Source organism: Semicossyphus pulcher, unplaced genomic scaffold, assembly GCF_022749685.1.
Source record: "Semicossyphus pulcher isolate SPU_LCO1_2020_fin unplaced genomic scaffold, fSemPul1.0.p SCAF_7, whole genome shotgun sequence".
In the NCBI taxonomy this organism is placed as follows: Eukaryota; Metazoa; Chordata; class Actinopteri; order Labriformes; family Labridae; genus Semicossyphus; species Semicossyphus pulcher.
Genome location: NW_027211748.1, coordinates 22,894,773 through 23,038,951, shown reverse-complemented (window position 1 = coordinate 23,038,951; position 144,179 = coordinate 22,894,773). Strand labels below are relative to the sequence as shown.

The 144,179-nt window shown below is 42.7% G+C and overlaps 2 protein-coding genes across 2 annotated transcripts; both read right to left on the bottom strand.

Moving 5' to 3' along the window:
* Positions 1 to 4,978: 4,978 nt before the first annotated feature.
* On the bottom strand, positions 4,979 to 8,725 carry LOC138611592 (galanin receptor type 1). Its single transcript, XM_069684771.1, has 2 exons — positions 8,319 to 8,725; positions 4,979 to 5,690 (listed from the first exon to the last, which is right to left on the bottom strand). Exons 1-2 carry the CDS (start codon positions 8,723 to 8,725, stop codon positions 4,979 to 4,981), a joined length of 1,119 nt encoding a protein of 372 aa, XP_069540872.1.
* Positions 8,726 to 24,328: 15,603 nt separating this feature from the next.
* On the bottom strand, positions 24,329 to 143,793 carry carmil3 (capping protein regulator and myosin 1 linker 3). The gene is made up of 40 exons (XM_069685403.1): positions 143,592 to 143,793; positions 139,761 to 139,855; positions 126,651 to 126,701; positions 124,901 to 124,960; positions 124,691 to 124,812; positions 120,146 to 120,240; positions 119,641 to 119,711; positions 119,415 to 119,488; positions 107,838 to 107,913; positions 104,928 to 105,016; positions 101,987 to 102,081; positions 98,998 to 99,084; positions 94,927 to 95,036; positions 92,034 to 92,111; positions 85,748 to 85,824; positions 79,064 to 79,168; positions 73,985 to 74,054; positions 73,802 to 73,883; positions 65,866 to 65,962; positions 65,720 to 65,774; positions 63,626 to 63,798; positions 61,547 to 61,615; positions 61,056 to 61,149; positions 54,628 to 54,726; positions 54,396 to 54,515; positions 49,552 to 49,665; positions 48,641 to 48,816; positions 48,446 to 48,533; positions 45,751 to 45,876; positions 43,853 to 43,919; positions 43,114 to 43,301; positions 42,317 to 42,396; positions 35,634 to 35,753; positions 34,287 to 34,446; positions 31,809 to 32,175; positions 29,238 to 29,344; positions 28,939 to 29,152; positions 28,631 to 28,702; positions 28,216 to 28,335; positions 24,329 to 25,003 (listed from the first exon to the last, which is right to left on the bottom strand). Exons 1-40 carry the CDS (start codon positions 143,647 to 143,649, stop codon positions 24,963 to 24,965), a joined length of 4,242 nt encoding a protein of 1,413 aa, XP_069541504.1. The 5' UTR covers positions 143,650 to 143,793; the 3' UTR covers positions 24,329 to 24,962.
* Positions 143,794 to 144,179: the final 386 nt, after the last annotated feature.

Below are 144,179 nucleotides of genomic sequence, written 5' to 3'. Positions count from 1 at the left end.
AATCTCCTCTTATCCTCGCTTAGCAGCCCGTTCTGCTCACTGCTGGTTTTGGCTGCCTGATCTCTCAGTGTTTTCTACAGCGGGCCTCCAGACACGTCAGACCTCAGTAAACACACTGAAAGGAAAGGGGAAGGATCCTCTCAATGGGCCTGCTGAGCATGACTTATATTTTAAGCTTTCACTAATCTGCAGACTTAATTAAGTCTCATCAGGACATCAGAGCTGGCTTGTGCCGTGAACTGTGTGAGCGGATCACAGCGCAGACAGATGACAGAGATAAGTGCTCTCATTAGCCACCAAGACGCTATCGACGAAATCCTGCCAGCTCCCCGCTAATGGAAACACCCCGCTCTGTCATCACAATGTGCAGCAGTGCATTCTGGGAGATGTCAGGAGGTCAAGAGGTAACAAAAGTAGGATTTATGGCTCCCTATAAGATGACAGCGAAAAGGTCAGAGATTAATGTATTATCTCGGTCATGTGTCTGCCATGCACAGATCATGATGATGAGACAGCTGTAAGTGAATCGCTTTTTATGCCTCCAATAAAACTAAGCAGTTTTAATGAAAATCAATTACTATGAGCATGTGCACTGATCACATGAGAAGTTGTTGTGTACAACTACAGTATTAATGGCTTGTTTCCCTACAGTGGTAGCTTTGTCTGCCCAGTATGACGTTACGGCAAATAATAAGCTAGCTTAGCTTAGTTTTTGTTTAGCTCATCTGAGTTTAGCTTACCTTAGACTAGTTTGACTTTGTTTAGCTTAGCTTACCTTAGACTAGTTTGACTATGTTTAGCTTAGCTTACCTTAGACTAGTTTGACTTAGTTTAGCTTACCTTAGACTAGTTTGACTTTGTTTAGCTTAGCTTACCTTAGACTAGTTTGACTATGTTTAGCTTAGCTTACCCTAGACTAGTTTGACTTTGTTTAGCTTAGCTTACCTTAGACTAGTTTGACTATGTTTAGCTTAGCTTACCTTAGACTAGTTTGACTTTGTTTAGCTTAGCTTACCTTAGACTAGTTTGACTTTGTTTAGCTTAGCTTACCTTAGACTAGTTTGACTTTGTTTAGCTTAGCTTACCTTAGACTAGTTTGACTATGTTTAGCTTAGCTTACCTTAGACTAGTTTGACTTTGTTTAGCTTAGCTTACCTTAGACTAGTTTGACTTTGTTTAGCTTAGCTTACCTTAGACTAGTTTGACTTTGTTTAACTTAGCTTACCTTAGACTAGTTTGACTTTGTTTAGCTTAGCTTACCTTAGACTAGTTTGACTATGTTTAGCTTAGCTTACCTTAGACTAGTTTGACTTTGTTTAGCTTATCTTACCTTAGACTAGTTTGACTATGTTTAGCTTAGCTTACCTTAGACTAGTTTGACTTTGTTTAGCTTAGCTTACCTTAGAATAGTTTGACTATGTTTAGCTTAACTTACCTTAGACTAGTTTGACTTAGTTTAGCTTACCTTAGACTAGTTTGACTATGTTTAGCTTAGCTTACCTTAGACTAGTTAAATTTAGTTTAGCTTATCTTATATTAGGTTAACTTGGTATAGCTTAGCTTAGCTCTGACTAATTTAAGTTATTTTTGCTTAGCTTAGCTTAAATTAGCAGAAAGAGAGAAGTGGGAAACTCACCAGACTCTCTTTAACAAGCTAAAACTATGATAAGAAATGGTCTCCTCAGTGGGCCTGGTCTCTTTTTTCCCCTTTAAATAGTTGAATACTATAAAAAAAAAAAGTATTATACAGCAAAGAAACAGTCATACTTTAACTTCCTGTTTGAAGATGTTTTGTTTATCTGGCTGGTAAGAGATGTCAGCAGCACTTGCGGTTCAACACTAATAGAGAGAGGGATATCACCGGATCTTTCAAGAGAAGAGAAATCTGTGATGCCTGCAATCCCTTGAGAGTGTGTTGCTGAGACATAGACAGGTCTCTAATAAAGTGAATTTTCTCCTGATATGTCTGTGTGAAGAATGCCATTTTAGTGTGACAGTGTTGTTAGATATGTGTCCAATATTTACTTTGGTGACTGTGGTATCTGTGAAGATAGAAAAATCCGTCTTTACCCAGCAAAGAATCTGGAATGTTACTGCACCCATTTGAGAGATTCTCAGACATATAACCAAAATAACAATCATAACGTGCTGTTTTTACTTTGTTTTTTACTTGAGTCATTTATTTCTTTTATGGGTTAAACACATGAGATATTGTGTGTTAAAAACTAAACTGAAAGAGGTGCAGTAAGGTGGATTTTATTACCGTTGGACGGTGCCAGGCCAGGTGTTTCCCTCTCGTTTTAGCCTTTATGCTAAGCTAAGCTAGCCAGCTGCTAACTGTAGCTTTATATTTAACATACAGACGAAAGAATGTCTTGGCAAGAAAGTGAATAAATGTACTTAATTATGTAAAACTATTGCTTTAATTAAATGTATGTCTTTGTGTTTCAGATATAAAATGTAAGCAGTTTCCATTTTAGCTGCCAAACAAAACCATTATTTCAGAGCGGCTCAATTGGCTCCAATTTACCAATAACTTTAAATCACAGTTTAACATCTCTCAGTATGAAGAGCCTGACAACAAAAATCCAATTACTTGTCCCCAGCCAATTTGTCAAACAATGCCCCCGACAACATGACATACCCTTTACACTGTGAGATTAAACCACTCCGGATGCAGATGGGCTCCACTTGTTAAGAAGTCATTTTCAGCTGCAGTCATCAGATGTGTCAAAAGCCCTTTAATAAGCACTTCTCTGCAGTCGAGCTCGGAACAAAACATTTCAGCTTTTATTAACGCTTCCTATAAGTCAAAGAGGCTTCTTTTCACAAGGTTGTTAAGATGACATTGAAGCGCTTTACTGGGAGCTTTACTGGGAGGCAGGCTTTGTCCCCCAGTGTCAGAAGGCTTAGTAATAGGGTTACAAGGTTGTATGGCTTGTTGTAATCTATTAGATGCAATGTAATAACATCCCATGGAGGCTTCTTGAAACAGGCAAAGCTCTTTTTGTACTGTGCACATGCTCTATGTCATAATTATCAGATGCTCTTTTTATTCCAGCTCAGGGATGGTTGTTTAAAAGCTCCACTGGGAAATGATTTATGTTTGCATGGATGGTTCGTGTCAGTCGTCATGGGTTCAGCAGACGTCCTTCAGTCGCTGAAAAAAGGCTGTTAAGAATTGTTCAGGTCCCACGTGGGAGCTCTACACACGTCTCTTTAAGTTCAGTGACCTAGATTTGTAAATGGTGATGTGCACTTTGATATAAAGATAAAAGACTAAAGAAAGTGCTTGGTTTAGCGGTATTTTCTCTTAAATCTGTTAAATTATAGGCTCTCCTTCTCTTCGAGCTCCATACTGCCTGAGCAGTGAGTTGCCTGGTGACTCTGACATCCCTCTGTTTTTATGGCACATTCTGTTTATGATACCCTGTCATATATCTAAGTGGCTCTTATACTGTTGCCTGGAGCTGTATACATTTGCTGTTGAAAAATGGATGTGGCTATGATAAACATAAAAAAAAACACAATAGTATGTGGATACCATATGACAGGCCATTGTTGCCTCGCCAGAAAAATTATCAGCCACTCTTTATAACATGAAAAGACATTTTTGCACTGTATCAAGATATTTTCATGTTATTACAAGATATTGTCATGTTACAAAAAATCCTTTTGTCCTAGAACAAGATATTTTCATGCTACGATAACATATTTTCACCTTACAAGATATTATAATGTAATTACAAGATATTATCATGTAACTAGATATTTTCGTCTTAGAGCAAGATATTTTCACGTGACAAGGTTTTTTCACCTTATAACAAGACATTATATTGTAATTACAAGATATTATCATGTAACAAGATATTTTCATCGTAGAACAAGATATTTTCATGTTATAAAAATAAATTTTCACAATACAACAAGAAATTGTAACATTTCAACAAGATATTTTCATGTTATAACGAGATAATTTAGTCTTAGAACAAGTATTTTTCATGTTATAACAAGATAATTTAGTCTTACAACAAGTTATTTTCATGTTATAACAAGTTAATTTAGTCTTATAACAAGTTATTTTCATGTTATAACACGGTAATTTAGTCTTAGATAGATATTATCATGTTACTAGATATTTTTTATCTTACAAGAAATTTTCACATTTCAACAAGATATTGTTAACGCGTTACGTTTTCATGTTATAACAAGATATTTTCATGTTATAACAAGACATTTTCATGTTACAACAAGATATTTTCGCGCTACGTTTTCACGTTATAACAAGAATTTTTCACCTTACATGATTTTATGTTATTTCAAGATATTATCATGTAACTAGATATTTTTATCTTAATATTTTCATCACGTCGACTGACATGATCCATCCAAGCAAACATAAATCATTTTTTACATTACAAGATATTTTTACGTTATAAGATAATTGCACTTTATAACAAGCTTTTTTATTCTATAAAATATATTGTTATAACAAGATATTTTCATGTTATCAAAAATGTGTTCATAATATAACAAGCCTTTTTCTTGTCACAAGATATTTTCACATACAAACAAGAACACTTTCTTGTTAAAACAATCTACTATTTATCTTGTTATAACATAACTTGTTAGAATGTCACATTTAAAATCGTAAAAAAAAGAAAGGAATATGGCAAAATAATGCGGTTTGATAAAGTTCTATCACTGCTTGGGTTGAGACATGTTAAAAATTGTTATGAAACGTCAAATGTTTTAAGTAATTTCAATTTCAGATATAAGAAGTTTCTATGTTGTAATAACATGTAATTATGTTTTTATAAAGAAAAAAAAAAATCTTGTTATAACAAACTTTTCATGGCATGGCAGCAATACTCTGCCTGAATACCGAGCATATTGGGACTCATCTAAATGTGAGTGTTTCTGAGGGTGAGTATATCTTCAGGATATGTGAATGGCCAGGGTTGTGTGTGTACTATGTTCACTGAGTCAGGCTGTGTGTCAGAGTTTGGTGAGTGAGTGAGTGTGAGGAAGGCTGAGGGTGAGGCAGACGAGGGGGCGGAGCAGGAGCGATACGCCAGCGCTGCTCGCGTTTTTTCCCCCAGTGCTTATGAAAGAAAGATGGCAGCAGAGCTCGAAGCTGACGCACAGCCGGACGTGACAACAGGAAGTAGAGCGGCGGGTTCCAGCATGGAGCCAGACAGACCAACAAAATGGCCGACAAGGACGCCACCTCCCACAGCAGGGACACCTGTGTCTCTGTTTCCTCTGTTGGTCCAGGGGAGGTATGCAATGGAGACAAAGTTGACGTTAGCTTACGTCCAAATCTAACAGGAGAAGCTGCTGAGCTCACATGAGGAGACATAACATTGACAAACTCAAGAGCGTAATAAGGCGACCAGCTGACTGCAAACACCAGCGTGGAGGTGATCAGCAGAGCGGTGGCTTTCTTGTTGCGTCTGTCGGCAGCCAGAGAGCCCCGGCAGTTGTGGAGGTGAGAGATGATGAGGCCACAGTTGACAGCGATACAGAGCAGAGGGGCCACGTAATACACCAGGAACGCAGGAACCAGGAAGAACAGCCACTCGTCTCGGCCCACTGCCCACGTGCAGCCCCCATCGAAGTTGATGTAGGTGACCTTGGGTAATGCCATGGTTACTGAGACCAGCCAAATGACAACAACAGAGCATAACCTGTTGAGGGTAGGCAGAGAGGGTCACGTGTTGTGCAGGAGGATCACATGTGTGCCAGAAAACATAGGTCAATATATACTGCAAGAATACATAGAGCTGGGTCTGACGGGAAGGAGAGAGACAATTTGATTTAATGGAATTAGCCAACAATTCTAACATTGATCTATATTGTCTGCACTGACCTGTGGTATGTAAGGCTGCTTATGCTTCTCTGGAACTGCTGTTGTGTGAGCTGAGATTGAAATTTGAATCATTCACATGCATGCCAATGTCTGACAAAAGAAACACTGGAGCAACAGTTTGAGTTCTCTTGTTTATTGTGTGTTTATAATCACATTTCTACCTGTGGAGTTGTTCGAGCCATTATGTGTGAATTTGTAATAACTGTCCCCGAGGGAAAGACGCTGTGGAAGACAACAATGCTTGTCATATTTTTCTTCTCTTCAACTTACCTCAGAAACCTGAATTATCAACAATCAATTCTGTGAGTTTTAGAGCAAACTGAAGGCAAGATCGCTGTGTTCCTGTTTGGAACGATCTGCTCTGTTCAGCTTGAAGCGGCCCCCATCAAAAGTAAATTCCGCACATATTTTTAGCGGAGCAGAGCGGAGGGATGCGCCCGGGACGGAACGCGGCACGTGCTGTGGAAACACGAGCATTGACTACAGTGGGCGGCATCAACTCCAGCACATGGAACGCAGCAGACACGGATCCTGTGGGGTTTAGGCTTAACATTAGGGCACTCAGAGCTTTTAATATTTTTATGCCTAAATTATTTTAAACTCCATGTAATTCTGATTATGGGCTTTACATATGGCCCATAATGTCACAGTCTGCTCCACTCTGCCAGTCTGCCACACCTCCTCATCAGACCAACTCCCTACACCTGTCTCTGCTCCACTCTACCTGTCAGCCACGCCTCCTCATCAGGCCAACTCTCCACACCTGTGAGAGCCCTGGCTGCATTTAAGCCTGCTCCTGTCTCTGCTTCAGTGCCAGATTGTTCTTGTATTATGCCTGACTTTCCAGCGTTTTTCCCCGGACTGATCACCTGTTGCCGACCTCGTCTGTCCCCGACCTGCCTGCCTCGTCTCTGCCCTGGATATTACCTCAGCCTTCTGTCTTCGACCACGAGTTTCGCCTATTCCCTCCTGGTTACACACCTACTCGGCTCTGTGGCTACACAGCTCACCACTGGACCTGTCTGCCAGCTAGGTAATCCACCTGTTGTTGGCTTTGCCTTCAGTCAGCGACACCAGGCTCACTCCTTCTCAGATCTCGCAGAAGATCACTGTGAGCCAAGACTTTTCACCCTGCCATTGTATAAACTGTTAAAGACTGCAGTGAATAATAAAGGTCATTACCGACTGATATCCCGTCTGCCTGTGCTGCTTTTGGGTCCTCCCCATACCCGTTACACATAATGTATGAAAGTATAACATTTGGGACCCATCCAGCACCCATGTTCAGCGTCTGAATGATATGCCCACTTGTGGCCTATGTACACTCTTCTGGCTCGCCCATGTGAGTCCCAACATCAATCTGTTTAAAAGCCCCCTCTGTGCCCCTGCCCAGTTGGCCTACGGGTGTTTGGTCCTTTCGTCCATTTATTGTGTAGCTGCTAGAAGGTTTATCTGAGCTAAGAAGACTTCCTGTTGTGGATAGATGATACTGATTAAAGACACGAGACTGACCAAAACATTACCTTTGAGGTCACAAAGAATTTACCAGACCTCTGTAACCTGTTCCTCATTTCTGTTTGCAGGTAGTGGTTCAAGGCTACATTAGCTACTACAAGCAACAGTGGGCCTTTTGCTTTGTGGATAAAATAGGTGACAGGTTTGACTAGGAAACAAAATTGTAGAATGAATAACATTTTGTTCTGCTGCATTGATGATTCTGGCAGTGTTACTGGAGTGCAATGCTGAATCCCCGGAGAGCTCTTTGAAAGTACGGGACTGGAACAAGCCTTAAACACATCCTTTGATCCTACAAAAGATATCAAACTAGTTTCAAACTTTCAAAAGAGTGAATAATTTACCAGAACGGCTGTGCACTGTAGATTTAAGCACATGTAACTTTAATTGGACAGTTGGAAACTAATTAAGTTTATACGCTAGGTTTGGGAACAAAGACCACACCTCATAAACATCCCATTTCCGTGCTTAATGTATTTAACCACCCCGTATCCGTTCCTTCCCCTTTGACTCTGTTGTCACATCCCTCCCCACCCAAAACTCCTTCCTCTTTTTTGTTTTTCTTTCCTCTCTTTCCTTCTTTTCTAACCACAGGAACCACAGGGGGCTCCAAATGAAAGAGACGGCTCCCCCGCCCTGAGTCTCTATCCCACCGGTTCGATCTATTTCATCTGATACCAGATGACACAACTCCGTTATCTCTCATCAGAGTCCATCCAACATTGACCCAGTTTCCTCACTCACCCTTCAACCCCTTATCCCTTCATCCCTCACCCCTCGACCCCTACCGTCATCGCTCAACCATTATTTTGATCCCTTTCATCTTCTATCTACCTGAGTGGTCTTTGTTAGTGCAACTGTGGATAAATACATATTTGGTGCACCAGTACGGCACAAGGATGGTCAATGGGAACAATTCAATATGACTCACACTTGTGTCAGGCTAGCAGGCGGTCTTGTCCGTGGAGCAACAATGCGATACCTCAGCACCGACAACGCCGCCAGACTGAAGATTTCCACTCCCACCGTCACTGAAGTCATGAACCCCAGGAGGACGCAGGTTCCCCCACCGAGCTGCCAGTCCTGGGAACTAGCACTCAGCAGGACGCAGGGCAGGGTGAGCAGGGCGCCCAGGTCCGCCAGGCTCAGGTTCAGGAGCAGGACGGAGCTCGGCTTGGAGCGACTGCGGGGGTTTCTCACCAACACCAGCCACAGCAGGAAGTGACCTCCGACCCCGACCAGGAGAGAGACCAGGCTGAACATGGGCAGCACCACTCTGAAGGAGATGGTGGTGTTGGTGGAGACGACGTTGAAGAGGAGGTTGACTATGGCCGGCATGGTGAAGACGAGGCTCTAGTTGGAATGACATTACAAGATGCATGTGATTTTACTATTCTTTTTTCTTGTTCACATGATAGTTCACCACATTTAATGCAGCGTATTACGTACACATTCACAAATTGATGGGGAAATGCAAGTTCAAGGAAATTTGGCATCACAATGAAAAATACAGGGAATGATTGGCAGGGGCAAAAATAATTATGAGGCGACCTACAAGACGCATAAATAAACTGTGGACAATAGGAATCAATGGCCACATGAAACACAAAAAAACACAGACGCTAGGTGGGTGTTTGAAAAAGTACGGCACCAATGGAGTCTGAACATCATAAGCGCCGGCTGGATCACAGACCGGTAACGGTGGATCTAATAAGTCAACACCATTCATACAAGTCAAACGACGACATCCACACGTGGGGGAGCGGCCACACTGCACTGTAACTCCAAAGTTGTAGAAAACATGGCTGCTCTAGGATTGGTTATTCGGCCTTATATGTACGAGCCAGAATCGGACCCTGAGTGGAAGGACGATACATCGGAGCAAGTGCCGCAACCCAGGAGTTCCCAAGACGTAAGTTGGCAGCCTGAGGTGAATGAAGGTGAATGATGATTGATCAATTTCGGCGAAAGCAGGGTTCTACGTAGAAACGTACAGCTGTTTAAACGGCCCATTTCTGAGGCGACCTTTGAAAAACACAGAATTTTTCACTTTTCATTTTCTCACTGTGAACAATAAACACTCAAAAATGTGAAACCCTTTCAAAATATGAGAATGTCCATTCAAAAGATATGGCCCCTTTAAATTTGATTTTAAAAAGTGTACAGCAACGCTTTAGTTGCATTGTAACCACAACTCTGTATTATCTGTTGTTTTTGTTGCTGTGTGCCTGTCTGCCTGCCTGCCTGCCTCTCTGTTTGTCTGTGTTTTTTCTACCCAGCTCTCTCTTCCTGTATCTCCCTCGATCCCTCTTTCTTGACCCATCCAGTCGTGGCGGACAACTGTTCAACATGAGCCTGGTTCTGCTCGAGGTGTCTGTCTGTTAAACGGAAGCTTTCCTTGTCAGTGTTGATGGTGGATCAATGTTGGTTCTCTGTGAATATTATTACAGAGAGTAAGGTCAAGTACGGAAGCCTTTAGCAGACATTTATCCATTTTATCTACACCGTTTTCTGGTCGTTTTCTCGAGACTTATTTTTCTCGTTATCTCGGAATAACAAAGTTTTTTGTCTTGTGATAACGGGCTAATTTTTTGGGCGATCTAGAAAAACAACTGGCTGGTCACTGATATTACAGACCAGGACATTGCCATGCTGCCATTGCCCACACTAATGAGGTCATTGAAGCCTGTTTCTATGTTTGTTTTGTGCTTTTGCAACTCTGGAGATACGAGTTATGATCATCTGACGTTGTGGGTTGCGCCATTATCTTGTAATAACGTAATAAATAGTCGAGATCTGGAGAAAACGACCAGAAATAACTCGTTATCACGGGAAAATGGAGTAAATATAATGTATGGATTAATGTCCACTAAGGGCTTCCGTAGTCTAGGACTGCTCTATTTGTAAGGTGTCCTGAGATAACTTTTGTTGTTAAATGGTGCTATGTCTGTAACTACAAAAAAATGATTGATTGATTGATTGATTGAAAATATGACTGGGATGAAAGACAGATTTACAGATGGATGATAGCCGAGCATGTAGGGAAAAGAAAGAAAGATTGAAGCAGTTCTATGAATTGTTGACGAAGAGGGATGCGTGAGATGAGGGGAATGAATGCGCTGAAGGTGATGCCGGGGTCAAGAGGAGGGAATGCAAGAAACAATCAGAGAAATCACAAATGAGAAGAGGAGCAGCGCAGAGAAGCTGAGAGAGCGAAGGAGAGGTATTTAGAGGTGAAGAGAGGAATGTAGACAAAAACCAGGAATTTCGAGCGACCTGCAGAATGATTATAGTTTGAAAATTCATCTTAATAATCAACCGTCTCTCATGTTTTATTCATGTCGATAATAGTCGCCTCTGCATGGGTCCCGAATTACCTGCAATTGAGGGCTCACCAGGCTCCTCATGTGACTGACAATCATGATGATTCAGATGAGACAGTCTCATCCCCCCCGTCTTCTCTCTCAGGAGACCTAACTAACTGTGACATCAGCAAGTCGACTGCATCACGACACAAACAAGACGACTCACCTCGGCGGGCACAGGCACAGGCAGGCGAGTCACACAGACAGAGGAAAGGAGCTTGTTGTTCCCAGGGGCATCAACAAAACACAGAGAAGAATTGTGCTGAGGAAAAAGTGTGGTTTTTATTAAGAGCAGGCGAATGACCAGGAAGGGACAAACCGCTTATCCCCATAAGTAAACAAGCCATTTATTGGCTGTTAAAAACACGACCCGGCCACCTCTGTGCTGACATTTGAGAGGAATCACTGAATAATTGATTTTACATCCAGTCTAAGCAGAATGTCTTAGCTTTTCCCTTGACCTTTCAACCCAGAACACACATCAGAAATGTAGCACTAAATTTCAGCAGTGTAATGGAGGGCTTCATGGCTCCCACCAGAACATCCTGAGCAAAACAAACCACAACACTTTGAAGATGGATTAAACATAAAGCTCTTTAAAAAAACCAGCAGGGTTGTCTGCTGAGACATGTCGGCATTTAAAATGTCTAGACTCATGCTCATAGGCTATAGCTACATAATACTACGTCATAGTGAAGTTAGAGAAGAATAGTTTGGTAAAAGAACACTTTAGCACTTAAAAATCAAAGATCAAAGCTGTTTCCAAAAGAGTGAGATGAGAAAATGGATGTTTCCATTGTTATGCAGCTCCAGTAAGCCTAGCTTAGCATAGAAAGCAGGTAGTAACCGCTAGTGTTGTTTTGTTGTAGGTGAAAGTTGAAGCGTTATGTTTTATATATTTTGGCACTGCCTTTCTCTGATGTGTTATTTACTTAAAAATAACTAGAATGTCAAATTTGGTACCAATATGAGGGGAAATATACATTCAGAATTCAGAGACACTAGCGAGTAGTTGTGTTTGTGAATGAGGCCCATCATGTCCAGTTCTGCCTCACTTAAACCATTAACACATCTTATTACACGGCTGTGTTACATATTCATTCTGATTCGTTAATTATGGCATTCTGAGGTCTGCTATTTCTCGATAACAGACTGTTGCTATGAAAAACAGACTGTTGCTAGGGATGTGGGTCTAACCACACAATCCGGAGGACTAACTGTAATCATATCAATCCGCCGAAAGAAGTCCGGTATATTTGACGTCGGTCTGTTCACAGAGAGAAAAAAGAAAAGAGACAAACAGTGGTGAGAAAGCAATAAAGGTTAAACGATGCAAAAACTGAAGGCGGTACATGAAGTAAACATTACACAGAACACAGTAAGTGATACAGCCGTGTTTAAAAATGGTGAATGGAACAGAACATCTCAATAGACTCTGACAGTGACAAGACCATCATCCACCATCAGTGGAAATGTTTCCATTTAATGTGAGTAAAACAGCTCACTCATTTTAAGAAGACTACAGAGTTAATCGTTGCTATTGACGCAGCTCTGTGAGTGTAATGGACGCTCACTATCAAATAATTCATGTATACTATAATTGTAAAGAAAAAAATTCATATACATTTTCATATATGTTGACAAATTTCCTATTTTGCAATTTTACAACTGGCCAAAACAGTCGTGCTAGCTTAGTGTTAAATTAGAATACATCAGTTGCTAGTGCACCTAGAACTAGCATGGTTTCTGTTTTACTAATAATTAGTGTGAAATTAAAACATATTAGCAGTTAACTTTTCAGACATTAAGAACTAAGATTTTATGGATAAAATCACTAATTTTGTTACCACAATTTCTTTGTCGTGGACAGCAATCCTGCGTAATAGCAGCTAGCTTAATGCCAGCGATGTTGCTAGCGCTACAGGACTCATCAAAAATTGTTGTTTCCATTTGTGGTTGTTTATGATTTAAGATGGAACAAGTATATTATAAAGCTTAGGAATTCTTGGTTTGTGTATTATCTTCGAACAGAGGCTGAGAAGCTTTTCCCCCAATCTTCCAGTCTGTAAACTAAGCTAGGCTACTATACAGCTCTGTAATGTTTTCTCAAATGTTTGGTCATTTCCTGTGTGTACAACCTGTTAAACACTAGAAATGTGAGGCAGTAGCCCTAGGATGAAATATACAGCTCTAACACGTCATAAAAAGAGTAAACAGTGAGGCTGTTATCAATGACATAGAATTACACTGGATGACGTAATCCGGAGATGGTGTGTCAGACCCGACAACTACATTTACAAACTGCTATAGAGAGAGATAATTGCAGAGCGTAAAGACATAATTCAATACTGTTAGTTTAATGACATGTTGTGCATGTAAAACTATAGATCGTAAATATCAATCAAATGATCTGGCCTTTTCTCTCCATTGATGCTCTTTAACTGTGAATTGAGAAATTATCAATGTAATCTGAGAGTGCCAGAGTGTGGTGGTGGGATGCATCGTTACTCCCACCGCCGTCAAATCCTGATCAACTGTGTCTGTGATCAGCGTGTGAGGGACAGATGGACCAACAAATGAACAAACGTTTGTTAATTCCTTCATCCATCTGTCCCCTTCATGCAGCATCTCACTCAGCTCAATATCTCTATCACATCATCCAGATTTCATCTGTGGAGGTGGGTGATAATGTGCACTTTACACGCAAAACAAAAAGGTCAGCGAGGCAGCTTAGTTTGTGTTTTTGAAGTAGTCATCACTTACTCGAATGTGATCAGAGGGGAAATAAATTAGATCCCTCCAGGCTTACTTAATTTCACTTCACACGTTGTAGTAACACAGAAGTTGAGAGCAGGGTTTCAGAGTAAAAGCATGTTTCTTGTCACTCTGTTTAATTAGTACAACAGTAACTGATGTAGGAGTGAACAGCATTAAGTGGTAGAAAAGGGCTGAAAGGGAAAAAAATGCAACATGACAGATGAGCAGAGGCAGCGAGGAGACACGACACGAGCAACACAAGGCTGAACTACTTATTTAATTTTAGACGCATCGACCTCCGGCTGAACTGATTTACTGATTTAGAAGTTGTGAGTGGCTCGGGGCTGTTTTCAGTGCAACCACTTTCACTCCCCAGCCACGGGATGAATTCACATGCATCTGTAGCGTGAAAATCAATCCACGCAGGGTGTGTTTTTTAGAGGAAAGCAGAATGGAGAATGGATGACATAAAAGGAAACCTGAGTAAATGTGTGGAGTTGAAGTTAAGCAGATGCTTCCATACATGGGGAAAGGTGTCGTTTAACGGCTGGAATCAACACAGACTCTGTAGAAGAAATGGACAAGCCTCTAGTTTTTAGAAGTGAAGCTGGTGCCTTAAACCTAGATTCTTCCTAATGGCCAAAAGGGGGCGACCTCACAAGTTTAGTTGTATGCAACATCTGAACTCATCAGCTATCGCCTGATGATGACAGAGACTCTGGGAATGATGACCAACTTTCTGGGGCTTCCCGCGTAGCCAGCGGTTAACAACAAACTTCTGACCAAGTTGTTTATAATCCGACCAGTACCTTGAGAAGCATGAATGGAGTTGGAGTTCAGATAAGGTGTCTAAGAACGGATTGTCATCTGCACATAAAAGCAGATTTATGTTTATAGAGTGGAATAAAAAGCTAAAGCGTTGTCACATAGCTACCGGTGGGAGTATTACAGTGGGTTGAGTTCTGCCCCTGTTGCTCACCCCACAGACTGTTTTTCTGCATGCAACCAAAGCCGGCTGATATGTGATTGGTCGATACTTGGACTACAAAAAAATCTGGTCCCGCACATATTGATTCTACATTTTTATGCATCAGAAATGATTTTTATTTTATCTCAGTAAACATTTTCCTGATGAGCTTATGGTCTCAAACACTAGTTTAAATTATGTTTCAATACAGCATAATGTGCATTAAATCATTTAGAGTAAAATTGGAGATAAAGCAGTGTATGCTTTATGGCATTACTACCTGTAAGTCATGCAGGATAGAGACATAGCAACGTGTATCCACGCTGTCAAAAAACAACATGGCAACAGCCAAAATGCAGAACTGCAGAAAATGTTAAATCACTGTGATTAGTCCACTTCTTTAATGCAGTCTATGAGTATCATACGCTGTGGCATTTACAGTTACCTATATAGAATTTAAAATTAGAATCCACTGGTAACATTATTTGTCTAAAAATGTGGAAATTAGACCAACAGAATTCCCAAAAACTCATCTTTCTATTGAATTTTGAATAAAGGTGAATGCGCTGGGTGAAGCAATAATTGGCAGTGGAAGTCAAGGGCCCCTTTAAAAAAACTTTGGTGGATAAGATGCCAGCTGTAAAGATCAATCAAACACAGCAGGCTTCATTGGAAACATTTGAACCCAGCAGTAAGTCATACTGTGGAAAATGCCCAAGCTAGGAAAGTTATATGACAAGATGACCAGTCACATCACGAACACTTAATCACAATAAATGTGCCAGGACATCTTATGAAAAGTTACATGACAAACATCAATATGTATCAACTTTAACTGAAATATGTGTAAGATGATATTACATTTTAGATCACAAGAGCATCCACTAAAATATATAAACAATACTAATTTTATCTTAACAGAGTGACACAATAAAGTGGAACCTCACATGTTAACTGATATGTAGAATTTGAACAGAATCAGAGGTGTGACAGGTGCACAGAGCCTCAGGGAGAGACAAAGAGGTTAAACGTACAAGCCTCACTTACTGTGAAGAGTGACCTGCTCAGGGGAAAAGCCCTCCGCTCTCCATCCACTGATCTGCAGCATAAAGAGGAGAAAGAGAGGGCACACCTGGTCCCTCACTGCATCCCCTCCTCCTCTTCACTTACAGTGCTGCCATTAGGCAACACACTCGGACACACACACACACACACACTTCAGGACAATGAACATAGGTGCCAACCCAGTGAGCCGCTGAGTGTATCAATGAAATGATAAAAAAGATCTGTATCATCTCTATGTATTGGGACATTTACTTTAAACACTGTTGGTGTGTTTGACCGAGGTCCCTTACTTCCAGTTTAAGGAAATCTTAAGGCTACACATACAGAGATATTTTGACAATATTATGCTTCCAATTTTGCCTCAGCAGTTTGGGGAAGCATGTTGCTGTTCCAACGTGAAGGAGAAAGACAGATAGAGATACATAAAGAAATGGTTTTTCGGGGTTAGGTGTGTAGAACTTGACAGGCCTGGCTCCAGAAAAGCAACACGGCGGCGACCAAATCCCGAACTTGAGGCATCATTTACACAGTTCAGACACCAATGGGTGACTTCCCGGTGGCTACATCCATTATACAGTCTACGGTGTGAATGCTGACATGTAGTGTTAAGTGCCTTCTGTGATCAGAAGACTGCAGTCCATTTACCGTGGAATCACATGGAATCATATCCACACACTTACGGCTTAACAGCTTTGATTCTGTGTCCTGGTCGCCTCAGTCAGCGTTTCTTCCTTTGGGTATTTGTTGTCTACACAATATCTCACTCCCACTTAACAAAGCAGCTCCTCCATCACTGACCTCACTATCGCTTTGTGTTTCACTCACTCACTGACACACACACTCCTGAACAGAAGCGCACACAAACACATTGTGAAACCTACGCAGGTGAAAGCACACCTTGACACGCACATGCAGCTTTGATCTCCACTAATTGTTGGCAGTAGCTGTGATGAGACTGAGAGAAAACAAACAGGTCTACAGAAGAGAGAGAGAGCATTGAGAGGAAGGCAGATGCAGAGATGAGGAAGGACGGAGGGAGGATGAACGACTGATTCACTGTGTGGAAAGTGTCAAACACGCCTCCTCACGTCGTAAAGATGTAAACACAATAGAAACCTTTAATGAAACACAGCGACAGCTGCGTCTGAGTGGTGCCGAGGTCAGGATGGAGCCACAGGCATCTAAACGTGTGGCTCGGTTGTGTCATGTTTATTCTTTTAGAGGAGTAATAAAGGTGTGAGCTGTGGCAGGAAGATAGAGGCAGTAAAGTTTATGTGTTTACTGGTCCACTTGAAGCTCTGGTGGTTGTTTCTTGGCTGATTTACAGAACAGTGGGGTCAAACCTGGACTCACTTTAACTGTGTTGTTGGTCTTGTTTATGCAGTTTCATTGTCTATGTAAGACGTTCAGCTGAAGGAGAAATACTCAACTACAGGGTTAAGATTGGTACTTAATTCAAGGTATGTAAGTAAAATCAGGTGGGTGGGAAGTACGAAAATAATTAAATTAAAAGTGGTTCATGTCCTACCTCTCAGGGAGATATTTTAGAGTATCTTGGAAAGGAGAAGTATCCAACCCCCACTGCTTATCCACGGGGGTGCCTCAAGGGTCAGTGCTCGGTCCCCTTCTTTTCTGCATATATACCACCTCACTTAGTGCAATCATTCGCTCCCATGGTTTCTCATACCTTTGCAATGCTGATGATACCCCCCTCTTCCTGTCGTTCCCACCAGAGGACACGACAGTCTCGGCAGGAATCTCGTCACGCCTTGCTGATATCTCTAAATGGATGAAAGAACGTCACCTTCAGCTCAACCTATCCAAGACTGAGCTCCTTGTCATCCCAGCCAGTCCCTCTTTGCAACCACAGATCAATATTCAGCTCGGACAAACTGAACTCATACCCACCAAGTCTGCCTGGAACCTGGGCGTCATAACTGACGACCAGCTAACCTTTAAGGTTCACGTGGCCTCGATTGCTCGGTCATGTTGATTTGCCCTGTACAACATCAGGAAGATCAGACCCTACCTTTCAGAGCATGCAACACAACTGCTGGTACAGGCCCTCGTGATATCACGCATTGATTACTGCAACTCCCTACTGGCAGGCCTTCGTGAAGAGAACGCAGCAGCGTGACTGGTCTTCAACCAAGCCAAAATAGCATGTCACTCCACTGCTCATATCCCTCCAATGGCTCCCAGTCGCCACTCGCATCAAATTCAAAACCCTGTTGCTCGCTTACAAAACAGCAACAAAAACAGCTCCTGCCTACCTGAACGCCCTCATCCAGGTGAACACTCCCTCCCGCCCACTACGCTCTGCCAATGAAAGGCGCCTGGTACTCCCATCACAACTGGGCCCTAAGTCACTAACTACACTCTTCTCCTCAGTCGTCCCCCGGTGGTGGAACGAGCTACCAAACTCCATTCGGTCTGCAGAGTCCCTTTCACCTTTAAGAAGAAGCTAAAGACCCAGCTCTTTATGAACACCTCTGTACTTAATGATATTGATACTATTGATGTTGATTACAATATTCATGATGATCATGATGACTATATTGACCTGTGCGCTTCCGTTTGGCACCAGCGTCCGGTCGCACTTGAAGCTGTTTGTTGGCTCTTACTGATTTCGTTCCCTCCTGTCTTGATCGTTGCTTGTGTTGTATTAACTCTCAGATGTACAGTATGTCACTTTGGAATGAAATTGTAACATTGTAAAAGTACACAATATTGACAATAATAAACCATCATCAATATTATCAATTACAATAATCATTGCCAGACCATAAGCCCACTCTGAAGCAGTCTGTGATGTGGGTTACTTTCTTTGAAGGAGGGAAAAGGACAACTGTGAAGAGAACCAAGTTAACAGCAACCAAGAAATCCAACTCATCCAACCAACTCCAACAACAACTCATTCTCTTCTTGAGCAAAACAAAACTGATCTCCAAGCCCCTGAAGCTATAGGACACAACTATCACGCTGTATATAAAAAAACTAGTGGTTTGAATTGTTCAACACTTAATTCGATTTCATTTGTGGCCGAGCTGGGATGGGAACCAGGGTCATTCCCCGAGGCAGCAGCGCTAACCTCTACAGCGTGTAGCCACTTCATGTTATGTCACCTTAATAATATATTTATATTTGGGTCATTCTTTTGTCTCATATCCTCAATTTCAAATTAATCATTTCCATCTGCAATCAAACCAGTATATACAGTAGCCTCTCCTGCTCACTCACTTGTTGCCAGATTGTTCTTTGCCTTCTTTATTCAAGACTCTCCAGCACTCATTGTAGGACTGATTTCTCTGTTTGCCTCTGACCTGCCTACCTTGTCATAATCCCAGAAGCCTTCTGTCTCCGACCACAAGTTCTGCCTCAGCGTTCCTGGTTTCTGTCTGCCTCGCCCCTTGGCTGTCTGGCGTTTCCCTGCGATGTTACTGCAGAGCGAGCGTTTCTGTCGACCTACCTGTGGTTCCCTGTGGCTCAGAGACTCTCACCCTGTCGCCACATTCGTCACTTTGTATCTATCACCACCCAGCCTTACCTGCTGCCTGCTGGTTCCTCGGCTTCTACTGAGCGCTAACCAGGTTCTGGCCCTTCTGCTTTCTCAACCACGTCTCCTGCCTGCTCCTTCCGGGTACTGTTGCCTTTCTAAGACCTTACTGCACTTGCCCGTCTCCTGGTTCGGCTTACCCAGCCCGAGCCCCCTAGCCCAGTCCGTACAGTCTTACGGCTCTCAGCCTGAAGTTTACTGTGCTGTGTTATTACCTGGCTGTTTGCTCCTGTACCTGCTGAAGCTACAGTAAATGTTATCACCAGCGCTCCCTGTGTCCCCGTGTGCTGCATCTAAACTCAACCTGTTACAATTCTACAAACGTAATCTGCTGAATCTGTTTGAATGATGGTTCCTGCGTGGAGATTGTCAACTGCTGTTTCCAATGTCTACAACAATCTGCAAGTTTGACTTTATTATATTTAAAAATTGAGGTGTGCTCTCAAGTGGTATTGTCTGTTTTTGTAAATAAAACTCGCATCCATCTGTGATAATCAGAGGTATCTGTTGAAAGAAGTCACAAAGAGTTCAAACTGAGCTACAAGTTTTTATTTTGACACGTCTGTTCCTTCCACAGCGTCGACTGCCAGAAGAAAACTAAAGAGCAAAGCCACCCGAGTGACACGAACAGAAAAACTCTGCTTTGTTGTCTTCATCAAAACGATCCACAGCTGCAGCTGAGCTGCTGCTCACAGTATCACCACGGCCTCCCAACACCAGCAGAGTCTCAGTAATGAACTCTCAGTCAGGGGGCAGCCTTTGCATCATATTACTTGCATCCTTATACCACACGCATTCCTGATGTTTGCATGTTGGGTTATTAAATAAGGGCACACTTAGGATTCAGAGGTGGTCCTAATAGTGCAAGTCCACTCTATCGTTTTACTTGTTGTCTTTTACAGCCTCTGAATACTTGGCTTGAAATAATAAAAAGTTAGGCATTCATGAAAATCTAAGTGAAGACGAGTGACAATCGGTGTTGTGCTGCCCTTAACGTTTGAGTCTTCAAAGTTAGAATCACAGGAGGAAGAGAGAAAATACTCATTTCATTTGTTCACTTATTGTTGACGTAGCAGTTAGCATGCTACGTTAGTTGTAGAAGGACCTGTTTGCTCTCAAAGCTATGAATGCAGGCTCTCTGTAGCATTAGCTAGTGCTGTAGTATTATTACAGAGAAAAATACCCTCCGCCGTGGAAAATAGTTCATCATCAGCCCGAACTAAACTCCCACAGCTGAAAATAAACAGCCTCGGTCGACACTTATTACTTGCCACTTTCAATAATGGAGCAACGCCTGCGAGCTAGTTCAGACAGTTAACCCAAGCTGCAATGTAATACACACTTGACATGTCTCATTATCCACAACCACACGACAAACTTACCCTCCCAATTTGGTGGTCTATTTAAAGCTGCAAAATTTCCCTCTGCTCTGTCAATGCCACTGCTGCCCCCACCACCACCCCAGCATCCACCTGTGGGCTCCAACCAATGCCTGTACATAAAGATGGACGACGCGTCTCCATCTGCTCTCATTGTACAATATTGAAGTGAAAATAGCCCCCCGTGATAGGTGCTGTAGAGATCTGCAGGTGGAGCAGCCGTTGCCACTTCCGCTTACTAAGATCCCGCACTCACGGTTCCTCCTCTACTCTGCTAATCCAGTCATCTGCAGGAGCTGTATTTGTCAGCAGAGCTGTCAATCATCCTTTTTACAGCTTCAAATAACTAATTAAAAATAAACTTGTCAGAAAAATGAACACTTGGACGTAAATCAGCATGATAAGAACTAACTATAATGACAGAATCCATGTTTTAGCAACATTTATTTGACGTGTATTTTGATTTTATAGTTTGACTCATGTCCCATCTGTTAACATGGAGGAGGCGGACTTTATGACCTATACTGCAGCCAGTCAGCAGGGGGCGATAGAGAGGGTTTGGCTTCACTTTTAGGGACCTGTTATGTCGTCCATCTTTTTATACAGTCTATGACTCCAGCTAGGAGTTTAAGATAATATCTCATCAATAAAACTAATCTGCAGGGAGCGGATGTGGTTGAAGCCTTGACGCCAGAGTCAAACAATGTTCTGCTGCTGCAATAAACATTTCAAATACGAGTTGTCCGACTGAACTTAGCCCGCAGAAGATGCTAATGCTAGGTGTAAACAGCCTAATAGCTAACGTGCGACTTTACTCATGATTTCTTCGCTTAATTACGTGATAAATTTTCAAGATTGAAGATGCCGGAGAGCAGGAAAGTTTACAGGAACTTAATAATACTTACTAAGTTCTAATACTTTAAGATGCTGTATACTATACTGTGCTATACTGCATAGTTCAAAGGCTAATGTGGAGTTGTGTTTCCAGCGGCTTGTAAATGAGCCTATGAGCTCTGACCTGAGGAAGTTTGATAAACATGACAGGCACTGTCAGAGAAAAGGTGTTAATGTAGTGAAAGTAAATCCCTTCTTCACCTGGTGTTACTTTAGCACCTAACACAAAAACCTACCAGGACCTCTCATCATGTCCTATCACACAGTAGAACCCTCCAGGTGTCAGTCGTTGTTACCTGGTGTTGTGCTTCGCCGTGGGTGCACGGTGGAGCACACTGCCTCACATAAACTCATTACCAGCCTTCCTCTGTTGACACAGCGAGTCAAGTGGCTCGCTGCTGACCCATCTGCTGGTGCTGAGAACATGCAACACACACACACTCAGAGGAGGCTCACACACCTCTCTACAGATACAGCACACACAGATGAATGAGCGAGTTGAGAAACATGGAGATAACTGAGTGCACAGCATCAAGATGAATGAGCTGGAATACCCTCAGATAGTGTTTGTGAGAGGAACATTGTGTTCACGCATGTGTGAAGCGTGTAGGTTTACATACACAGTAATGAAACATTCAGCGGAGCATATGGCGCGTGGATGGGGAGACAGAGGGAGAATTAACCGAGCTTATCCGATGACCCAGTGAATGTGATCCGTCCTGCCTGTGAGCCAGATCAGGTGACTGAATGGAGGGAATTAAAAGCGTCTCATTTTCCCAAAACAAACAGGATCATTGTTCGGAAAAGCTGACGAACCGTCTGGGTCTGATCTCACCTGTGTGCATGACAAAGGAGAGCACACATTTAAACACCACTCTATAGGCCTAATCTGCTGCTTACAGGCCAGAGATGTATGTAACTAATGAGCATGTTTATTCTGTCAATTAACGATGATGTGGCTCATTAGTAAGCCTCCTCTACACGTTTCAGTGATCTCATCAGCAGGAAAAAAAACATCACAACAGCTGTATCTTCATGCATATTCTGCCATCATTAATGCAGCGACACTGACGGCTGATGCGATCCGCGATTATGGTAATGATTACGAGTGAGGGCATCATGACTTGGCAGCGACGTGTCACTGGCAGAGAGAGCCGGAGGTTTCAGAGGAGAGGCGTCTTCAGTCTCTGCTGCCACCTGCTGTTCAGAAACAGGAACAGCCTAAACAAAAGATGGATGTGGATCATCAAGGCATAATCAAAATGAGTCACCAGTGAGTCATCTGTGTCATCATTAGACCTAAATGTTCATCTGTGGATTAAGAGGCTCTTTTTAGACGCAGAATGTAGTCTATAATTTGTTTCACAGTGGCCGTAAGCAACATGAACATTTCAGTGTTACAAACCTTCTACCTCTCTGTGTCACTCCGCAACATCAAACATGCACGCACATTTAGCAACTGGTGTGTGCAGCACAGCCGCTGTGCGTTGAGTCTCTCTGCAGCACCGAGGCAAGGAGAGAGAGAGAGAGAGAGAGAGAGAGAGAGTGATGCTGTTTATTCCAAAAAGTTACTTCATTGCTGCAAAATGTTCAAACACTACTAAAGTTATTACAGTTATGATTCTTGTTGTGGACCACCTTTTTACCTGTAGGTGTTGGAGCTTAGTGCTACTGTTAGCTGTTACCATAAGAGCTACCGTTACCTGTCAAGAAGGAACAGGGCAGCTTCTGCATCGCTTACACTCCACCTCGTCTGATCCCTCTTTTTATTTAAGGCTCTCTTTGTAGCATTTTTCTCCTCCATAGTCTTCTTTCTTTTTGCTTCTTTAGCAGCATAAGCCGTTGTCGACAAAGGAGGTACAGGAAATGTACCTCAAGTTGCCATAGCTCCCATAGATCCTGGCTCGTAGCTCCTGGTTTACATCAAGCTCCAAAATACGAAATACTGCATTTCATATAAAGCAACTGACGACGTCTTTTCATTCGACCTTTCCCAGCATGGCGCCTTCGTCTTGTAAATTCTGCACTTCAAGTTTGTAAAGCATTCTCTCTGCTGAAAGCTAAATAAGACAAAGCTACAGTTAGCAGCCTGTTAGCTTAGCCTACTTGTAGCTAGCTTGAAAAGTAGAAGTGGAAACATTAAGCCTGGCTTACAAAGTACAAGTACAAGTTGCTGTTACTGTGAGGTTGCTTCGTAACAAGTAGAGATTGCAGGCTAGCCTCTTTCCAGTCTTGATGCAGGCATGCTAAGCTAACCAGCTGCTGGATGTAGCTTCAAACTCCTGACATTGGGATCCATGTTTTCATCTAATCATCAGCACAACAGCAAATACAGCGTGTTTCCAAGTGAGGTCTCCTCCTTTGTGCTAAGCTAACATTTGTTTCCAGTTTCACATATACTACACCGAGTTAACAATGGTGTTTATTTTGTCATTTAACTCTGAATAAACTCGTGAATAGCTGCATTTCCCAAAACATCAAACTATTCTTTAACACGTAGCTGGAGGAGGCAGTTAGCTTGGCTCAGACTAAAGATTGGAAGCAGAGGACATGAGTAAATCTCCATATGTCTCAGCTGAGCTAGTGTTAGCTAAGCTAAACGCTACACACCTCATGGCTCCATGTTTAAAGGATAGACATGTGAGTGGACTAAGTTTCACCACCTTACTCAACGAGAAAGCAAATGAGTGTGATCTCTAAACTTTTCTTTTGTATCAAGCCAAGTGAACTGTTACTATAGCAACTCCCCTTCAGCCACAGAGCCAGTCGTACAACAACCACAGGCTAAGTAGTTAACCCTTATGACTAATTCACTGACCATTAGCCCATATGTAAAACTGGTGCAGTTTCCTTGTGGTCACTCATAACATGTAAATGCATGTAAATACCTCTAAAACAGAACTTGAAATAATTGAACTCATTTTGTAAAGTCAAATTTTATTTATTCTGATTGATAGAAGCATTTTTAGAAAATATACTCATTTCCAGGCTGCAAAATCAGATTCAAACTGGATCCACTGAATGAATTAAATACTCTTGAAGAGATGGGAGTGCTAAGTGCATGAAAACACATTTCTCAATCATCAGCATACACCAAAAGCATACTTACAAACACGGTTATCAAATGATTATCACAAATAAAAACATGATCGTTAACTGGTAGAGGACCACAATGGTTAGTGCAGTTTTATATTCAGTATTTACATCTCCATTAGAATAAATACAGTACAAACTCACTTTTAGTCGTCACAGATTGTCAGTAAAAGACAGGGAGGGGATGAGAGGTCGGCGTTTTTTCAATATTAAATGATTTGTCACAAATGCTTCAAACATGGGGAGCATACTGGAGAGACATTGATCTACTGTGTGTGACGGGTACGTCCCCTTCCTCTAATGCCTGAGAAAAACCAGAGCAAGTGCAACCAGTTAAAAACAGAAAGCATACAGTACATGCATTTTCAGCAACTAATGTTTACATGGATTAAAAAGGAAAATAAGCTGCGGCTGGATCTTTGTTAGAGTCCACACAGTTTTAAAAGCTCGTCTCTCTCCAGTCCTCCATGTTCCAGTCTGTCCTTCCTCTGGTCCAACGTCATAACGGGTCTCTGTTGCCGAGCTGGGGACTCTCATAACCTAAAGAAGCAAATACAGTGTCAACACATAACTGCACAAATCACAATTTTACATGAGCAATTAGACAGGTGATTTTGTGTTATGTGAAAAGTACAGAACCTACAGAAAGATATCATCTAAACCTGCACCCCCTATGAAGTACTGTAGCTTTTTAAAGTCATTGTGTTGGTTTAAACTGCTCCCAAACTCCATTTTCATCAACCTTTTTCCAGCAGCAGCAACATTTTTATGCAAAGGAAGCTCTAAAGACCAATTTTACGCTACCTGCTCAGCACCGAGCAGGCAGACATAGGATCATTTAGCAGCTAAATGGACAGGTATTTTCACAAGGAGTGGGTGGCGGCCAAGCAGAGCCAAGAGGAGAGTAAATATAGGAGTAACATTCATCAGTTGAACATTAATATAATTTTAAAGGATTGTTAATGTTGCTGCTTGATAGTGTCTGCTTACAAGCTCAGCACATTAAAGTAGCTGGTAGCTAACTTTGTAGCAACTACCTGGTGAGCGAAGTTGAACATTTAGTGGCCAAAAGTGAAGCCAAACCCTCTCTATCGCCCCCTGCTGACTGGCTGCAGTATAGGTCATAAAGCCCGCCTCCTCCATGTTAACAGATGGGACATGAGTCAAACTATAAAATCAAAATACACAACAAATACATTTTTCTTAAACATGGTTTTATGTCATTATAGTTAGTTCTTATCATGCTGATTTACGTCCAAGTGTTCATTTTTCTGACAAGTTTATTTGTAGTTATTTGATGCTGTCAAAAGGATGATTGACAGCTCTGTTGACAAATACAAATACATATTAAAGTAGCTAACTCTCTAGCAACTAGCTCGTAAGCCTAGTGTAGCATTTAGCTGCTAAAAGCTAAATGGAGAATGCAAACAGGATTAATGTATATTAGGTGGCAGGAAACGCATGTAATGAATGTTGATGTTGAGTCTGCTGGACGTGTAGATAGTTCTTAACACATTTGCCAAAACTACTGTAAGTTAAATTATATCAGGCAGAGCGACTGCCAAAGAAAACTAGCTTTGTACTACCTCGGGTATTGAAGATAGAAACCCAGAGGCCACTTATGACACCCAGTTCATTATTTAAACTACAATAATGCTGTAAAGTGATAACACTGCATGTCAGATGTGTTTCAGCTTGTACTGTTGCCTTTAAGCGCTCCTCAAAAATCTACTGATGCAGCTTCAAGTTTGCCAAACTTTGTCACATTTGTTTTCCCTGTACACACTGAACGTGTAAGGACTGTGTCGGAGGGATTCACTGTTTGTGACAATGTGCCTCTTTGTCCAATTTATGACATCTGCTAAAAATACCCCCGGACAGGGCACAGAGGAGATCCTCAGTTTCACATGTTCGATAAAACGGGCTCTTGTGTGACATGTGGATCTTTTATCATTCTCACAGTGATGGTAATTGAGTCCCTGCAGCAGGTTTTCGAACACACTTTCTGTATTTCAGAGGTAATTGGCAGCAGTTTTGACATGTCGTTAGCGGCCCTTGAATAACTCTGCCTCAGAGTTTCCGTATTCAATATGAAGCGACTCAGTGCAGATACGGATGAATCAGCTAAACATGGCTGCCAATTATTTCAATAATAGAGCATAGTAGTATCAAAAGTGGATCAGCTCCAGTTAAAGCAGGAATGATAAAAGATCCTTATTTGTCTAATAGCACACTCATCCCGGCGATTCAAAACCAGCTGCCAGCTGCAAAGAAACTAGAAAACAGCCAAATTATAAGGACTGATAACTTCTTTTTTACAGAACAAGCATGCACTCAATATGTACGGTATGACTCATCCATGACAGTGACAGGAAAAATTCTACACATAGGAGTTTTTGCAATTTAGAGATTAAAGCTGTTACACATTAATTTCATAAGGATTAACGACATTATTAACATTGAACTATAACATTTTACACAAAGGGCCCTATAGTACATCCGGCGCAAAGTGTTATTGCTATTTTCCTCCTGGCGCAGTCGTCATTTTCACGCCCAGCCATCACATTGTGTAAATAGCAAGTGATCTTGCGCCCACGTTAGCGCCCATGGGCATGTTGGTCTTAAAAGGTGTGGTCAGGCAAATGGGTGGTGCGTTGCTATCTTGAGAACGCAGAAAGCGACTGCGCCATAGACCAACAAAACCTTTGCCTAAAGTCTAAAGTCTATGGTGCAGTCTGTCTCTGCTATTTAAAGGGCGCATTATGGACATATATCAGCAAGTTCACAACACAAGTTGGGATGCATAGCAGCGCTTCTACTTGTAAGGAAAAAACAGTGTGTTATGGGACTGTGAGTCGCATAACCCTTTTCTCCTTAAATCATGATACCACTCTGGTGAGAAGTGCCGGAAGACATGGACAGGCTCACCGCTGCCTCCACACACACCTGCTTCACCTCAGGGAGATTCCTGCTCGAGCCACGCACGGGCAAAAACTGTAGAGACACCAAGCTCTCCATCATGCGCGCTCATTCTGATGCACGCCCTCTCTAATACACGCAGAAACAGACACACACTCACAAAACTAGGAGGTACATTTATTACAATCCTCAGACATAACTACCTGTTGCACCGACAATCATGCCCACAGATATGAATACACTGTCCAGTGTCCATTACGCACACATGGAGAATACAGCCGTGTGATCCAGCAGCAAGAATAAGTAAATAAACATTTACAGCCGACCAGCCGATGGTCAGCACACAGAACTTTAATAAACATGACATCCTGTCGGTCTGGAGATTTAAATAATGAAAGAAGTTACGCTGCTGTGCCTCGAGCGTAAACGTACAGCGTCTCTCTTCATTCTTTTTCTGCTCTGCAGTGGGATTGTTTCAGGGGTTTAACATCGATCGTATTGTGCAGTGACCTCGCACAGAAGAATGAAAGAATTAAAAATACCTGCCCGAGTCCGGTTTAAATTCTGTGTAAATAGCAACTGTCTGCAGGCGCATCTGGCTCTCAAAGGAAATGAGAGCTGACACTCCAAATGGTATGAATATGATATGAATAATCAGAGGACTTAAGCCAACCTCTTTGCATCTTGCGGCTCACTCTGAGCCCAGACCGTGTGTCATCCGCCGTGTAAATAGGGTAAATAGGGTATTTTTTATTGCTAAAAAAACCACAGATGAAAACTGCCCCATGGCTGTCATACCACACATATTAGCAGGAGGAGAAACAGATACATACACCTGGTCCCAGCAGGGTAATCCAGAGATCTGTTTCTGTACTGGGGCAAACAGGGCTTTTTCACAGGGAATCTGCGATCTGAGGACCTCTCCAGATCGTAGGGGCTGTCCGGCTCCATGCCTGAGGGGAAAGGGCACGACACACACAGAGAATGGGGTGTGGGAGCGGAAAAGGGAGGGTTGCAGGAAGAAGAAGTGATGCAGTACACAGGCGGCAAACTCTACAAGCTCGGGAGCACATCAAAAAGGGCTCATGCAGTTTTCATCTGATAAAACATAACAAAGGTTTTGCACCATTGTTATGAATTATGTACAAAAACAGCCATGTATACAACCATAGAGCACGCATTTTGTTTATATTATAATGTGTGCAGAACAGCGGGGGTGCTGTAACGACAGAGTCAGACATGCAGTACCTATATCAAATGAGTTGGACTTCCTGGTGTGACGTGATGATGCTGGAAATCCATTACGACCTTCCCCATCATCTGGGTGGTGAAACAATCATAACCATCATCATTATCATCATCATAATCATTATCAGCACAATGTTACTCTGTCTATGTGGCCTTAATGTCATCATCTACAATCTACAGTATTCAGTCTCGAGCTAGTAGAACTTATATTAGCATTACAGTTAGACGTTAGCCAAACACACACAGTGAACACTGTTTAGACCATCTCATTCTCCATCTCTCCATCCTTTGTGAAGTGACATAGTTACCTTGACTGGCATATTCTGCTGCTTCTTTCACTGGCTTGGAAGATGCTGGCGGGCTCTGCTTCTCAGTGGTCCCCTCCTCTTCAATGATTGGCTGAGCAGGAGGCAGGCTCCTCTGGTCATTGGTTGCTTTCTCCCCTGGACTGACGGGCGAGGTTTTGGGAGGGGTCACGGCCCTTTCTGGAGAGGTCTTGTCTCTTGGGATGTCCAGACTTGGCTAAGGGAGGAACACATCATTTGGTGACATCACAAATTAAAATCTGCTGCATGGGAGTAACTAGTTTTACATACTGTTCACATACTTTATTGGGTATAAGGGGACGCTGTCCCTCTGGCCCTCGCGCTCTCTGCTTCTCTTCACGCTTCCTTTCACTCTGCTCTTCTTCTGCTTCCAGCCTCCCTGCCTCCTCTAGTACGACAAAAACACAGTGTTTACAACGAGCCGTCATAGCTTTGTTGGAAAATTAAAAGTAAAAGCCCTTAAGCACAAACACTGACACACATTTTATAAGCTGTAATTGGAAGTGTAAGCCTCAGCTAGACTTGCACTGAAATCAATGCACCGCTCAAACAAAAGTAAACAACAAACAATAATACACATACAACTGTAGAATGGGTTGCTGGTAAATGACTGTGTTAAGCGCTTGCTAAATTCTGCACATATTCAGATGCATATGTTTTTGACGGGTTGTCTCTATCAGTTAAAACTTCCATTAATGAGGAAAGAAACAGCAGCAGCTAGTCTAAACATCTTTATGCTGTGGATATATTGCAGTCAGGTTTGCACACAGAGGAGAAAAGTGTACTTTTTTGCACCTTTTCTCCATGTTTAATGTCAGTCTTCAGATTTCTACATTGATTTTCTGTCCGGCCTCCGGCTATTGCACTAAACTTTTCATTCCCTTAGAGCCCGAGAGCAGTCTAAAGCTACTTCTGAAACTGAGGGAGTTTTGCTCATTACAAAGTCTAGACCTGAAACTTACAATTGCCCTTAACAATGACTCTGTCTCTGTAAAAGCAGCATACCTTTGGGACTAAACCAATCAAATTTCTGTTCATAGCATCCCTCATTAGAATCATTTTCAAAGACTTGTCTGGAATAATTGTCTTTAATGGTGTTGATTTAATTAGGGTACGGTTAATTTTAAATTTTACTTTTCCAACTTTTTTAATACGGCTTCTTTTCATCTCTTTCAAACAGTTTTTTAACTATTTACAAAATAGAGGAATCCAAATGCATCACTAGGAACCCGTAATACTAGCTACATCTTCACATTTCTTAGTACTACATGTAGATCTGATAATGCATCATTGTTGTAAAATTGGTGTAGTAATATAAATGTACGGTGGCTGAGAGGTTACTCCCTAACTCCATATCCGAAACACTTGCACAAACACTGCAAATTTGAAAAACACAAATGCAAAAGCTGCAACACAACAGCAGCTTTTGCATTTGTGTTGCAGGTTTTGCATTGTGTTGCAACTTTTGCACTTGTGCAGCAACTTTTGCATTCGTGATGCAGCTTTTGTATTTGTGTTGCAGCTTTTGTATTTGTTTTGCAGGTTTTACATTTGGGTTGCAATTTTTGCATTTGTGTCACAGCTTTTGCGTTTGTGTTGCAACTTTTGCGTTTGTGTTGCAACTTTTTTATTTGTGTCGCAGCTTTTGTATTTATGTTGCAGCTTTTACATTTGTGTTGCAACTTTTGCATTTGTGTTGCAGCGTAAGTATTTGTGTTGCAGCATTTGTATTCGTGTTGCAACTTTTGCATTTGTGTTTCAGGTTTTGCGTTTGTGTTGCAGGTTTTCCATTTGTGTTGCAACTTTTACATTTGTGCAGCAACTTTTGTATTTGTGTTGCAGCTTTTGTATTTGTGTTGCAGCTTTTGTATTTGTTTTGCAGGTTTTACATTTGGGTTGCAATTTTTGCGTTTGTGTTGCAGCTTTAGTATTTGTGTTGCAGCTTTTGTATTTGTTTTGCAGGTTTTACATTTGGGTTGCAATTTTTGCGTTTGTGTTGCAGCTTTTGTATTTGTGTTGCAGCTTTTGTATTTGTTTTGCAGGTTTTACATTTGGGTTGCAATTTTTGCGTTTGTGTTGCAGCTTTAGTATTTGTGTTGCAACTTTTGCATTTGTGTCACAGCTTTTGTATTTATGTTGCAGCTTTTACATTTGTGTTGCAACTTTTGCATTTGTGTTGCAGGTTTTGCATTTGTGTTGCAACTTTTGCATTTGTGTTGCAGGTTTTGCATTTGTGTTGAAACTTTTGCATTTGTGTTGCAGCTTTTGCGTTTGTGTTGCAGGTTTTGTATTTATGTTGCAGCTTTTACATTAGTGTTGCAACTTTTGTATTTATGTTGCAGCTTTTACATTTGTGTTGCAACTTTTGCATTTGTGTTGCAGGTTTTGCGTTTGTGTTGCAGGTTTTGCGTTTGTGTTGCAGGTTTTGCATTTGTGTCGCAGCTTTTGTATGTGTTGCAACTTTTGCATTTGTGTCGCAGCTTTTGTATTTGTGTTGCAGCTTTTGCATTTGTGTTGCAGGTTTTGCACTTGGAGTTCGTTTGAAACTTCTCGGCCACAGTATAAACGCTATATGCTGCATTTTAATATCAGGAAATTAATTATTTTGTGTATAATTACAAAGCACCAGCTGGCTTTCGTCTTTGTGTGTTCACAGTAATTATACCATGCTTGACTTCAATATTCCAGAAACATTGTTTACATGACTTATCCAAGCATCAAAATAGGTATCATAATATTTATATGTTGTAAATTTGATTTTTTAATCCAACTTTTGTCCTCAAAACGGAGCCCAGGCAATCACAAAACTATACATGTATACTATACACAAATACACTTTGCAGTTGCAGTACCTAAACTCTCCTGCAAGTGTCTCTGCCTCATAACAGACAGACTGGGCTTGATGCTCTGTGGAGGGGGCTCTGGCCTCGGCCCACAGGGGGCCACGCTTCCACCGCCGCTCTGTCCATCCTCCTCTGTGTCAGTCCGTGCGTCTGTCAGGGGGACGATCCTCTCCTGCCTGCCTGCTTCCATCTGTCTGTCCGTCTGCTGTTTGGAGGACGCCACGTGGCCATTGGACCGAGTCTCTGTGGGGGCATCTGAGACCGCGGTCGATCTGTCGGCATCGTCTATATCTTTGATGTCACAGGTGCTGCTTCCATCTGAGTCCTCGATTTCTGCTCCGATGCAGCTGTACACCATGCTGACCAGGTCGGTGGACTGGACGGAGATGATAAAGAAAGAGAGATAAATGAGTTCTCAAACCATAAAAAAAGTCCTTTCGTTGATAATATACTAAGTCTTTTCTGTCCAGTGTGGTGATAGCAGCTGTAAGAGAGAAGGCGAGTCAAACGCCCCCTTCTAGCAAATTCAATTATACCGAAATTAAATTATCCCTCATTTTGCTGGTGTGTCCTCAAATCCTCAGACGGATCAGTGAGGATCCCTGGACTCTGCTTCAAGAGGAACAGGGATTTGGATGACTCTAACTTGCTCTGCTAGTGTGTGTGTGTGTGTGTGTGTGTGTGTGTGTGTGTGTGTGTGTGTGTGTGTGTGTATGAGTTTTAAAATAGGCCATATAGTCCTCCACATCGCTGACAAGCCACACAAGTCCAACACAGAGAGAGGCTGAGAATAGCAGGTGGTGGGCACAGCATGCAGCTCTGTGCTGTGCCGAGTGAAACTACAGGAACTGGGAGGAGGAAGTTTGAAATTTGAATCCCTGGTTATGAGTTAGATTGGCAGCAGACAGATGATATGATATTGATAAAGTAACGTAATTGCATTTACTTAAAACAGTTGAGCCAGATTGGTGCACTACTCCACAGAGGAATGAACTATTTGTGCCAAAATGTTTTTGGCTGTTTGGAATTTTGTCGCTACGCCTGCAAAGGTCACACTTAGCGAGAGCCCAGCTCGCTTGGAGCTGGTTGCTATTCACTGCCAGTAGCTGCTAGCGGTCATAGAAGTGTGAGTTTTGGATTTCTAGTTGACCGGCTGTCACAACATACTCACTGTGAATGTCCCTGAAGCCCGGGCCACAGTGTCTACCTCTACCTGAGTGGACAGCTACCTCACTGACCTGCTGCAGCTCCCACGGTCATAGTGTCCACACAGACAGTGTTTCTTTTTCTTTTTTTTAGGTTATAATTTGGGCATGTTTGCCTTAAGTTATAGGACAGCTGGAGAGAGACAGGAAATATTGGGAGATACGCAGCAAAGGGCCTAGGTTGTGTCCCAGTCTGTAGCCTCTGTATATGGGGCGCCTGCTCTACCACTGAGCTAAACCAGTGCCTCCAGAGGCTGCAGAGCAGCTACTGCCAGCCCTTCCTGTCTATATCGAGTTTGCCTTTGATACTAGACATCAATAATTAAATGATTTATTACTATTCATGAAATATTTCATTCATATTTGGTCTAAACAACCAAAAAACGAAAGATATTCTGCAGACATTGACAATGAAACTGTAGTGAAAGGTGTTATATTGATTAAATTAAGTCAATATGACTCTCCCAAGATCATTTTCACTGTCTTATTTTGCAAAGGCATGATACCTAATATCTACTTGATGCGTCACTGCAGCTGCACCTGAGCTGCGAGGCTCACACGGGCTGTGTGGCTGCTCTGACTTGTTAATAAAAAGCAAGAGGTTCTGCGACGACACATGCTGCTCAGGGGTGTGACAAGTGCACCATCTTTACGTGCTTGTGAGTGCTCAACGCATGTGCTTGATTGCAGAGCCTACGCTGGCTCGACAAAATTACTTTTGACACTTTGGGGGCGGGGATTGAGTAGACAGTGGCTGATGCCTCTGCTCCTTTGATTGGACTATGACCCTTGATTGGCTGTTTAGTTTGACCTATCCGGTTGTTAAGTGATGAGGTCACACCTTCGCATTGAACTGTGCCGGGGCCAAGCCACTGAAACATCTCCTATGTACAATTTGCCGCAGTGCTGTTTAAAATGTTCTGAGTCTAACAAACACCTTCAATTGTCTTTGTATTGATCTCCGTGTCTTTGTAAAGTGTCGTATTTGTTATCACGGATGGTAAAATAGATGAGCTACGAGGCGAAATAACATTTGGCTTTTACTGGTGGATGCTACCGTTAGCCAACTTTAGCTTAATAGCATAGAAATGGCTGGCAATCAAAACACAAAGAAGTGGGTTCATAGCTATCTACTCAGTCTATGATTCACAGCAACAAACCATAGAAGTTTTCCACTCGTGGATACTGTCCTGTGCACTTGCCAATCAGGTGTGAGCGCATGATTTTTACTTGCACGAGTTTTGAGACAAATTAAACACCATACCCAGGCCCAACATTGTACCTGTCTCTGAATCAGGCAGGGGGGGCTGGGAGCCCTCGCAGGCACACCCTGTATGGGCCGAGGTGAAGGCACGGTCCCGTTGGCTCCAGGAACAGTGCTCTCTGGCCTCCCGGCTTCCTTAGGGTGCTGAATCATCGAGTAGACGTTCTCCAAGGCGCCGCTGCAACAGAAAGACATTTCGATGAGTCATACAATATGTGGTGGAGGTTTGACCTGAGAGGAACGGGTGATTTAATTACCCTAAAAATGACACTTTCTAACTTACTGGTACATTAACAATCTGTATTTATTAAAAGGGCCAGTTGGCAGATTTTCAGTCCTATCATGCTATTATGGGGAAATGCAATTTCGCTCTGAGCATCTGGAGGACGCTATCCGCTTCTCCAATGGGCCCTGGAACACTGGAGGCCAGGGAGCTTGCTAAACTACACTTCCTCAATCCAGGACGCCAGCCTCCGATGTCATGTCTCAAAATCATGAGGTTTGAAATGCACGCTGGGTGTTGTAGGAATGTAGAATAGGCGAAACCACGAGTTTCTCCACAGCTATGGCGCCAATTTCAAATATTATTACTATCGATTACTTTGACTCACGGTGGCTTTTTCCAGATGCTGTTTTAACTTCCCACACAAACCGTGCTGTTGTAGAAATGGATGCACAGGGGAGCCTCGTGATACTGCAACAACCTCTTTGATTGCTTAGCAAGTTTAATACTATAAAAAGTGTTTATATAACCCATTTCTACTCATACCTAAACATGAGTCATCTGTTCTGCTGCTTGTTCAAACAGCTGTAAAACTCGACCTTTGTGTAAGAGTATCTTCTGCGCTGGATCAAGGTTGTTTAACCAGCAGAGGCGATTACGTCACCAGTTTTTGGAACTTCCTTAAAGTTGAATTTGTAAGCACCTCAGCCGACTGAAACACACGTACACGCTGTAGCTCTCAATGAGTGCTTTTCCGTCTTTATTTGCAAACTGTAATGCTGAGCTTCACAAAGAGTGTCTACTGGGTGCTATTCTCTCCCCGCAGCTATTAATATGTGTGATTCATTTTTTTAATAAGTTCCCCTTCCTGTACTTTCTCCACTTTTCAATTCTGCTAGACTTTTTTAACTGTTATGTAACAGCAGCTTAAATGTTTGCAAATCCAAGAACATAAAGGAAAGGCAAACAGTCGGAGAGAGCGAAATATTTTCTTCCATTAAAATATTGATGAAGCTATGACGTGACGTTAATGCCTGCGCTGGATTAATTTAGCCGCTTCCTCGTTCTCTCCGGGTCTTGGTGCACTTAAATATTACTTTGGTCCCCTCCTTCCGCCCAGCCGCTGCGTGCTGCATACTTACTCGCTGTCCTGATTTGAGATGGTGGAGTTGCGGTTCTTGCGGAAGCCGGTGAAAATGGACAACACGCTGCGTCTTTTCTTTCTCCTCAGCGACTGGGCCTGATGGAGGGACGACAGCTGACTGGAGGGCAGAGACAGAGGAGGTTGTTGGTAAAAACACCAGATGGGTAAATACAGGAGGAGGAGTCAGGTTATTTAACCATCCATTATTGACCAGTATATGTACTATATAAATCACTTTTAGCTTGAGGACACCAGTGTCAACCGCTGACGTTTTATGTGTTACTTATGCTAATGAACCATCTGACAAAAACAGACCCATCTTACACTCTGGGTACAGATGGTTTAGTTTATCTGACAGAAGGAGCAGTTTATGCTGCCTCAATGATTCTTCTTCAGGCGCTGCTGGTGAGCACTCAGCACACAAAGTCACGTAGTCATGTTATACTATTCGGGTTAGTCTCAGTGGTTTTTGAGGTGAACATTTCTGAGCTCTGCTAGCATGGGAGCAACATCAGCATCAAGCTCATGTTTTATTCACTGGCCAACCTATCTGGGCCTATTTGGCCAATCACAACTGTGTTTACTGGGTTTAATATAATGACTGACTCTTCAGAGGAATGCAGCACCATTGATGCACCTTTGTAAACAAGATCTTGTCGGTAGTAGTTCATATCATGTACAAATGTTAAGTGTTTGTTTCTTACATGCAAAACGTCTGAGTGATATGTTCAGCTAGAAGCTGTATGACGAAGGGAAGCCGCTGGGCTTTCTTCAGGCACACTCGCACCGAGCCAAGAATTTAGTTTAAAACCGCTTTCAGTCAGACAACTCATGTTCGTAATAGTGTTAAAAGTTTATTGCAGCAGCAGAACATAGCTTGTGTTCGGCGTCTAGGCTCCAACCTCATCACTCCTCGCAGATTTATTTTACTTGCAGAAATTGAGGAGTGATGAGATAATATCTTAAACCCCACTATTCGGAGCCTGCAGGTGGATGCTGGGGGCTAAAAGTAAGAGCGCATTACTGGTGCAGGGCAGCGATGGCAATGACAGAGAGAGAGAGACCGGAAATCTTGCAGCTTAAATAGGCCGCCACATTCGGAGGAAGTGTGGTCAGGTGACTCTGGAAGTGACGCATATCAATTATTAAATCAGTGCAGCTCGAGTTGTTTGCCTGAACTAGCTCGCAGTCGTCGCCCCATTTATTGAATGAGGGCGTCCCTCGTAAAAACAACAATATAAAAGGTTTTTTTTGTGTCATGACTCTTCCTAGCCATGCCCTGAGGAAGACCTGATGACGGTCGAAACTGGTCACCGTTTATTTATTTGATATTGTTGATTTGAGTGTGCCTGAAGAAAGCCCAGTGGCTTCCCTCCTCCGACAATTTTTTAGTCTTCAAAAGCACCTGGTATTTACCAGGAGTTTAACAGCTTGCTATCAAGGCATCTCCTCCTTTTCCCTCATTAAAAATTCCCTAATCTGCATAGTCCCCGCCCACTACGCAAATTTTAAACCACCCCTTCCATCGCAAAAACAAAACACGTCTCTGCCATCGTTTAGTGGCAACTTGTTGAAACTTAGCTAGCTTGAAATGTAGTAATTAGCAGTAGTAACATTAACATTAGTAGTCAGTAGTGAGTTTGCATAAATTAAGATGACGGCTCGCGCATCGTCCAAGTGGTTGCCATAAGTTACACATAATGATATGCATATAGCATCACCCCGTCCATTAACGGGACTGGCTCCTTAGGTTTGTGACGCCTCAAACCTGCCAATCTGAAAACGTGTTGTTCAGCCTGTCCTTGGTACACTGCAGTTTAAAAGCAGACAGGCCCAGCCATGGAGATGACTGCTCATGTTGTCCCTGATATGTCTTGTAGCACATGAAGAACACCACATGGAGATGTTCACAAGGCTAAACACTTGACTTTCACTGAAGGAGGTCCTTAAGATTTAGCATTTCATATTAACTAGCAACACTTCTATCTGTGCTGATAAATGTGAAGTTGAAACACCTCCTCAAAGAAAGGCTATAAGTTCAGGCTTCAGCACAAATGTTCTTTTGGTGATGCTCTAATAATAAATTCACTGATGCTCAGATGAAGTGTTGCAATGACTGATGTTTTCTACACTCTGGGCAGCGAAAACAAGCTGTAAGTTGACATTGAAAACTTGCCAACAATGATTAGATATACAGTAAATACAGAGAGCATCCAGCATTACATTTGCATATCATTTGTATTCACTCAGAGCTGTGTTTCTGTTCGTTTAAAGAATAAAAGTCTAATATTCACCCCCTTTTCAGCTTTGTATTTGATTTCCATAAAATTCTGAGGGACATGTCGGGCTTTTTAGCTGCTAAATGCTTCACTGTTTTCACAGCTAGAAGCTTATTTGGGTACAAAGTGTTGAGTGTTTTCTAAAGCTTATGCAGTAAAAAAAGCTTCCTGCTGCCAAAAACCCAGAGGAGGGTCAACCAAACCAGTGAAGTCGGCGGTCTGAAAATCAAAACAATGGCCTAAAAGAGGCTTTAACACTCCTTAGAGCTGATGGGGCAACACTATTATGTACAGAGCTGCAATGGAATTTGATTATAGAGTATTTGCTACTAACAAATACTTGAGTCTGGTGTTAGCTGTTTTTAATGAAAGCAATTAGTTGTGCTTCGTTCGCTAATCAGCCATAACAATCTGACCACCTGCCTAATATGGTGTAGGTCCCCTTTTGCTGCCAAAACAGCCCTGACCCGTCGAGGCATGGACTCCACTAGACCTCTGAAGGTGTGCTGAGGTATCTGGCACCAAAACATCAGCAGCAGATCCTTTAAGTCCTGTAAGTTGCGAGGTGGAGCCTCCATGGATCGGACTTGTTTGTCCAGCACGCCCCACAGATGCTCGATTGGATTGAGATCTGGTGAATTTGGAGGCCAAGTCAACACCTTGAACTTGTTGTCGTGTTCCTCAAACCATTCCTGAACCATGTCTGCAGTGTGGCAGGGCGCATTATCCTGCTGAAAGAGGCCACTACCATCGAGGAATACTGTTTCCATGAAGGGGTGTACTTGGTCTGCAACAATGTTTAGGTAGGCGGTACGTGTCAAAGTAACATCCACATGAATGGCAGGACCCAAGGTTTCACAGAGCATCACACCGCCTCCATTGGCTTGCCATCTTCCCATAGTGCATCCTGGTGCCATGTCTTCCCCAGGTAAGCGACGCACACGCACTCGGCTGACCACATGATGTAAAAGAAGATGTGATTCATCAGACCAGGCCGCCTTCTTCCATCGCTCTGTGGTCCAGTTCTGACGCTCACGTGCCCATTGGAGGCACTTTGAGAGGTGGACAGGGGGTCAGCATGGGCACCCTGACCGATCTGCGGCTACGCAGCCCCACACACAACAAACTGTGACGCTCTGTGTGTTCTGACTCCTTTCTATCAGAACCAGCATCAACTTTTTCAGCAGTTTGAACTTCAGTAGCTCTTCTGTTGGGTCGGACCACACGGGCCAGCCTTCGCTTCCCACACGCATCATGAACCTGTCGCCTGTCACTGGTTCTCCTTCCTCGGACCACTTTTGGTAGGTCCTGGCCACTGCAGACCAGGAACACCCCACAAGAGCTGCATTTTTGGAGATGCTGTGACCCAGTCGTCTAGCCATCACAATTTGGCCTTTGTCAAAGTCGCTCACATCATTAAACTTTTCCCATTTTTCCTGCTTCCAACACATCAACTTCAAGGACAAAATGTTCACTTGCTGCCTAACATATCCCACCTACTGACGGGGCCATTGTAACGAGATAATCGATGTTATTAACTTCACCTGTCAGTAGTCATAATGTCCTGGCTGATCGGTGTGTGTTATTGCTTTGCCACAGACAGTCTGTACTTCCTTAATAAAGAGAGAGCACATAAACAAATTTGCACGACCATTGGACAGTTTAAAAAAAACAAGTTACTGGACTATGACGGTAAACAAGATGATTAATTTAATATAATGGGAAATGTTCTTGTTATTGAACAAAGCTACAAATGAGGCCTCTATTCAGTGCAAATGGAACCTCTCCACTACATCTGTTCCTGAACATACTGTACATCCATCATTGATGCATTTACATACTAAGTACTGAAGCTTTATGCAGAAGGACATCTAATAGTCCTGTTCTTAATGCATGTAGTATGGACTGTAAGCAGCAGGAGGAACACTTAAGTAGACGTATTTTTGTGCGGCAGGATGGCAGGTTTCAATTCAACATGATGTGATGAACACTGATAACATTTCCAGTTTCATTATAGTGATTAAGTATTAAAACAAGGGAAAAACCTTTTGTAATTGTTATCTCTGTTTTATGATTATGGCTCAGTGCCTTATGATTAAAACTCAGCGTCTTGAAATTATGAGGAAACATTTTCATAATTAGGTCTTTTTTCCGATTATTACAAAGTGATATAAAAGACAGCAACCATTCGATAAGAGTGATGAGCCTTTATACCCTTTTTCTGGTGTTGTATTCTTGGTGTGGGGCTCAGGGAGACACAGATTCAGTAACTGACTAATTAAGATGCCGATGTTCACACTGAATGTAAACTCTGCCCTGGAGTCTTCAGATAAGAGAGTTGTTACGATAAAGAACACATGATGATTTACTTTAACTTGCAACTTCTTACACACCCGGGGTCAGTATTAGGGAGTATTATCATATACCGTATATGTTTCTTTTTTAAATTATTGTACTTTTTAGCCTTTTATGCCTTTATTGAGAGAGAGTGGGGACAGTGGAGAGTGTCAGAGGGAGGGGAGAATGGGGATGGCAGGTGGCGGGCGGCCGAGGGTGGGGGTCTAACACGGAGCCCCAGTATTATCAACTTTTAACTCGACTTATTAAACTGGTTAACGCAGTTTCTTTTTTTCGCAAAACATGGAGAAGATTCTGAGGAATATTAGCATTTCAAGAGTTGTGTTGTTACCACGCTGTTTAGTTGCTAACAAGCTAGCTGCTATCTTTCTTTTCAAGGTGCCCTGAGGAGTGTACTACAGAGTAAGATTAGAGGCTTAGTCAGGTCTGTTGAGTCTAAACCCAGAGTTTTCAGTGTCACGAAGCTGGCTCTCTTTTAACCTGGCTAAATCACCATGGTAACTTACTCTGCAAAGCTAACCTGGTCGGGAACGGGTTATGTTCAGACTTTCCGCTTAAAAACGTCTGTAAAGCGCCGCCCTTTCATTAATAATGTCCAGGTAATATAGATCCTCAGCTGAGGTTATATGTGTGTAAGGAAACTTCTGGAACGCACGTAAAGACACTGAATGAAGCCGTGCAGGTACAGCAGCATGTACTGTCTGCATCACATCACGGGGCATTCAGTAAGTGATGAATATAATATGACCCCCCCTCCAGTCTCCCTCTTCTCGTTTTCACCCGTCTGCTTCAGGTAAAATTCCAGCAGATGATCTGAACAGTAAAAGAGCGATGAGGACACATCATCTAAGGACACTGGATCACGTTTTTATGTTTGGTCCTAATTTCCTGCCAAGTCCATTTTACATGGGGGGTTTGCAGCTAAACATAAAATAAAACTGATGAGTCTGTAGGTATTCATCACAGATTAAATCACATTAATTAATTTGAATACTAAAGTTATTTCCACGCATTTTTCATGAGGTGAATATATCTGACCTGACTGTAGTTCCTTAAAACATGTGCAAAGCTAATTTATTTTGCATTGCTAAAGCCTTGTTTGCTAGCTTGCATTCTTGTAACGTGGAGTGGAGCTGAACAAAAATACAAAGTCGTTTTGGGATCATCACTGCAGAAAACCTATAAAGTAGACATTTGATCCACTCCTATATGTTACAGAAATCGTGAATCTAAAAGCCCGCGTGGTCTCTTTCGTCAACATTGTTTTGAATCAAAACTCAACTTTTTTTGTGATTACAGTAAAATCTTCTCATAATGAAGAGATCATTATCTTATACAAATGGAAAATGTCAACGTGCGTTGTTGGAATTGCTCCTATACGACACTAAGAAATGAAAATAAATCAGGTTTCACTTATACTTTAGACTGAGGGTGCAGTTTCTTTCATGTTTGTGCTTTTAACGTATGTACAGTAGCTTTTCGACCAAAAGTACCAGGAACTTTTAGTTCCAGGAACTTCTCTTCAAGGAACTAAATGGTTCCTGTGGCCCATTGTTGTCTACGTTTCCACAGCGTTTTAAAGTCTCGGGAGAATTATGCAAATCAGGCCACTGACGTATGGAGAAGCAATAAAAGTTACTGCACTGCACCGCCAGTCCAGTAGGTGGCGGTGAGAAGAACATGAAGGCCATACAACAAAGATGACGCCATAAAATGCAACAAACAGGCCGGTGTCATCTTTTTCTGTGACTCCATCTCAAAGCACGGTGATAACAGTGAGCTTGCAGCTGCAGTCTTTTTAACATGGCGGGTGAAATAAAACGCTGCGAGGACTCCACCAATCAGAAACGATCAGCACTGCAGGCCCCACCCTGAAAGTTCCTGGACCTTTGGAAAGTACTACCCCCCCAGATAGGGACTTCAGGGGAAGAATCAATTACCCCTTACCTTACGTGTGTTGTCTTCAGGGCCGACTGTAGTAATGACATATTTACAGCATTTCTTTAATGATTGAAGAAAAAATAAAACAGACTGAGTGAGTTACCTGTCAGGTAGAACTCTCTTGCTGTAGAAATCAGGTAGTCCATCCTCCAGCATATTGACTCCTCCGTTCTCTGAGGAGTGCTACACACACACGCACACAGACACACACACACAGGAGGAAAGAGATAGAATAACAGGAGAACAATGATCAATCCACCATGTCGACAAAAAGCTGAAAGGCTGAAGAAAGGTATCATTATTTCAGATGGCTGGCTGCTAAAACTGAATCCACTGCCAACAGCAGCGTGTTTGTAAAACAACTCCTCATCAAGCTGCCCTAACTGGGTTTGTACTGATTTAGAAAAGGCTTTCACAAAGTTTTAAAACAAACACGCAGCTGAGTGAGAGGCTGCCCTGCAGCCCCTGGGAGAGGCTCGTGCATGATTATCTTTTGAGGCACAGAGACACATGTGACAGTTTCCTGCTTTAAAAGGAACTTATTTTTGGAACGTGCCACTGGCATGGCAAAGAAGATGACTACAAAAAGCTAAAAACAAAGCAGCAAAGACATTAATAAAAACTGCAATACTTTTAAGCTCCTTTTGTGGAAATGCATGGACTCAATGTTATGCAGTACAATGAGATCCAAAATGATCCCATAAACCCATATACGGGTCCACATACTTTTATTAAAGTAGCTGTTTTACAGTCAGGTCAGTTCATCTCAAACATTTGTTTAAGGCTGAGAAGCTGACCTTCAGTTTTCCATCACAATATGCTCAAGGGAAGATGTTTCCTGTCTACTGAAGCTCATGCAAAGGTCAAAGGTCACTGCCGTGCCGTGTGCCATCAACTCACAGATTCTGGGGGAAGGTGCCCTGTTCTGTGTCTGCGCGGTGGGCGAGGCCTGACGTGGGTCACGTGACGCAGGGGCGAGCCGTTGGTGGGGAGGGTGGACAGACACTCCCATGATGCCGAGTGGGTGAGAGAGGCGGAGTGCGGCGGAGCAGAGGGGGTGGGAGAGGAACTGGGCTCATCACCTAGACCTAAAGGAGACGGAAAGGACTGTTAGAAAAAAATATTTTCACGTGAAACATGCTGCCTGTTTTAGAAGCTATAACTCTACATCAGCGGTGCCCTTAGATGACTCTGTTTTGATTTGAGGCTACAAAAAAAAAATGACTTGATTTCAATGTGAAAACTTTTATGATCCTTAAAACAATGGACTTTAAAAAAAGATGAACAGCTGCCCTGTGAGGTGTAAAAATGGAAGCAAAATGGAAAAGACGCTCAGCTATTCTTAGCCCACTAATGGGGCAACAAAATGTCAAGTTTGTCCTGAGGGTGGTATCAGGGAAAAGGCCGTGTTATTACCCAAGTAAAAGGTTAATCTTTTAATTTAAGGTATTTCATGCTGAATTAAAAACACTGGCTTTGGATAAAAAAAAAGTTAAAGCCAGCTTTAAGATAAAAAAAGACATGATCACTTGTTTTATCATGTTCAGCTGAGCGGCATTTGTGTGGCTGAAGAAATCATTTGGAGTCATTTGATCCTGTCCTTGCTACTCCTGTTCTGTACGAGCACTTGAGGACTCACTCAGTCTGGTGGAGACGGGACGGATTCTTCGAGTCCTGGAGCTCCGCTTCTTTATAGCCATCGTGTCCTTTTGTCAAAGCAGATAAATGTGTGATGAGCAGTGTTTTTATTTTAACCACCAGATCCAAATACGTAAACAGTATAAATAAAAACAGACATAAAGAATAAACATAAGATGCGATTATATCTTAAAAATCATCTGTGGTACATTTTGTCATTACCAGCCAAAGAAAAAGCAGGAGTGGAGCAAAAGCTTTCAGAAGGGACAACAGAACATGTATGATACACAAGGGTGAAACAAAATCTTTGCAGTTTAAAGCTACAGGGATTATGGGAATTGTGGTCTTTATTTTAAGAAAGAATGACACTGAAATTACAATCGTAGCGGGATAAGAACTGGCAGTCTTTTTTCTCTTGTGGTCTATTTTACAGCGATTACAACAATAACGCATAAAATCTAAATACTCCTGCAACAAGGACGTTGTGATGAATCCTTTCTTATTCTTTGCTTTGGTTGATTTCTTATGTGAGTCCATAAAGTGATGAAAGCTCTCACATTTACAGCATAATGAACAGTGTTGGAGGCGTCCTACTCAGCTGTGGTCAATCCACCAGAGAGGGTGAGCGAAGGAAGAGAATGTACTCTTCAGCTCACTTCTGTGCTACTGCTGAGATGCACCGGGAGAATGAAATGAGATCTTGGATATTTTTACTTTGAGTATGTATTAGTAATATTGTCGTGCTCAACAACAATACCAATTACGGCTGCACGATATATATCGTTTAACAATCGCAATTGCGATGTGTGCATGTGCAATAGTTGCATCGCAGGACTGGTGATAGTGAAGCAAATTAAGTGAGACGTGTCAAGCTGCTACTTTAATGTTGCTTTGTGCATAATGAAAACTTACAAGTTTCTCGTTTTTAATGACTTATCTATAAAGTCTGTCTGATATCACATTAGTGCAGCTCTTCATCAGAGCAGACAGAGACCTGACCGTTGAGCTGCAGAGACTATGTGTCACCTGCCTGTAAACTGTAAACAAGCACGAAAGCCCACGTCTCCTGCTTCCTGTCAACGCACACAACCTCAGGCAGTGTGTGTGCTGCAGGTGTAGCTGCTAAAAGTAAACACTCTGTGGCATGTTCGCTCTGTGAACGGTCCGTTTATGCAGCCACCAGCACCAGGACGAGGAATACTCTCGCTTAAGAGCCACCTCGTGTAATGGAGCCTCCATCATCTCCGCGACATTATCGTTGTCGTGGCAGCAGCTGCATTACGCGAGTCGGCTTATAAGTGAGTTCCCGTTTACAGCGGCACCTCGTCCCAGTGCTCGTTAACGCTGTCGTTACACAAACGGACAGTTCAAGGATCGGGCGTTCCGCGGGGTGTTTACTTTTAACGGCTTCGACTGCAGATTGTGTGTCCCGACAGGGACAACAGGAAGCAGGAGACGTGATTTTTACGTTTTCAAAAATTACAGTCATCGAGCTGATCACACTGATTTATCATACATTTGAACACCGTTACAAATGGTAGATGTTATACCGTATTAATAACACAACTGCAGCCCACAAGTCTGTTAGTATTTATTTCTATAAAGAAACATGTCGCTCCACCTGAACTCTCTATGAAATGTGGGTGTCAGAGTCTCTGAACCAAGAGTGATGAAAGTACGAGAGGGTGTTTGTAAAAAGTATGATTAGTACTTAATTGATTATATAAACATGAAAACAGGTTGCATTTATCTGGTATATTTTCTTCCTTCCGTCCTATTTTTTAGAATTGCATTAAATATTGCAGAACAAAAATCGCAATGTATGTTTTTTACACTATTGTACACCCACTTTCCACTTATCAACTACAGCATTTTATCAGCACGTGCTCAGACACTTACTATTCCCAGGTTGACTCCAAACTCCTCGTCAGCAAACTCCAGAGACTCGATCAGTCTGGACTGTCTGACTGTGCGTCTGCCCGTCCCCACGTCATCCCAACGCTTCGCCTGAGACACCTGCCGCAGCTGATGCAACACACGCATAAAAACACATGCGTGAACACACGCAAACGCACACACACACACACGGTGATGACACCCAGAACAATATCCCTGAATACTATCTCAGGGGAGAAGTGCGTCTGCCCTTGTACCTGAGAGGCTGACAAACAAAGCAGAGGGTACTTTGCAAAGCGCGTGAAGAGTGCGATAAAAAAAACAATGTCTTGATTATCAAAGCAGAGGTTGACATAATAGAGGACAAACAGGCACTGCAGCAAAAGCAGAGACGGGAAAATGAGATATACCGATAGAGGCAGTGAAAGGAATGCAAAGCAGAGCAGAGCGGGCGGTGTTATTGCCAGAAGTCTGTTTTTTGCCTCCTTTATTCGCTGGCTTCAATTTAAACAATGTGATTTTCAGGAGAGGAGAACCTGCAGGGTCTAATCACGGCTGTAACTGACTCTGATCGGGTTTTAATGTTGTTTCAGAGGCAATATTCTTCCAAAAAACGCGGCTCTGTAATTCCAACCCTTCATCCTGATGCGGTTATGACACAGCAGCTCGAATGCGGTGCCCACGTCCATCACTCAAAGACTATCACACGCTTTAACAGGTCCTCAATGCCACAGAAAGTCCTTCATAATATGATTATTAAGTAATGTTAAGAAATCAAATTGCACTATAGCTGTTTTGAACTCACAGCATCGAATCAATTTTCTTATGTTAATATGATAATTCTGTTGACATTTGACAGCTGAGAGTAATCTGAAGGCTTTTCAGGCGTGTCCCCGAAGCACTCAGGTTGAAAATCTCTGCTCTGCATTGATGCGGCTGGAGGCAGGGCGGATTAATTTGATCAATAAAGAGTTTAATCTGCGATAAATAGAGGCTTTTCAGAAACAATGGAGTGTTACATAAAGAGAGTGAGACATCATGTTTTAAAAACAACTTCTTCTGAGAGTTCAGGGACTCAGTGAGTCATCGCACTGTGGAACAATATTGACTCGCAAAATGAAATCATCATATTGTACACAAACACTGCTCGAATCGATGATTGAACACGGCAGGCGATGTTTGTCTCAGAGCTACAGTCTGTTACTTTTGGTAATTATTATTTAGATAGATAAAAAGAAATTGTTGTTTTTGGGGAGCAGCAAGAAAATATGTCAGACATGAAACGCTCCCCTCTCAAAATTACTTTGATGTCGACCAGCTTAAAGGAATACGCCGACATTTTGGGAAATACGGTGATTCGTCTTGTTGTCACTGTGAGGTTGCTAGGCCACCACCAAAGTCCACAGGAAGTCACTTCTTCACAAAGAAACAGTCCTACACACAAGGCCCCCTTCAACTACAACTTTGGTTTTGTTAAAGAGCTTTGCAAGTTTTGCAAGATTGTCTAAACCAAGGGTCTCAAACAGCTAGCTCGCCAAGAGGTTCACAGACTCTGAACAAAAAATCCGACAACATTAAATGCACCTTGAAAGCCTCTTCCCACTACAATACAATCAAATACACAGATGTCCTGACCCCTCCAAAACACAATAATAGGATAGGCCAATCAGCTGTCAAACGGTGATGCTCCTGGCAAGTTTGTCAACGTCTAAACCTAACCAATCACAGCAATGTTGCAGCAACCTCCATTGACAGGTTGGGTCAGTTATACTGGACGCTAGCTGAGCGTACATCCGATTTATGATGGCAGTGAAGGCGGCCACGCCAAGAAAAAGCAGAAAACATACTATTTCCACGGGGAGTGGGAAAGCAAGTTTTTATTCACGAATGTGAAAGTGTGTGTGCCTCATCTGTGGTACCAACTTTTCAGTCGACAAAAGAATCAACATGGGGCGCCACCAGCAATTACAGCGGTGTAACGCAAGTAGCTCTTGGCCACTTTCATTTTTCAAAGTAGCTCTCGGGTGAAAAAAGGTTTAGTTAGGTTGCTGGTGTTACCCCCTTTAGACACACCTACTTTTTTTACATAAATTGCATGAAGATGCACCGGAGTTAAATTTGGTAAAGTGAGCCCAAACTATCGAACACTTTGTTCTGTCAGCTATACCAGACCTACTCCTCCAGTATGAGACCACAAAAATGCGACGTCATTGCCCGACGCCGGCGGCTTCGTCATCACTAGGGGACGGATGCCAGCTGCGTTAGAATGAAACGATTGAATAAAAACGACATCATAGAAGACGTCATTTTAATGTTAAATAAAGATAGGAGCACCGTTTGTCCATGAGCTTATCGGTACTTTCGGTACCGACCAATCACGTTATGGTACCAAAAAATACCGGATCTTGATGCCCATCCCTAGCAATGAAATTTTGTTACAAAAAAGTTTAGTGAGACAAATAAAATTAGGTCATTCTCAACATTTCTTTGTTTAAAATCTAATGACATTATACATAAATTATCTTTACTTCCATTAGATATACATTTGTGATCATTTAACAATTTGTTTCTTCCCCAAAAACAAGATGAAAAAACTAAAAAAACTAGAAATTATATAAATAATTTTAGCTTTGAGCCCAGAAACACTTTTCTCTACATTTCTACAAGAAGTCATGCAGTAAAGGGATATTACCAGTACCAGGGTTTTATGACTGGTGTAGAGCTCTTGTAAAATCTGATCCACGATGGAGTTAGTCAGATAGGAGACCACGGACAACTTCACCTCCCTGAGAAGAGAAGAGAGAAGACACAAAAATCAGTATGTTTGCTCAAGTTCTTGGCCTAACTTGAACTTTGTGTTTTCAGCGGCTCTCTCTCTTTCTTTCTCTCTTACTCCAGGGCTCGGTTGATATCCTCCGCTGCTCTCTCCATGAGGGCGTTGCGGATGGCGGTGCGAGGGATGGAGACTTGCTCGGAGATGGACGAGAGAGGAGGGCTGAGTCTCTCGGCGGCCGAGCACGACATCGGACACAACTCGCGGCACAGAGACACCATAGAGTCCACCACCACCTGGACACAGTTGACCCAAGACACGCATCACGAGACGCACTTCAAGCTCTGTTTTTATGAATTCTCAGTGTATGGACATTTATGTTTTTAACACATTTAAAAATTCATGCCAAGTGTTTTTTATTTGCTTGATAAATAGGATTTGTATCCAGCTGCTTTTCTCTGACTTGTGATCTTTTATTTACGTGTATTTCATCAATCCCTCCCTTTATCAGTTCATGTTATATTCACACTCTTCACAACCCAGATCTCTAACTTTACAACCTCTTAACAACACGGGACATCTGTGCACAAACACATAAACGAACTCTAGTTCAAAGTCCCTGGTTTGTGTTGATTTATCTTGACCTTTGCAAAATAGAAGTGTAGCCTTGTGCACACCAGCAGAATTGGACAGCACAAACAGAAATTTAAATTATGCCAAAGTCAGTTGAAATTCAATACAAAGTACTGCAGATTCCTCCTCAGGGTGAGCTGCTTTTTTATCATCCGACTGCGCCGTGTTACTGAATCCCAATGGGAACAGACCCAAACTAAAAAAATGTTAAACTCTTCCCTTTGAATTTAAATGTTATCTCTCTTTTGAAGTCAGCATACCTGCGCCGCACACACAGACGCACACTATTAATGGGCAATTTAAATGCAACTAGTCTGCAGCTGCACTGTTTAAAATACAGATGTATCAGAGGAAGGCTGTTCCTGCGATTGCCGCTGCAGTTCCACCTCCAAACATACCTGCAGCTCTTTGTCTGCAGCCTTGGCGAGTTCTCCAGCCAGAGTGTCGAGTCGCTGTTTGACGGGGCCGTCCACGGAGAGCACATGGGCCAACTCGCAGAGAGACGGGTACAGCTGATACACACAGGTAAACAAAAACACACAGATATACAGCAAGACAGGGAAGAGGTTAGAATCAGTGCATGAAAGATTTGTTTGTTGTTTATGTTGTCATGCAATCCAGACTAGCCTAATGAAAGTTTACAGGAGGTGACTTCTCCACCTCCCCTAATGTGTCAGACAGTGTATTACAGAAGGAAATCACGGCTGCCAGTCTTATCTCAAAAGTCATCATTAGGACAAATTCTATTTTGTCGTAACAGAAAGAAGTCCTAAGTTTAATGCTCTGTCCCGTCTTATCTTCTAAGTCCTATCTTACCTTTCAAGTCCTAACTTAGGCTGTCTTATTATTGTAATTATCCCTATCAACAGTCGTTTAGTTTGGTCTGAAAGGTATAACGTATGCGTGAGAGAATGTCTGAAATTAAACTGAAAAACTGCCTTGAAGGGAGCGGAGGTTGACAATTTGATTAGAATAAATGTTTTTCAGAAAAAAGAGAAGGTCCTTTCATTTTAAACCAGACGAGGTCGATGTTTTGGTGACAGCAGTGGAGGAGAGAAAACCTGTTTTATTAGGAACATTTTCTGATAAATTGCTGCTGTGAAACAATAGATGAAGAAACTCTGCACGCTGTCTCGCTTGTTGCTTTTAATATTTATGTAACGTTTCGGTCATACCAACCTTCATTAGGTTGTAATTCCAGCGTCTCCGTGCCTTACCATATATAAGCATACGTGAGCTGCCTGACACAATGAGAACAAACCAAAAGACCCCACATGTATGCGTCATCAGAAAAATTGCCCCAACTAATGAAGGAGAAGCAGTGGGCTGAGGCAGTTACGCCTGTATGCCATGTCCCATGTCGACGGGTTGGTCTTTCTAGTTGGGGTCTATGCTGTTCAACCAAATCCAATATCACACGCTGCAGCATTCGATAGGTAAATATTAGCACATCGTCTGATGATTTTAATAATTTCTCATTAAGTTGTGGTTTTCCTCCTCCTGGCCAAAAAGCCTCTAGTACTGCAGCCATCTTTCAGTTTAGCTAGTTTAACTGACGTTTTAGAACACTGTTTAAATTTAGGAGAGGTTATATGCTGCCATAAAGTTTTATCTAAACCTTAAAAGCCCGTAAAATAAGACCAAGGTCTGAAATATAGTTAGGACCCAAAGTCCTAAATGCTGTCCTAAAGTGAGATAACAAAAGATTTGTTGTAAGTGCGCATGCATGGGTTTGTTACAGTTGCTCCGCATGGATTAAAAAAGTATTTCTGATTCTGATTTCAGACCTGGGACTTTTTCTGTAATACCCACCTGGACTAGTGAACACATGTACATTTTTTAACTTACATTTTGCAGTGAGTTTATTCTAAATGTCAAAGACAGAGGAGGTTTGTGCGCTGCATGAATTTCAAACAGTGATGGACAACAAACAAACTCTGCTGTAAACTTTTTTTGTGTGTAGGAGTCAGTCTCTCAGCAGCTTTTGTTGGTTTTTGTTGGTAAAGATCAGCATCGCTGTAAAGAGATTTCTGCACTAAATATTGAAAAGGCAGCAGTGTACATTTGTTACATCCTGAGGTTTTACTGTTTCAGCTGAGCACACGTACGGTCAATTTCACAGCCTGTCTCTTTGTTAACTCGTCTCTCTGCCGGGACAAAGAGTGCGATGCTGATCTTGTTTTTGCGTTGTTAAGTGGATGTGTGCATTGATTCTGTCAGTGTTCAGTGCATTCAAACTTCTCATCTGGTTTCTTTATGAATTGAACTTGAAGCTGCTCATCAGTGTTTTCTAGTCTGGTTGTTGAGGGCTCACATTGTTCTAATGTACTCTTTATGGCTGTGAGATTATTCTTTGTTTCTTACTGCGCCGTGTGATCGTGTTGTTATAGCAACCTATGCCAAGTGGGTTTGTAGTTTCAATGGATGTCATTCATTTTATTTACATCTCACAGCGGGGCTTGTACCACCCAGGCTTCTCGACATAATCACAACAAGCTTTGTTGATTCTTTGTCATTATTTGATGTGATACATCACATCTATTACATATAAATATGGTGCAAACACAACTCTCAATAAAGTTTCCTTCTAACCCTCAACATAACTGCTGACCTGACGGCTTATTTGTCAATCTGTTATTAATGAATTAATTTATATATAAGTTGACTATAAAACGACTCACTAGCCAGGCAAGTTTTCCCAATCAAACAATAGAGTTTGAAGTATAATTCTTTCTATAAAGTAAATGATAAATAAACCTAAAATAATACCTTTAAACCTTTTTTTTTTTTTTTTTTTTACTTCTATTAGGCGAGAGGTTTTCATCTGGAAAACACCTTTTTGCTACACCTGTCAATTTTTTTAATTTAAAAAAAAAAAAAATGTTTTTAATTTAAAAAAAATTTTTTTTTTAAATTTCGAATATGCAAATAGTACAAGGCTTCCTGATTGCTATTTAACAAATTGTTTGCACAACATAATATATAAATGAAGATTTTGAGGAAGCCAAAAAATTAATGTAATGTGGGAGAAGAATATTTTATATTATAAAGAAGTTTAACTTTAACACTCTGTACAGTACCAGTAACCTGCATTGACAGACTTTTAATTTTGGCCACTTGAGGGCAACAACACTAACTTAACACTAACACTAACTTATACCTTATAATATAACCTGTAGCGGACCAGAGGGTGTGGTTGCCCCCAGGGCCCACGCTCAGTTGGGGCCCCTAATAAGCTACATTTCAGCCATAGATTGTATACAGTATCTGTATACAGTCTATGGTTTCAGCACTGTAGACAGCGCCACAGCTATGCTGTCACTGCGTGATCTGACACTCTTTCTCTCTCTTTAAAAAAACAAAACAAAAAAACAGTTGTGCACCGCTGTGTCTTGTTTATGTTTATGTTTTTCCTCCATAAGAAGGAAAGACATGGTACCAGGCAGTGCACCTGCCTGTCTCTGTCGCTGTCTATCTGTGGTGGTGCTGAACCATTCATCATTCAAGGTACTAGTGTGCTGCTGTCCTTGGTGCTGTCTGTGTTCTTAAGAACAAGCTTGTCTGACAAAGTGCAGCTTCCTGTATGTTTTCTTAGGAGGATTTGTGTTTATGGATGAGATATGCGTTAGTGACGGCTGGAATAAAAGACTTTATAGAACGTGTGCTGTCTCACTGGTTCTGATTCCAACTTCGAAACACAACTGGATGCAACTTGCTAAAGAATCCTGCAACATTGAGAGTGCACAGAGAGGAGATGTTGAGAGAGAGAAAAGAGAAGTGACTGAGCACGCTAATCGATTTATTGAGTACGGAATTGATTTTTATTTGCTGAAACATAATTGTTTTTTGCTCCTTTATCATTTCTCTTTAAATATTTAATAATTATATAATATATAATATAATGTGCTTGCAATATGTATGTTTCTGTGCTCAAAATTGCTCATTCAGGAAATAGGCAAAAAAATATAACCATAGGCGACAGGATGGTGCATTGAGCACGGAAGAAACAACGTTGTATTAGGGGTAGCCTCAGTACAAAAATAAATAATAATAATTCAGAGAATAAAGTCGATGTTTCTGAGACAAAACCCGCAAATATGAGAAATAAACTCGAATAAAGTCTACTGAGATTATAAAGTCATAAATCATGTATATTGTTTACTCCTGAAAAGGCCAAATTCACAGCAATATCTCTTCGAAGAAAGTACGGATGCTTATCGTTATTCGATATTTACAGTTGTGTAAAATGACTATCAGAAGGGCCCATCGAGAAAGTTCCACACTCTTTGGGCTGTGAGTCTAAGTCCAACCCGGGATATAACCTTAAAAGTGCACCCTTTAAAAGTATAATAAGTAGGATTGTCCTAGAAAAATAACATATAGACTTTTACAACTATAATATAATATAAATCATCACTTATAGGCCTCTATACATGTGTACAATCACAGCGTACAGGTGAGTGTGGAAGTGGTTAAAATTAGCATCTGGGCCCCATTCAGACCGGCGAACAAGGCGAAAGAGCAATGTAGAGTTGGCCTTCTTTCTGTTGGACAGGTAGGTGCCTCAAACCGGGTAGGACAAGCTAACCGGCGGTTAGCATGCTAGCACAACGGTAGCTGGTGGTTTGCATGCTAGCGTGATGGTAACCGTTCTCGCATGAAAGAGTGAGAGTAAGCTTCTGGTGACGAAGAGACCAGGAGGAGGGGCCTAGTTTGAATGTGTTGTTGACAAAATGCAAGAAAAAATCCTACTTATTATACTTTAAGAAGCTCAGTGGTAGAGTCGGTCGTCTTTCAATCGGAAGGTCGGAGGTTAGATCCCCAGCCCAAATTGCTCCCGGTGGCATAGCCAACGGGTATGAATGTGATAACTGATTGACAGTTGGGCACTTTATGTACCAGCCTCTGCCATCAGTGTATGAATGTGTGTGTGAATGTGTGAATGTGACATGTAGTGTAAAAGCAGCCTTGAGTGGTCGCAAAGACTAGAAAAGCGCGATATAAGTACAGTCCAAATAGCAGAGACAGACGGCGGTGTTTTTGTTAAAATAAAAACACTAGCCCCTTTCAGGACAGAACTGGAGTTAAAGTAGCACTTGAGCTATTTTCCAATACTAGGTGAAGTATGTTTAGATACAAAAAGATTTTTGTTGAGTGCCTGTTTCACACATCCTTTGGCATTACAGTTTGAATATCACAAACACACACACAAAATGAAGTTGTCTAATAATAGTCTCCTCACAGCTCTGGAGTCTCTGGCTTCTTTCAGGATTTGTCTGGCGGTCTGGACCTCCTCTCCTTCCTCGCAGCCTTTCAGGACACAAACCTGCTGCTGCACCCGCACACACAGACGCTCCATCACCTACACACGCATTCAAACAAACAAGGATGAATGCACATAATCATGTACAGAAAAGTCTGTAAACTTTACATCAACATAAAATCCTTGATTTGTTAACCATAGAAACGCTCACCTGTTCAGCAGTGCTGGTGACGAGGCCCTGGTGCAGCCTGAGAGCCTGTTTCTGAGAGAAACGCTGAGTCTGGTTGTTCCTAAGCAGGGCACGTTGGATCTGTCTCACACGCACACACATGGAAAACAAACAAGCAGAGAGAGGAGAGGAGATGACAGGTGTTTACAAAGCACAGTGTGCAGGAGACAGGAGACAAGTCCATTTGCATGGTAATAAGGAGGCTGGAGAGAGAGAGTTTTGATCTCCAGAAATAAATGGGATGCCTTTGATTTTTTGTCTTGACTCAGCAGGTGGAAGTTTTCACTGCTTAATCATCTTATGTAAAGAAAGATGGAATCAAGGGTTTTCCAAGGACTCAGGAGCTTCCTGACAAACACACTGCAGCCTGGATACACCAAATACTGTACACACTCTTAGAGAGTAGCTAGTGTTGTTCCCAAGCACATCTGTTCCTGATAATAGAAAGAACCTTCAGTCAGAATATCATGTTGAACTGATGTGGAAATATACTGCTTAGGGCCGTCACTTCCCCCAAAAATCAAGTTTGAACGAATTTATCGTGATTTGGAATTTGTGGGTACGTAATGGTACACGATATATTGGGTACATAGTGGGACACACAGTGCTTCTGAGGTGCGTTGGTGTTGAGATGGTCAGTTCTGTAGCACAGTTTTATACTAGAAGTGTAGCTCTGTTTGGGGAAGAGCTAAGTGCGTGAGAGTGGGGCTGTAGAGCGAGCGACAGACAACGAAAGTATGTGTGTGAGTTACGTGAAGTGTCGGGGACTGGAGCAGCGGAAGAACAGAGAGTGATCTGTAGTTGTATAAACTACAAAACCAATGTACAGTTCAGGCTGTGTTTGTGCATAATAAATTCCTTTTAATAGTAGGAGAACGTTCTCTGAGAACATTTTCAGAACATTGCAGTGAGAATGTTCAAATCACGTTTCAGGAAAGATCCTCAGAATGTTGCAAGAAGCATCTTCTACCTTTGCTTTTATGTAACATTGAGCAAATGTTTTATAAAAGGCGTTCTCACATCCCAGGCCTCAATAACGTCCTGAAAATATCTTCATAATGTTGCAGTTAAAACATTTTGTCTTTGTTTAAGTTTTTAAAGTTACAAGAACTTTATTTGAAATGATAAACATCCTTAAAACACTCTTTGAATATTACATTAAAACGTTTTCTTTCAAACGGAACGTTCCCCGCTAGCTGGGAATTGTCTCTCTTCCCATTGCCAGTGGAGAATAGTCCTTTCGGTCTCTTTTCTGCTGCGTCACCGTCTGACGCCTTATTGCTTCTTCAACTCGGATCAGAAGAAGCTCTCTCACCTCGCTGTCTTGACAGTGTTGCTGCATCTTGCACGAAGCAAAGAACAAATTCGCAGCTGTATGTTGTTCTTCTTTATTTACACGACATCCTCCAATTATCAATTCGATCACATCATTACAGTTTGATCTATTAATATTTTCACCAGGTTTGAACGATATATTGAATTTTGATTGAAAAGTGACAGCCCTTCTACTGCTGAATTATTCTTCTATTTTAAGATGTATCAGAACTGCTCCTTCAGCCTCCGCAAATCTGGGGAGGGGAGAAGCTGTGAGTGATTGACTGACAGCTGAGCTGCCTGGGAGATGGAGTATGACATGCAGTGTAAACAGAATTCTCTGTAAACTAAAGCTTACAAGCTATGTGACAAACATCATTTAGTGAGCAGCGGCACTGAGGAAAAATGACCACATCATTCAAGATCGATAATGACAGCTCTGACTATCTCTCCTGACGAGTAATGTCAGATATTTTTCTACAAGCCAGGCTGCAAAATAAGATATGTACGGAGGCAAAAAGAGACACTAAAGCCAAAAGCTAATGTTCCTGGTTGGACACAGTCTTTGCCTCTTCTGTGTTTTTGTTGCCGATGCTGACATGCTGTCAGTAAATATCAGTGTCAAATGAGTGTCACTGCTTTTTTTAGCTTTAAATTGAATGGTTTGATTGGTTATAAGTAAGAAAGGTCTGCGAATACACAGCAAGATAAAGGCACATTAACAAATACATGAACAGACAGGAGGTGCCCCCATGGTCAGGGCACAGGCACAGCAGGACATCACCCTTCAGGGCAAATGTAATCTGCAGCAGGAAACTAGAAACCAGGGCTGTCCCGAGTACCTTTTCTTGGGTGCCGAAGCTTCGGCAGCAATAATTTGATTTTATTCGAAGCTGCGCTATGATGACAGGGGTGGGCTTTCTCCATTTATTTACACTGAATCCAGCTTTTGAAGTGGCAGGGATGCAAAGCAAGTTTTTGGCTACAGTTGCCAGCTGCTGATAACGGTCCGCATTTCATCTCCACCACTCAAGAGGAGCAGAATCCCTTTCTGACCCGTGCGCGTGAATTCCTCCACTTCCTTCTTTGTAGTGACAGTTGCTTCTCTGTTGGATGCTTCTCCATCGTCATCCATGGACAGGAGGAGCTCCATTTCTCGTTCTTGGTCAGTTTTAGTCTCCTTCTGTTGGAGCCATAATGTACTTTTTTATTGGTTTTATGTTAAAAGGGCTAGTTTGATGATTTTCAACCTCAGTCCTATCATGCTATTATGGGGAGCTAATGCCATTATGGTAGGAAAAAAAAGCAACGGGCCCTTGAAAACCTCCAGGGAGCTTGCTAAACTACACTTCCTCAATCTAGGACGCTCGCCTCCGATGTCATGTCTCGTTCAAAATCGTCAGGTTTGACATGTAGACTGCAGACCTGAAGATTTTTTAGACGATCCACCGGTATATTCTCGTATTTTTAATTCTATACCGCTCTGATGTACGGTAGTATTTCACTCCAGTGTCTCTCGCTGGGCCGTTCCTTTCAGAGGAAGGGGCGCAATGCATGCTGGGTGTTGTAGGAATGTTGAATGAGTGAAACCACAAGCTGCTTGTAAAACTTCCTCCACAGCTATGGCGCCAATTTCAAATATTATTGCTTCTATGGATTAAAGAGAACAGCGGCTTTGACTGACAGCAACTTTTACCAGGGACAAATTGCACCTTTAACACGGTGACTGTGTATTATCATGCATTTCCGATAGAAAACACCAGGTGGAGCATCATGTATAGGACTGCATGTAGGGAATAATAAGGTTTTGTAACCTTCGGTGTTTTGTGCCCGGTCAGTTCAGCTTGCTTTATGTTTGATGAATGGCAACATCGCTGCGATATAACGGACATTGAAATCTGCCCGGATGAACTTGTTTGAATGCCGACAGAGAGAGGTGAATAAATGGATCACAGAATCAAAGATGAACGGTGCATGGACATCGATTTAATTTCATCCCAGAACACACGTGTGGAACTCTGTTCACCCGTCGACAACTCAGTGGCTTATTTAGATATAGGTTTGCTTGAAAGTCACTACTTGGGTCATCACTTCAATAAGCTAATTCTTAATTTGGAGGGGTTAAAAAGGAAAAAAAAATTGAATACATATTTTTGCCGTTGATTACCATGGCAACGATTGAAGCTTCGAAGCATTCGGGTCAGCCCTACTAGAAACTCAATCTCAGGTGGACTTGAACATATAACCACAACATACAAACAGGCTCCATGAAGCTGTCTGTTAGCTGTAAAAGATGCATCACTTTCCAGTGTGACTTTCTAAAGTAACAGAAGCATGAAGTCAACATCTGAATTGTATATTCATCGCCTTAAAAAAAACATTCAACTGCGGTTTGTAAACAGTGCTGGGAATCTTGACAAGCTGCTGTATGGCAAACGGTGACACATCAAAGTGCACTCTTTTTTCTGACAGAGCAGAGCAGGAGCGACAAGGTGACGGGCTGTAAACTTTGCAAACAGAGCCCCAAATGATCAAGAAACACAAAACTAACAGGCATGAAGCAGAGAAGGTGACAGAAACGGAGCGCAGCGGGATGCAGGGCAGCACAACAACACTTTGTCGGCTGCTCTGAAGCTCTTTGGTCAACAGAGGATTTTCAGTTCTGAGAGGCCATGGTGCACTGGGGTTTTATGACTGAATATGACACTAAACTAATTATTTTCCTGATTGAATCCTTGTTTCTAATCAGTAACAGTAATTGCAGCTCATTCTAACAACAAGACGGTCCATTTTAATGTGACTTCCTTCTTATTTCATCCTGCTACACCAACATACACTGCTGCTGCTGACAAAGCTTTGCCTCCAACTTTGTAGCATGACATCTTTGGCCCACCCTTTAATACACAGAATTTTTTTTTGCATTGTGCTCCCAGGGTCTGCGAAGAGCAGAGTCATCAGCGCCAAGTATAACTGTGTTTCCATTTGGCAATAAATGGTTAAATCTATGACGAGAGTTCCTGACTCGACACATCTATCATTGTTTTCAAGAGTTATGTTGAATTCCAATCTATAGCTTTTAATAAGAGCTACATTCTTTAAATAAACTGAACCACTATAACAGGTATTTATTGTTTGAGTTTAAATATACATATACAGCCATAACATTATTACCACCTGCCTAATATTGTGTAGGTCCCCTTCTGCTGCCAAAACAGCCCCTGACCCATCGAGGCATGGACCTCTGAAGGTGTGCTGAGGTATCTGACGTTAGCAGCAGATCCTTTAAGTCCTGTAAGCTGCGAGGTGGGGCCTCCATGGATCGGACTTGTTTGTCCAAGACATTCCACCATTATTCGATTGGGTTGAGATCTGGGGTATTTGGAGGCCGAGTCAACACTTTGAACTCGTTGTGTTCCTCAAATATTTCCTGAGCCATGTCTGCAGTGTGGCAGGGCGCATTATCCTGCCGAAAGAGGCCACTACCATCGAGGAATACTGTTTCCATGAAGGGGTGTTCTTGGTCTGCTACAATGTTTAGGTAGGCGGTACGTGTCAAAGTAACATCCACATGAATGGCAGGACCCGAGGTTTCCCAGCAGGACATTGCCCAAAGCATCACACCGCCTCCGCCGGCTCGCCTTCATTCCATAGCACATGTAAGAGACGCACACACACCTGGCCATCCACATGATGTAAAAGAAAACGTAATTCATCAGACCAGGCCGCCTTCTTTCATTGCTCCGTGGTCCAGTTCTGATGCTCATGTGTCCATTGGAGGCACACTCAGTGGTGGACAGTGGTCATTATGAGCACCCTGACCAGTCTGCAGCTATGCAGACCCACACACAACAATGCTCTGTGTGTTCTGACATCTTTCAATCAGAACCAGCAATAACTTTTAACAGTTTGAGGTACAGTAGCTCTTCTGTTGGATCGGACCACACTGGTGGCCAGCCTTCGCTTCTCACATGCATCAGCGAGCCTTGGCTGCCCATGACCCTGTCGCTTGTTCACCTCTTTTACTTCCTTTGACCACTTTTGGCAGGTCCTGACCGCTGCAGACCGGGAACACCCCACAAGAGCTGCAGTTAAGGAGATGCTCTGACCCAGTCATCTAGCCATCACAATTTGGCCCTTGTCAAAGTCGCTCACAGCCTTAAAAACCAGCTCCAGTCATGTTTTAAGACATAAAATGCTCTGCTTGAGATATTAAATTGTGTAAAATTACAGCCGAAAACAAAACACGTCTCTGCCATCGTTTAGTTGCAACTTGTTGAAACTTAGCTCGTTTGATATGTAGTAATTAGTAGTAGTAACATTAACTTTAGTAGTCAGTAGTGAGTTTGCAAAAATTACTGTTTTAGCCGGCTCGCGCATCGCCGAAGTGGTTGCCATGGGTTGCACATAACGATATGCATAGCGTCACCCCGTCCATTAACGGGATTGGCTCCTGAAAACGTGTTGTTCAGCCTGTCCTTGGTACGCTGCAGTTTAAAAGCAGACAGGCCCAGCCATGGAGATGACTGCTTATGTTGTCCCTGATATGTCTTGTAGCACTTGAAGAACACCACATGCAGATGTTTACAAGGTTAAACACTTGATTTTCACTGAGTGGGGGCTTTAAACTTGCCCATTTTTCCTGCTTCCAACACATCAACTTCAAGGACAAAAGATTCACTTAATGCCTAACATATCCCACCCACTGACAGCTGCCATTGTAACGAGATAATCAATCGTATTCACTTCACCTGTCAGTGGTCATAATGTTATAGCTGATCAGTGTAATACACACATGTATTATCTCTTCTGTTTTGTACCCCTTTAAATCCAGTTTCTGGCAATTCTGTAAACTTCTGATGCTATCTCTCCTCTCTCTCTCTCGCTCTGGTCGCCCTGGTTTCCAGAACAGAGATGTTATAGTCCATAAAAACTTTAATCATCACTTCCGATCCTCGAGCAAATGAAAGTCATTCATCAAACCCCGGAATCATTCTGACCCTAATTGTCAATTAACTCTGTTATTCACCACCTGCAATTACATTACATGATTCAGCAACATCAGGCACCACGCACTGAAGGACTGGAGCTCCTCTCACCTTAGTCATGGCTTGGTCCGTCTTCTCCGGGGCGCTGCGGTACGCCTGTGTGACATCACTGAGGGGGAGGGGCATGTACTGAAGGGTGAAGTTGCTATTAAGTGGAGAGAGAAGGAAGAGAGCGAAAGATAATATTAGCCTTCAATAATAAACTGGAAGAAATGTGATGTTAACAAGAACAAACAAAAACACCCGCAGCACTTTAGCTGTCTCCAATTCCCTAATACGCAAATGCACCCACACACACAGACACACATGAAAAGTAACATCACAGCCGCACACACTTAAATAACAACAGTTTGACAGACACGCACGTCAGAGGACTGATGAAACACTGTGTAATAGTAAACATTGTACAGAGATGGTAATCTGCCTGTGTGTGCGTGACTGATCCGTTTTATGTGTGCTCCCCTCTTCAAACAGTTTTTTATTGTGTGTGTCTGTGTGTGTGTGTGTGTGTGTGTGTGTGTGTGTGTGTTGTGTCGTCTTACTGCTCCAGCGCTCTCGCCACATCTTGGAAGCCTGTCGCTGTGGTGTTGTTGCGATCCCACGTCACACTCCTGAGAGCGGATCAAACCAGAAGGAAATGGGGGAAGACAGGCAGAGAGAGGAAGAGGGAGATCAGACGCTTTCCAAAGCTGCACACACACACACACACACACACACACACACACACACACACAGGCCATAGTTTCATAGTCACAGTTCTTATCTGACCATGCAGCTGCACAAAACACAGACAGACTGACATTTGTCAGGACTTCCTCCATGGTATACATATACAATGAGTCCTTAAACTCTACATTATGAATGCACGAACAACTGCCATGAAACTAATGAGCGTCTGTTATTTCACAGAGCAGTTTCTCCACCTACACTCCGCACTGTCTAACTCCTGTTTTTAATATATCAGTCATTTTCAGCCCCTCTTTCCTTTCATCCATCCTCCTCCTCCTCCTCCTCCACCACCATCCCTCCTTCCCCCAACTCGCTGTGCCCTAGAAATTCAATCAGCTAAACCCAAATCTCACTCCTTGGGAGGTCTCCCTCCCCCGTGCCTGCCTAACTTTCTCCCTCTCTAATCCATAGCCAACCATTTCCCCGTCCCAATACGTGCATCCCAACACCTGTCTCTCTTCCTACCTCTATTCTCTGGGTTTAGATCCACTCTTTCCAAACCACAAACACGTCCTCATTCGATCGCTTCTTCTTCTTCTTCTTCTTAAGGTTGGTGCAATACTTTGTACGCCTGCAGGCCATTTTCCCCTTCCTCCTTCCCTCCACCGATTCTCCTCGCTACCCCTCCAACACCTGTCTTACCTTCTTATCTCCAACATGCTTCACTTTGAAGCGCTGCACTGAAGTCACTGTTTTTTTTGCCTCTCAGCAGGCTCACTATATCCTCTCCCCAAACCATACCAAACATATTAATTTTCTATCCGACCCCATTCTTTTATCTGTCCTCTAGCACCTCTTTTTCTCTGGCCTTACTTCACCTGTATCCTCCTCTGCAAGGAAAACCCTCCATCACTCCAATCGGAGTAGTAATATATATATACATACATATATATATATATATATATATATATATATATATATATGTATATGTATGTATATATGTATATGTATATATATATATATATATATATTAGGGATGCACGATATTAGATTTTTTGCCAATATCCGATATGCCGATATTTTCCGACCCTTTTTGCTGATTGCTGATTTCGATATCAATATATTAGGCACGTGTTTTTTCCACCTAATAGCAGGGAACATCAAGTCTTCCCTGTAGTGGAATTTAAATCATGCCTACTCTTATTGTAGTGGCCAATACTGCCATACCTAAGACATTTTGCCTTCTTCACGCTTGACGGAAGAGGCGATCACGTGTCAAAGGTCACGTGTCTGATCACTCACGTTTCTGAGCGCACCTTAATGCAGCATCCCCCATAAACACAGCAGTGAGGGAGACATGCTTTGTTTACTGCACCTACTACGGAGACATCAGTGATCACTGACGGACTCTTTTTATCGTGTGTGCGTCCATGAATATGTTAGTTAGTTTTGCACTGATGTTTATGTTACACTCTGTTAGTGTCGGCTTTGGCCGCGTGTCTATTTTGAATGTCTATTGATGTTGTGAAGTCGATAAAATGACGTGAATGTGAGCTAACGGTTAGCTAGTTAAGAGTTGTGAACGCTGTTTAACTTCTGTTCATTGGCTCAAATTTCTGTGACTTATTAGTCTTTATTTGTATATTGTTGATAACTTTGCGCAGGCAGTGCGCGCACACTTGTACCAAGTTAATGTTGGAGCATAACGTCAAGATTTTTTAGCGAATCAATTCTGCGAGCATTTAGGCAGAATTTAATTATTTTTTTTACGTGTTTAAGTGTTAAGTGTTTTATCGGCGAAAAATATCGGCAGAATTAACAAATTAGCAAATTACATATCTGCCGATACCAATATGTCATTTTCTTCATTATCTGCAGATACCAATAACATGCAGATAATGTTGTGCGTCCCTAATATATATATACTGAAAATAAGAAAAACACACACAGACCTGAGTGTTGTGTTAATCTGCAGGGCTTTGCTGAGCATCTTGGCACCTGAGTCCTCCAGGAGGTTGCCGCTCAGGTCCACCTTTCGTAGGCAGGCGTTGGAGCCCAGAGCGTTGACCAGCACGGTGCCCCGCTGCCGGAGCCGCGAGTCAGCCAGGGAGAGGGACTGCAGGACCTGGGGGAGGAAGGGAAGGGAGAGAGAGAGTGAGGAAACGAGATGGAACATGATTTTAAATATAAAGAACTTTCAGTTTACTTTCAGAGTTATGTAAATGTGTGTGTGTGGGGGGGGCTCATTATTATTTCACTTTTTATTTCAAGTATTTGGACACTTAACAGTAGTTTGATAATTTAAACAAAATGTGTAGAACAATTTTCATTTTTATCAATCAATTATACAAGAACTTGGATAAAAATCAGATTCTGATTCATTTTCAGCCGAGCTGCAGATGAATCATTTATTGGATTTTTTACTTCTGCAGAGAGACCGAGAGAAAACGAATCGACTGCTTATTTGAACTATTTCCAAATGAGTTTGTCTCCTTTCTTTCACCAGAACCCATTTCTGAGCTGTGCTTTTTGATTAAGAACCTCATCAACTATGAACTGTGGTGGAAATACTTTTTTCATTTAAGCTTTAGAAATTGTTAAAACCATCAAAGATGTCCTAAAAAGAGTAAAATGGAAACTTTTCAGGGCAAGTGTTATAAAAACAAGAAAAGTATTATAATTACAGATTCAGGTAACACATTAGTTTAATACCACCAAAACTAACCACATTTTTCAATCTTGTGAAAATATCTCCAATGAGGACCAACATACTCATCTGCCACTCTAATATTAACCATACAGAGTTTTATATAACACATTTTGTTTGACCGCTCTGTGAAATAGTTGATTGCGATTGGTTAAAAATTCCAGAGGTCTGTTATTTCTCAATAGAGAAGATTGTTGCTATGAAGAACAGACCGTTGCTAGGGACGGGCTGTGATCACACAATCCGGCACAATCAGTTAGCTTAGCTAATTTTAATGTGAGTGAAAACAGCTAGGTTAGCTCATTTTAATGTGAGTAATAACAGCTAGCTTAGCTCATTTTAATGTGAGTAAATAATAAGTATAAGCAGGATAATGTATAGTGAGCAGGTTGTTATCGCAGAATGGAACCCCGACAGGGTGAGCAGGACCCCGACCCGAAGCAAGAGTCAGATACCACTTTCATGTCAGTATGCCAAATGAGCCATAACATGTTAATCAGTGAAATTTAGACACCAAAGATAACACTGTCCACCAACCACAGCCTACGAACTGTTTCCCTCTGCTCCCAATCTTTCTGATAGGCTCAGCTAACCCTCCACTGTGTCCTGCTTCATGCTGGAGGAACAGGCACAGAGAGACAGATTGTTTGCTCGAGTATTTTGAATATGCTGCAGGGAGTTGTCATTTTCTCACTCTTGATGCTCGCAGCCTTCTGTGACTCATGTACTGAAGCGTTAACACTGGGCACTGAACCAAAGCTGTGCAGAGGACAAGCACAGACGATTCTGATGCTCGTGTTTACATCACTTCCTGGGTGAGTGGACTAGCAGGCCAAATCTCTGACAAACGCGGTGTACTTCCTTTGAACTCACACATTCACACCAATCTGTCCCTCTCTTGCACACATTCATCGGACCGTATTTCAATGAAAGAGCACAGTTGTGAGCTATCACCATCAGCAGTGGTAAATAATTGAGTAAGCTACTTGTCATGCTGGATTTGCAGAGCGTAGAGCAGAGAGCCCCGGGAGCCTCGTGAATGAACTGCGACCACGTGAATCACTCTCGTCCGAGTACAGAGACGACACGACTGGTGTGCATGTTTGCACCTTGCGAGTGTGGCAGGTGGCAGATTGAGCTTAAATGCACATGAATGAGGGCAGGCGAATTTAAACGGTGAATTTAAATGGTGGCAAGTGTTCGTGCGTGAAACGGATGTGTGTGTGTGTGCGTGTGTGGCTACAAATCTGCAAGGTATGTGTAGGCGTGCATCTGTGCGGAATGCCACGGAGGATTTGTGTGTGTGTGTGCGCACAATATGTTACATAACCCAACTCACACACTCTTCCTCTTGCACCAAATGAACCAGTTTCTGCAGAATTTCATCCAGCACCCTGAGGAGGCAGAGAGAGAAGAGGGAAACATTCATCATCAGAATCATCTCCACCACCATCTGTACGCCAGGTTCCCCCGCGTGGTCCGTACCTGCCCTTGATGTTGAAGTTCTTCCCAAGCATCAGGTGTTTGAGGGAGGGGTGTCTGGAGAACGCCGGGATGACAGCCAGCAAATCAGCGTCCAAACCTGCACACAACAGAACACAACACACACATTAAAGGAGCACAAATGCAACGCTAGCAATACTGCACTCTCTGGAGCTTTTGTTAAACCCGCCTCGATGTAGATTTATCTCTAATCCTCCAGGTCAAATTAGAGAACTGGCTGAAACTTTGAGACTTGGGGGGGAATTCACTACAGGAGCGTTTCTTGCGCCCGCTAAACCTGTGCAAATGACACAAAAAGCCTCATTCTCCAAGCACACGCAGAGGGTTGAATGCACCCCAAAGTGTGCTGCAGAGCAAATTTTGCCCCTTTCTGTATAAATGAGTCTCGTGGCAAAAAGCACCTAATTCACAAGCAGCAGCACCGCGCAGTTAGAGTGAAGATATTACTGTCTGTAGAGAGCTGCTGGTAACTGCGTTGCAGTATTATAAGGGCTGTCACGCTCAGAGGTTACACTGAGCATGACGGCACACTTTGTCCACATGTGTGGAGACGGTCTGGAGCCGTTACGCATGACAGGGATCATCATATGGACGAGCTGCTGTTGCACGCTCGTTTAAAAAAAGGCAGATGCTATTTGCACCCCGGTGTCCGTAGCCAACGATGCTATTTGCACTTGGGGTAGAATAGTCAATGTGGCTATTTGCACCCGGGTGTGTATAGCGTTAGCATGGCAGAAACAATAACCCAGGTGTCCGTAGCCAACAATACTATTTGCGCCCGGGCACACATTAGATAATGTACGTGTGTAATGTATGAATATTTCAAGTGTAGAATAAAGTGCCTGAACTGAATTGTATATTTGTATCCGAGTGTAAATAGGCACTTAAGCTAATAACACCCAAATGCTACTGGCATCCATCTACATTTACTTTGACTATTACTGGCCAAAAAAAAGTCACCACCTGGATTTAACTAAGCAAATAGGTAAAAGCCTTCCATTGGAAAATGACGGCAGCAACAAGTTATTTAACCCTAACTGATGCATTGAGTAGCTTCTCATTTCTTAAACAACCATGTCGGAAGACGTATTCTGTGGTTGTGGAAAAGATAGTTACTCGTTCCCACGATTCATCAGGCTCAAAATGAGACATCATTTTCACACATGGATTGGCCACCACAGAGTCCAGACCTTCACCCCATTGAGCATCTTTGGGATGTGCTGGAGAAGACTTTATGCAGCGGCCCGACTGTCCCATCATCAAAACAAGATTGAAAAATGAATGCAACTCTGGACGGAAATAAATGTGACATTGCATAAACTTATCAAAACGATGCCACGGCGAATGCGTGCCGTAAACAAAGCTAAAGGCGGTCCAACCAAATATTAGAGTGTGTGGGCTTCGTGGGCAAGGTAATGACTTCATCTAGAAGTTTCAGGTGTATTGCTACAGCCTCTGTGTGTATGCGTGTCACTCACACTAAAAACACACAGAATACTGTACTACTATATTAGTTTTACTTTTATAAGTCAGTCAGTTTGCATGAACCTGGCAAAGCAGCACTATGTTCTCCGGTATATTTTGTGTTCAATGTAACTGTTACCCTACCTTTTCTTTTGACTCCTACTTTGGCGCCTTAGGGAGGCACGTAGCATGAACACGTCTCTTACTTAATTTTGTGGAGCTGGGGAATCGGGGTTGAGAGGGCCAGGTTTAAATAGCCGAAGAGCCAAAACGACACTCCATTAAAGAAAAAATGAAGCTGTGTTACATACAGTGAAACTAGTATACACCTGTTGAATCTGGACTTTACAATAAAATGTTAAAAGAGCTGCCCCCTCCTCTCCCTGCTCATCATCGATCTGTGCGTGGAGTTCAGATCCGTCAGTGTGCAATCGACTAATGTCTGAGAGTGCACCGCGCAGCAGAGAGTGGAGCTGCAAACAGCTTCTCTCCACAATCAGACACAAAACAAGAGCAAACTGCACGGATCTGCCAACTTAATGGGCGTGTTTGCTCTTTTGTATCATCAGTGCAATCTGCTTTGTGAATCAGACCTTGAGACGGGGCAGATAGTGGGGGCAAATGATGCGCAATTTATGGAGCTATCAGCGTCCGCAATTCATTCTAAGTGAATTCCAACTTAAATTTTAAACACAATAAAAAGACAAGATGTTTTTTATATACTAAAACGAATCTGGCAGATTCTTTACTACATAAAATTCTCAGCTGTCATTCTCGTGACTCATCTCTTACTCTGCCGGGTGCTAACATTTCTGGCTTTCAGCACTCAGTTTCAGTCTCACGGTCTGTTTTGGAGCTGAATCCCACGGCCCACTGAAAATTCCAAAATACTCCCAATTAACCCCCCCTACGCTCCCGCCCACGCACGTTTTCAAAGGCTCAAGGATGGAGCATGCTGCTAAAAGGAAGTTGTTACCATGGCAAGATATTTCAGCCACAAGGACTCAAAAGGCTCATTCACAGAGCAAAAATACCTGAGCTTAAATGAGCTTACACGGCATGAATGCAGGTTTATTCTTGTATCAATGACAGGGAACTATGACGATTTAGAGCAGAACGGGGCAGCACCACAGACGTTATAGTGTTAAATAAGAGATTACTAAAAATACTGAAGAGCTAAAGGGCTAATTAGAGATGAAGGCAGTGGTCATCCCATTAGCTGTGTTTCAGTCAGATTGGAAGTATAATACTCTGAGGTACCAAAAATGCATCTTTAACATTTACAGTGCAAAAGAATGAAGTGATGGGTTGTTAAGCGTAGGATGAATGTCATAGCGAGGAGTAGCTTCAAGGTGAAGAGTGTCTCAAAAGATTTGTTATTAAAGTATGAATGAAAGTCTGTCTTCAGTCATCTGTGACTTTCAAAGAATACAGTGATTCACCACAGAGACAGTGCGAGGTATGAGGAGAGGATTAGTAATGTTTCCTGAGTCACAAGGATCAAAAGAAAGTTCAGGACATCTTTTGCTGTAGAATAAGAGGGAAGTTCTCAACATAAGTACACCCACCACATTTTGAATGTACCCTGCCACCTTCAGACTCCCTCTAAGAGCAGGCTATACATGATGCCGTACATGTAGAAGTCTGAGTACCGAGGCATTGTCAGATCAGCTGAAAATCGATGCACACTCCACACGGAAAAGATCTTCCAGTTTGAAACATCACTTTACCTGCTATTCTGTAAAATGTTCCTCTCGAAAATATTAATAGTGAATAATAGTGCATTCTTTGTGTGTCAAGCATATTGTGGTATTTGCGCCCCGTGTATAGAGGCTACAGCCCTCGGCGCAGCGGGCGCAGGTTTTACTCCTGTCCTTGTATGGCACGCCCTTTTAACATTTAAACAGTAGGGCTGACTTGTAGCAAGTTAGTTTTAAAATGTTCAATTAAGATATCTGTAAAACAAGTTTGACACGTTACAAATATATTCTCACATGTAGAAATTACATTTCGACTAGTCATATACGAATTCCATTTGGGATGTGTTGGCGTCATCTCATTAAAATACCACAAAGCCATTGGTCACCGTATGACGTCACACACATTAGCATATTAGTTTTGGGTAAAGAACAATTGTAGATATCTACAATGAACATTGCTACTAGTAAGAATTTAATTGTTGATAATCAATAATTAACATTATTTTTTTTAAGATGATTTTTTTGGCCTTTGGCTTTATTTATAGGAAAGCTGAAGATAGACAGGAAATGTTGGGAGTAGAGAGTGGGGGATGACATGCACCAAATGATCGGCAGACCGGGAGTCGAGCCTGTGATCAGTGCGACGAGGACTGACGCCTCTGTACATGGGGCGCCTGCTCTACCAACTGAGCTAAACAGCGCCCCCAATAATTAACATTTTGACTAGTGAGAATGGAGTTATAAATATCATAATTAGAATTGCAACTCGTCAAAATTACATTATGGAAATGCCGACTTGGAATTACAACTTGTCAAAACTGAATTATAGATATCTGTAACTGAGTGTGAATAGAAGTCGGTGGTAAAAGTTGACTAGTTGTAATTAAGTTACAGATATCTACACTGAACATTTCCACTAGTAAGAAAGTAATTGTTGATATCATGATGGTACATTTTGACTAGTGAGAACTGAGTTGTAATTAAAATTGCAACTAGTCAAAATTACATTATAGATATGTCGACTTGGAATTCAAACTAATAAAAAAGCAATTGTTGATATCTACAATTCTTATTACTGCTACTGATTAAATGTTGAAAGGGCTTGCCCATAGTCCTCGGCCCTGTGCTGCATGTCATCCCCCACGCTCTTCTCCACTTATTTCCTGTCTTATCTCCAGCTTTCCTATCAATGGAGGCAAAAATGGCCCAAAAAAAGCAATCTTCAAAAATAAATAAATAAATGAAAATGTATTGTTGCGGCCATGAATATGACCCATATCTGCTCAGTATGAACAAAAACACAAAGGTCTTAAAACTGGCTTTTACGAGACAGGTCTGAGATCAGCTAACAAAGAAGGAGCTGTCTCAGCTGGTACTGCCCTTTAGATGTGTAAATTCTCTTAGATATTTGCATTTATCTTATTGACATGCAGTGAGCCTGGGACTGTGAGGTCCTCACTTTGCCCTGTTGATATTCTACCATTGATTACAAAAGTAACATACAAAGCACTTTTAATACATATTTTTTTATCTAAAAAGTGGTCTGCGTTCTATATACCAGTGTGACCAATATACCAGTATAATAGCAGAGAGAGGTATGTTGTGTTACAGTATTTTACCCAGACGATGGCGCTATAATCTAGCTAGAGCTTCGTCACAGACATGCGCCGTCATGATCGCCAGTGAAGCCGCCACCTCAGAACAATCAGCGTTAACATAAGCTGCCAGCTACCGCTAGCTACAGCACCGGTAGCTAGCAGGATTGCAAACGGGACATGGTGAAAAACAGATGGAATTATTTGTATGTTTTGAATGCGTTTCATATGAAAATAAATGGAAAAAGTGTTGCAATACCTTATATACACGTTTGTATTATAAAATAGCTTTAGAAAACATTTTCCCCTCTTGGATGCCCCCAAAAACAGACTGCATCTTATTTTCCAGTGCGACTTATATTCTGGAGTTTACGGTAACTTGTTTACATGTATTATTGTTGTGCATGTGTAAAGTCACACATGCAGCTGATGCTTCATTCATCTCTCCATTCACTGGTTTGTTCATGGGCTGCTCGGCCACCAGCTGACAGGCGACATCCAATCACATACTTGCAGCTGTAGAGCTCTGGCTCTTCTCATTACCCCTCTGCTGATACACTGAAGTTAACACCGTTTGCTGTTGTACCTCCCTCTGCCAATCAAACCTCCTTCACGCTTCATTAGCTTTTGGTATTGTTGATTTAACTAAGCTCTAATTTCCATGTATGTTTATTAAAGGGGATTAGCTCTCCCAGCCGAACCTTCATTTTGCTCAATTTTTCCTTTTAAGAGAAGTTTGAACAACAGCCCTTTAATTTTCTACAAATAAAACTGTATTTTATAACAAATCTAACTATGAGCATTTGCTATAAATTGTAAATTCCCTCACACACATGTTAAAGTCTGATTTTTTGAGTCATTTAGGAGCTTAAATACACCTGTGGGATTCGCATGTAGTACAATGACTTTAACACAGGAGTCACATTAAACACAATATTTGCCATCTTTTCCTGATTTTTCTTAACAATGCTGTTAACATCCTATCGTTAGAGTTACAGTTAGACCGTCTGTAGTAGACCCTCCTCTCCTGTTCCTTTCTTTTTACTGTTCTCATCTTTGAGCACCCTGAGCACGCTCTCTCCAGATATCACAGCAGCTGAGTGTCCGGAGCTTCTTCTGAAAGGTCAATAATTGTGATATGGTTGATAACCAGTAGAAAAGAGATGGATTGACGCATTGGAGGATGAAGGATAAGCAAGTACAAATAATTCTCAACAACAGGAAGCTAATGGTACAGCGCAAGGAAGTGGCACAAGGAGGTCAATAAGAGGGATTAAAGGGTTCAGTGGGAGCAGGAGTTCATGTGGCTTAGGAGGTAAGATATCTGTGGAAAAGCTAACATGCGGTACGGATTTGTGCAGGGCTGCACTGCCGTGCAGAAAGTGATACTGAGTGTTCACAAAAGTAACCACAGCCACATTGTAGCTTTGAGAGAAGTCAACCAGCGCATTTAAATCTGCTTTGCCTGGTGCTGACGTGAAAAGTGATCACACGGTCAGTTTCTGTTCCTTTTCTCTCTTCTGAGTGCAAAGTTTGTTATGCTGTGTAATATATCACATTGGGATCAACTGGTATTGAAGGTGAAATGCTTTTAAAAACATTTCACTCATTGTCCTTGAACAATAAAAAGTAACAGGTAATAAAAGATCATGACAGAAATTTTACAACCCTGTCCGTCAAAATGATACATGACAACTGAAACACAAGCACTGCTCAAACAAAGTTCTGTGAATCAATAAAGTTTGGATACTCAAAGAGATTAAAAAAAGGGTTAGTTTGCACAGCAGAGCCCTAATCCCTACGTTAAGCCTCTTGTATGGGTCAAGCTCTAAAAAGCTCTTTCCAATTCCAAAATGCAACTCAAAGGAGTCTTCATAAGACCCCTGTGGCTTAAATTCCCAACTCTTCCAAACCCCAAAATTGTAATTTGTAACTTTCAGGTGTTTAAATGTTACTGTTTAAATCATGGACTGTATAAAAAGATCAACAACATGACGGCTCCCTAAAAGTGAAGCCACAACATTTTGAGCGCCCCCTGCTGACTGGCTGCAGTATAGGTCATAAAGCCCGCCTCCTCCACGTTAAAGTTGTAATCTCGAAAAGGTCTTAGTTTCGTTCTCTTTGGCGACACCTATGGCGATAAGCGGTAATTGCGGGAGCACACTTCCCAGATATCCAGACAGTGTTGCATGTGTGACGTCCACGGTTGGCTCCGGTTGTAACTCTTGATTTTCCTCGCTTTTTCTTTGGATTTCACTTATTTTTGAAGTTCTATCTGTCGTCATCCATCTTTTCTTTGTTTGTTCAGCCATAGTAGATTACTGTTTACTCGCAACACTTGTAGAGACCGGAAAAGCAGCTGCTTAGCTCCGCCTACCCTCTCTGGCAGACCAACCACTGCTGGGTGATGGAAAACGTGTCACTAACTGGGCGCCGCTTGTGACTTAACAGACATTTATTTACATGAAAATCTTGTATTTTGACATGAGTCAAACTAGAAAATCAAAATACAAGTCAAATACATTTTTCTCAAACATGGTTTCTGTCATTATAGTTAGTTCTTATCATGTGTTCATTTTTCTGACAAGTTTATTTTGAATTAGTTATTTGATGCTGTCAAAAGGATGATTGACAGCTCTGTTGACAAATACGGCTCCTGCAGCCGATCTGTTCCAAAGTAGACGTAACTAAAACAATCACTACAGTCATTGAAGTTTCCATATCTGTGAACATCTGCTTCAGACCAACACAAGAAGCTGTTCTGCTGTTAAAGACGCCGACATGAAGGATCTTAAATGTGTGTTTTGGTTAGCAGAAAGGGCAGGACATGAATACCACGGCTCCACCAGTTGATCTACTGCTCAGACTGTGGGGATATTTTGGCTTCACATTTGTACAATGAGAGGAGATGGTGATGCATCGTACATCTTTATTGGTTCATTGGTTTAATCAATGAAGCAGAGGCAACCCCATAACATCGCTATAACATCAGGGTTACTTTTTCAAACTTTGGAAAGCTCCCTATAGACCCGCACAAGACATTACAGAAGGGTCATCAGGGTTTTAAAACATCTACATAAGTTAAAATTCAATATTTAACACAACAACAGACCATCTCCATCCCTTGTATGTGTGTGTGTGTGCTGGTGTGTCTCTTACCATTATCAGAGATGTCCAAAGTCCCCACGCATGAAACTCGAGGAAACAGCTCCTGAATCACGCCGGCACCTGCTGACCTCAACTGTTGGAGGAAGACAGAGCATGATGGGATCGCCACGAGCGTTAAATCTACGAGGAAGATGAGTGAATCTACCTACAGCGGTGCAGACTGACAGAGCGTACCTCACAGCTGCTGATGTCCAGGTGTAAATCAGTGATATGAGGGTTATTGGACAGACCCAGGAACAGAGCCCTGAGGGAGAACACGGGCAGGGGAGGGTGAGGGAAGAGAGACAGGAGAGGGAGAGAGAGATTAATGGGAAACAGATAAAGAAGGAAAGGGTGGACAGATTGATAGGTAGATAAGAAGAGAGGGTGAAAACAAAGGCAATTAGTAAAAGCAAGGCAGAAAGAGGAAGAAAGATCAGTCCCACATAAATCCAGTCACTTCCTTTCCTCCCTCTAACAACCTGAAGAGATCATCCGACCCCTCCCCGCTGCCCCACGCTCTCCTCCGCACACCTAAAAGTTTTAGAGCCTTCTTAAAGGATTTAGAGAAAAGTAGCTTAAAAAAGACGGTTCGTAGCCAAATAAGCTCCAACCAGAAATCACCTTAAAAACCTTCAACTTCTCTTCAGGAGAAGTGGCCAATTGTTGCTCGCACACACACACACATGCACGCGCAGAGCTCAGCCGGATGCAGAGAGAGAGAGCTGCATTTGCACATCAAGGCACTGCTGGAGGTTGTTCTTGTGCAATGAATACACATTTAAGAGTTATGCACCATGAGGAGGTAATGAGGAGAAGTGCTAAGTGGGGAGTCCGCTCCTTCTGTTTTGGCTGAGCTCCATCATGCAGCAGACAATCTTCTCGGTTGTTGGCAGTTTGCTTTGTTTACTCTGCTATTGATTGAGTTCTCTTTTTGGCTTTGAGAAGCTAACAGCAGGTTACACACCTAACAGAGACACTGTAATGTAGCAATAGTAGCTCCATAGGGAGCATTAGTTTCAGTTGTTTGTTCTCAGAGCTGGTTTAGCGACAGATCTCCTGAAGCTGAGGATACAGAGTCCTGCACAAAGACGCGGGGGACACCGGCCAATACGGGGCCTTCGATGCGTGTCCTCTGATTGAAGGCCAGCCTACTGACATAACAGGAAATGGCTCCACTGTCGATGAGGAGTGTTTGAAACCTAATGGAGTCTTGATCATTAAAACTCAGCAATGCTTTGGATGCAAACTACGCTCCATATGGGGTGAACTATTTTAGTATTCTGGTCTGGCACAATAAAAGCTGAACAATAACATCCCACGATGCCGCTCGTACTGATGGTGGAGTGTTACACTGTCCTCTCAAGGCTGCATCAGTTATGCTTTAAAGCCGGGTACAGGCAGGAGAATACAGGAATAATGCATGCGAGTTATAATCTGTTTGCTAAAAGATTGGATGTAAAATTTAAAAGTCTAAACAGTGTTTTAAACCAAAGCACTTCACAGCCTCGCGAGTGCACACATTTTTAGCTTGAGTGGGGAATAAATCGTTCACCACTCCGAGGTGTCAGGTGTGACTAAACATTTCAGCAGCACAAATGCTTGTTGACACGGAAAAGTAAAAACTGCTGGTAACACTCAGCAGGTGCAGAGTTAGAAATAATGGGTGACATGAGTCATCGTATGGGCCACTTATATCCATGAACACTCAACATAGCTAATCACAACATTATGTCAGATCTGTGTGTATTCAGTCTACACATTTATGCAAGCGTACGAGCTGCTGGGGTGGAATCTAAAGAGGAAGCAACACCTCCACTCTGGCTCGTTTACACTGTGTCATCCCTGGATTATGTTAACTCCTACTGTGGGTGAAATCCTTTATAGAAATGCTTGAAGATGTAACAAATCAACGTTTATTCAGAGCATCATATAGTAACACACCAGTGTTCATTTCGTTAACGGAAATTATGACGAAAAATGTTCGTCAATGACCGTCCTTCCATGACGAAGACGAGACGTTGGCGAGCAAAAAATAGATCTTTGATGATAAAAACTGTGACGACACTTATGTTTTGTTTTTGTTAACGAGACGAGACGGGACTTAAATGTGCTCGCAGTCATTTGAGGCTTCTTCCGCACAAAAAGGAGCGATCACCGGCTGCCTGCTTCAGTCAGGTAACGGTAAATACCAACACTGCTGCTGTAAATAAGGCAAGAGAGGAATGTTCAGCATGTGCGACTGTAACTGCACGGCTTCGTTTTGTGGCTTTACATGTGTAAAGTTACGTTCCAGAAGCTTCCATATACACACAGAACCTCAGCTGAGGTTCTTTATTACCCGTGCAGAACAGCGTCAGGAAACAATGAATGTAAAGATGGATAAAAGGACTTTACAGCAGATTGAACCAGTATCAGGCTGACTGAATTAGTTTAAAGAGAAAAAACGTTTTGACTAAAAGTAATGACTAAAATGTGACTTTTATTGAATAAAACTGGACTGAAATGTTTTGAGTTTCCGTCGACTAAAACTATAAAGGGTAAAAAAAGGCTAAAAAGCTTTTTTGTCTTAAAGGAGCAATTCGCCCCTGGAAAAAGCCGCTGTCAGTCAAAGCTGCTGTTCTCTGTTATCAATAGAAGCAATAATATTTGAAAATGGCGCCATAGCTTTGAAGACAGTTGTACTAACAGCTCGTGGTTTCGACCATTCTACATTCCTACAACACCCAGCATGCATTGCGCCCCTCCCTCTGAAAGGAACAGCCCAGCAAGAGACGCTGGAGTGAAATACTACCGTTTTCCAGTCAAGGACATTGATCACTGCAGGCAATGGCTCAGAGCGGTACAGAATCCGAAACACGACGAGAATATACCGGTGGATCGTCTAAAACATCTTCAGGTCTGCAGTCTACATTTCAAAACTGACCACTTTGAATGCGACATGACATCCGAGGCGGGCGTCCTAGATTGAGGAAGTGTAGTTTAGCAAGCTTCCTGGCCTCCACCAGATGACGCGTTTTACGTAGTCTGGCGGAGGTTTTCCAGGGCCCCTTGGAGAAGCGGATAGCGTCCTCCAAAGGCACAGAGCCAAATCTTTTTGGCATTAGCTCCCCATAATAGCATGACAGGACTGAGGTTGAAAATCGGCAAACTGGCCCTTTAAATCTATATCTCTTTAAATCTAAATCCAAAATTTACACTGTAACACAATTTAAATTTTCTCTTCTTGAATAACGAGTTGATGGCTTCTTTCTCACATAACATCAGTATACTATTACAGGGACTGTGTGATGTGTATATTAGCGTCTTCTCTTGGCGTTTATTGCTGTTTATGTTGCCAGCTCAGTGTGCGCATCCTGTCCAGAGTTTCTGTGAATGAAGAGGAAGGGACTGTTTGCCAGTTGGCTGTCGCAGACGGTGATTCACAAGTCAGAACCGATCACCGTCAGAGTGGAAGTCATTCAGTGGAATATTTGTGACGTACTGTAAAAGACACAACTGATGCAGCAGGAAATACAAACACTGACAGAACACTTGGTTAACAAATGTGTGAGTGCTGATGATCAGTGTCGAAACTTATGTGACGATTCAACTTTTTGTCTCCTAATACTGATTCCCACTTTAACTAAAAACACGTTTTCCAATATTTGAAATGTTTAAACCTAAATATGACATCATATCATAGGAATCAAGACCGGTTACGTCTTGATACCACACCATAGTAAGGACACTGATCCTGATCTGCGTGTTGATCATAGACTGTTTAAAAAGATGGACGACATGACAGCTCCTTAAAAGTGAAGCCACGACATCTCTATCGCCCCCTGCTGACTAGCTGCAGTATAGGTCATAAGGCCCGCCTCCTCCATGTTAACAGATGGGACTTGAGTCAAACTATGAAATCTTGCCAACGACTTGACTACAAGCTAGTGCAAGAAGGCAGCCTGAGGCCTGACGTAGAAACCTGCAGCCGTTCTGAACGGCCCATTTCAGAAGCTACCTTTTTAAAAATGTAATTCTGGAAAAACACGGAATTAGGCATTTTGCACTTTTTCACTGTGAACAATAAACACTAGAGATGCACGATATTATCGGCACGTTAGCTGTATCTGCAGATTATGGCTTGAAAACGACGTATCGGCATCGGCAGATATGTTGTTTTTCTGCCAATATTTTCCACCGATAATACAACACTTGAATTATGTGAAAATGCTCGATGATTCCTTAAAAAAAGAAAATGTTGCATACATATGGCATTTTGTACATAACCTAAGTTTAAGTACTTTTCTTATATTGCCCAGTGAACGTGTACATTTTAAAAAGCACTGTTTTTCTGCATCTGCCAGGGGACCACTACAATGAGAGAAGGCATTGATCAGCATATCGGCAAAAAATCAGATATCGTGCATCCCCAAAAATGTAAAACCCATGCAAAATATGAGAATATCCATTCAAAAGGCACAGCCCCTTTAAAGTAAACAAGTTGTGAGAAACTTTCATTTTGTGTCGAATTTGGTGGCCTCTTCTCTCTTTCCTGGTCACATCCTTTACATGCTTGTGTAGTATGCTCTTAAAAAAACGCTCTTTTTTTTAACTGCCTAACCTTCTGCTCACTGTGAAACTTTCCTGGGGGAAATGTAAACAAAGGCTGTTTGGGTCTGCAAGCCGTAAATTGCTTCGTCGGATTACGACCCGGTGACAGCTGTGGTCGACATTGAAAATAATCAGTCTTAAATTAAGACTGTTTCCTAACCGGTTAAAAACCTCTCACAGTGGGTTTAAAAATGTTCCTTGCCCCCTTTTACATGAGTACCTAACACGCTGCTTGGATTTAGATGGAGCCTATGTACCTTTATATAATTATATAACCTCCTCTTGTCAAAGCTAGCCTTTATAAAAAGCTGTGGCGTGTCTTTCTGGTGCATTTTTGCACGTTTGTTTTGATGCTTTTCTTGCATTGATTGGTTTATTTTGTACCCATTTATTTATAACTAGATTAAAGAGAGGGGTTATGTAAGTAGCACCTGTCATCACCTCACAAGGTCATATGGGGGATTGTGTTTGTCATACAGAAGTTCATTCTTTTGCTGTGTCCAATGATAATCTGATCAGCCTGGATGCATAATTAATAATAGCACAGGGTCAAAGTGAATGAGGTCATTGTACAATGAAGTGCTGCCCCCTTTTCTGTAAGTTATTTGCATCTTAGACGTGCTGAAGGAGGTTCAGCGTTTCAAAGGTCCCTTTAAATCGTCGCCTGTGACAGTGACTCACCTCAGTGAATCAGGGGGGACTTTCATAGAGGCCAGGCTGACATGGGTCAGGCTGAACGCGGAGCTGAAGAACTGGCGGAAGGTCGGCAGTGAATCTCTCGCTTTCCTGTAGAGGAACAAGGAAAAAGAAAAGGCAGAATTTAAAGTATGTGAGCGCTAACAATGGATCCCGAGCAGGCGGTTAGGCAGGCAGAAAATGAAAGGAGGCGAGGGAAGGACGAGATCAGATAAGAGCGGAGACAAGACAGAGGATGAGAGAAGGAGTTGATGAGCTCATAGAAACTGACAGGTGACAAACGAAACAGCAGGAGAGAGAGAGGGGGAGAGGAACAGAGAGAGAGAAAGAGAGGGAGGGAGAGAGAAGGCTAAAGCAGACAGATGCTGGCTGTGACATTTAGGTCAGTATTATATCAACGCAACACAGAGAAAGGGTGAAGTTTGCATTAATTACTGTCACCAGCTAAAAGGTAACATTGACCAATTATCCAACCATCTGCTTGGCACATACAGTACATTAACCTGTCATCAGAGGAAGGACAGAGAATCGCTCTCTGTGCGTGCAACATCCCTGCGAGGCACGATACATTAGGGGACTATCCTCTGCTTTCACAGGATGGATGTACTACACCGGTTCAGATCTGTGTTTGGAGTCTGTCAAAGCAGCCAATCTGCCATTTTAGCCCCCAATGCACAAACAATTCCCCACAGGGGAGGAAGAGGAGGTGGGGGGTTTGGAGACAGCGGGAGAAAGGGAATGAGAGTAAAGAGAGAGAAGCGGGATGAGTTCATCTTGCAGAAACATGAGGTTTGTTTTCGGAGTAAAGATAACCTGCTTCCTCTCTTCAGGCAGCTGATGTGTTGTTTACTTGAGCTGAAGATATGCTTTTTTTTTTTCATTCTGACAAACAGTGTGTATTTAAAGAACGAGGCCCTCTGAATAGTGCAGTTCATATGACATCCATCATTTCAGTTACTCATAAACAACTGTGTAAAAGTCAGTCTATCTATGACCAGTGAAAAGAGAAAGAACATGATATGGTTAACCTTCATGGCAGACATGTTGCCTCGTCAGAGCAGAAAAAGCACAGGTGAAAACAATCTCGTTAATGACGGCTCAGTGATGAGAGCGCAGTGACTAATGTCGTTAACCACAGCTGTGTGTGTCTGCTGTGACACGCCAAAATGTCGCATAAAACAAGTCGTCTTTATTTTGTCTTTAATTGGATAAGATTTGTTAAAAAAGGTTAAAAGATTTAATTATTTTCTTTTAAATTAATCAAACAACATGTCATGCCTTATTGTAGTAAGAGGAAAAAGAGTCTACAGTTCTAGCAGCTCTGTGAGGCTGTACTTGCTTTGAGCCAAAAGCATCATCAGCATGCAATTGTCTCACAATGACAATGCAAATCACTGACTGTTAGCCCCATGTTTACTGTCTAAATTTAGCATCTGCTATTTAGCATTTAAAATATAGTACAGCAGAGGATGGGAATGCTTACTTTTCATTAGTCCTACGAGTGACGGACAAAGAAAAAAACACAAATGTTAGGCTCATGGTGGAACTAGAGAAAGTCTTTTTTAGAGTCTTTCCTAGAAAAATAAAATGTAGAGAAATATAATTATAATATAAATCATCACTTATGGGCCTCTATACGTGTGTGTGTGTGTTGGTGAGTGTGTGTGCAGACCCTTTGTGAGACCCTTCCCTCTGCATCTATTCTGTTGTTTTGCTCTGCACGGGACGTTTTCAGGAGGTGCGCTGTTGTGGTCCCCTGAGACAATCACAGCGTATAGGTGAGTGTGGGAGTGGTTCAAATTAAGGCCCCATTCAGACCGGCGAACATGGTGAAAGAGCAGTGCAGGCCTTCTTTCTTTTGGACAGGTAGGTGCCTCAAACCGGCTGGGATAAGCTAACCGGCGGTTAGCATGCTAGCATAAAGATAACCGTGATGCTGTTGGTGTTAGCTCGGCGGGGTGGGCATGTTCTCGCATGAGAGAGTGAGAGTGAGCTTCTGGTTACGAAGAGCCGAGGAGGAGGGGCCCAGTTTGAGCGTGTTGTTGACAAAATGCAGGAAAAATCTTCCTGATTACACCTTTAAATCAGCATCTTTCTCTACATGTCATTGCCAGCCCAATCCAGATCTGAACCCCATTGAAAACCCCATCGACAAAATATCGATATCACAATATATCGTCAGCCCGTCTGGTGTGATACAATTATCGTATCGCTGCCGTCAAATATGGATATTTTAATTTAAAAAACATTGAACAGATCTCCCGGCCAATTTGAGTCAACACTCATTGTTTATCTCAATTTGTGTCAAAATCTGTGAAACTGACACCAAATTGCAGTGAATAATACGGACGGTCACAAGCCATCGAACAAAGAGTGGCTTAACCAACAGCGCTGTGACAGACTGGTGGAGAGCATGCAGAGATGCATGAAAGCTGTAAATAAACACCAGCTTATTCCACCAAATATTGATTTGTGAACTCTTCCTGAGTTAAACATTAGTATTCTGTTGTTTCAACATGAACTTGTTTTCTTTGCATTATTAGAAGTCTATTTTACACACACCTTTTCATTGTTGATCTAGAGCAAAACAGATTTCTGCACTAGTCTCATTTTTTTCCCTGAGCTGTATGTTATAAGGCTTTATATTTTTGCTCAAAATTCCTCCTTAATCCCAACGCCTGAAGTGACACAGCGAGCCGGCTGTTTGTGTTGTTCATTTCTGTATCTATGCGATGATGATTTGTAAGTTATACCACTGATTCAGGGACCTTCACTACTTTAAATCCTGCTGACACTTCAACTACACCTCTAAATTATAAACTCTGCTTAAGTATGCTGACGACTGCACAATGGTCACTCATAAAATTTGCTGAATAATACACGAAAAGCCTTCATTATAAGTCAAATAATGAAGGGTTTCATCTTCTGGTTAAATATTTACAGGGACTCTTTCTTGCGTAATAATTTCACATCATCTGAGTTCTTTTTCTTCAGCTGATGTTTCAGCTCTCTATTTGACCCGACTCCTCGACTGCTTTCAGCACTTTAACTGACCTCAGCAGAGTTTAAAAGTTAAAAATTACCTATGAGTCAACTCTCTCTAATTAGCTGCCACATTCACTCTTTTAACTGCTTCAGCTTACTCCCATAACAACCGCATTTGAGCGACTCAGCAGTATAGGACATTATAATTCAAAAGTTTCACACACAAAGTTTTCTCTCCTTTCTCACAGTTTGTAATTTTCATTATCTTTCTTTTCTATGTATTTGTAAACAGATAACCAGGGCAGAAAGTGTTGCTTGTAACTCCCTGAATAATCTCCACATGACTACGCAGCAGAAAAATATGAACATGACCTGACTTTAAACCTCCTCACTAATGCAAATTCAGCCCAAAGCGATACATCACTTGCCTTTAGATGCATATTCTGTCTGAACCTCTCTGACACTGTAGCTGAAAAGCTGCTCTCCTCTCTGATTACAGAGCCAGCGTTGTCATGTGCCCATGTGTTTGGCACAGCTGTTTAATAGGGATGAGAGCAGTAATGTGACCGGCTGAGAATATAATGAATAATCACAACGCCCCTCCAATTTCTCTTCCGCTTCACAGAATCCCTTTGTGCATATTGCAGTGTGAGTGTAAGCCCTCATTGTCCTTGTGCGCACATGACCCCGCGCTGATTGTTATGATTGCACTGTTAAAATACGACGACTTTTATTTCAGACTTGCAGAGTTGGCTCGTAATCTGACAATAATAACAGCAACAATTAGCCCGTGATGGATGTTAATTTGAAGCCCTGCATACGCACACACACACACAGCTGAGAAATTAATGTATTCCTTGAACGGCAGTATAGTAGTTTCCCTTGTGATAAGACAAATGTATGTGTGACCGAGTCAGGCTTTCATAATGCTCCGGCATTCACCCCACACACATTAAAGCATGTTAACTTGGTTAAAAAGATAAAACTGTGTGTAAAGAGAGGATATTCATGAAAGAAAAAGGGAGATAAGGACGAGGAAATGAAGTCATGAGGGGTGAAAAATGGAAAAGGTCACACGGACGGAGCAGAGTGGGAGGCAAAAAGGGCCCAGATGAAGACATTTAGATAGTAGAGAGGGAGAACCAGGCAGCTACATTACAAGCCGCTGCCACTGCTTCTGTGATAACCTCCCATTGTGTGGAAAGCCAGCTCGTCTTTGACCCGTTTGTAACGATTAGCATACAGCCTGTCAGGACTCCGCAGATACAGAATGGCTTCTGTCGCATAAGTAGATACCGTGTCACTGTCTCTCTCTCTGACAGAACCCTCTCCGGAGAGCTGTATCAGCAGCTTGTTACCACACGTGTGTATGTGTGCGTAACCCTATCTTCATCCACTGCTCATTGTTTCTCGAAAGTGCCACATCTCTCTCGCTGTGTGTGTGTGTGTGTGTATGAAACTATGATGGGTGAAGGAGCGGTTTCCATATTCATGAAACTGCACCCGGGCGGTTCTTATCAGCTCGGTTCAGCTTCGCGGCTCCGTTGTTGTCACCCCACAACACCGCAGCCGTCTGACCGGCAGCACTGAGCAGGCGTGCATTTAACGCCACGAGAAGCCGTGACGGGCAGGAGGTGGGGTGAAGAGAGGGAGGGAGGGAGGGAGGAGGAAAGATAGGAGGAGAGAGAGGTGAGGTAACAGGGATGAAAGGTGGAAGATGTAAGGAGAAGGGAGTGATAAGTATAGAGGAAGAAGAAGGGTTTATAAGGAAAGAGGATGATGGAGTCAGGGAGGCATCTAAAGCCAGCGGTTAGTGATAAACAACTTCCAGCCAAGACTTCCTTTTCAGTGCGCTGCATTGTTTACAGTCCAGTTAGCAACTTGAGAAGTGAGCATGTGTTCAGATCAAAAGTGAAGCGAATTTCACCCCTCCAGATATGTCTGCACAATAAACAGTCATTTCATGGTTCATTAAATCCTCCGGAGGAGCGCCCGTTTCTGGTGAGTCTCAGTTTCACTGTAAATAGTAAGTTAAACCCCTTTCCCACTGGTCAAAAAACCTGCTACACTCTGTTTTTTTGCTCAGTGGGAAAGGCTACAATCGGCATTCACACCCGTGTCAAATTACTCTGCAGTAGACAAATTTGTCGGGGCCGAGTTTGATGAATAGACTGAATGAGTAATAGATACAACAAAGACCTCACCACAGTAACATCTTCACTGTTTACTAACCCTGTTTCCGGCGCGTTTGTGACATCAGACGGTGACGCAGCAGGGGTATTACACAGGCTTCATTGCTGGCTTACTTCAGCGCTATGAACCCGAAAAAGAAAGTGTTTTTTTTTGTGATTGACTTTAATTAAGTCTGAAGTTTGCTGAAATTTCAACATCATGATGCAGATTAGTAAAAAGTAAAAATGAAGCTTTGTCAGGTCTGTCCTCAAGAGGAGAAGAAAACTACTTTTAAAATGCTCGTTTGTCGAACGGAGGTCGGATCGATCATTTCTGATGCATTCGAGGAAGTCTGGAAATCTGAACACTGAACGGCTATTGTGACAGAGCGTCAAGGGAATTTATCTCAAGTTGAATTTTTGATCAAGAACACATTGTTAGCTGTTAGCATGTAGATGTCTGTTTATAGAGATTATTGAGAAGCTAAATCGTTGTCAGATCAAGCTGATGGGAGCCGGGATGTCATTATGGCGGATTACGTTCCGTCTGCTTTTGCTCTCCTCGTGGACTGTTTTTCCTGCATAGGCCGCAGCCTGCTGACACGTGATTGGTCAATATTACTCGGACTACAAGTGTAGTACAAAGGGAAACCTGAACACTTCCTGTACTCAGAATCCCCGCCTACAGATTCTACATTTTTACATACAAATTGTTATGTATAATCTGTAAACAGACGTTAGAAAGAAGAGAGGAGAAACCAGAAACAGAAGATGGATGCAGCTGGAAATTCTTTTCCTGTTAAAAATCAGCATCATTAAAATATAGAATGAAGATAAAAAGGTGAAAAAGACCAGAAGCAGTGCAGCCAGACACATGGAAACAGTAACAGATGGATTGAGAGATACAGTAGATACAAAGAAACAGACAGAGCGTGAAAAAATTCAAGCGTGGGAGCCTGGGGATTGGAACGATAATTCCCTTCCTGTCTAAAATTAGTCTCATTTTTCACCAACTTCTCTCTCTGTAATTGTGTAATGTAATATGCTGAGCAGGGAAGCTCCTGGGCTCCTGGGGGACTCGACATGATGAGAGCTGGAGACGCGTCTGCCTGCTAGCTAGGTAAACACAGACGCACGCGCGGATACACCCACACACATACAGTTACACCGAGTTAGACTTGTGGGCATGCAAACAAGTGCTTGACAGATGCAAAACTTGTTAGCAAACAGAGACATGTGTACGTTAAAGAAAGAGGGAAGCACATTCTGCACACACACGCACGCAGCGAGCCAGAACAAATGAGGGGAGAGCGAGCGGAGTGTGCGCGCTAATTACGTCAATGAGGTCCAGGGCTAAACACTAATCTACAGCAGAAAATAAATGATGATGCTCGCTCAGCTCGGCGCCTCCTGGCTGGAATTCCTCCAGAGCAGTTTGGCTGAGTCAGAAGATTACAACGTATTTACAAAAAAAAAGCTCTAACAGGGATTTACACTTGAAGTGAACGCCCACCTGTGAGAGAAGGAGTTCTTGGACAGGTTCAGGTAGGAGAGGTCGGCGCAGCAGCCTCGCAGCAGCGCTCCAAACAGCTGGCGGAGAAACAGAGAGACAAATGTGAATTGAATGCAGCACAAATGGTTGTAGCAGAGATTTAAGCTGACACAAATGCAGTCTCAAGCACAGTAAAAAATTGATGCAACTGTATTTCTTTCCCGGCCAAAGCGTCCTCCGTAAAAAATATCCCCAAACGCATCATGCTGGCATTATAGACGGCATTACGAGTGAGAGTTTCACAGAAGCCTGATGCTGCGGATTGGTGTGTGTGAAAATGGGCCAGACCAGAATGAGATACTACAGCTGGTCAAATCAGGACAAAACGAGTATTTGCAATTTGTTTTAGGATTTATTTGATCCTTTTTGCGCCATATGGTCGGGCTTTGGACAAAATAATACATCGTTTCTCATCATCTTCGACAGAGCCGTGCCCTTCTCATTCAAGTGTGCCTGTCGTACATGGCTACAAATGATATCATGTGTGCAAAGGAAGTTTCTGCAGGTGAAAACAGCAGCAGACACAAATCTGTCCTGACTTCCTGCTCGTTATCTGCCGTTGCTACTTAGCGAGATGCAACATTATTACTGCGCGCGCTCGAGCAAAGCCTGTAACCAGAAAATGTTCTTTCATCTGAGACGCTAAATTGTGGCGTCTCATTTTACTGGGAAACGCTGATAAGGGGATTTGGCTCAAGTAGTCATTGACTCGGTGTCTAGACTTTGGTATCAGCTGTGCTCAGTGGATGCAGCGATGGAGAAAAACATTTAATTAAGTAGGTTTTTCTATGTTATGTTACTTTATATCACTACTCCACTACATTTCAGAGAGGGCAGCTTAGTTACTTAGTTTTCAGATTCATATTTCACATAAAACCTCAAATGACATGCTTATAAATGACAATGCATTGGAGATAAACATTTCAACTTGTTTGGCGAGTGAGCCCTCACATAAAAACAGTGTTTAGTCATAATGCTGTTCAGAGAAAGGTCCGGGTGGACAGGACAAAAGCAGCAATAAGATTGTCCACAGGACGCGCCAGAATCAACACAAACCGAACGTTCCCCACAGGAGCTTTAAATCAATGTTTAAATTAAATCCTGTGCTTGAAACAAGGATCAAAGTCTACAGCCATGCTGGCAGCTCTGTGATGCTGCATGTCAGCATGCCAACATGCTAATAATGACAACATTAAAGTGCTGAAGCTCAGCAGGTATTATGTTTGCTGTGGTCACCGTCCATATGGAGTATGTTAGCATGCTAAACACAAAGTACAGCTGAGGCTGACGGAGTGTGTTCAGCTTTATAAGTATTGTGTTATGTAATAAAATGAAGTATTATACACATTTTTTTCAAAGATGGCTTTTTTTATTGTATAGGACAGCTGGAGAGAGGAAATGTGGGGAGGACAGAGTGGGGGGATGACATGCAGCAAACAGTGACAGACTGGGAGTTGAACCTGCGATCAGTGCATTGAGCACTGTAGCCTCTGTATATGGGGCGCCTGCTCTACCAACCGAGCTAAACCAGTGACCCCTAATTGGAATTTGAGGGAACATGAGCGTCTGAAACATATTATAGCTCCTTATACATTACATGTCACATTCACCCTTTCACACACACACTCAGGCAGAGGCTGCTACGTTAAGTGCCCAGCTGTCAATCAGTTATCACATTCACAGCGATGGCTATGCCACCGAGAGCAATTTGGGGTTCAGTGTCTTGTCCAAGGACAGATCGGCATGTAGATTGAGGGAGCTGGGGATCGAACCGCCACCTTCTGATTCAAAGACGACCGACTCCTCCACTGAGCCACAGCCTCCCAAATAAATAGATTTGGAAAGTTTAAAAGTTGTTTGAACTTACAATAAAAAATAAGACATATTTTCCTAAGAAATAAAAACATGGATCTGAGTTTCTCAGCCCAAATGGTCGGAAAGTAACAAACTGAATTTTTCATGTTCCTGTCCATTGGAGGGTTAATGCCCCCTGGCTTCAGCAGCTGAATGCAATATCACAGACACTTCAGTGTTTCTACAGATCTTTCAGAGTATGTACGGAAAGTGCTCCACTGTCTGAGAAAGTCTACTAATTCCCGATAGCGGGAGCAAATGGGCAATAAGAAGTGTAATTGTATCACAGTGAATCAAAGCCAGGCTGAAACCAAACCAGAGAAAAAGGCATTACTTACATCCTTAAATCTGTTATATAGAATATCCATCAAAAGTCAAGTTTCACATTAAAGATGGAAAAAGGTGCTCGAACCTCCTTCAGGACATTAGTATTCTGTCACCTACAGTTTCCCTTTCTTTATGATCAATGAAACATCACGCAGCAAAGCAGCCAGCCATCCACCAGCCATCAAAGTGCATATCCAATCACCTCTCATCTTGCGGAGATATGGCTCACTGTCAAACTTCAGGGCTTTCTAAAAGGACCTAAATTAATACACAGATTTTTCTGACTAATTAATCTTGAAATAAAGATGATAAATGTGTGTTTGTTGGACAGGGGAAAGCTCTAGGCTCAAATAAATTGGCATCAAAACCCAATTTCTTGTGAGCCTTTAAGTAGAATCTCATCGCTGGCGAGAGGTTAAACCATCGGACAAATCAATTTTTCTCTGGCAGTGTGATCCATCACGCAAACTGACTAATCGACCGTCGCCGGTACATCAGCGCAGATTAAAACAGGAACTTATTAATAATTCAATCCAACAGGCCAACACTAAAAAAGACAAATTCTCCCTCAGACAGTTCCTCTCCAAGGGATAAATGACAATTAGCCAAACAGGACATGAGGCGGCGATCACAGAGAGCACTCTATGGGTCTCACAGGGGATTTTTCGAAGGAGAAATAAGGAGAGACAAAGTTTAAGAACTTGCAAACAAAGCAGAACAGATGCAATGATTTCCGTTCATGCACAGCATTCAATAGAAAATTCATGGCCCACATTTACAAGGAGGAAGGCGGAGGATGAGTTTCACGAGGTGGACTGTTCCTTCCTGAAACAGATACCTGGCTGACATGCTGCCTGCTCCTGGGGGTTTAAAACTGCTCGAGTGAAGCGCAGCGAGAGGGACAGCAAACACGCACAGTTAAGCACGAGGTACTGTGGTGAGAGAATACAGGAGGGGAAGCATCATATTTCTAATAAAACATTATTTAAGAACTCCATTATAAGTAGAACTGCTGTATTCAAAAGCTTTGGTAAGCTAAAGTTCAGCAGCAGGTTTGTTGTAGTTGGTGAAGGTGGAGCTGTTTGTATCTTCATCATAAAGGACTAAGCAGTTTCAAGTTTTAAAAAAACCCTGTTTTTTATGCTAACTATGCTCAGCTGCTAGTGTCAATTGTTAGTGGTGGAGGCTGGATTAAAATTGCCTTCACACATTCAATGCACTCACAGGGAACAATGCATGAATGTAACCCAGTATTGTTTGTTATTGTGTCTCATTGATATTAGCCTCGCTGTTTTGCTGTTCACTCTGCTTAAGCTGCTTCAGAGCCGTTTTATATTACTGCTAATGCAAGCTGATCATTTCTTACAGCGACTGGTTTCACATGCAAAAACACAGGCTGGCTTTAATGTGAAGCTAATGTGAAGTTATTAACCTTTGCAACTAATGTGTTGATCAAAAGCAGGCTTGGGGAGTAATGGAATATAAGTAACAGCATTACGTAATTAGGATACAAAAAAAAGACAACTGTATTACGTTACAGTTACAGTAAAAAAACAATTAGATTACAGATGCATTCATTACAAATGAGGATTACCAGCAGGATTACAATTCTAAGACGATATAATACCAAAGATGCTCTATAACATCCGGCGTCTCGTTTCTAAAACATCCGTCTGACCGTCTCTGATAATACCATGCACCTGCACGACACACAAGTCTCACAACACCGCTCCTCCAAGATGCCATCAACAGTCTCTGTTTGCCATGGCCTGTGGTGAAAAAAATGTTTTCACTGGGTGGAAATGGGAGCAACATGGCAGCACAGTTCTGCCTTCCGGCTGTGAAAATGCTGTCATTATTCAAGGACTCGACATCTAAGTTAAAGAAACATTTACAGGTAAGACCAACCGCTCACGTTGCCTTCCTCTACTACTGAAGAATGGTTTGTGACTCCAGTGTTGGCTGCAGCCGCGATGGTGAGGGTAAAAACACAAGCTCCAGGAGTTTATGGCAGTTAACTTGAACAGCATAGTAAAAAGGGCCAGTTTGACAATTTTCAACCTCAGTCCTATCATGCTATTAGGGGGAGCTAATGCCATTATGGTAGAATGAAATGCACTTTGGCTCTGTGCCTTTGGAGGACGCTATCTGCTTCTCCAATGGGCCCTGGTAAACCTCCGCCAGAGAACCTAAAACACGTCATCCGGTGGAGGCCAGAGAGCTCGCTAAACTACACTTCCTCAATCTAGGACGCCCGCCTCCGATGTCATGTCTCGTTCAAAATCGTCAGGTTTGAAATGTAGACTGCAGACCTGAAGATCTCGCAAGAACTCGCAGGCCTGCTGCGATCAATGTCATTGACTGGAAAGCTGTAGTATTTCACTCCAGCGTCTCTCGCTGGGCTGTTCCTTTCAGAGGGAGGGGCGCAATGCATGCTGGGTGTTGTAGGAATGTAGAATGGGCGAAACCACGAGCTGTTTGTACGACTTTCTCCACAGCTATGGCGCCACTTAATATTATTGCTTCTATTGATTACAGAGAACACCAGCTTTGACTGACAGCAACTTTTTCCAGGGGTGAACTGCTCCTTTAACAAAGTACATTCTAGTACTGAGTTTTCTTTATTTGCAGATTTAGTATTGAAGTAATCCAAAAGTAACTGAAAGTAATCAGTTACGTTACTTTAAATTTGTGATTCTTGGATTAGGTTACTGATTACATTTTCTAATGTAATTAGTAACTTTATCGGAATACATTAAAGTAACCCGCCCAACCCTGATAAGACGACATCTATAATATAACACAACAGTTATGGTTATGGTGTCTGGATTTCAAACAAGAAAGAATGAGGCAGGTTGCAGAATTATAATTAGAAAAAGTGAATTCTAGATAATAATGGAAAAAGTTGATTAGCATTGAAAACTAGTTGAAATAAAGTCGCTACAATTGCAGAACTCTTCACTTTCTAATTAAAAAAAACCTTAAAACTTCAAGGACTCAATTACAGACTACAATAACCTGATGACAGGGCGATTCTTCTCTCTCAATAATGCATCATGTTTTAATGGCTGACTTGATTTGTATGAAACAAAACTCCCAAAGAGTACTTGAGTGAATGTCCTACAGTCGAACCCTTTGCAGTATTGAAGCAGCAACGGGATTAAATCAAGAAGATGAGGGTGTCAGAGAGCTGAAGACGAGCAAATACACTCATCTGTAAAATGACCACCAACCATGACAGCAAGCACCGACTGCCAAGGTCTCACTGAGCAAAGAGTAGATCTCCCTAACTCTGAGCTCTGACCTCCCAGCAGCAGGTAAAACAATTAAAACGTAGAGCCGTTCTATTCAACCTTGTGTGTCCCTTCTGCACACACATCCTGTCAGCAGCAGTACAGCACTGACAAAGCAGCAGTGACTGGACATAAAGTATAAATGTGAGCTCCCATTCAGCCAGCACTTCTCACCATCCACTACACCACCCAGCGCGAGACAGACACCTACAATACCCTGAGTAGAGTTGTAACTTTGTACATTTTACTCTGAAGCTTTTATGTGAACAGTGAAACAGGAAGAACTGCCATCTCAGCAGTAACCAGCAGGGGCAGGCACATCCGAGTGCGGTCACTGAACTCTCTCACTCTGTCATCCTTTCAGCCGTTAGCATATCTGCTAATGCGGCAAGACAGCGTTTTGTCACACAGGCAGATATGCTAAATTTAGACACCGTAACAAAAAGCCATCCCTCGGAAGTGACAAGGATGTGAACAAACGCATGAAACGAAAGGCTCTTGTATGCTTTTCATGCAATGTATCGTTTGTATAATTCATAAGAGGGTATACATTTGTATTGTAGCTGCTTCTAAGAGCTTTTACCATCACTCAAAGCATTATGCACGGAGGAGAAAGACTGTGAGCCGACCGAGCGAACGTTGTGTTTGTGTGTCGGGTGATTCGTATTCAGGACTTTACTCCCTTCCTGTTTCTTGGCCTGAATCCCATCCTAGAGATGAGATGAGACAGCGATGGGAGGATAGTGACTGTTACAGAGAGGGTGAGTACAAACCGAGTCCACGGTGCAGTCTGTCCCAGACAGGTCCAGATGGACCAGGCAGTTGGGCTGGGCCAGGAACAGGTACAGGTTCTACAAGGGAAGACGGAGAGGGGAATTAAAATGAAAAATTAACTCACAGTGTGTATACAGAAATATACAGGGCTTATACAATGTAGTCAGGCCTTTGGAAGTTTTCATGTTTGAAGTAATAATCTCAAAGATTTTCTTGTAAATAGAAGTCTGTTAAGTCATTATCTATCGCCGAATGAGGTAACACAATGCTGATTAAGTATTATGGACTAGTTAGTGACGCGTCTTCCATCACCCAGCAATGGTTGGTCTGCCAGAGAGGGTAGGCGGAGCTAAGCGGCAAGCGATGTTGTGAGTAAACTAATCTGCTGAACAAACAAAGAAAAGATCGATGACTACAGAAACAACTTCAGAAATAAGTGAAAATCCAAAGAAAAAGAAACAAATTGGACGCTCAGATGAAGGCAAACAGTCCCTACAGTAAAAAGGGAGGGGAGGAAAATCAAGAGTTAGAACCGGAGCCAACCGTGGACGTCACACATGGGACTGGATATCTGGGAAGTGTGCTCCTACAATTACCGTTTATCACGACAGGTGCTGCCGAAGAGAACAAAACTGAGATCTTCGAGATTACCACTTTAAAGGGGACATATTTTAGCTCTGCAATCAATTTTCTATTATGTGTTTTTGAATCATGTTGGTAAAGTTTGTTTCGTTTAAAAAATTGTATACATATTTTAGAAAGCAAGCCGTTTTGCCATTCAAAGGTTAAGCCTTAGGCACGATTGGCTGACAGTATTTGGAGTGACCACATAGCCCCTCCCACGTGAGGGAGTGGCCGCACAGCACTGTCACTCCAAAGTTGTAGAAAACATGGGTGCTCTAGGATCGGTTATTTGGCCTTATATGTACGAGCCAGAATCCCCAGGAGGTATCAGAATGGTGAGTTGAAGTCTTGACAACAACTCGACTACAAGCTAGTGCAAGAAGGCAGCCTGAGGTGAATGACGGTGAATGGCGATTGGTTGATTTCAGCGAAAGCAAGGTTCTACGTAGAAACCTGCAGCTGTTCTGAACGGCCCATTTCAGAGGCGACCTTTTTAAAAATGTCATTCTGGAAAAAACGGAATTATGCAGATCTCTAACAAAGTAATCTTAATAATTCACAAATAGAAAAAAAGAAAAAAGTCACATAATTTGTTCAGGGATTCATCTGTGGGAAAAAAAAGAGGTTTCATTTGACTGTATCTGAAGATCCATCTGTTAGTAAGTCAGTGTGGTGAAAAAATCCTGATACAAAAGCTAAAGAAACACTCAAGGCTGTGCCATAAAGGACACACAGGATCTTAACCTGTCACAGCTTTATGTAAGAGTGCTGAATAGAAACATCTCAGCTACAGTTTGCCAGAAGGTGAGTAGGAGATGTTGAAGTCTGCCGGAAGAAGTTTCTCTGGTTTGATGAGAATAAAAATGAGAATTTTTTCTCTCCATCGTATCATCAAAAACATAAGGAAGCCTCCCCAGTGTGAAGCATGATGGAGGCAGCATCACGCTGTGGGGATTCGCTCTGCAGCAGGCCCTGGAGGGCTTGTGAGGGTAAAAACCGATGCTGAAAATACAGAGACCTTCCTGGATGAAAACACGATGCAGTTTGCAGAAAAAGATACTGCTACTTGGGACAAAATTTGTTTTCTAGCAACATAATAAGCCCAACAAAACATGGAGCCAAAGCTGTGCACATGAAAACAACAGTTTGGATATCCTAGAGTGTCTGAGTCTGTGGCTTGATATGAGAATGCTTTCAGCTCACAATCCCCTGTCAGTATGCATGGTTATTTATACCGCAATTTATTTTCTATTTGTGAAGAAATAGCTTTGTATCCACTATAATGATTTTACATTAAATGCTCTGTTAAAAGTTATAAACCAGCAGTCATGTTTCCATCCAACTATCGTGCACATTTAGCCAAATGTGAAGGAAACTGCAAAAGAAAACTTAAATTAGTTTCTCGTCAGTGTTATGCAGTTTCAGAATGTGGTCGACATTTATGAGCACTGTACACCGATCGGCTATAACGTTATGACCACTGACAAGTGAAGTGAATAACATAGATTATCTCGTTAAAATGGCCCCTGTGAGTGAGTGGGATATGTTAGGCAGCAAGTGATCATTCTGTCCTTGAAGTTGATGTGTTGGAAGCAGAAAAAATGGGCAAGCGAGAGGATGTAAGCGACTTTGACAAGAGCCAAATTGTGATGTCTAGACGACTGAGTCAGAGCATCTCCAAAACTGCAGCTCTTGTGGGGTGTTCCCGGTCTGCAGAAGCGACAGGGTCATGGACAGCCAAGGCTCAATGAGGCACTTGAGTGAGTGAGGGCTGGCCCGTGTGGTCCGATCCAACAGAACAGCTATGCTTGGGTCCTGCCATTCATGTGGATGTTACTTTGACACGTTCCACCTACCTAAACATTGAAGCAGACCAAGTACACCCCTTCATGGAGACAGTATTCCCTAATGGCAGTGGCCTCTTTCAGCAGGATAATGCGCCCTGCCACACTGCAGACATGCTTCAGGAACGGTTTGAGGAACACGACGAGTTCAAGGTGTTGACTTGGCCTCCAAATTCCCCAGATCTCAACCCAATCGAGCATCTGTGGGATGTGCTGGACAAACAAGTCCGATACATGGAGGCCCCACCTCGCAACTTACAGGACGTAAAGGATCTGCTGCTAACGTCTTGGTGCCAGATACCTCAGCACACCTTCAGAGGTCTACAGGAGTCCAAAAGGGGGTCCAATACAATATTAGGCATGTGGTCATAATGTTGCGGCTGATCCGTGTATATACAAGTGTTGCTGTTTGTGTGTTCCTCACTGTGGCGTCTTCCCCAGACAGAACCCCAGGGTTTTTGCTGAGGTCCAGATGCAGCAGGGAGTTGGAGTAGTCATCGCCCGAGCACAACGCCTGGGACAGAGAAACCACACCTAACAGGAGGAGAGGAGAGAAGGGATAAAGATAAACAAGTCATATGCATCCTTCTGTCATTTAATCTTCTTATAATTATCCTTTTTTTTTTTTTTTAAAGGGCCAATTTATTGCTCTGGACGCGACTCATTAACAACTAATGAAAACCAAACTATATAATGGAAGGGGGTGAGCGAGCTCGGTGTTAGGAATAATTGAGCCAACAGTAGTGAGCTCATAAGGCAGGCCAGAATATAAAGTGCTTTCGGAGGAAGCCAGCCACCTTTTTCCCCTCATCCCAGCATCCAAGTGTACTCTAAAAGCCCAAACAAAAGAAAGTCATTCTCTCAAATCAGATCACTACACAATCACACCCACGGGCCCGAAGGAACCCCTCATTAAAATCCTCACCCTGCAACTCTGAGGCAAAGCACAGCATGCCACGGCAAGCTGAGGATTAAATATAGACACAATAACAACAGGGAGAAATATCTCGCAGCAACAAATACAAACATTGTGTTTGTGTGTTTCTCACTCTGAGATATGTCATCGACTTTTGCCAGCAGTTACAGGAAGTGTATTTTTCCTGTTCTCTGGCATGGGGGAGGAAGTGTGGAGGAAGACATCAGCTGCATGTGCCGCTCTGAAGCTGGCAAGGCGCTAAGCTCTTCATCCCTAATTTGTAGCGATTAGCAGGGAAATGAGGGGAAGAGGGGACAGGGTGTCTAATCCCCCCTCCATCCATCCATCCATCAGCTGCGTGATTCTGCTGAGAGTGGAAACTTTTACAAGCCAGCTGACCTGTAAGACAGTGTCAAGCATATGAGAGCATGTGTGATAAATCGGCTTATTAGCACGTCTGATCACTTCTTAAAAAAGGCAGATATGTGTGTGAGGCCGGAGTGTGCGTCTGCGCAGCCTGTGTCGGCATATGTGTAGGTATTTTAGAGACAGACGGAAGGAGGGGGAGGGGGGAGAGGTCTATAAATATTCAACAAAAAATGCTCAGCCCCTGCAAAGTCATACCAACACTCACCACTCAAGGTCAGTCCCATCACTGCATTCCCCCTGAATCCCTGTGTCAACCCACTGTCTTTTAAAGTCACAGCTAGTTTGGTTTCCCATCAAAATGTGCACTAACAAGGGGTCGAGGTTCATCACCTCCTCAGCCATACTTTCCTTTAAAAACAGTGTGCAGTAATTATGGACACAGAGAAGTTGGAAAAAGGGGGTTTATTTTCAAGCTGGCCGGCAAACTGTGCAATAGATCCATGCCTTTATCCTCTTTATGGCATCTTATTTCAGCTCCAAAATACTGCCATAGATCATTAAGAACGGGGAACTGTTGCTGGTTAAAAATTATAAACTTTATTTTGTACATTATATTTATTAGGGGTGGGAGAAAATATCAACATTGCCATACATCGTCGTCCCGACTGGTGTGATACAATTATCGTATCGCTGGCGCCAAATATCGATATTTTAATTTAATAAAAATTCAGGGCTCTAAACAGATCTCACTGCCAATTTGAGTAACCTCATCATTGTTTAGTCTCAATTTGTGTCCGTCAAATTGCTGTGAATAATACATTAATTCTGCACTTTACCTTTCTAGAGGCATTTTGTATTTTTCAGTTAATCAGATATCGTGATGTGTCATTATATTATTGTCTTGCAATATATCAATTATCTCAGAATCGCTGTATCTTGATACTATTGTTATTGTGGGCCAAGTATCGCCTATCCTATCGCATAGTAAGTCACCCTGCGATTCCCACTCTTAATATTTATATACTTATACTTTTGAATATGTCCACTCCAAATCACATGAATTTCACCAAGTCAAATGGCATTTACTGCAACTCAGCTACGCTAGTTAGCTTAAGCTGGAGTTTTAGCAGTTTTTTCCATCTACAGTGAGGGAATTACGATAACGCCTAATATAGATATCTTGGTTAAGAACGAGAATGAACAGATGTCAGCTCATTAAAAAGTTTATTTTTCACATAACAGCTAGTGAAAAAATTAAGCAATGCATGTTCACTCACCGTCATGTTCCTTCCAGGATGCCTAAAGAGGCGGCACGTATCATGCATTTTGCTTTCAAAGATTTTACAGCAGTAGCAGCGAGTACAGTTCGAAAGCTACCTGGATATTAGGGCTGGGTTTTAAAAAATCAAATTTTCCGATTCAAATCAATTCTCATTTGATCAATTAAGAAATCCCAAGATCGATCTTTAAAAATATGTGTAAAAAGGTGTCTGATCCCTCATGTTTCTGAGCGCTCCTGAACGCAGCAAGACTCAGCCGAAACACTGCAGTGAGGGAGACAACAGTGATCGCAGACGGACTCTTTTTATCGTGTGAATATGATAGCTAGTTTTGCACTGATGTTTATGTTACTCTCTGTTAGCGTCAGCTTTGGCCGCATGTGTATTTTCAGCATGTTGCTATACAATATGCCTTTCCCTATAACCCCTAGTCTCGTGTGGTTTTGTTCTTCACGTTGTGAGATCTCATGGCCAAATCTTGCGCAAGTTGAAGCCCAGTTCGTTTAATCAAAACCACAAGCCAGATGTTCAGACTAAAAATCTGAAACTGAAACCTATGACAAAAAGTTGCCTAATTCATAAAATTGTTAATATTGTGTTGACTGCTGTGTGTTTGTCATGTTGAATAAAAAGTTAAATAAAACTTTTGATAATGCACCAGGCAAGAGGTACACTGATATTGTAGCTAAAATACCCCTAACCAAATCGATATCGGATCGGAATCTAATTGAGAAATCCTAATTGATACCCAGCCTGGGTACTCGAGACTCAACTCGAGTCTTGGTGACTCGACTGCAACACTGCCGGCTAGCATTCACTTGACATAGCTCTCTCTCTCTCTCTAGCTCTCAAGCTAGCTGTCTCCGTGCCGCTGTCAGAGCAGTAAGTGCTTCTACAGCCCAGATACCCCCAACAAAAGTGCAGTTAGTGCTGTCTGCTTGGTTTTTTAGCTTAGCTTTGAAGGTTCAGCTAATTTTACATGCTGTTTTCCCCGTTTGCCAACTCTTAAGCTTTTGTCATGAGACACCCGATTTCAGGCTCTGTCTCACGCTGTCAAAACAGATCTCACTCCAAATGAGACGACGCTACAGCCTATTCTTTATGAACAAAATATAGTTATATAGGTTCAAAACATGGCAGCAGTTATAAGTAGTTGCACATGTACAATATCACTACATAGTAAGCATCTCATTATGTGTCTCCAATTAACAACTTTGCACTAGGTAAAACATTACATTAGGTAATACTTGAAAACGTAAAGCTGCCCAATATTCAGTTGCTGTGTTTTGCCTTTGCAGGGCAGCACAGTACCCTTCTGCTACTCCCTGAGAAATTAAAATCATCATATAAGCTGAATCAGATAATCATCATTACCCACAATGCATTAACAGATAAAAAAATGCAATAAAATAAACTACAATGGCTAAATATGCGATCAAGATCAGCATGTTAACGTATGGATTTACATCTGTATCAAATGATCCTCGTGAATCTGCTGTTATAAATCCGCTGGGCAGCAGAATCTGCTGGATGTTTCATTGTCTCGGATAAAAGCAGAATTGGGACACTGCACTAATTCCTAGGTAGGAAAAAAAAAACAGATCAACTACTTATGATTGTGACCTGATTATCATGTGGTAGGTGGATCACACGGTGCATGCATGGGTCGGTTTGTTGATGTGGGTCGATGCCAGCCCAAATATAAAGTGCACTGGGGGCAGCGGGGCGACACTTTGGTAAGTGTTGGTTTACAACAACTTACAACACAATACAACAACACAGGTTTAAAAGAGTTCAAACCCAGAGTGTTTCTTTGAGCAAGAACTTTTTGTACCAGATCCAAAATGTAATCTGACATGCTTTACTTTTACTATTAAAAACGACGCGTTTGTGTGCAGAGGCAGCCACTAGAGGCTGCTGCGTCTCCTACCCTTGGAGGAAAGGGAGGTCTTGGAGAGATTGAGGAGGCGCAGTCCCTTGTTGAGGCGACACACTTGTTGAATCAGGTTGGAGACTCCTGAAATGAGGAGAGGGAGGAGAGGAAAGAATAAAGACACACATATACACCATTTAAAAGTCAAAACAATTAATTTTGTTATTGATAAGTTAAAGTAAAATAAAATAAAACTGTAGTTCTTTTGATTTTTTGACCGTTTAAGTCATTTTATCAAGAAAAAAGCCAAAAATTTAATTTGTTAAGCCTGTCAAGTGTGAATATTCTCTGGTTTTCTTAGCTGCATATGATTAATAATGTTGGTCACATTATTAAAGGGATAGTTCGGTTTGTTTGAAATGGACTTGTATGCTGTACATATCAATAGTAAGTGTACTACTTTAGCCAAGAGTCCTACATATAAACAAACATTTCAGTTTAAGTGTGCAATGTATTTTTTATTCTGTCACCGCCTCACATTGACGTGAGACAGCCCTTTCCCTCGGCACTATGTCTCACTCTGCACATCGGCCCTGTATACCGACACATATCAGTATCAGATCAGCTGTTTGGGTCAGCTGTTTGTGGAAGAGACGACTAATAAAAGAAAATACAATATTATGGAAATGCCGAAGTGGCGTTCACAGTGGGGACTAGAGGACATTGTTTTCCTACGCATGCCTTGGAGTGTTTCATACCGTATGTCACCTGTTTGGGTCAGAAAGTGCCGCCGCGAGCACAAACTGAAATCAAACTTTCTGAAGATGTCACAGTTGGTGCTGTCACAGCTCCACGTCTGCACCGATCATTTTTCTCAAGAGGATAATGCAAAACAAACGCAAAACAAATCCAGCTGGGAAGTGGCTAAAGTACATGGTACTTCTGACCCCGTCTGCAGCGGTGGTATAGGAACTCCGGCCGGCTTCTCCTTAAAAGGGGCCGTACCGACTGTTATCTACTGTATGTAGTACACTTACTACTGATAAGTATCTCATACAACCCCACTTAAAAAAACAAAACTATCCCTTTAATACACTAAACAAGGAAATAACTGACATATTTTCCGGTTTTGACAATAATAGCTGCTTCCAGCCCAACACCCAAGTGCTCTTGAAGAGTTATGAGCCCACACACAGCTTCGCCTCATATCAAGCTAAAATGCAACTTTTCTTAATACACCCCCTCCAAAACATACACAAAGCTATACCAACAAGCACACTCAAAAATCATCACACCGACGTACTTCACAATCTAACCTTCTCCCACATACCCAACGCAGACACAAAGCCATATAAATACCATATGCAAAGCCAGATTACATAACCAGTGTCAGCTCAGCAATTGTATTAAACTAATTGCACCTATGATGGTAATGATATGAAACCTTCTGCTTTATTAAAAACTGGATTCATTGTAGTGCCAGTCCTTGTTTCTTGGTAACTGCGTCTTTCTGACTTCCATGTTATTAAACATGTGTGTACGGGAACTTATTTTGAAAGGCATTAAAAACACACTGTAACCCTCACGAGGCACCGAAGTTAGGCTGCACAATAGTGGAAAAAACTTGCGATATATTTTTCTTCTGCGATATTTATTGTGATTTAAAAAAAACATAGGTTTCTTTTCATGTTCATATAAACAATTAATAATCACACTTTTTATTATTTGGGACTTTTAAGTCTTGTTGCTTCTAACAAAACAAACCTCTCCTGCTTTTAACACTCTTGGTTCAGACTCTGACACCCGCATGAAACAGTAGAGAGAGTTCAGGTGGAGCGACACGTTTCCTTATCAATTAAATACAAACAGCCTTGTGGGCTGCAGTTGTGTTATTAATATGGTATGTCATCTACCGTTTCAAACGGTGTTCAAATGTAAGTTTTGACAGCGTGATCAGCTCGGTGACGGTAACTTTTGGAACAAAGCAGTGCAGCAGGTGTAGCCGCTAAAAGTAAACAGCACGTCCGCTGAGTGTTTACTTTAAGCGGCTACACCTACAGCGCACAGACGGGGTGAGGTTGTGAGTTTTCGTGCTTGTTTACAGTTTACAGGCAGGTGACACACAGACTCTGCGTTTCAGCCGTCAGGTCTCTGTGTGCTCCGATGAAGAGCTGCACTAATGTGATATCAGACGACTTTTCCTGTGAGTTAGTTATTGAAAACGAGAAACTGGCGAGCAACAATAAAGTAGCAGCGTGTTTCCCTTCATTTGTTTCACTATCGCACGTCCTGTGATGTGATTATTGCACATGCACACATCGTAATTGTGATTATTAAACGTTATATTGTTATACGGAGGCATGAAAAACACATTGTAACCCTTAGAATTAGGCACAGCACGGAAAGTCTTCTGTGATTACTGGTTTAATTTTGATAGTTGTGGGTGAGGCAGCAACGCTCGTGTGGCTGAAATCGCAAGTGAGATTGTACATCGTCAAAACATGCACGCACGTACACACAGATAGGGTTGTAAGTGTGTGTGCACAATGAAAGTGGAAGTGACATGTGTCAGGCAGGCAGACAGAAAATAGCTAATAAGTGATTCTGGCATGCTCAGCCTCACCCTGACATAAAGCCCTCCTGTGCCTCCTTCACACTTGTATAGCACAGAAAGAAGTATGCTTATGGTTGGTATATCTCAACAGTAAGTCAGAGTCAATTAAAATGTATGTTTTTCCATATATATGTGTGTCTGTAGAGAAACATAAGAGGTTCGGTCTGCGTGGCGAGTAGTGGGCGAGACTGAAAAATAAAAGCAGTCCTCTAAAGAGAAGCACCACTCGTACACATATAGCATAAAAGATAGATGAGAGGCAGAAAAACAAAGAGGAACAGAATCTAAGGGGTTCTGTGAGGACACAGATTGATTTTGAATTCTTTGAGAGCGAACACAAGCCGAGGAGAACTAAAAGCAATACAACAATCAGAGGAGCCCGGAGAGAGACGGCCGTAGGAGGGAGAACGAGCTGAGAGTCCAGAGCGGTACCTTGGTTGTCTAGTGTGTTGTGAGCCAGGTTCAGGGAGTGAATCACAGAGGCCGGGTTCTCTGACAGCGCCGACGCCATCTTCTGCGGAAAATCCCTGGAGGCAAAGCGTAAAAAAAAAAAAGGAAAATTAAGTTTCCTGTAAAAATTCAATAAAGTTTCAACATTTCACCTCTTGGCAAGAAGTGCTAAATGTCCTCCTCAAGCTGCAGAATCGTCCCTCTGCAGAAGCTCTAATTAAATTGAGGTACTTTTGAGCTGTAAAGGCAGAAGGTAAAGGAAGCTGATGTTAGAAGTATACAGAAGATGATGTACGAGTCTTTCCAAAAGGGTACAATAAAGTCACCTTGTGTAGAATCAAACTTATATCGGAATATCGAAAACATACTAGAAAAATGATCACGAGTGCAGAAAGATTGAAATCAATACTTTAGATTCTTAAACATGTTTTCCTACTATTTCACTTTCATACATCCATTATCTATACCACTTATTCTGTGCAGGGCTGGAGCCTGTTCCAGCTATCATTGGTGAGGAGTGGGGTTGCACCGGGACTGATCGGCAATCACAGGGCTGACACACAGAGACAGACGACCTTTCACGCTCACACTCACGGGCAATTTCAGAGTCACAGATGAACCTAACGAGCATGTCTTTGGACTGTGGGAGGAAGCCGGAAAACCCTGAGGGAACCCACGCATGCACGGGGAGAACATGCAAACCAGGATTCGAACCAGGAACCTTCTAACTTTGAGGCGACAGCGCTAACCACTGCACCACAGTACAGCCCTTTAGTCAAAATTATTGTACACTAATATATTTCAGGCTTACTTGTATTAAAAGAAGAAGAAGAAATACTTCAAATTCAATGGTTTCACTCTATTATTCTGTCATGCTACGCACACATAGGCCACAAATACACACACGCACAAACAGGACTCTATGGACATGCATTAATGGAGAGATGTCAGAGTGAGGGGGCTGCATGTGGGCATTAGTCAAGGGCACCTCGACAGTGCCAAGGAAATTAACCAGCACCTCTCCAGCTACCAGCCCCAATTTCCATGCCTGGTCCAAATGGGACTTGTACTGGCCACCCTACGGTTCCCAAGCCAAGTCCCTATAGACTGAGCTACTGTCTGCCCCATCTACCCTTCCTACCTTCTATTAATGTTGTTTGACGGGGGGTCCGTTCCAATGATGCATGAAAGCTCTGCATAGGTATTTAGCATTTTCTGGTGAATTGTTTTGGTTTTGCGGCTGCACTTTCACAGAATTGATTCACTCCCACCGCTCCAGTCAACCCTTCAAACACAACAGGTTGCTGTATCGAATGGAAAAGCTCTGCATAACCTACTGTACTCTACCTACCTAGCACTTTATGACAGACAGAGGCCCTTTTCACACTGCGGTTCTGCCTCAGCGCCGTAACGCAGCTCCGCTGTCATGCAGCCTTTGCCATTTTACAATCGACTAGGCCAAGCAGGCGTAAAGCCGCCCCGGTGTGTGTTTTTACAAAGCGTTCTGGCGTTGCAGAAGCAAAACATGCACAAAAATGTAAACAAACAGCACATGCTTCAAATACACACACACACGGCGCTGCTCTGCCCTGCCGGCTCCGCTGTTCACACAGACACTGTTTCACCCCTGTTACGCCTCTGATACTACCTCCAATGCCGGCTCAGAGGCAGAAAGACTTCATCCCACCATTCCGCCTCAGTGCGTCTTACATTTAAGACAAAACGTAACAGCGGCGTAATAATCCCACCTTGAACTGGCAGTGTAAAAGGGGCTAGAGAAAGTTAGCGACTAGCTGTTGAACACAGGAGAATTTAGCAACAAAAGAGCCAGATGTTTCCCTGGGAGTGTGATGGGACCAAAAACAGTGAGTACTAATATGTTTACATTTTTTTGTGCAACAGAAACACAATGCTTATGTTGCTGTGTTTGCTGGATGTGTAATGTAACAATTGCTGACATGTTAACTGCTAACACAACTGAACAAGATCACAATAGGTCATATTCTGTTTACAGTTTTTTACAGAAAAACTTGGGAAGGCTACTTTAAGTATTAAACATTAATTTACTGTAGATTTATTTGGCAGAAATCTCCCTTTACTTCTATAAAAACCTTCTCCAATGCTACGGCATGTACAGTCAAAGTTATTACAACTTACTTTCTTCTTTGAACTCTTCTCATGGTGCTGCACTTTTATATTTGTGGCTGCAAATTCCTGTCAAACCTTTTTAATTATAAATCATAAAGTGGGCGTCTTTAAAGTGAAATACTCGATTCTAACAGCCATATTTTGTATCTGAGTATAAATGAATTGGGGATTTTTTTCTCACTTAACTGTCAGCTTTTGGTGTTTGGCTTGTGGTGAACCTCTAATAAAAATTGCCCTCTGTGTTGGAAGTGATTTAACCCCGGGAAAGTATGAAAACTTCTTAACTTCATTATCATGCAGCAGAAAATCATCTTGCCCCGAGGCAGCCAATTCATCTCAATTAATGCTAAATAGGAAAACTGCTTTGCCTAATGATACTAGCCTTGCATAGAAGGTGAAACGTCTTGGCAGGTGAAAAATTTAACTCATGTTTCAGTGGAGAAAGAGCACCCTAACCTGCCACAGGCAGACAGCAGGGAGCTTTATTGGATGAAAGGGCAGAGATTAAGTGAGGTGAGGGGGAGAGGAAAAGGAGAAGAGACAGAGTCTGAAAGGTCAGGACAGCAGAGGGGAGGAGGGGTGGTGAGGTGAGATGAGCCGAGGTGAAGAGGTGAGGGGAAAGAGATCGAAGTGAGAAGACAGGACACAAGCAAGGAGAAATGGAGACGACGGAGAAAAGACTGGAGCGAGAATGAAGAGAGGTGGAGAAGTGTGAGGAGAGGAAATTAGATTAACAAAGAGAGGAGACCGGCAGGGCTGGTGAAAGGAAACCTACGATTTGAGTCCTGCGTTCTCCAGAGTGAGCTCCTCCAGACTGTTGGACTTGCTGACTGTGTGCAGGACCTGGTCCACGACCTCTGACCCCTAAAGACACACACAGAGAGCAACATAAAGGTCTGTGACCTGAGGATCAAGGCAGGCAGAGTGAAGAGCAAACAGCAGCAGAACCAGATTATAGATAACATCTGAATAATGGATTGCAGATATTACAGTATTAAAACAGATTAAAGAAAGCAAGTCATTTATGAAATTGCCCTTTTGTGCATTAAGATAGATAACCTCATAAATGATGTATACTGGATGAATTGGGACCAAAATAAGGGACAAACCTACTTTATAATGTACCATGACTTTACCACCGAATCTCTGCAAATGCGAGAAAAGTTTGAGCGTTTTTTTCTGAGCTCTTCTATCAGGTCAGAGTGGGTGGAGCTCTTTTGGGAATGCTTCTTATTTTGCTATAAATAATGGATAAATTGTTCTGGAACAATAATTAGGACAAACATGCACATGGGGTGAACACTGGGACGACATGAAACACATTCCTGCCACTGTTTAAATGCTACTCCACTGATTAACAGTTGGAAAAGAAGCTAGCTATGCTCCTGAAAAAGCAGTGAAGAAGACTGCTGACAAGTAGCATGGGCCCGATCCCAATCTCCACACTCAGGGACTCACAGACTTTGAGGCTGTCTAATCATCAAGTGCACAAGGGCTGAAACTGGACTTTTTTAACGCCAAATTACGGACTTTTCAAGAGTCCACATATCTGCAGACTTTCCTGTGGTACTTACCCAGAGTTCATAGCGAACTTGGTGACGTAGGCTATGCAAACGTGATCTCTATTTACAGATTCTAGATAGTACAATAGTCTAACAAGTAGAATCTCTAGGCAGGGACGTGGATTGCCCAGCCCCCCACTAAATGTAAAGAAATGTTTGCACATTGAAGTAGTATTCAATAAAGTTTGAACAAAAAAAACCTCAATGTGAACAATGCGAGCGTGGAAAGTGATGGGAACCGAAAATACGTTTATCTGTTAGTGACAACAAAAAGGCCTTTCTGACTTTTGATAGTTTCTTAACATATGTAAACACCGTAAGACACGCAAATACATGCTGGAGGCTGGCTTTTTTTCCATATTAGATTTAATGGCACATCTGGTTTCCAGGCAACGTGTGATGCCATGATAGTGTGTCCAATTCCTCATTTATAAGCAGTTCTGCACGCCTGATGCCATTAAAGTCCGTGACGGTGGAGATTGGGATTGGATCGTTGTATAAAAAGATGGGCGACATGACAGCTCCCTAAAAGTGAAGCCAAAACCTCTCTATCGCCCCCTGCTGACTGGCTGCAAGTTTAGTTTTAATTAGTTATTTGATGCTGTAAAAAGGATGATTGACAGCTCTGTTGACAAACCAGATTAGCAGAGTAGAGGAGGAACGGCGAGAGGAGACGCAACTAAAACAATTTTAAATACATTGGCGTGCGGGATCTTTGCCGTTGTTTTCTGTAATGTAAGTGTCTGTTTTGGTTAGCAGAAGTGGCTACAATTGCTACAGCACAGTTCTGGCTCCAAATGACATCACCAGCGCAAGATAGCAGCGCTTGTCACAGGGAATATTTTGGCTTCAATTTTGTACAATGAGAGCAGATGGAGACCCTTCGTCCATCTATCTATATATATATATATATATATATATATATATATATATGGTCAGGTCAAAGTTCCATTGGCTGTATGAAAAAAGTGGATGTAGCCTTTTTGTTTCAAAAGCAACTACTGGCCAGCCGGGGGCAACTCCACAGGTTGGATTGTATGTGTGTCTAACAGAAAATGACCCTCATTCTCTGATGATTTATTACCGCAATAAATAATTTCCCTAATGAGTTTATGGTCTCATTAGCTTGTTTTTTTAGTCCTCTTCAATACAGCATGATGTTCATTTAGTAAAGTATGGTCCCATATAGAGTACATACTTCTTGTCCTTCCCCTGAGCCGGTCTGTGACAGGTGGGGGCTCGTCCGGGATATAATATAATATAAAGCAGGGTTTGCTTAAGGACATGACCTGTGATTGACCATTACCTACAACAGAGAGATATCTACCAGGATAGAGAGCAATGCATAAACACCCCCTGACAATTATCATTGGCATTTTTGCCTCTGAGAAAAAAAAACAGGATGGGGAAGGCCAAAATGCCAAACTCACCCACTTCTTTCATACATTATTAAACATGGTTTCAAACAATGTAGGATTTCAAAAATGTTTTAAATATCAGCTTTGCAAATGTTTTATAAAAGGACGGAAATTCATTTGACAAGTTTGTTTAACCTCAAGGATGCACTGAATGTGTTTTGGTGAATAACTCTCCATGTAAACATGACTTTGGTTTAATAAGAGAGAAACATCCACAGGGTGTCTTTTGAATTCAAAACAAAGCATGCAATGCAATTCAATACCTTTCAAATATTTATATATTGAACTTTTTGAACAGACGGTTTTCATGTAGTTCACATCAGACTGATACCACTTACTCTAATGCATAATATGAATATTTAATAAAGATCCACATCATCTGAAATGGGTTTATAAAATTGTGCTGGAGGTAACCTGACTCCGCGTCCTCCTTCAAACCTGCTTTCTTAACTTGATTTTCATTTAGCGTGTAATCTCAAGGGATGAAATGGCATTCTGGGAAGGCTTTTTGTTCATGATGCAGGCGTACGAATAACAAGCAAATTGATTTTAGATGACTGAAAACAACTTGATCGAGACTTCTTTATACATATTTGGCCTGCAGTCTGTCACATGAGCAGATAAAAAACCTGATAACATAAAAGGCCCGCAGATAAACCATAAGAGAAAGATACTTCAAAAGGAAAGGATAAAAAAGATAGTTACTATTCTCATGTCTTTGCAGTAGAGCTTGGTGAACCAGGTGTTGTACGCGATGGACGCCACGATCACAGCCAGGTCCCTGGGATGGAAACAAACACAATATATGAGAGATTAAATTCCAAACTTTAAATAAGCCGACTCCATCTGCTCAAACCCACTTGATGTCATTGATCCATAAATTCACATTATCATGGGCCAAACTTTTTCTTTGCTCCCTGTTTGGTTAAAAGCAGTTTATCATCGTGACAGTGAGAACACTGTGGGCCGGGCTGCTTTCTAAAAGATGAGTGATGCTGCAGCCCCGCTGAGGAGGAGAAGCGGAAAAAGAGAGAGAGAGATGTAAAGATCGATGGCCGGGTCAGTGGATTATTCAATAAAGCCACAGCTTGATCCCGGCTACAGACCTCAGACACTGCTACATCCACTGCTTCACGGACAAACACAGAGCCCAAAGACCATCCTGTGTGTCTTTGTTGGGGGGGAAAGAAGGACAGGGAGGAGAGAGAGGGTTTTAGTATCCTCTGAGGTCCAACTAAAGCCTCACCGCTGCTACACCTGCTATACATCATTTGACAAACAAGCAGCTACACAGGGAGAGAGGGGAGGTACAGGGACAGAGAATAAGCCCAGAGAGAGGGAGGGACGGCAGCACTACAGAGAGGAGGAGTGTAATCTAGCCAGGGACGGTCCTGCTTCCAGTAACTGCAGTCGCCAGGACATTACAGTAGATCTCAGAGGAGTAAAATGGCTCCAGGCTGTGTTCCTTTTTCATTACCATGCATGCCGTCAGGCCACTGAGTCCGTCTATGCGTGTGTGTGTGCAGATGGTGCACTTGTCAAGATTCATCATCAACACTCACTGTTGATTCATGTTTTGACAGCAGGACATGTAATTGACCTCTGTGATGTCTCACCCCGTCATGCAGCGTGTTCATGCTTCGTCTTGTACTCGAAAATTGGGGACATGTCGGCACAGTGGGTCAATCTGTCGCCGTTTACTTCTTCACGCGGATCAACTTAGGTTTAGGTGATGACAGAACTCCAGGAAGTCATTACTGAGCTTTAGAGATGCTGGTTAGGTGGAGTTTGTTAACTTTGGGCTAGCTGTTTCCCTTTGTTTTCAGTCTTTATGCTAAGCTAAGCTAACTGGCTGCAGGTTCATATCACTGCACTGGCATGAGTGGAATCTACTTTCTGCTTCCACATAGTTCAGTGGCTGACAAGGGCAAACGTGTGCAGCGGCCTAAATCATTTGCATTAGTAGAAGCAGGGCCGGCTCTGGCCAATTTGGCACCCTAGGCGAGTTTAGAATTTGGCGCACCCACTGCAGATGGTAAAAAATCTTTTTTTTCTGCCACACAATATCATTTTTTATTTTGCATGTCATTGTGTAACACAGTTATCCAGAAGATAAAGATATTACGATAAAGACCGTTCGAGCTTAATACAATGTGTAAGGATATGAGGACATTGTGGGGCCTTAGACCCCAGTAGGTGGGTCTGGGGGTCTAAAATTTTTTTATATTAAGCTCTTTTTTGATGCAATTTCTTTCTTTATTTCCATTCAAAGTAATCTTTGAAAATTTGAAAATGTGAATTTCAACTGCTATTATTTAACATTTATTGACTAGACTTGGAAAAATGTGAAATTCACGTACCATTAGTTTACTGTAACATTAAACTGACAGTCTCGAAGATTTCAGTTTTGTTCTCTTGGGCGCCACCTAAAAGCAATATACAGTAATTGCAGGAGGACACGTCCCAATTTAACCAGACGTCTATGGTTGGCTCCGGTTGTAACTCCTTTCTTTGGATTTTCACTTATTGTTGAAGTTGTATCTGTAGTCATCGATCTTTTCTTTGTTTGTTCAGCCATAGTAGATTACTGTTTACTCACAACACTTGCAGAGACCGGAAAAGCAGCCGCTTAGCTCCGCCTACCCTCTCTGGCAGACCAACCACTGCTGGGTGATGGAAAACGCGTCACTAACTGGGCGCTGCTTGTGATTTTTTCCGCAAATGTAGCCACAGACTCCCAGTCTGTAATAATACTATATACTGCAAATGTAAAGGCTTCCATCAGTGGGCCATAGGCTCAATCACCATTGTGTCACCTCATTCGGCGATAGATAGAGACTTAACAGACATTTATCTAAATGAAAATAATTACGTTCTTCATTCATAGACACTCAAAATAAACAACCGCCTGTATCGCCTGTATCGGCGGCAAAATCAGACATGTTCAAAAATCCAAAACAAACAACAACGGACACGTAGATAAACAACGTGCAGTCAAAAACAAACAACCGAGGAAAACAAATGTAACAGGAAAACGCTGCATATCAAATCAACAGCATTTACATAACATGGCAGGAAGATTAAGCATGATGCAAATCTCATCTGCACGCTGCCAGAAGCCTGCACGCTGTCTGCTCTGACTGTAACTTTATATCAGGCCTTGACTGTCCATTCAACAATCATGCACAGTAAAACCTTTATTATCATCCTTCTAGCAAACCCTCAAGGCTCAGACATTTATTACAGAGTACATTATGCACAACAGAGACCGGTGATGTTCTCAGACCAGCAACGGGGCTCGGATAAAGTCAGTCCTGAGGAGGTACCGGAGAAAAGATCAGGGGGTCATTCAAATCAAAAGTCTCCCAGGGAGCGTGACTCAGTGCTCAGAACATTTCATGGCAATAAGCCTGTTAAATTTTTAACAGCTAGTGGGGAAAAGATGAGGGAAGGTCATGAAGTGTCCACAATAAGCAGTGTTTATCCTTTGGGGAGCTTGAATATACGGAGCGAGTTTCATGGCTTTCAGCCCGTTGGATTAACTAGAGCACAAGTGAAATATTGGTCCTACTGTGGAGGAAGAACATCAGTCAGCAGAGGGCATCAAAACATTATGACACACAGGGATGTTAAGAATAAAAACTTTAACCAATTAAACGGACTTTGGCCGATTAATACTAAGTTAAATTGTTAAAAAATAAGAGTTATGAAGGACAACCAACTGTGCCTCAGTGTTTCCCACATACAGACTACACGTCATCAGCAAAACACACACAGACAGACAGAGACAGAAAAAGGTCCACTAATACGCTAGGGGCAGCTGTGGCTAAGTGGTAGAGTCGGCTGTCTCTCCAGAAGGTTGGGGGTTGGACTGCTACAGCCACATGCCCAAGTGTCTTTGGACACTGAACCCCAAATTGCTCCCGAAGGCATAGCCATCGGGTATAAATGCATAGATACTGATTGGAGATTGGCACTTAGGCCTTTGCCATCAGTGTATGACTGTGTGTGTGAAAGGGTGATTGTGACATGTAGTGTAAAAGCGTTAGTGGTCAGAAGACTAGAAAAGAGCTATATAAGCACAGTCCATATAAGAACAGTATATTTACGTCCATCTTATGCTATCTTCTTCTTATGCTGCTATTTTAAAAGATTTAAAAGTGCATCTGGTTGGTGTTCCATCTCAGTACCACACATGACTCACGAAAGGGTTCGCAGGTGAAAAAAGTTATTTGGGCAACTGTGTAAAACTTTCTGATGAAGAAGAAAGTGAAGAGAGCAGACAGAGAGAGAGACAGGAAGAGAGGGTCAGGCTGCTGTGTGTGTTAAGAATGGGAGGTGTAGGTGTGTGTGCTGGGGGAAACATCTAAAGGGAAGCAAGGTGAGCACATTTAACTCATGTATGGTGGAGAATTTTCCATCCATCCATTCATTATCTACACCTCTTATACTGTTCAGGGTCGTGGGGTGGCTGGAGCCTATCCCAGCTGTCTTTGGGCGAGAGGCGGGGTACACACTGGACTGATCGCCAGTCAATCACAGGGATGTTACAACGTTTCGTCCAAAGCGACGTACATCTGAGAGTTAATACAACACAAGCAACGATCAAGAGAAGGAGGGAACAAAGTCAGTAACTGCAGCTTCAGTGTGATTGGACACAGGTGCACAGAGGCAATGAACTGGGTGAATGGAAGCATCATCACCATCAACAACATCAACAACAAGGTCAATATCATCATCATCATCATCATGAATATCCTAATCAACATTAATATCATTAAGGTCAGAGGTGTTCATGAAAGAGCTGGGTCTTTAGCTTCCTCTTAACGGTGAAAGGGACTCTGCGGACCGAATGGAGTTTGGTAGCTCGTTCCACCACCGGGGGGACGATTGGGGCCGGTTTCACAAAGACAGACTTTGACTGTGGCTTAGATATAACAAATAGTCAGACTTCAGATATACGTCTAAATTCATCCGTTTCACAATGCAGTTTAGTTCTTGACTATCTTAAGCAGGACTATGGTGCATTGAATTCTGGGTAAATCAAAACTTTTTTCAAAACAAAACAAAAAACGACAGAGTAACGGCATCTAACCGCTCAAGTCCGTTTACCCCAGCAGAAAATGTTTGTCTGTTTGAGGTTATAAGACCATTTTACTTGGAAAATTCAGCCAAGAGTGTAACAACAACAACAACAACCTGATATGGAGTAAACAGTGTTAATCCGACTGTTGAAAGGACCATCAAAGACGTTCAAAATTTGGTGCTACTGGTCAGCAGGTGTCACTGATTGTTACCATGGAAACATGGGTCTTAAAGCCCAGTTTGCCTGGGGGTAAGTTGTCTTTTTTTTTGTGTGTGTGTGAAAAAACTTTTCATTACAAAAGTTTAGCATTAGACCAGTCTAAAACATCTTTGTGAAACCGGCCCCTGAGGAGGAGAGTCTAGTTAGTGACTTAGGGCCCTGTTGTGATGGGAGTGCCAGGCGCCTTTCATTGGCAGAGCATAGTGGACGGGTGGGAGTGACAGGAGATCGACACAGAGACAGACGACCTTTCGCGCTCACGCTCACACCTACGGCCAATTTTAGAGTCACCAATGAATTTAACGAGCATGTCTTTGGACTGTGGGAGGAAGTCGGAGTACCCGGAGGGAATACAAGCATGCACGGGGAGAACATGCAAACTCCACACAGAAAGGCCCACTACTTCTGAACAGGGAGTAGAACTACACAGCCTGGCCCAAAAAAAAGTCACCACCTGGATTAAACTAAGCAAATGGGTAAGAGCCTTCCATTGGAAAATTACTGCAGCGATTAATATGTTTAAGCTGGCAACAACTTATTTAACTGTAACTGATGCAGTGAGTAGCTTCTCATTTCTTAACAACCTTAATGAAAGACATATTCTGTGCTCGTGGAAAAGATGTGACTCAAATTGTGAAGGAGTGATTCAGGGAGCATGAGACATCATTTTCACACATGGATTGGCCACCACAGAGTCCAGACCTTCACCCCATTGCTAGAGAAGACTTTACGCAGCGGCCCGACTCTCCCATCATCAATACAAGATCTTAGGGAAAAATGAATGCAACGCTGGACGTTACATCGCATAAGCTTATCAAAACGATGCCACGGCGTGCTGTAATCAAAGCTAAAGGCGGTCCAACGAAATATTAGAGTGTGTGACTTTTTTTAGGGCCAGGCAGTGTATTTTTCTAACCTTTGTTGCTATTCATGCCTCTATTGTACATGTTAAATACACCCTGTAGGGACAAGCTGTTTGGACAATGACTTTTATTCCCCTAGCTTTGGAAAGGTGATGGTGGCATCCATAGATGTATTATTAAGACCTGGATACTGGAACCAAAGTAACCCATATTCAGTCCACTAAAAATGTCTTGCCTGGCACATACCCAAAAAGTCTCTCCAGCTTTGGGGTTTACTTCTTGGCTATGCAGCCCATTGAATTTGTTAGTAGTCGACATAAAACCTCCATGGAAGAAAAGATCATCACAGAATGAGTCATAATTGACCTTTTGTTTGTCAACAGTTTTATAATGATGATCTATGGGGAAAATACTTCCTGGCCTTAAGGGAATGTTTCCTTGTATTTTCTCCTTGTCACCGGGCAAAGTTAAAGGCAACTCTAAGCAACATTGCCCAATGTCTTAATAATATATCCATGGTGACACTACAGTTAAGGTCAGGAGACATCAGAAATCATCCTCAGGGGATCATAAATATTCATCATAGATTTTTGACCAACCAACCAGTACAGTCAGCTGGAAGACGGCTGGGTTTGGGGCCGACAATGAGCTGTATGGTAATAAATCAGTGCTACAGTCTGACCCTGCACAGACCATGACTCAGGTCTTGTCACAGTGACAGGTGAGGCAGATGGTAGCATCGAGCTGTGGAGCGGCTGTCCTGCATCAGTAACAGGAGAAAAAAAATAACAAGACAGAAAGTTGGAGAAAAGTTGGTGTTTATCGGTGAGTTTGTGTAAGTGTATGTATGTACACAGTGGAGCCACTGTCAAGCCAAGAGAATTTCTCTCACAAACACAAAACAAACAATCAGAATTGTATGCAAACACAAAATGTAACTACTTAAATCTCCACGCACACGCACACACAATCCCGTCTGCATCACGCTGGCCAGACAGGAGCAACAGAGACAGAGTGTGTGTGTGCGTGTGTGAGTGTGTTTGTGAGAGGCATCGATTCCGAGACAGAATGATGGGACACGAGAGCTGAGAAAATTGAGGAGAAAATAGAGGAAGTGGATAACAAGAGAAGAAGACAGGGCCGGAGGAAAAGGTGTCCGCTTTCAGTCAGGAGGAATGAGCAGAGACGATGTTAGAAAGGACGAGCAGTCAGCAGAAAAAGCATGGGCCTGTCGCTCGTGGTAACGGTAGATGGGCTCAATCAGGGGAGATGGAGGTGATGGAAATGTGGAAGGACAAGGAGAGGAGGAGGAGAGTAATGCAGCACAAACAGCATCTGGCATCATAGATCCTTTCTGAAAAATTTGGCCTGAAATAGTAAAAATGCATAAATTATATTAAAATTTGTGTCATTAAGCCTCAACAAAAATCTGAGTGAAAACTAAAGTTCTAAACCATTATAAAACCTGGTTCAAAAACAGCTCATTTTGCTGCTTAGACTATTTCTTAAGACTGTGTGGGCGTGTCAGATTGGCTCATCTGCACAGCAATGGCACATGTGACAGACAGCGTTGTGCCGCCCTGAACAGTGAGTTTGAGTCATCTGAGTCCAAATCAGAGGAGGAAGCAGAAACCCTGCCAAAGAAAAAAAATCATTTAAATTGGTCACTCAATGTTGGGCTCCAAAATGCTGCTTGCTATCCAAATCATAGTTGGCAGATAGCAGATATTTCCTGTACAAAATCAATGCAGTTCAGTGTTCAGTGTTTTCAGTGTTAGCGCTCTCAGATAAAAACAGTTATAGAAATTAGATAAATAAAATAGTTATAGAAAAGCATCTTTTCGAATCCAGTGTCAATTCTCCTCACCGACCAATTAAAATCAAGAAGGGGCGGGACTTCCCATATCAACTTTGGCGGAGGTGAAGCCAATCCTTAGAGCTGCTGCTAACGCCGTTTTTGTTTTTGTTGTCTTGAATAAAAGCAAATATTAAGCATATTTAAAAATAGACTTAACAGTCACTACCAAGGGAAGTGGAAGTGCCGCAATACAACTTTGATGTCCTAGTAACAGTCTAACTCGTCTCCTGTTTCCCATAATGCAAAGCGCTGGAACGTCACAGCGGCAGGTGAAATGACGGACAGCAGCAGCATTCCAGCAGAAGGGGGGTTATTGTTTACTTCCGGCTGGCGTAGCATACTGCACAATGAATTTGAAAAGCTCCTCGATACTACATACTAGCTCAATCAAAGGAAACGTTACAGAAACTTTAATACTTTATAGAAGCTTACTATTATATACATAGGAGAGAACGTTACATTGTTATATAGCTATTGCTGATCTGGGTTTCCAGAGGCTTTAGGTCATTTGCTCCCTTTCTAGAATATTCGGCAGCATTCTTTTTTTGTGCTTTCGTCAAATCTTTGGTTCGGCGATAAATTAGGCTTTGAAAAACCTCTCCAGAAAAGCAGAGAGAGTCTTTAGCTCTGGACTGTGGGCTCAGGGGACCAATATGTTAAAGGAAGAAGTTAAAAACAGCACGGGGAGGCAGTTTCCTCTGCAGAGGCTCTCTCTTTATCACACACCATATAAAACATTGGAGGAAAAACAACAGCGATGCAGCGACTTTGGCTCTCAATATGAAAAGACATTAATATATTCATGAGTTGCTGCTGCAATCATGCTTCTATGAATGGCTTTTTGATTTACCAGCATAGCACGGCTTCGCTCCTATGATGAGATGTGCATTTTTAAGTGTGAATGTATCGTCTCCGGTCGGGATTGTTGTTTCTCCTCAGGAAAGTAGGAAGAATAAGTTTGGGCCTCGGGGTTTTTTTAGGACAAAACATTCCTCAAACAAAAGACAAGTAAGATAGGTTGAAATCTCCATTTGCATGTCAGCTGTCAAGTCTTTTATGATCGGCAGCACTCAAGCGACATGAGCACTCTTCCTCAATATGTCTGGGATAAGAAATGTGGGACTTAAAAAAGAAAGCGGCGGGGAGGTGGAGGAGAAGACATATGGCATCTTACAGCTGTTTCCGAGCCCCTGATTCTTCCTCTGACAGGCACATCATTCCTCTGCCTTTCTCTGTGATCTTCCCAAACTTCTAACAGAACCGAACGAGACACAGGACAGCAAGTGAGCCAGAGCGAATGAAAGAGTAATACACTCAACATTTTACCCCTGGAGGGTCTTGTTAGACAAACAGCAGCTCTAATGTCAGATCAGACGAGGAGTGGCAGATGACGAGATGCATCGTACATTCTGGAAGACATTTTTGCAAAGACATCATGATTCAAAACCAAGAGAAAGAGCCTTTAAAACGACACTGTTTTCAGAAAGTAATATGACAGTGATGTGTTTTTATTGTTTGGGGTTCGGTACTGCAGCACAGGGGATCGGAAATAAAACAACTGAGAGGTTTAAAAGATACATTTCAGCCTCAGTTACCATCTCAAAGATTTCAGTCCTGGTCGACAGCTGAGTTTATTGTTGGGAATGGCAGATGGATTTTCAGTTACAGGTCCCAGGACATGCGCATCCACCACTCGGGGCAGCAAACACACAAGAGCTACTTGTGTAACTGTAAGCGATGCACGCACAGAAAGTGAAGATAAGGAGGACGGAGAGCTTCATAGTGCTTAAAAAAGAGCATGCATCATGACAGCTAATTGCTAAGTGCATCAGTGGTATGAATTTATGATCAAGCGATACTGGTCATATAAACTGTGTCCCAATCCAGGGGCTGCAGCCTTGGAAGGCCGTATTTGAAGGCAGATTGCGTCACAGAAGGCTGTCCCAATTCAAAGGCTCCTTCAGATGCGGCCGACAAATGCGTCCCCCGTTTCCTCGGCCACGAAGGATGCACCCGATGGATCCATCGTATCCCGAGATGCATTGCGCGCCAATTCAAACTCAATCGACTAGCTAGACTTACACATGTTTAAGAAAACAAAAGGGCCCTTGAAACAAATTATCTTTAAAATAATAGGTCAACTTACTCAATGTTAGCTATGCTAGCTAGTTAGCCTGCTATGAAAGCATGGATCCATCCTGCCTTGTATCAACGGTTCAGGGTGGTGTCATGGTGTAATGGTGACCATGTCCATCCCTTTATGACCACAGTGCACCCATCTTCTGATGGCTACTTCCAGCGGGATAACACAGCATTTCACAAAGCTCAAATCATCTCAAACTGGTTTCTTGAACATGACAATGAGCTCACTGTACTCAAATGGCCTCCACAGTCACCAGATCTCAATCCAATAGAGCACCTTTGGGATGTGGTGGAACGGGAGACTGCGGGTGATGCCATCATGTCAGTATGGACCTCTGTCTCTGAGGAATGTTTCCAGCACCTTGTTGAATCTATGCCATAAACAATGAAGGCAGGTTTGAACGCATAAGGGGGTCCAACCTAGCAAGGTGTACCAAATAAAGTGGATCTTTTTGTGCATCATTTGTACATTATGGTTCCCCTTACTATGCTGACAGAGTGGCACAATAAGGAAAAGTCGGAACTGTGCCACGAGAGCAAAATATAGCTCCAGGACCGAGTTAGGTTTGCAAACTGTAGTAAAGCCTTCAGGCACATTCTACATTAAATAACTCGCAGGGATGAATTAGTATGACATGCTCCGTAAGCCTTACAAGCAAAGGGGAGGTGTTTTTGGAAACGCTGCAAAATGTATGGGTCACATATAGCATAACACAGAGAGCCCCTATTAGATAACTTTCGCTCTGAACACCAGCCACAGCAACAAACTTTTAGACAACTCTGGAATCGCTCTCACTGCCTGTTACATTCTTTTTTACATCGACCTTTGCCTTTACAGTGGTGTCGATAATGATGGATTTTCCCTGGTTCTGGCCTTGCAGCAAGAAGATACAGTTGTTTTTCCCCTATATGGGGCATTATTTAAGTTAAAGCACAGTGGAGCACCCTTATTCAAGAACCAACTTTTGTTACAGCAGGAAACCTGTGTGGGGAAGAAGGTGTCATTACTGTTTGGACAGGCATAACAAGTCGTATAATAGTTCACTTCTATCCGCTTAAGGTGGAAAGTTGATCTGTTCTTACCTTAAAGAGGGGGTACTATGCCGTTTCCCATTTTAAGACATGTATATAATGTTACAATGTCGGATGTCCAAACTAAACGTGGGTGAAGTTTCAAATCTGTAGGTAAAAGTATGTTGGAGTAATCCCCAGGCTTCTCAGCTCAGTCAGCAGGCTGCTGTGTACGCCCGTTTTTTTCTACCTGCGGCACTTTGTGACGTCACAAAGTGCAGCCTCAGCAGGTTTCGGAGAGCAGGCCAATCACCGCTCTCTGTGCAGTAAAATGCAATTCTTATCACGTAAAAAAATGATAACGGTATAATCCGAACGATATGATATGGCACAGCCCTAAGGGGCGGGGTTTCTTAAAGGGACAGCGCTGACTGAGTCGCTTCAGGCAGGTGTTTTTTAACTGTAAATTATGCTAAGCTACTCCACAGGTATCGCAGAGTGAAATATGAAGCTTGAAATTAGCATAATACCCCCTCTTTAAATCTCAACATGTGTACAGATATGTTAGTTTGGAAAAAGAGTGGTGTTTTCCCTTGAAACCTCGGGCATGCACACACATAATGAGGCGCTGCAGTCGAGTAGGTGTTTCACCATCTTAAGACCAGTCTGGATTTTAAAAAAGCCCCTAACACAGGAAAGATTTAAAGATGGCTGCAGTACAGCTCTGGCAAAGCTTCACAAAGGAGTAAGCCAAATGTCTGCCGCCGTTGGACGGAACAGACACTAGCTGCTACAAAACTGTGAAATATCAAATAAAAACGACTTTTTGTTACCTTGTTCGATTGCTTTCTTTCCCTTAAAAGCCCCCTGATGCATTTAAACACCCTCAAATTAATGCCAAAGTCAGCACTTCACACTCATTTATTTCTTGCATTTCAATTCGAATGTGCTCGAGAACAGAGCCAACACACACCCTCACTCTGACAGCAGTGTATGCTTCAGCAGTCTGAGTTTGGCTAAGGTTAATTGTGTCTTTCAATCAGTGCATGCTGGTTTGCTGTAATCAGCCCGGATGTGGTTAAGATGTCAGTAAACTGTGTCACCTGCTGTCAAGATGGCTGAAATCCAGTAAGTTGAACTCCCTGTTGTCCTGCGAGTGGTAGATTGTGTCAACATCCTGGAACAGAGAAAAAAAACAGAGAAAATGGGACGATGAGAGAAACGCAGTAAACAGAGACAGACAAAGAGCGAGCACAAAAGACCGGAGTATATTAAAAAAACACACAACAGGAAGCAGATCTTTTGTGCAGCGTGTACATTGTTCCTCACCCACTGCACTTCTTCTTTGCAGCCAATTCCATTGTAGTCACAAAGAGCTGCATAGGTCTCAGAAAAACCTCCTGAAAGATGGAGGGAAGAAGACAACAAATCAATCGCGAGCGGACCATAACAAATGAGAAAATAACACGGATGGAATGCACCCGGGGAGATGACGTGTGAAGGAATGTAGAGGAGAAAGAGTGAAGGCCAGAGATGAAAGAGAGAGTCAGAAAAAACGAGTAAGTGATAGTCAGCAGAGAGAGAGAGAGAGAGAGAGAGATTGGCTGTAAATATTGAGGTGAGATGAAAGTATTGCACCATGAAGGAGCTCTTCTTGTAGATTAATGGGATTACTAGCAGAAAGGAGTGCATCCAGCAACTTTGGTCTTCTGACCCACTTAAGGATGAGTCTCCAAAATGATTTGGTGTGAGTCAGTGAGTCAGACAGGGTAACGGACTCTGACGTGCAGCTGCATGAGTGTGTGCGATGAAGGCAGAATCGTTGCAGACTCACCGCAGGTTTTCTGGGGCTCTAATGAAGATTCGGAGTTTGGTGAAAACTTGTGACTTCCATCCGTCAGGTCCCCCTCTGCTCGACAAATAGGAGGACTAGAAGACAAAGAGGGAGATTGGATTGGAAAATCTGTGTTGTCCCCAAGGGGCAATTTGGTTTGCAACAGTAGCAAACACAAGGAATACACATCGTAAAAAACATAAATACAAGAACAGGAGACATAAATACATACATATAATATGACATGTGACACAAAGCCAACAGTCCTCGGTATATGTGCAATGGCAACAATGCCTACAGCTTGTTTAAAGGGATAGTTCAGATTTCTTGAAAACCAAGTTGTATGAAATACTTGCTCGTAGTGTAGTGGATGCAAAGCTTTTAGCTTACTCACAGAGTCCCGTGGTTGAAATTCTGGATGGTTCCGTACGTAGAATAAGTAGTTCCGGTGAGATGCCAGGGTCATGAAACAAAAAGGGTTTACCGTGCAAAAACAATGCGCAGGCAGTGGTGATCCATTTTCAACACAAAATCATCGTCCTATGATTTCATATCAGGCGCCGTGTTTTTTGGCACTATTTTCTCTCTTGACAAATCCAGTGTCACTACACCTGTGGCAGGCTGGTTTCTCAGGTAAGCCGACCTGGTTGCTGTTTCACGTTGCTTCTGACTGATTCGAGTCATCGTTGAAGTAAACATGTCGGACTATGAAAGTGATGAGGAAGATTTTCCTTTTACAACCGATCCAGCAGGACCTCTGAGGGCACGATTGTGTCAGTAAAACAATGACATACATGCGTTGGAATATAACTACAGCCAGGTAAATCACTTTCCTCTGTGACAACAAACGTCATCTGACAAGTTACCGATTCCAGCGTGTTCTCTTAGAAACAGCTGATGGATCACGTCACCTGAGAAACCGGCCTGCCGCAGGCGTAGTGATACTGGATTTGTCAAGAGAGTAAATAGTGCCAAAAAAAGGCGCAGTATATGAAATCCTAGGACAGTGATTTTGTGTTGAAAATGGACCACCATTGCTGCGTGTTGTTTTTGTAGGGTAAAACTTCATGACCCTGGCATCTCACTGTAACTACTTAGTCTACGTTCAGAACCGGCCAGAACTCCGACCATGGGACTCTGTGAGTAAGCTAATAGCTTTGCATCCACTACACTACGAGCAAGTATTTCATACAACTTGGTGTCTAAAATCTGAACTACCACATTAAGAACCCGACTGCTGATGGAACAAAAGCCCTCAGATATCTGTTGGATTTGGCCCTCTGAGTGTAAGTGAACCTCCTCCCTGTTAGCAGAACTCTAAACTAAACACGTCTAAACATGAAGAGGGTGATGACGGTCTCCCAGGATGGCCTTTGCCTTCTCAGTGGCTCGTACTTGATAAACATGGCTAAGATCATTAAAGTTAATGCTGACAATTGTTTGGCAGAGATGTGGTTTAAACAAGACCAGACTCTAAAGCCACGCTAGCTCTCTAAAGCTGTTCTTCTGCAGTGCTTTGAGCCAAATGCTCACATCTCTATGGTAACATGCTCATACTGAATGTGCTAATATGCTGATGTTAAGTAGATATAGGGGAGAATTCACTTAGAATGAATTGCGGCCGCTGATAGCTCCATAAATTGCGCATCATTTGCCCCCACTATCTGCTCCGTCTCAAGGTCTGATTCACAAAGCAAATTGCACTAATGATATCCAAGCGCAAACACGCCCATAAAGTTTCACAGATCTGTGCAGTTTGCTCTTGTTATGTGTCTGATTGTGAAGAGAAGCTGTCTGAACCTCCACTCTCTGCTGTGCGGTGCTGCGCTCTCAGGCATCAGTTGAGCGCACACTGACGGATCTGAACTCCATGCACAGATCGATGACGAGCAGAGAGAGGAGGGGGCAGCTCTTCAAACAGTTTATTGTAAAGTCCAGACTCGACAGGTGTTCACTAGTTTGACCGTCTGTAACGCAGCTTCTTTTTAAGCCTCGCACAGCCCCGGATTGGTTGGTCTCCGGATTATAATAATAGTGACAATATATTATTAACAGAATGTTTTTACAGACACATTTTTTTTGTGAATTCTCCCCATAATGTTTAATATTTTCAGAATCTTAGCAAGTTACCATACTAACAGTTGGTGTTTGCTCTAAACACAGAGTACAGCTGAGGCTGATGATAACCGTAGAGAGGTAGTTTTCCCACTATTTCGTAATAAAACTCAGTATAGGACATAAAGTTTCGACCAGATGATAATATAAAAGTATAAACAAAGAGGATCAACTATGTGATCACATTTAATCCTAAATTCCACTGCACTGTGCGGGCGCAGAAGGAGAGATGTGATGCAAAGATGCTGCATAAAGAGAAACAGACATATTCCTGCTGACGCTCTGAAAACAGCAGGAAGTTATTGTAGTTTTGCTTGCTGATTTGGCCCACTTATAAATACCCTCAGTCTTTGCAGCAGCAGCTACAACACACAGCTCATAGGTAATAAGCTACAGCAACATTGCAGCTTAAACCGACAGGAGCCCAGGAGAGGAGGAGTTTAGCAACGTGATGCTAACGGGCCTCTCATAATACAGTCGCAGCGCACACCGCTAAAGGAGCCCAGCTGTCTGGATTTAGCCTGAGGGGTCGCCCACAGAGTCAGTATTTGGAAACCACTGTGCTTACAGAAAAAAAAGGCATGGGATCACCAAAGTGGTGCACCAACTGACAGACTGACATCGGCTGCCCCAGAGCCATGCTCCCGGCACAGATGAATGTGTATCATCTTTAATACCAATATTTTCAGGAGAGGAATGATATGCGATTATAGATGAAAGCAGTGTTCCAATTAAAGCTCAGGGAAAAAATATGGAAGGTAAATATTATGCTTCTCCTCCCTTAGTGGCTTCAGTTTCAGTGCCCTTAAGAAAGGCTCTGAACTCCCAGCTGAATCAGTGCAGAGCACTTCAGAGCCCAAGAGACAGAGCACTGGTACGAGGCCGAGCACAACCTTCCTACTGCCTGCAACCGACTCCTCCTGCAAGATGGTGTTATAAATAAAAATGTACTCTGAGACAAGTTAATAAATAAGGCTACCAGCAGGGTGTTTGCCTTATGAAGATTCAGAAGATTTATCCTCTGCAGACTAAATGAAGCACAGCTGCATAATGTTCCAAAATGATAACAGTTTCTTATATGCGTTGGCAGGATGCTAATTTGCAGTGGACTTGTTTTCCATTGATTATAGCTGCTCCTGTCAGAGTTAAGATGGAAAGTGAGTATTTGCAGTGTCAAGCCTGCTTATGACACTGCCTGGGAAGAGATATATAACAAGTAAGCTGTAAAACTGGATCCCCGGGATAATGTTTGAAGCTGCACCTGCTTTCATATAAAAAAGCAGCACATTCTCCGGCTTAGATGTTTCTGTCTTTCAAATGTTTCTTTGACAAAAAGCAGCCAGTAAGCAGAAAAGAGAACAGACTGGGATCACAAAGTAAATACTGTGTTCGCACATAACACTGCGCTTTACCTGCTTTGGCTTTTTGATAGGATTACAACACTATACTGTTGCATTCTACACACACTATCCTTAATCCCATTTGTCAAGAAATCACACATCACACCTCACCACATCTGTGACCTTAATCCCCACCTTATCTCGACAATCATCATCCGCCCGTGGAGCCTGCTGCGTGTATGTGCCCGCTACCCTGATGCTATCTGCATTATGTACTCCAATACAGCGGCACCAATCAGTTACAAGGCTGCACCATCAAACCCACAACAACTGCCCCTCCCCATCCGCTCTTTATTCTCTTTAAATGTTCTCACTGGATGCAATCATCCGCTGTGGCCCTAATGGAAAAGAGCCATTCGGGCAGATGATAGAGAGCGGAGACAGCCTTGTGTAGGTCAATTGTCGGAGCACGGTCAATCCCACTGCTCTTAGAAATCATGGATGAGACCTGAGAGAGAGAGAGGGAGGGAGGGGGATACGCTCTGGCTCGCCTCCTGCTCACCCATGACTGAGGGACAAATGTCCAGAGCTTGAAGTAAACCCTATTGGGCTTTTCTATAGCGTGCATCCTCTGTGCTTCCCTTTTCAGAGAGTATACAGGACATTGAAATGTGGAAGAATGGCTTCTTGACTGGAGGCCTGAGTCTATTGCTCCTTCAGTGAGTGTGTGTTCTGCTACTCGCTTCTTATACTAAATAAGCTGCTTTAAAGAGGGGGAAAAAGAGGCAACACAATGCCTTCAGGTAACAGCCTACTCAGTGTCAACTGGCTGATTTAATCCCAGTGATTGCTGGGTGTTAAAGTCTACCCTGACATAGAAATGGGTTGGATGCAAACTACTCCAGGAATACGAGAACGCTTTTGGCTGCTGAAGAGAAAAGCTGCCTGAAAGTGAAGCTGCCAACTTGCCAAAGCACTGTCGAGTGCTGTTAACGTCGGCCAACTCGTCCTCGCTCCTCAGCTCGTACAACAACACAAACAGAAAAGGCTCGTTCCTCCGCTCGGGGCGAGGGCGCTGAGAGATACTTACGCATAAATGGAGTTGTTGAAGACTCGGGAGAGGGCGTAGTTGATGTGGCTGACCATGTGATCCAGCTGGTCCTGGCTCTGTAGTCTCAGCGAGTAGGTGGTCTTGTCTGTGTCGATGACAACCTGTAAATAGACGTGTCAGGTTTTCAATAGCAGTGCAGCGCTGTGACGGGCCAAACAGCAGGAATAGAGTTAAAATTCAGAGTGTCACCTGGTGTTCTTGATAGGTGTTCATTGCTCGGATTTCCAAGAAGTTGAAGGTGACCTCCACCTGGAAACAACAGAAAAGTCTTACTGTGTTTACACCCATGCATTTTTATTTTACATCAACTTTATAGGATAGTTCTGTCTGCTTTGGAGATAACTTTGTAGTCAGCAAAGTCACTGCTGAGTGCTGGGACTGCAGCAAAATCACTTTAAATGAAGTCAGCTGAGGCCAGAAATCTGAGCAGTCATTCATATTTTAATGAAACCCAGAGGTTAGCTGAGTTTAAGAGGAAATAAAGACCAACAGTAAAGTTATCACCCTGTTTGTTGCAAACATTAATCACAGGGTGCGGAGCAACTTGCTTTAACATTCTGCAAAAAGGTTAAATGTGAGGAGTCAACCGAAAAGTTAGAATAGGCAAAATGAGGATGCCCGACAACCTAATGATAGCCACATTAATGCTGCATATGCCTGACAGGCTGCTTAACTCTGGCTGACAGGGAGAAGTGATGCTCGGTCTGTGGGAGAAAATCATCTCCAAACTTCCACATGATGGAGAGGGGTTTCATTGAGGAAGGTCTAGATGTAAATATCTTGTCATGATATTTAGAGTGATTATTTAACTCTACATGATACATAGAGTGATGATATTATAACTTAAACAATACATAATTATTGTGGCTCAGTAGTAGAGACGGTCGTCTTTCAATCGGAAGGTTGGCGGTTAAAAAGACTGTACTTATAGAGCGCTTTACAGTACATGTCACCCTTTCACACACTGATGGATGTAAAGTGCCCAACTGTCAATCACCCATCACATTCACACACCGGTGGCTATGCAATTTGGGATTCAGTTTCTTGCCCACACTTGGACATGTAGACTAAGGGAGCTGGGGATCGAACCACCAACCTTGTGTATGAAAGACGACCGACTCTACCACTGAGCCACAGCCGTTTGATTCCTGACTGCTACAGTCTACATGTCAAAGTGTCCTTGGGCAAGACACTGAAACCCAGGTTGCTTACGGTCATTGCCATCAGTGTGTGAATGAGTGAATGTGACATGTAGTGTAAAAGTGCTTTGAGTGGCTGCAAGACTAGAAAAGCGCTTCATAAGTACTGTTCATTTACCATTTACCAAATAATAATAATGATACAATATTATATAATCTTGTAAAATAATTGCATAACATTGGTGATGTTACTTAGCGCTATATTTATAAGATCAATTGCAATCAACATGTGCCACTTTAAACAAAGGAATTAAGCCTTTGAACTCTGATCTGATGTTGCCATGTTGTCCCAGATCCAAGCAGCGATTCTGATGTGTACAATGTTTAACAAATTATGGCAAAAACTACAAGTTAAAAAAAAACCTTGATTATATTTTAAAGTGTGATTAGACACTTTAGGAAATGTGTTTATTCTTGCAGATGGGATGATTGTATCTTGTTTGAAAAGAGCAGATTTTTGCATCCAACTCCTGTCGAGAAAGAATAAGAACAAGAATAAGCATATTTCCCAAAGAAGTCAAACTACTGCCTCACTGACTTCCTGCCAACTTGTCGTCTCCATTGTAATTGTTGTCATCTCACTTATCACTGTACAACATCACCACAGTCATCATCGTTATCTCTTCTCGCCTGCTCTGAAACTCTGCTCCTTTCTTTGTCACATCTTTTGCAAATTACCGTGAGATCAAGGCTGGCAAGTGAAAGCCATAAAATTCCTCTGAGAGCCGGGGAACATTTACCTTGGTGGGCACTTTGACAGCAAAGAGATACAGCCTCCATGTTGCCAGGACCTGAGGGGAGAACACATTCATTTTTTTGTCACAGAGCAGGAAATGCAAAATGCTAATCGCAGCAAAAAATAGCACGGCACAAACACCCCATAAAGAGAGCGAATCATCTCTGCAGCTCATCCTAAAGGCTCGTAAGTCATGCTAAGCGCTTCAGACATTAGCAAGCTAATGATGATAGCGCGTGTGAGCGCGTGTGTGAAAGAAATATGATGGCGAGATTGAGAGGGGTATGACAATCGGACTCATCGCGCTAAGTTGTGTTGATGGAGCCGAGTAGCACTTATTTAACAGATGCTTCATTGTGTCGGGGGGGAAACTAATGGTGAGATAACGGGGAGGAAGAGGACAAAGAAGAAACGGGAAGAGACGGGAAGAAAGAGAGGTGTGCGTTTGACAAAAGAAAGGAATTACCATTTAAAAGTGTCTGGGGTGAAGTAAGAGAAGGAAAATGTGAATAAATTCAAATGTGCCGATGTAATTAATCTCATTCATAATTCAAAAATCTATAATTAGCATACCTCATGCACGCACGGTGCATCTCTATCCCTCCCCAGCACACTCTCTGATTCTTGGCCACACTTTCCTTTTTGCTCTTTTTCAGCCGGCTTTAAAACTCCAATCCTGTCTTGTCCGTAATTCCCACCCTTGCATCCTGTCATTCCTCTGATTTCTCTCTTCATCTCCATGGAAATCTGTTCATTTTCCCTATCTTCTTCCTTAATCCCTAATCCCCCCCCCCCCTCGCATCTCCCGTGAGCCACAGTGCCCTGTCTGGTTTGCTCCCGCCTTAACACCTCACTCCACCTCCTCCTGCCCTCACCTCCACCCTCCCCCTTTCTCCTCTCTCAATTCCCCTGTCTCCTTTCCCGTTTCAGTTTTTCTATTCTTTTTCTGCTCTGTCGCTTTCAATTCCTCAAGGCCTCCCTGTGCTGAATGGCTAATGGCGCCCCGCTGAGCGGCGTCGAGAGGAAGAAAGAAAACGAAACGTACAAAGAGAGAAAGAGAGAGAGAAGAAGAGGGAGTGATAGAGGAGGCGATGGAAGGACAGAGACACCAGATTTCCCTCCTGATAATAAAGTCTTCGGGTACTACACCAACTCCCGGCAAAGCTGGCCTCCAGATCAGCCCTGTGTCTTAACTATACAGACATCCATAACAGACTCCCGCAGAGAAGCGTCAGGGGAGAGAGAGAGGAATGAAAACAAGAGACTAAAAAGGAGGAGACAGAATGATACCACCAAGAGAAAAAAACCTTTGCTGAGGATTGTTAGTCCAATCACAGCTCTTTGACAAGTTTGAAAACTCTGTTATATAAACCCAGAAAGAAGCAAGGGGAAGAGTGACGGGACCTTGAGGAACACATTGAGACATGAAAATGGGAGGTGACGAATAAATGCATAGTAGGAAAATGAAAGACAGAATCATCTCCTCCCATCACAAGCTGACAGAAGGTCTCATCATGTAAACAGAAGCATCAATAATGCAGCTCCTCTGACGGGGGACGGTTTGATCCTCTGACGCTGAACAGGGCATACAGTTTCTTCCCCTCTTGATATATCATTTACAGCCCATTGAAGTATCATTAGAGACAATCAATACTCAAGGCACTTATTTTGTGCCTGCCGGATGAAGAAAGTGCAGCAAGGAGAAGATCTAAGGGACATCTATTCAAAATATGAGGTACATCAGATACAGGGTTTGAGTCAGAGCCATTGTATGACTCTCTATACTTATAAACCCGTCACTTCAGTCTCCCTGCACCCAGTTCCCCCTATATTATCAAAGGCAGGATCTACGCTGTTAGGACTGTCATTTTCTTTCCCTTTCAATTGTCTGTCTTAAGTATGTCTGTTAGAACAGACATGCTTAACATCAGCCACACAACAGCTTACATATCAATCCCATCACAGAGCCTATTTTTACGCTTCAAGTCTTCTCTCCTCCGTTTTACAAAGCGACAGTGATTGTGTGTCGGGCTCTGAGAACGCTGGTGACCTACACTCAGCGCTGAGCCTGAATGCATCCTGCGTAGACACTGATGGAGGGCTGAACATGCTGCTGCTGCTCTCACTACATTTGCTGTTTAGGGTGTTAGACTTGGTAAGCTGTATCAAGTTAGACAAACGAACAAATGAACTGTTTTCTGATGATCAAGCAGTGTAAGCCAGTGGCTGTAAACTCTTGCAAACTCAGGGGTGAAATACCACTCTCCTGTTTTGTTGTTTAAAAAGTAAGTAAATAAGTTTTTTGCTGATCTCAGAACAAAAGATGGATGAATCTGTCAGTCAATAAATGATCTGGTGTAAGCTACGCAGCTTAACAGTACTTTGTACTGACAGAGCGCTAACACTGGCAAACAGTGTATTCAACAGATTCAGGCAGTTCTATTTGAAGTTCTTCCAGTACACCTATTGTACATATTTTGTTTAAAATGTTACTTTCTACATTTTATTTTATATTTAAGATCCCTGACAGTAGGAAAACGGTTGGTAATACTACTAGCATTGTTTGTTTTTTTTTACTCTATTTCTATGTCAAAAAACATTCACGTATGTGTACATTTACTTGTTAATACACCTTAAATGGGATTCACAGAGAAGTAGCTCTTCCTTTCAGTCTGTGACATAGGCTATGTCCGAAATGCTGTACTATATACACGACACACTATATACAACATGCTATATACTGCATACTGCATTCAGCGGTAGTATGTAGTATGGAGGAGCTTTTCAAATTCATTTTGCAGTGTGCACACTGCTGCTTCTTTAGCTATAGCGCCCCCTTCTGCTGGAATGCTGCTGCTGTCCGTCATTTCAACTGCCCCTGTGACGTCCCAGCACTTTGCATTGTGGGATACAGTAGGCGAGGTAGACTGGTCCGATTCATACTGGAGATTTTCTCCGAATCAGTACGACATCAGGGTATTTTTGGCACACTGCACATTTTGCTTTTGTTTGCATACTACATACTACATTTTGGCCAAATCAGTACGCACTGTTAGTCAAACACAGCAATAGACTGTATAAAAAGATGGACGACATGACAGCTCCCTAAAAGTGAAGCCAAACCCTCTCTATCGCCCCCTGCTGACTGGCTGCAGTATAGGTTATAAAGCCCGCCTCCTCCATGTAAACAGATGGGACATGAGTCAAACTATAAAATCAAAATACACGTCAAATACATTTTTCTCAAACATGGTTTCTGTCATTATAGTTAGTTCTTGTCATGATTAACGCAAATTTTTCTGACAAGTTTATTTTTAATTAGTTATTTGATGTTGTAAAAAGGATGATTGACAGCTCTGTTGACAAATACGGCTCCTGCAGCCGATAAGTTCTGGATTAGCAGAGCAGAGGAGGAACAGCGAGAGGAGACGTAACTGAAACAATCACTACAGTCACTGAAGTTTACATATCTGTGAACGTCTGCTTCAGACCAACATAAGAAGCTTTTCTGCTGTTAAACACGCAGACGTGCGGGATCTTTGCAGTTTTTTCCAGTAAGTTAAGTGTGTGTTTTGGTTAGCAGAAGCAGCTACGCTGGCTCTACCAGCAGATCTCTACTGCACAGCTCTGGCTCCAAATGACATCACCATCGCCTCGGGGGTATTTTGGCTTCAATTTTGTACAATGAGAGTACATGGAGACGCGTCGTCCATCTTTAAATACAGTCATTGGTCTGTACATCACGTAACATTAACACACATTTAATTAAAGCTGTAACACGGCCTGACCAGATGTTTATCATTATGTTAGTGTGTATACAATTATATTGAAGTCATCAATAAATAAAATTCCACTTCTGAATGTAACTATTAGAATACTGAAAAGGTATTTTTCAAGTTTAAAGAGTAGAAATTATCACAACATGTTTTATAACAGCTGTGAACTGCAGTAAATTGGTTTAGTTTTCTACACACAGATGAAATACTAAAATGTTAGAGTTCATTCCTGATGAAAGGAGAGTGTTTTTATGCCTTTATTTCTTTCATAACGTTTTAAAATTTTCTAAAAGAACATTTAAAAAGTCCTTTCTTTAGAGTAAAACAAAAGAATATCAGTTGTACATTGTAGTGTTAACTGTCCTCCTTTGATGGACCCCCTCCCAGGCATCATGGCTCGTAAGACTGCAGATAAATGAGCCTTCTTAAACACATTAAATGACTAAGACCTTCTTTCTTAATCACCACCTCATAAGGATAAATCATTCATCTGTTAATATTAATTGGCACAAATACTCAGAGCTAAAGCCAAACGCCCTCTAGATATATTTCCCCTGATGTAGCATTCTGGGAAATTCACCTCCTGGGATCAATCAAAAATCCCCAGAGCCCCACAGAGATTCGTTTCCACCCAGGAAATCCTCAGAGATGAAATGGGCCACATCTCTGACCTGGTCGGCCGAGGACACGACAGGTGACAATCAGAAAAAGTGATGAGGAAGTAGGGAGAAGGAAGGACTGGGAAGAAGATGATGGGATTGCGGGGTATGGTCGCGCCCTTGCTGTGACGGCACATTGTCAGAAGCTTTAGTTCAAAGAACAAGCCAGTGGACTGTGTGTGTCATACAGAGGGAGTCTGCGTACAGTACAGCACACGCATGAAAACAACAAATGTATCTCTTTGTGGATGTGTGTGTTTGCACGCACACGCAGCCCAGAGAGGGCAGAGGGCGGGGGCTTATATTAATCATAAGCTGCCAGGCTGCGGGTCTCACACTTCAAACGAGATGGTGCAAATCAAAGTGTGTCTCTGGGTCGTGTGTGTGTGTGTGTGTGCTGTGCGCTGCCTCCGAGGGAACAAGCCAAGGATCAGTGCCAGATTTGGCCGCCTGCGGTATTTCTGGCTCGACCACAAGGGCATTTTAAACACACACACATACACGCACAAACATCATACACACACACAGCCCAGAATCAGAAACATACCGATACAGACGTTTGCATAAGTCCGACATGTTTGTACAAGATGCACACACACTATTTTAGCTTTCATGCACGTATAATGATGCACAATAGTTTGCTAAGCTGGCTTTGGACTACGCTCTGCTCTGCTCTCTCTCTCGCTGTCACACACACACACACACACACACACACACACACACACACACACTCAAATTCAGCCACCATCACTCAAGTGAACCGGGCATCACAAGAACACAACCCTGCCATCAGTCAATCTGTCAGCTTACGTGCATGCGTGTGCGAGTGTGTGTTTGAGAGTGACAGACAGGGGTTTGAAAGCACAGATGCCCCAGGTCCTGCTCTATAAGTGGACTTTAGAGTGGTTGAAAGAGAGAGAGAGAGAAAGAGAGAGGAAGGGAGGGGGATGATGCCAAAAGAGAGGAAGGGAAATGCAAGGCTCAAACACACGTCTTGTTCCAGTTTCTCTCATAAAAACTGAATCCAATGCGTCTAAATCAAAGAGATGGCGAAGAGAACGGTCTGAAACCCAAAGGAGCTCTTAAATAAAGAAAAAAAGACGGAGAAAAGAGAGGGATAATGGGACGGGGTTGCAGGGTCCTAATAGAGATGGGAGTGAGAGATGGGATGGCGTGTTTAAGAGGAGAAAAGGGGGTTGATGAGTTGGGCAAATGGGCTGAGAGGGAAAAAAAAAAGAGAACCAAATGTGAGGATGTGGGATGAGATAGAGAGACAAGCAGCGAGTGTGGGAGAGGCCAAGTGGATGAGGGAAGAAGAGAGGTAGAGAGGAGACGAGTTGATGCGGGAGGATGAGGACAATGAGAGCGAGGGAGCAGAGAGGGAGAGAGAAAGTGAATAGGATGGAGAGATAAAACAGAGGCAGAGATACTTTGAGTTGCCTCTCAGCACTGAAATACACACACACACACTTCACGCTCCTCATGGGGGGAAGAGGGAAGGTCAGCAGTCACACTTCAGAGCCTCTCCGCCATAGGCTACCAACATGTGTTATGATAATCAAAAGAAAGCGCAGTCCTAATTACAGCACAGAGCGCTCGCCACGCACCGTCAGATGGTAAATCCCAGACACTCGCAGAGAAAATGACTCCGAGCCGAGCCTCTCACAGCGGAAAAAGCCATGAAAGGAAAAATAGTGGATGATGCAGTGGTAATGTTCGCCATTACGCAAGCATATTAGTCAAAAAAAAAATGGAAGTGTTGTTAAGAGGCTGAAAGAATTGCAGATTTCGCTGCGAGCGCGGTCCGTCTTTGCTTTGCTGCTTTGTATTCGGCTTTTTGTCACAGTCCAACGCACAGCTGGAGTCTCTCTGCAACAAAGTGTCATCCGAGCTGAAAGCAAGGCCCAGTTTCACCATTTCAAAATGCACAATTTGATTACGTAAGTCAGTGAGTGTGTTATGCTTTTGACTTTGTTTACCACCACACCAGATTTTTGGCTCTTAAAAAAACACAAGTGGTTCAAAAGGAGAGATAAAGAGTGGCTCAGTTTCAGCCTTGTGATCATGTATTCATCGTCCTGCAGGCTCAGCTGTCTTAAACAGACACAATGTAGACAAAAAACACTGGGTCTGAATATAAACCGGGACCTTGAGAGAAGAAACATCCTCCCACCCTAAAATATCTTCCTTCTTCTTTCATTATGTGATGCTGGTGACGAATGCTGAAGAAGAGCCATTTCGGATTGACTGACATGCCGGTGTAAGAACCAAACTGGGCCATAGTTATTTGCCTCTGTGTGCTTTTAAAACAGTTCGAATCCCAGTTCGGACGTAAGGGCTCTTTCTGTGTGGAGTTTGCATGTTCTCCCTGTGCATGCGTGGCTTCCTTCCCTCCCTCCCTCCCACAGTCCAAAGACACAAAATTGCCCTTAAGTGTGGGCGTGAGCGTGAAAGATTGTCTGTCTCTGTGTGTCAGCCCTGTGATTGACTGGCAATCAGTCCATGGTGTAACCCCGCCTCTTGAACCAATGACAGCTGGGATAGGCTCCAGCCCCCAGCAACCCTACACAGGACAAGCGGTTTAGATAATGGATGGATGGAAGTAACTCTCAAATCTATCTCAGGATGGACAGATGTGTTAAACATAGTTCATGACTGTCACTAGGCAGACGCAGGTTATTTATGGCCCACACAGACACAGTCAAACTTCGCCAGCAGCAAACATTAGAATTTTAACCTTCATAATCTGTCCAGGGAAATGAATGACAATAGATATACATGTACTTGTACAGGGTCGCAGGCGGGCTCAGACCTATCCCAGCTGTCATTGGGCGAGAGGCGGGGTACATCCTGGACTGATTGCCAGTCAATCAAACGGCTGACACACACAGACAGACAACCTTTCCATTCACACTCAGTCACCAATTAACCTAACAGGCTGTAGGAGGAAGCCGGAGTACCTGAAGGGGACGCACGCATGCACAGGTAGAACATGCAAACTCCAAACAGAAAGGTCCACTTCGTCCCAACCGGGATTCGAACGGGGAACTTTCTAGCTGTGAGGTGACAGCTCTAACCACTGCACCCCCGTGCAGCCCCCAAAAGGGTCATGCAAGTGCAAAATCATCTTATATTGTTGTTGACTTGTAATTCAAAGAATGGGTAAAGCTCCAACAATGATGTATCCTACATTTCCCAGAATGCAACTAATATCGTGTCTGCCTGGTTAATGCAAGCCCCAAGAAAGTGCAGCAGGAGAGTTCAGTAAATCAAACTGACAATTTATGTTTTTCCCACACAAACAATTGACTAGCTTCTCATTCAGATCAATAAGTGGAAAAGTTGTAAGAATCACAGATAGCCAAATCGAGATATTTTCCTTTTTGGAGGCGGGGTTAAAGGAAACTCTGGAGCGCTTGCACTATGGGCCCAACTATGCAAAAGTCATCCAGAAGATCCAGACAATTTAGACACACTGTTTTGGCTTCATGCGACCACTGTGCAGCTTTCATAGGAGTGAACAGGGTCCTACATCTGCTGTACCAAGGCCTCCTTATACATCCATGGGTTCATGCCTGCGTCTTTCAATCTGCGAGCCTGTATTTGTCATGCAGGCTTTCCATTTAAAAATGTGTAGTCAACAATCTCCAGCTAAAATAACAGCACTTACATCATCAGAGATATTTTAAAGTTTAAAGAGCTGCCTGCACAGACACCATACAAGTGTTGTTACAGGCTGACTAGTACTACTCATCATGAATAACTCAACTTGATGTGAAAAATCGTAAAGTGCAACTTGAAAGCCAGTGGACCAACATGAGAATTCAAACTGCGGAGGCTTAAATTAAGCACCACTGCATTACCTCGGGGTCTGAACAAATCAGTTAAGCACAAGTCAGTGATGTGGTTTAGACCGGACAGAGCACTGAGGGACAGAAGCAACTTAACAAGAGAGCGATAACATGAAATAATTAAAAAGATGCAGAGCGAAAAGAATGAAAACACCCATTCATGCAAATATAGATAAAATCCTCCAAGGAGTAAACAAACATAGAAGCTAAAGAAAAGGCACAGATGAAAACATAAATAAAACAACAACAACAAAATTAAAGTAACAAGCAAAGACAAACTAGGTTAAGGAAAATGAGATTCATGGGGTTAAATTAAGGACAGAAGGAAGACGAAATCTCAAAGAGATGTTGATGCTGATTAACTACAAACATACAGCAAACCGATGAGCTCCAAACTACTTTTATCTGCTTATATTTATTTAGTCCCAAAACGCTCAGTTAGCCAGTACATGCATCCACATCGGGTAACGGTATTAAGTGCCAACTGCTACAAACAAAGTCAAACTGATTCTATTTGCACCGTTTAGCACACAAACACAAGTGACTCTCAGGAGGGCTTCACAGTCTGTCAATTAAAGAAACACAGGAAGCTCCCTCTGCAATGCAATGTACAGAGAAGACAGAAATAGCCGTCATGGGATTATAGCATTAAAAAGAAAGAGTATTAAAGTATCAAGAGTGTATTAAAAAGTATAGAAGGTATACTAACCCATTAATGGTAGGAGCACTTTTTGAGCGGTGATGTGTTACGAATATACGAGCTGCAAATCTCAAGCGCTCGTTGGAATTTATGCAGCAGATTGCTTTCATTTTCATGATTGATTTATTTTCAGATTGTTTGAGAAAAAGCAGCAAATGCTCACATTTCTGAAGCTGGAAGCTGAAAATGTTTGACAATTTAGTTAAAAAACTTCAAGGATTAAGGAACTAATAGTTGCAGCTCTAGGTTGAAGTATGTCAGGCCGTAAACTTTCCCATGGTGCACTGCAGTTTTTCGAACCGTATCTTTTCAAATGGCTTTCATTAAGGAAGTTCGATTTGTAGTAATTTCCTCAAAGACCCCCTGCAGTGAAAATCTTGCCAACATCTCCATGTGGTGTTCTTCATGTGCTACAAGACATATCAGGGACAACATCAGCAGTCATCTCCATGGCTGGGCCTGTCTGCTTTTAAACTGCAGTGTACCAAGGACAGGCTGAACGACACGTTTTCAGATTGGCAGGTTTGAGACGTCACAAACCTAAGGAGCCAATCCCGTTAATGGACGGGGTGACGCTATGCATATCATTATATGCAACCTATGGCAACCACTTTCATGTAACCGTCATCATTATTTTTGCAAACTCACTACTGACTACTAACATTAAGGTTACTAGTACTAATGAAATTTCAAGCTAGCTAAGTTTAATAATACTGTATACATATATAGGGCGGCACAGGGCTGGAGTCGGTCATCTCTCAGTCGGAAGGTTGGGGGTTCGATCCCTGACTGCAAGTCACATGTCAAAGCCCCCTTAGGCAAGAAACTGAACCCCATATTGCTCCCGGTGGCATAGCCATCTAGACTAGCCTAGATTAGCACTTAAGCCTTTGCCATCAGTGTGTGAATGGGTGAATGTGACATGTAGTGTAAAAGCAGCTTTGAGTGGTCACAAGACGAGAAAAGCGCTATATAAGTACAGTCCACACAATCTACTCATCATAAAAATGGCTAGCGGCAGTATTGCTTATTATTTTCTACAAAAACTTAAAATTAGATGAAAAACAGGTTAAATATTATAAAGTGTTCAGCATGATTCTTTTTGGACGTTCACTTATCAGGTAAATAGGCGGTAAGACTTCTATAATCCACAGTCTGATCACTAGAGCAGGAACACTAGGCGTGTGTTTTAAATGTCTGCATGAAATACGAGTGGGAAAACAAGTTTGCCACAGTTTGCAGAAAACTACAAAAAGAATATCCATCAATGGAAAATGTTATATTGCATTATTATTCATTCTGGTCCATTGATTTATTCTACATAAAAAAGATTATATTATCATTATATTTCAATTAAATGATAAAAACATTGTGTTAAAAACATTTCCACCATTAAAAAAAGGCTCATAATTAATCAACAGTAAAGTCAGTTGAAAGAAAATAATAGGTTATTAAAATCAAAGGAACAAAGAAATGCAAAATAAATGTTTTGTTTTTTGTTGTGTGGGACCAATAAAGTGATTTGCAGTAAAGCATATGAAGAAGTTTGCGCATGAAGGATTTTGAAAACGACTTTAGTGCAGAATAAAAGCAGCTTTAATCGTGATTGTTGACATTCATTAACTTTACATATTTATCCCTCCAACTTTCTAAATAAAAGCCCTTCTGTGAACATCTCCAAACAGACCCACCGCCAGATCACGCAACCACAATCAGATCGTTAAACGCTGCACCGCTAACTCAACCTCAAACCCTGGTCCTACTCGAGGACCGCCATGTAACCAAAGAAACTAAGTGGAAATAAGCGTCCGAAGCACCCGAGTGTGCTCGGGACTGTCAAACAGTGGCAATCTCAGCCAGTAATAGGCCGATTATTAGGTGGGAGCGAGGGAACGCAGAGTCCACAGAGGAGAAAGCGAAGCGACTGATCACGATAAATAAGTGGCGGAAGAACCAAATCGGCAACTGGGGCATCACAACACAGCAGAGATTTCCTCCCCCCCTCTCCCCCCTCGCTCCTTCCTCCATTTGCTTTCCTCTTGTGGGGTGCCCTCGCCTCGCCTACCATCACATCCCCCCGCTCCTCCCCCCTCCTCCCATGTCTCTCTCCCCCTCGCTGCCTTTGAAGATGCTTTGTTTTCTGACTTGCCTCTAATCTTCAAATAGGGTGATCTAATAATGGCCGTAAGAGTGTGTGCGCGGGCAACTTTTGAAGCACCGAACCATGTGTGTCGGCGTGGATGCCTCCTGCACATGTCAAGCCGTATGTGAGTGTGCGTGTGTGTGTGTGTGTGTGTGCATGTCCGACTTCATGCAAACACACATGGTGATGCTCCCTAACGCATTGCCCAGGGTGCCGTTTGGATGTCATGTTGAGCCGTCCCTGTGTCTGTCTCAGATATGGGGGGGTTAGGGGGGGAAACAAGCCAACGTTTGTGCGTGTGTGTGTGCGTGTCTCCGCATGATGGCTGGTGCAGTCAACACACACAGACAGCTGGATACCAGCAGTCTCCGGAGGGAAAAGGGGGCAAAAAGAAAGAGCGAGATGTAGAACAAAGACTTTCATGCAGTCGATATAAACTTGGTGTAAAAAGCAACAAAAAACTCTTTTTTTTCCAACAAACTAAACAAACCGGAGGAATCGAGATGAAAGCCATGATCCTGTTCAGTTTTCACCTGCTAAATCCACTTGAAGGGGGGATCCACATGAAAGGGAGGATAAAGGCCTCACCTAAGCCTTCAGAAATATGATTTAAGACTAAACTTCATCCTCGCATTAGTAAGCAACCCTAAAATATTCCACTTTCTCTAACTACCGTGTAAGACATTTTCAAGCATGAGTGAATATCGTGTCCGCAATACCCACAGAGACCGAAACAAACGTCTATTTACAAACTCCCTCATCTGTTCACCCTTCCTACATCCAAACAAATTTATCCATTAGAGTGAAAAGATTGCCTTTTAGAGGGGGAGACCTTGACAACGAGGTAGAATGAATGCTAACATCCATCTCGCCTGCCTTCCCTTAAAAGAATTTGGAGCAGCAGCAGCAGCGGCAGTAGCAGCGGCAGCCAAGGCCCATTTGGATAGTAAAAAACTCTCATAAGGCAAGAGACCTAATTGAATTGCTTCTGATGGAAAGAGGAGCTCAATACCCTTTTACAGGTTGGAGTAAAGATGGAGGGAAGAGGGAAGGGCAGAAAGAGGAGAGACGGAGCGAGGGAAAGTGAGAGGCGAGTGGCGTGGTGGTGGTGGTAGAGGGAGGAGGAGGAGGAGGAGGGTGATGACGGGGAGGATCATAATTGAGATGGACAGATAAGGAGGGAGGGAGAGAGGAAACAAAGAGACGAGATGACAAAAATAGAGGGGGGGTGTGGTTATGATGGAGATGGATGGAGGCGAGGGCGAGGAGGAGGGATAATAGCAGAGAGAGAGAGAGAACTGAAACATGTAGTAATTAATAGTTCTGATTGGCTTATCAGCTTGTCCTTTTTTGTGTCTTCAGGGGCGGAAATGAGCTCGTACGTCGAAAAACGTGCGAGTAACTGATCAGTCACTAATGTGGCTGACTGGATGACAATTGTGGCCTTGGCTCGCACAAGCTCCTTGAAGACATCGCAGACCCACACACACCCTCTGGCACACACTCACACAGCCTCCTTCTTCAAAGGAGAAACAACAATAACTGATGCCCCTGAACGTGCACCATGTCAGCTTACACACACACACACAGCAAACTCTCGCCCGTGGCATTAAGGCCATGCTGCCACATCTAATAAACTCTGAGGATGGACTCAGTAGGCCATGGCATGGTGTCCACTCTGCTCTCCTTAGGCAGCATCTGTCTTAAGCCTGATTCTCGACACGTCTGTTGTTGTGCGTCTCAGGATGCGTAATCCGTGACATCTTATGGCTCTTTCAATTTGTCCCTATTAACTTCCATTGATTTCCCATTTTGTCCGCGAGGAAGCCGGTACCCTTTCCGTTCCATATTCAGCACCTCGCACGGACAGACGCTTTCACTTTAACAATGAATATCTCTTTCAGATGACCTGGTGTGACAGCAGACGGGGGGGGGAGGAGAGAGAGGGGGGTGGTTTGGGGTGTGAGGGTGTCGGCGTCTCTCACCAGGATTCTGTCCTCTGTTTTGCCGCTCCTGGTGTCCTGCTTGATGGCTCGCACAAACTTAATGGCCTGCTTGTCCAGCACCTTCCTGATGCTCTCTGGAGGGAAAAGCAGAGGAAAAAAGGATAAAACAGCCGAGCTAATTACATTATGTAAACACATAACAGAATGAAAAGCTCTGCCCTCAGATGCACTCAGAAACGCCGTAAAAAGCTTTTAACGGAGAAACTAATAAATTCAAATATGCAGCTGGGGGATAAATAAAAGGCAAAACCTGACTGAAGGGATGCACTGAATTTTCTCGTACTGCTCAAATAGCAGGGTTTTTCATCCCTTGAATACGATGGGGTCATTCCCTTATGTGTAAGGTAACATGAGGACGCAATAACACATTACTTTTTAACTGTAACAGGAAGCTGGAAGCTACCATTCACAAAGAGACATTAGTCCACTAAAATGAATTAACAGAGCGGAACAGAAAATAGTCCATTTAACTGGCGAGAGTGAAAAATAACCAAGAAGAAATTGATAAACATTGCGCACAAGGTGTTACTGTGTTGCCTAAAACGCCCTTGACAGCCTCATGAAACTTTGTAAAAGGTAAATTATTGAATTTCATCACAGCAGCGTCTAAAAAGTAGATGTTATTGGATGAGGCTGACACCCAATCTGCTTAATAAGGTCAGTAACAGAGCTAAAGCAGCGTATTGGATCTATAATCCTCATGTGCAAATACCTATGGGACATTTTGAAGTGAAACAGCACTCTTTACCCCAACACAAAGAGTCTCTTTTTCAGCAGATAGAATAAAAAGGTCAAGCTTAACATTAAAGTAGACACGGACATTAAGTGAACAGAATAAAAAGGCTACATTCAGCTGCTGATGATGACCGTGTGATACTTCAGATAAGTAGAAAAATATGTAGAGCTGAAACAATTTGTGGGTTAAACTCTTTTGATAATTAAAGAACCATTTAAGTTTCTTTTACAGCAAAAATGGCAATAAAGCACTGACTAGTATTTGCTGTATTTATTAGTCTAATATTTAAAGACACTAAAACATATTGAGATGTTGGTGAGTTCATCCTTCTATTATCTATACTGCTTATCCTGCTCGGGGTCGCAGCCTACCCCAGCCCCTGTCATTGGGCGGGAGGCGGGGTTACACCTTAGACTGATCGCCAGTCAATCACGTGACTGACACATAGAGACAGACAACCTTTTACACTCACATTTACACCTACGGGCACTTTTAGAGTCACCAATGAACGAGCATGTGTTTCGACTGTGGGAGGAAGTACCCGGAGGGAACCTACGCATGCACAGGGAGAACATGCGAAGTCCACACAGAAAAGCCCACTTCATCCAAACTTGGATTCGTACTGGGACCTTCTAGCTGTAAGCAGCTAACCACTGCACCACCGTGCTACCCAATCTGAATAGAGAAATATTTAATATTCCTAAAAATTGTATTTAAAAAAAAAAAAAAAGAATCCAGCGAACAATCACATATTGGTTACTTGCAGACCTACGTTGCATGAAGCTTTTTTTGTGGCTCTGGAGTGTGATAGGTTCCCTCAGGTGATGTCACTTGAGTCTGTGTTGGTTGGAAAGACATGGGTTTACCAGACCTCTGTAGCCCAAGATGGATTGTGAGTAATATGGGCACCAGGCTTTGATAAAAAGGAAGAATGCAGGAAGAAAAAAGAAGAAAGAAGATGCCTCTGGTTCTCTGGAACTTTTATCCTTTTTTCTGAGGAGAAAAGGTGAGTCTGACATTGTTTCAGTGCTTTTACCAAGGAGCACTGAAGCACTTCTGGAGGATTCTGGTTGCCACAGACCAAACTTAGACACTATGAATGGTTTTCTTTTAATTTGACATCCAATATGTCCCTTGATAGTAAAGCAAGCTGGACATCAGAGTTACAAGATTTAGCTTTAGGGAACCAGCAGGTGACACTTTTAGACTTAGTCATGAGGATATGAATCAGTGATCCGAGAGCTTTTGATTAAGAGATTCAATGCAGATCAGTTCTACAGTATTTGAATGTAGTGTGTTTAAAAAAAAAACGTCCCAAAATCCCAGTAAAATCTCGGCTGTGATGCTGATGCTGCCATCAGTGTGATTTATCTTTGATTTCCTGCTCAGGGACAGGCTGGTGGATTATTCTTTTAAAGACAGCCGCTCAGGGGTGAACAGTCAGGGAGACATAAAGACAGCTACAAAGACGCAAACATGAGGACGGGCAGACACACACACATATCCTCCAGCTGAAAAAGACTCATAACTGAGCTATTTTTAGCCCGAGAGAAAGAAAGAAAGAAGCAGCCCAGCTCATCTCAATGGAACCGACCACAAGATCCAGAGCTGCCATGTTTAGGGGCCTCTGCTCCACCTCAGCACACGACCCCGCTGAAGCTCACTGATCCGCACCAGAGGCCTCCTCTATCTACATCTCCTCCACAACAACCACCAGCATAATACAACCTGCCTCTTCACAAACACGACGTCAACCTATATCCTCAGACTGCGAACACGCACATATGCCTGCAAGCTGTGTGTGCTCTTCACATTTCAAGCTAAATGTGAGCCCACCAGATGGAGATACAGCACTTCATGCTGTGTCACAATCTCGCAACTCTCTCACTGCACTGCACAGTCATAATTCTCACTTTCCACATCCTGAAACAACCATGAAGGAGGCTCTCACACTTGAGCGAGCAGCGGCAGATGCATGGAGGACGGAGGAGGCAGGGATGGGGACGGGGGTTGGGTTGGAGGGGGGTCACACCGGCAGATCGAAGGGAGGATCAGCCGAAGACAAACAGAGAGTTATTGACATTAAGCTGGGTAAGACCCAATCGCTTAAACCTTTTAACACACTGTGTGATTCCCCCCTCGAGGCCTGCTGGTGTGACCTCGGCATATGCTCCCAGAGGGGCGAAGAAGGGCATGATGGGGGGAGAAGAAGGAGAGTAGCCAGGATGGGTCAGTCCACACTTGTCCCCTTCCACTTTTCTCATATCCCCACTGTCTTTTTGACACTTTGATGGATCTGCTCACTCAGCCACACCACATGAGCCCCCATCTGCCCCTTCCCCGACTTGTCCTCCACCGGCAGGTGTGTTAATGTCCTAATGCAGCCTGACTCTGATCACCAGGCCAGACAGACGGGGCTTGGACAGGTTGAGCTGGTAAACAGCGGGATTTAACTCACTGCGTCTGGATAATTATCTGTGAGGGACACACCTACTCTAACACCTCATCATCCACACATGCTGGTGTATGTCTGTGTGTGTGTGTGTGTGCTTCACTGTGCTATCCCCCCAGCAGGAAGAGGCTGAGCCAGTGTGCAGCTGAACCCATGCTGCCTGCTGCACGCAAAGCGCTCCCCGTCGCACAATAACTCCCACGCTCACACACGCAGAGAGCAGAGAAAGAGATGAGAACTCCTAATGAATGCACACCCAAAGCCACGAAGGCGCACACATGGACAGTGATGCACTTAAAATAACTCTGACAGCACTACGGGACTCGGGTGTCTGATAAATTTCACAGCAGATCTTTAATACCAAATCAATCCGAAAGTGAGCACCGCCGCTCAGATCGATGGGATTACAATCTCCCCGAGCTTCAACAACCATTAACTCCGGTTTTGCCTGGGGAGACATTTCCTGCGCTCGCCTGCGGTGATAACTCCTTTTAAATGAAACGCACGAGAAAGCGGAGATTTAAAGAGCAGCGGAGTGTAGACAAACTAGCCCCACGCGTGCTAATACAGCTCCTACCTGACCTCCTCAATACTTTCCCAAAAAAGTCACGTTAGGGCTCACCTGTGATTTCCCTGCTGACGTTGACGAAGCCCGCCGTTGTGGTCTCCTTTGAGGCCATGGTGCGCTCCTCCCCGCCGGTCCGGCCCCTTCTTCTTCCTCCGCAAACAAACGTACTTTTTTTTCTCTTCTTCGCCCCTTATTTCCTCCGCCGCCGCGCCTGCAGGTGCTCCGGGCGCAGCAACAGTCCGTACAGTGTGATGTGAAGCGGTGCCGCGCTGCGCACTGGCAAAAACCCGAGGAGCGCCTCCAACTCAGCGCATGAGAGAGAGAGAGAGAGAGAGCGAGAGAGAGAGAAAGAGAGAGAGAGTGAGAGAGAGAACGAGAGAGAGATGCATGAGGGGGGAGTATAAGAGGCTGGTTTCCATCATTATTTCATCAATAGATTCCTATTTCATTGTTATGGTACAATCATACAGTGTTTTATTGATTCCAAAGATACAAGGAGTGAACACTTAATACAAAATGTACAGGCAGACGGCAAGTAAAGAGGTAAAGGGGATCTGAGACTGATAAACATTTTTTAAAAATGAAAACGTGTTAGCATCTACAGCAATGAAACTCTGGTAGAGCCGGTTAGTAAATCCAATG

Coding starts and splice junctions, on each gene's coding strand:
- LOC138611592 (XM_069684771.1), bottom strand. CDS start 8,725: ATGCCGGCCATAGTCAACCTCCTCTTCAACGTCGTCTCCACCAACACC. Junction 5,691..8,318: donor CCTGCTAGCCTGACACAAGT/GTGAGTCATATT, acceptor TACCCTCAACAG/GTTATGCTCTGTTGTTGTCA.
- carmil3 (XM_069685403.1), bottom strand. CDS start 143,649: ATGGCCTCAAAGGAGACCACAACGGCGGGCTTCGTCAACGTCAGCAGG. Junction 120,241..124,690: donor TTCAACAACTCCATTTATGC/GTAAGTATCTCT, acceptor TTTGTCTTCTAG/TCCTCCTATTTGTCGAGCAG. Junction 54,516..54,627: donor TCACCAGCACTGCTGAACAG/GTGAGCGTTTCT, acceptor ATGCGTGTGTAG/GTGATGGAGCGTCTGTGTGT.